The 144,179-nt window shown below is 41.1% G+C and overlaps 3 protein-coding genes across 5 annotated transcripts; 1 reads left to right on the top strand and 2 right to left on the bottom strand.

The window, feature by feature from the left end:
* Positions 1–27,405: 27,405 nt before the first annotated feature.
* Positions 27,406–32,139, top strand: LOC114571286 (uncharacterized). Its single transcript, XM_028602169.1, has 4 exons — positions 27,406–27,708; positions 29,181–29,235; positions 29,503–29,544; positions 30,437–32,139. The coding sequence occupies exons 1-4, from the start codon at positions 27,466–27,468 to the stop codon at positions 30,802–30,804; spliced, it is 708 nt and encodes a 235-aa protein (XP_028457970.1). The 5' UTR covers positions 27,406–27,465; the 3' UTR covers positions 30,805–32,139.
* A 17,241-nt stretch (positions 32,140–49,380) lies between these two features.
* On the bottom strand, positions 49,381–100,213 carry sh3glb2b (SH3-domain GRB2-like endophilin B2b). Of its 2 annotated transcripts, XM_028602189.1 has the most exons (11): positions 99,972–100,211; positions 96,637–96,778; positions 93,615–93,743; positions 91,311–91,444; positions 89,563–89,655; positions 85,234–85,296; positions 77,499–77,522; positions 77,278–77,367; positions 62,132–62,232; positions 52,479–52,722; positions 49,381–49,780 (listed from the first exon to the last, which is right to left on the bottom strand). In XM_028602189.1, exons 1-11 carry the CDS (start codon positions 100,032–100,034, stop codon positions 49,673–49,675), a joined length of 1,191 nt encoding a protein of 396 aa, XP_028457990.1. In that variant the 5' UTR covers positions 100,035–100,211; the 3' UTR covers positions 49,381–49,672. The 2 variants fall into 2 exon arrangements, with proteins under 2 accessions (XP_028457990.1, XP_028457991.1); XM_028602190.1 differs by lacking the exon at positions 85,234–85,296 and having other exon boundaries at positions 99,972–100,213.
* A 10,199-nt stretch (positions 100,214–110,412) lies between these two features.
* Positions 110,413–133,918, bottom strand: zer1 (zyg-11 related, cell cycle regulator). Of its 2 annotated transcripts, none has more exons than XM_028601548.1 (16): positions 133,770–133,918; positions 132,495–132,711; positions 132,223–132,373; positions 126,189–126,643; positions 124,587–124,760; positions 124,271–124,385; positions 121,308–121,454; positions 121,006–121,179; positions 120,169–120,384; positions 118,499–118,540; positions 118,194–118,313; positions 117,873–117,988; positions 116,902–117,090; positions 113,888–113,985; positions 113,467–113,569; positions 110,413–111,906 (listed from the first exon to the last, which is right to left on the bottom strand). In XM_028601548.1, exons 2-16 carry the CDS (start codon positions 132,659–132,661, stop codon positions 111,819–111,821), a joined length of 2,355 nt encoding a protein of 784 aa, XP_028457349.1. In that variant the 5' UTR covers positions 132,662–132,711; positions 133,770–133,918; the 3' UTR covers positions 110,413–111,818. The 2 variants fall into 2 exon arrangements, with proteins under 2 accessions (XP_028457349.1, XP_028457350.1); XM_028601549.1 differs by lacking the exon at positions 133,770–133,918 and adding an exon at positions 133,066–133,135.
* Between the last annotated feature and the right edge of the window lie 10,261 nt (positions 133,919–144,179).

Here is a 144,179-nt window from a genome sequence, read left to right as displayed (position 1 = left end):
ATGGAAATATTTTCTGTTCCTGTAGGGTCTCTAGTTCCATCCAGTGTAAAACGACTCGCCAACGACTCGGTTGGCGAGTCGTTTTGACAGGACCATAGTACTCATGATGTCTATTATGTTGTTCTGAATATCATGGCTAGTGTATCTAGCATTGTGTGGAATAGACTATGCTATTCTGGCCAAAGGCAGGGTATTTCCTTAAAGTGTATTCAAAAAAGGAGAAGAATAAGCCACAGCTATCTCCAGACATACTATCAAAACCATCATTGTCCCGTCTAAAAGGTAGCTGGTTTACTGTAAGGAACTCAATGGCGTCAATGATAGCTGACAGGTAGTACTATTACGTACAACAGTAAATACTGTTCTGTATTTTCCAACATAGCATTTTCTGTACCCGTCTGAACACGTCTCTCCTTATCTCTCCACATAGCTTCACAGAGCTGGTGTTCTTTTGATGATGCATGTTTGTTGAGTCCTTTCCCAGTCTCGACTGCATGCTTCCAATCGCAAAATCCACTCAGCGTAACGATTGAGTCTACAGCAGAGAAGGGTGCTCGGAACTTTCTGCATGAGTAGCAAAATACGCGTCTGCCTGGATGGAGTATCCCAGCCGGCTTCTGCTGCCATACCAGGCGCTGTTGAAAGTTCTTTTTTTTGCCTGAGAACAAGCGTGCAGGAAAAGTTTTCAGGACAATTTGATTTTGTTTTTCAACGTCGAGATCCCCTGGTTCTACCACCTGTGATGAAGACCCTTGCTTTGGGTTACAGTGTCGGCTAGCAGCACTGATGTGGTGGCTAATGCTAGCTTTGGCAGTGACAACCTCAGAACTAACGTTACTCCCTGTACTTTCGCCGTCTTTGTCACTTTCTTCCTCCAACCTTGGTGTTGGTTGTTGATTAACATTAAGGAAACGTTGTATATCCACAGCCTAAATTCTCTCTTTAGTTTACATTAAGCTACCTATTCTCCACCAAATTCCCGATAGCTGCCTGACATGTAGGCTGCATTTCAATTTCCATTTTAACCGTATCAGTTTTGACAAACCAATCAAATCCATTTACAATCATTTTAATAAAATTTAGAACAAACACCCTTTTATTTTTATTCATGATTTATGTATATTCAAAACGATATATATATTTTTTTTTTTTTTATTAAAAATGTTGTACAAAACAAAAGGTGGGATTGGTGACACAACGTCAGTTAAAAAAAAAAAAGGCTTGTCTGTCCAGGGCGGGCACAGCTGACTGTGGGGGTGGGCCTGACCCCCTAAAGCCCGCCATAACGCCGGGACGGGCGTAGTTTTTGTTTGCCCCATGAGGGATTCTAAGTAATAAAAACAAACTGTCGGCGCATTCACATGATACAAGCTCACCTTTTTTGTTCTCGGTCTTTTGGTTCCAGTTTCCATACCTCTCAAGTCTCACGCATTGACCGTGAGAGCATTTCAACCCGTTCACACACTCACACGCCACACCTTGTATTTCTCACACAGAGAAATTACCCTGCCTCCACGCACCAGCTGAGTGAGTGCAGATTTCAAGTTGCGGCGTTCGTCACTGTTTGTGACTTCATACCTCTCAAGTCTAACGCATTGGGCGTGAGACACACATTTCAACCCGTTCACACGCTTACATGCCACACCTTGTATTTCTCACACAGAGAAATGACCAGGTTGCGCCGCTATTTTTTAAACAGTGGAACAGGTAGAGGAATCAAGTGAGTTCCCCATAGAGTTCAGAAGGCCCTGCCACGCACAAGCTGAGTGAGTGCGGATTTCAAGTTGCGGCTTTCGTCGCTGTTTGTGACTTTGCCTAAAGCTGGTTACACACTGCATGCGTCGCGCGAGCGTGGCGTTTCTGTTGCGTCTCAGCTGTGTGTCAGTTGCGTGGATTTTTCTGTGTCCTACACACCAGAAGTGTGTCTGACGCGGCGCTGCCCCTACTGCTAGGTACAGGGAGGGCTGATCTCGGGACATAGTGCTGACAGATTCAAACTCTGAAAAATGGGTAAGTGGGCTGTCTGTTTATAACAACTTTGTGTAGCTGTAAAGAGCCTATATAGCCTATCTGACGTTGGACCGTCACTCAGAACACACACTACGTTGTTATCGTAGCCTGTCCTACCATATATATATATATAAATATAGCCTACTGATTTGATTAAAGCAAGACAACGTCGGCAGTATTGACTGCAAAATATGTTACAGAATATTTCGTTCTGTATGACAGGTGCAATATTTGAAAATATTTTCTCTGAAATTTTGTATTACATTTATATCTACATTGATGTCAAAACCTAGACTTTCAAACGTCAAGATGTCATTTATTAATGTGCATTCGTGTCTAAATGACATATACACATATTTTCCTATTCTATTTTGCCTGGAAACGCTTCCAACACGCTCGCGTCTCGCGTGAAAAATAGGCGTCGGTTCTATTTCTAGCAGGCACACGTCTCAGGCCGGCAGTGTGTAAGCTCTAACCTGTTAACATGGGAGCCGAAATATAAACGGACACGCCATGTGGCTGACACGCTCGCGCGGCGCGTGCAGTGTGTAACCGGCCTAAGATTGACAAGTAGTACTTGCCCTGTTGTTTATTTGGTTGCCATGACTTTGCGAGTGAGGACGTCCTGTCACTGTTCCAGTTGAGGTGAGAGAGAGAGGATGACATTTGGCTTGAGTTCAGTAGAGCACATGGCTCTGTAGAGTCGTGTAATTATGACTTTATATACTACATGTACATAGCGGAAACCCTGTTGTGCACTAAGAAGGGCAGACGCACAACAGGGTTTCCACTATGTACATGTAGTATATAAAGTCATAATTACACAAAAAAAAACAGGTTGCTGAGCTGAAAACTGGAAAATATAAGGTAGCATGTACAATAGATGGCAATAATCTGGAAAACATAACTAATGCAATACCTCTGGTTTACCAAGGAATCATTAGATTTTGTTTTACCATTAGCTGTCAGACATATACAGGCTATAGTTACATCTGTTGGGTGACATGGAAGCTGTAATTACAGGGTCACATCTCCCTCTCTCTCTTTAAAGGTCTGTGCTAAGTGGCTATTTAACAGTGAGTTCATTTCATTCAGGTGTGAGGATGGTGGATCAGGAAAGACAGGGGAAGGCGACAGGTAGGTCTAACATTAGGTGGAAGTGTAGAGGGAGCCACTTGATACCAACAGATTAATTTTTTAATATTATAAATATGGAAAAACTAATATGGAAAATCTATTACATAATGTTTGTTTGACAATATGTCTTAGTGGAGAAGAACAGTGCCAAAATTGTTGCTGCATACCCCTCTGACACTGGTTAGTTGCGCCCCTGCCTGCAGGCGTTTCACCGAGTCACCATGACAACAGACAAAATGATTTGGAGTAATAGACCTGGTTATTTAATGAAATACGGTGGCGAGTGTAGGAGCTCAGTTTCTCGCAAGCATAGCGGCCGCCTGACACGTTCTTGTCATCATGAACAGTTTTTAATGCTCTATTAGACTATAACTACTCGACTGCTCTTGAGACTTTGCTCTAATTTTCAGGACAATTAGCAGGATTCGGGATTTGGGACAACTGTCATGATTGTGAGTTTCTGTTATGTTCTGTTTCCTGTTTTATTTTGAAATCTGTTTTCTCCCTTGTCTTGTCTAGTTTTACTTCCTGTCTTTAGTTTCCCGCCCTTGTGATTGTCTTATGTGTTTCAACTGTTTTGCCCAGCCTAGTGTCACCGTCCCTTGTTAGTCATCGTTACCTGGTCTATTTAGTCTCTGTTCTGTCTTTGTCTCTTGTCGGTTCATTGTATTCTGTTGCTGTGTATTCTGTTGCTGTGTGCATGGAGTCTACCTTTTGTCTTGGAGTTCCAGTTTTGAGACTTAGTTTTTTTTGCTTACTTCTTCACCTCCACCGTGTTCCCATTGATGACGTGGTACCTTGTCAGTACCGCTTTGGTGGCTGAGTCGGTGTCCTTGAAGAAGACAAAACCAAAGCCCCTCTTCCTGCCGGTCTGCTTGTCAGAGATGATCACAGCCTCCTCCACCACGCCAAATCCAGAGAAGTACTCTGTCAGGTTGTCCACCTCGATGTGGCCGAGGATGTCAGGGTTATTAGCCACGTCCCTTGCTATGGTCCTCTTCAAACCCACGTCGTGGCTTTCGACGACATGTGGCTTAGGAACAATGTCACTAGAGCCCTGCAGCCTTGCTGAGTGTGCCACAACAGAGGAACCAGCTTGCAGCTTCCCAACATTAGGCACCCCAACAGCCCACACTTTATCCCCAGCCAGATTATTCCCCAAAATCATATGAACACCCTCAACAGGCAACTGAGGCCGGATGCCGACTGACACCTCCCCCCGGACAAGACCACAACTAAGAGATACTAAGTGTAAAGGAACCGAGAAAGGAACCATTCCCATACCAAGAGAGATCACACCACCACCAGTATCAGTTTTGGAAGAAAATGGAAGCACAGACTCAAGAATAAAAGAATCTAACGAACCGGTACTCTTAAAATCGTAATAGGAACCTGCACAGCGCTTCCCACCAGTGAGACAAACCCCTCTGAGATGAAGGCTGAAAAATCAGCCTTTGAGGTCACAGATTGGCCAGATGCAGATAGAACTGTGTTGTTGCAGTGTGTTCTGACTGGTAAGGCGCAAATGGCCTACTCGGCTTGGAGTGTGGCCAATTGTAGGGACTATGAGACTGTAAAGTCCGCAGTGTTGAATGTCTATGAACTTGTCCCTGAGGCGTGGTATTTACATGAGACTTTGGGTAATGTATTGATTTTTTTTTTTAGTTAATTTGTCTTTAAACATAAAATCAATAGCTTTCAATATTCCCAGAATATGACCATACAATGTCCTTTTCGGGTTTTGAAGAATGGCTTAAAATATTTGGGTATTTTTGGCACTCCTGATTTGAACAATCTATTTGTGGGAATGCTGTTCTACAGCATTCCCACAAATAGATAACTATTGTTATCCTGTTCTTTATATATTCTTATTATTCCGTACGTTTTTTGGCTCTCTGTAACATCTGCATACTTTAAGCTATTAAAACCATTCAACTTTTAAAAGCAGCTCTTTCAGCTAATGATGGGACTTCTTCAACTTTTTTTCTACTTTTTATATTTTTTTAAATTTTAAGCTTTTTAACTTTTTTTTTTTAACCTTGAAGTCAATGAGAGCATGCTTCAACTCCTTAAAATCTTCTTCCGCTCCCAAAATTTTCAGCTCCTTCATACTTTCACCTACAGACGCCAAACAAACTTTAAAATGTTCACAAAATATTCAGCTATCCGGCTATCACTTTTCAGTTTGATATCTTTTACAGTTTTTGTGAAAAGGCTGTTTAAGTTTAGTGATCATTTCAGGAAATTTTATCGATTAAACAGAGCCCACAATATCTACTTGTCATACACAATTTATACATCAAAACGTAGGTATTTCCGTCTAGTTTGAGTCAATGTGCTCAGTTAAGCGATATGTCTTATACTTTGGGCTCAGCAAGCTTCCAAATGATGAGTTAAACATTTTCTTCCATCTGCTGAAATGATAAAAGTCCTCCATATTTTCCAGCTAACAGCAGAAATAACCACTTTTTTAAATTGCTGATATGCCCACAGTTTTGTTTATCCATATAAATTTTATACCGATACGTTCACAAAGGCCTTGTGGTGCTCAGGATGACTTAATTTGACTGATAGCAGTTATCGTTTTGCCAGTCAGAGCCTTTATTTGAGAGCTTGCTCTCAGTGTCTGGATTGCCTAGTGTGCTATAGGAGACATATTAAGCCCAGGTGCAATCGTACCTCTCTCTCTCTCCCTTCCTCTCTCTCACTCCCTCTCTCCCTTCCTCCTTCTGTCTCTCCCTCCAGGGTCATTTGTGATTTCATCCATGTATATAGCCCGTTTCTTTTCAGGCAATATATCCACCTCTCAGCTACGCAATGCATATGGCTGATAATAATACAAAGTATTTAAACTTTCAACCTTTTTAGTCAGTTGCTCTCGTTCTTTCTCCTTATTCTCTCTCTCCTCTTTTCTTGTTCAGCCCCATTCTTTTCACCTAATATATTTCACATCTCAGCTAGATTGAGGCTTTTTTGTTCTATGCAGTTTATATATCTGATAATACAAAATATTTCTTTCAGCCTTTTCATTTCAATTTTCATCTTTGACAGTATTACAGTTCAGCTTCCAGCTTTTCTAACAAGCTCTTCACTTACAGTATTTCTGAATTGCTAAAACAAATTTTTTGAATGTTTCTCACTTTCTCAAAACCTTAAACACAAATCACCAAACTTAAGCTACACTGTCAAAACCTTTGACTTGTCTTGCCATATCAAACAATTGCTTCAGAACTAGGTTATCTTTACCCAAAACCAAACACGGTTTTCAGATAACCCACACACATCCAGCTAATGCATAAACACTACACAGCAGTCATTACACACTACAGAGATAAATGCAAAACAGTGCACTCAGGGCAGAGCAGGGGAAAAATTATATTTATTATGAAGTACTTGCACAATCCTGCACACACAAATGTAGTCACAAACAAAATATGCAGCAGATCGATAGCAAGCAATGTGTTGGAATCATTGTGCCTCAGCATCATGCCTCTGGGCATGGTCAGGCCACAGGACCTCAACGTCACAGGCAATCCTGTCCATTGCTAAACAGGGAAAGAATCCTTTAGCATGCCGAATCCAACCTTGAAATCGCTTCCACGCCAATGTTGTCACATGCTGCATCCATTGACTGAATGAGATTTTCCGGTGCATAAGGATTTCTGTCATAGACCTTCCACCTCCATGGAGAAAATAAAGATCTTCAATGGGATTAAGGAAGGGAGAGTATGGTGGGAGGCACACATTTATAAAACGTGGGTTATTTTCAAACCACTCATGAATTCTAGGACCACGGTGAAAGTTCACATTGTCCCAGATTACCACATACATGGGATGCTCTGCCTGCTCATCACCTCTCTGTTCACGTCTCAGTAGTGCTTCCTGTAGAGCATACAGAAACGTTATAAGATGGGCAGTGTTGTAAGGCCCTAAAGTCACAATGGCGGTGAACAACCCCATAGCTGCTGATGGCAGCACATATGGTCACGTTGCCACCACGCTGCCCTGGCAACTCTACAATGGCACGTTGACCAATAATGTTGTGGCCTCTCCTTCTCCTCTCCCTGAGATTGAAGCCACCTTCATCCAAGAAGATGCACTCATGAGGCCTTTCCATGGAATCCAGTTGAAACATTCGCTATAGAAATGAACAAAAATTTATTTTTGAAGTAACGTAAATTACATAGCATTCCAGGCTTCATGCCTCTGTATACATGTGCTGCATTACATTCAATACAGTAAAGATGTACAGTAATGCAAGTGCTGTATAATCTCTGGACATGATTACTTACTTGTACATATTGTAGCTCTTTTACCCTTTCAGAATTTCTCTCAAATGGTACTCTGTAGGCTTGTTTGAGACTTATCACGTTGCATTTCAGGACACGGTCAATTGTGGAGAGACTCACACTGTTGATTTCTTCAAAATTCACGTTGTCTTCCTCAACTCGCTGTTGTATTTCACGCAGACGAAAGATTATTTTGAAGGACCATATTGACAATAATGGTCTCCTGCTGTTGTGAGAACATACCTCTCCTTCCACCGGCATGTGGCAGTCTTTCAATTCTAGCAAATAAAACTTCTTGGTACAATTGTACAGACAGGTCTAATGCATTGAAATGTCACCAAATATGTACAATACATAAAATACTGTTATACAAGTATATCACTGCAAGAAAAGGGCCAATTTTTAGAGATATGTTACAGTAATTTACTGAGACGTTCCACGACTGTACATACTGTAGTGTAAGTTTGAGGGACCACAAATGATAGTACACTTACCTGTTCTCTTCTCTGAATGTCCTGACAATGGAGGCCACAGAGAACCTGCTTATATTTGGTTGAACACGCAGTCCTGCTTCCCTCATACTCATTCCATGAACCAGAACATGTTGTATGATTGTTCTCTAATTTCATTGGAAATGATGGCTCTTGTTCTTCCTCCTCCTCGTCCTCGTCCACGTCCACGTCCACTTCCACTTCCACTTCCACTTCCACTTCCACTTCCACTTCCACTTCCACTTCCACTTCCTCCTTCTCTCCTGCCCTCCATTGTGAAGATCACGCATGCCATTTGGATTTGACATGGCTTTATATCCTGATTACTGATTAGGTGCCACACATTACTGATTTGAAACAGGTGTGTTCAATTTTGAGTGCTTGTGTGTTACCCATGACAACAGTGTGTTGCTTGTGTTTCACTTTTGGGGGCTGTCTTGTGCCATTTTGAGTTGAAGTGCAACACAATGCTACATGTGCTTTGTGAATGACAATGTATTTACAGTTTTGCACAAAGAGTGATTCCGATTTGCTAGTTGTGCCTAACCACATGGGAAGTGTTTAAAGTTCTGCAAACTGTGTGATTCAATCAATAAAGTGGTTTGTACACTTGCAACTTTGGTTTTGCAAATGGATTTTAGTGTTTTAGCAATTCAGAAATACTGTATCTAGGTAATGCAGTTTAGTTTCCAACTCTGAAAATTTGCCAGATGTTTCAGCAGTTCAGTGCAATGCATTTGAGCTTTAAGATTTTTCATACAATTTGTTTCATATTTCTGCATATGTGAGTCATTATCAGTTAGAAAATCTACTCAGACCTCACAATGTTCTACATATTTTGTCATATTCAACCTTTAAAGCCAACAGTTCAGTTTAGCATAAGCTTTTAACTTTTTAATGAAATTCATACTTATTAAAACGATTTCCACTTTTTCAACTATTCTCACTACTTCAACTTCTTTTTACGGATTTAGGCTATTCAACCAGTTTAGCTTTAGCAATTCAGCTATCCAACATTCCCACGCATTTTCTGCAGGAAATGCATTTTCTAGTTGTGACTAATTATTCCCCTGTGATTCAAAAAATTAGAAACGATTTGAAGAAGTTGACGTCCCTGCCGACTTCCTTCTTCGGGAAAATTAACAATGAACATCCTCCCACATTTAAACTACTTATTTCAAAATCTTCCATGTGACTTGACTTGAAGATTAATTCTTTACTACTGTATTCTGACTCTTCAGCCTATGACTCACTGAAGGCATTGTGGGAACATGACCTGGAGATCACATTTAGGTCTGCAGATTTGACCAGGATTTTCAATAGAATCTTCCTGGGGGGGCCATACACTGTGGAAAATGAAGGTAAACACAGAACACGGACAGAAAACCAAAACACACCAAACACACTGCAGGCATGACAAAATGAAGAAATAAAACACATTCACACACACACCAGACCAGAGGCCTGTACTACGAAGCAGGATTTGGCGTTAACGAGCTAACTTAAGGCTCAACCCAGGATTTTCTGTACTACGAAGGTGGATCAGTTGTTATCGGGTTCAATCGCCGTGGTAACTCATGCTGAACACCTAACCTGGTCGGGAGCAGGTTAAGTTGGAGATCAGAGATCAACCGGTGTAAAAGCACCGCCTACTGAATAATCAATATGTCGATTGATAACAGCGTCACCATTATTAAATCAGGCGGAGCTCGGTGCAGAGAGAGAGAGAGAGGGGGAGAGAGGGGTGCGCTCATAAAAGTTAAAACATTTAGAGACCAACAACCCCCGTTAACATGGGTATTTTTATGAAATATAGCCTATATATTTTAATGGGAGGGAATTACATATCGGCTTCTTGAGCCGTGTGTCGCCAATGCGCACATCGGTTTGAATTATGTTTTTATATTTTTTATTTGCTCTCACGATCTACAGCGTCAGCTATTTTCTTTTTTTGCCAGCTTTCCTTCCTTTTTTAGGAAAACCGAGTCTGTATCCTTCATATTTATATTTATGTAGAATTATAATTTGCTCTTCTTATAGCAATGTTTGGTAGATGTTTGCGATTGGTCGTGGTGCGCAAACACCGCCTCTTTTATGTGAACGTGCACGTCTCTAGATTGGACAAACCTGGGTTGATTGAACTAGTTCATAACCACCTTCGGGGGGGAATCCGGGACCGCAGTTGTTAGGGTTAGTGAAGCCGGATTACTGAAATAAATCCAGGCCATGTTGATCTTGCTTTGTAGTACCAGCATCACTGGAAGACATTGACAGCCGGGGATCCCTATCACATTTTCATTACTAACACAATCCCAGCAGTCCCACATGCAGCCACTGACCAAGCGGGAGTGACGAACGGGTAAAATGAATTTCCTTGTTTCTGTTATGAAGACAAGACGTCTCACATTTACCAACAAAACGTACAGCGAAAGACCGTCAAAACATTTCAGACCGTCATGCCAACCTATATACATTGTAACATCAATGTACACTGTAACGATTTTTCACTCTCAAGTCTCTGAAAGTTGCTGCTGTTTCAAACTTGTCAGCTGTTTGCAGCGGGCGGGCCTGTTGCTCCATTTCCCCGCGACTGGATGCAGGAAAAAACGCAGATGAGACCTACAGGATGACATAAATTGAGGACAGCTATGCTCGTTATTGTAAGTGCAATCATAAGTTAAAGTCCAATAAGTCCTTTATCAAACCGTATGAATGTGTGTCCCAGCCCAGGATAGGAAATTAACTAACAATGTAAAGATCAACAAGCCACTGAGAGATATGTTCATATTTGATTCGTTCAATAAATTATTATTTTGTGTCTTAAATCCACCAGCCGTTTTCATATTATACCAACATCATCATCCTGAGCCTTTTTGGTAAGGTTTCTAGAAAATCTCAGGCTAGAGTAATTAATTAATAGTAATAATTGTTATTCTCCCCAAAACAAGTTTCCTTTTTATTTATTTTTTTATTTTTAAGAACTATACAAAAAAAGTTGCAACTTTTTTGCAACAACTCATGTGTTATGGTGCACATTCACCAGTGTGTTTTTGTTGTTGTGGTGCGCGTAGGCTACTCCTGATTTTGTCAGTCCTCTCATCTCTTATATGCAGTGGCGTAACAAGCCAACACCGGGCCCCCTACTACAGCATGTGATGACGGCGCAATGTCCATGAGTAGGCTACCATGAATAGGACAGGATAGGATCATACACTCTAAAGAAAATTATAGTGGCTCAACTTAAAAAAATTAAGGTAACAATTTGCATGGACTTTTTTAAGTAGTTCCAACTCAGCCATTATTGAGTAAATTCCGTGAATCTTTTATAGTCTGACAAACTCAATTATTTAAGTACAACCAACATGACTAACAAGCTTAATTAAAGTAAATCTACTTAAATTTCATGAAAACGTTTAGGTGATATTAAGTTGTCAAATTACTTAATTTAGGCTATTTTAACTTATTTATTTTACTTCCATTCTACTCAGAAATGTCCTTGCAAATTGTTACCTTACTTTTGTGTTAGTAACTTAATTCACTTTAGCCAGAATAAAATACACATGCAATTCCTTTTTAATTATCAAAACTTTAATTGTAAAAGCAAGGTAAATTTATAAACTATATTATTATAGTACTATTTTATAACTTAAACAAAGTAAACATTCCTACTTTTTCCGATTCACACCCAAATCGGAGAACTTCAGTATTTTTCAACCTGGGCCCATGCGTGTGTACCAGACTGATGGGGAGAAGAATATCTTTAATTAGTTCAGTATTGAGGGAGAGCGCATCAGCCGGTGGCCACAAAATGAGCAAAAACGTAGTTCTAAGAGAAAAATGCACACCGTCAAAGTGCGTTCAGAAATAGTGCTCTTTTTCCCTCTGACAGGCTAAGGTGGTTACTGTCCTGTTAAAGTCCTGACAAAAGCATTTCCCTTACCTTTCATTTGTTGCGGCTGTGTAAAACCAAATCTCCTAAGAACTACGTTTTAGCTCGTTTTGCGGCTGCCAGTTGACGCGCTCACCGTCAATACTGGACCAGTTAAAGATATTCTTCTCCCCATCAGTCTGACACACACACACACACACACACACACACACACACACACACACACACACACTTACTGACTCAATCACTGACACACACACACACACTCACTCACTCACTGATACACACTCACTGACTCACTCACTGACACACACTCACTGACTCACTCACTGACACACACACACACACACACACACACACACACACACACACACACACACACACACACACACACACACACACACACACATACACTTGAGTTCCCAAGTTCCCCCAAAGTTCCCCTTTAATCAAAATGAATGTTTGGGAGCTTCAAAGTCAAGTCAAATCCTCCAAAATATTTTGAGGACCAATCCCCTCAATCCACTCTGTGTATGTTTAAGAATACAATAAAAAAAAGTACGTAAAAGTAAGTGTCTGATTTACCTACCAACTGCTCTTTGAAGAGATCCTCCTCCTTTTCTCTGAGATACACCATTAAGCCACGGATAGCAACCTCTCTCCTTTTTTCCACAGACTCATCCTGTGAATAAGAAAAAATATGCTAAACTGCTCCTCTCATTACACTGCTACTTACATGTCTGCGTTGGGCTCTGATGCTCCGAAACCCACGTTAGAGGAAACGTGGGTATGAACTAAATACTAAATCTAATGTATATAGCATAAGTCTCCCAAAGAGAAACGGGTATCTCTCTCTCTCTCTCCCCCCGCCTCTGCCTGCTGCGTTGTGGACGTGTGTGTGTGTGTGTGTGTGTCGGCCGGACAGCGAGGTTGTCAAGCCTGTAGGGCACGCTTGTGGAGTTTAACTCCGAAAAGACAGTTAACCACAGGTTAATCTTATGATGGACATGTGTTGTGATATTTTACACAAACGAACCGTCAACGGCGAAATGAAAGCCTCTTATTTACGAGAGCGGTCAAAGAGACCTCCAGCTTACAGCAGGGTTTCTGAGCAGGATTGGCCGAGTGACGAGCTAGCGGCCGGGGAAGGCGCCTGCCGACTGCCGCCTCACTTCATGGAGCTTCTCACCTCCGAAAACTTTGAAGCAAATTGTCAATTCGGCATCAATTTTCACAAGACTGCCTATATTCGAAATGTTAACAGTTCATTTATCGCCTATAACGTTGTCAGAAGTGAATTTAGTGTTGAATAAGATGGCAAAAATTGTTAAAATTGTCCCGTTGTTGGTCTGTCTGTACCAGAAATCCGACCCTTGTTGACCTAGGTCCCTATGCTGAAAAGGGAACAGCGAAAAGACCCTACCCTGAAGTAGGATATACTGCGTAGTTTCAAGCGGCTATTAATGGCAGTTCAGTGCCAATTAACATCGTTAAGCTACCACTGCAAACAAAAGAGACAAAAGACTGCGCAGTCTCTTTAAACACTAGCTAGCTAAAAGTATGTAACTCAACAGTTGGTGAATTAGCTTAGGACAAGCTACAACTTCAATTTTAGTGTGTGAAAACAAATTCTGAATGCTTATACAGTTAGTACATGTTGCAAATGAAACAAAGAAAGATACTCACCAAGACGCTTTTCTTGCAAACTCCATAGACAGTATAGGCAAACTCCCGTTTCTCCCGCTCTTCCTTTGTCTTGTAGAAGGCGTGGTCAAGCAGCAAAACATGTCTGGGCAAGTTCAGTACTGAACTCAGCTTTAGAAAGATGCTCAGTTGAATGACAAGTAGCACTAACTCAATTATTTTCTCTTGTTAATAAAAGGTAAAAGTGTGTATTCATAATCGATATATATTTAAGTTGACACTTTTCATTATTTTAATTTTGATCTACTTCTTAAAATAAGTTATCAACTTACTAAAACATGTATATGAAACAAATTCAATTTTTCATGCTGTAAAAGTTCATGATTTTAAGCTTTACTTACTGATCCCATGAATGATTTTTTAGAGTGTAGAGACACAGCAAGTCTTGTTTTTCACCTTTATCAGGCAAAAAAAACTAAAAAACTGGCTGGTAAAAAGTCACTGGATTTTTAAATTATTGTGGTCAAAAAAGTTAACTTCATGCCCTGCACCAGACTGCCACCTTGAGGAAGTAACGGCAGGCGGGGGCATGACAGGAAATAGTTTACATTATCCTCCTCTTTTTATCTGTCAAACTATACTTGGGTAAATCTTTTTGACACGGACACCAAATATCTGTTGATAATTCTTTTATTTCTAGCTAAAAAAAAATATTTTACTGAGTCCGTATGTGGTTGTCACAGATATCATCTCTTCTCCCTTTGGAGAAACTGACTTATGACCTCAATCATAATTCTGACAAATTCTGGAGACTTTAGAGACCACTGCATTCCTTCCTGCAGACTCTCTATTTATTTCTTGTAGAGTAATAGTTAGTTATTTTATGTATATATACAGTACAGGCCAATAGTTTGGACACACCTTCTCATTCAATGCGTTTTCTTTATTTTCATGACTATTTACATTGTAGATTCTCACGGAAGGCATCAAAACTATGAATGAACACATATGGAATTATGTACTTAACAATAAAGTGTGAAATAACTGAAAACATGTCTTATATTTTAGATTCCTCAAAGTAGCCACCCTTTGCTTTTTTGATAGCGCTGCAAACCCTTGGTGTTCTCTCAATGAGCTTCATGAGGTAGTCACCTGAAATGGTTTTCACTTCACAGGTGTGCCTTGTCAGGGTTAATTAGTGGAATTTCTTCCCTTATTAATGGGGCTGGGTCCATCAGTTGTGTTGTGCATAAGTCAGGTTGATACACAGCTGACAGCCCTATTGGACAACTGTTAGAATTTATATTATGGCAAGAACCAATCAGCTAAGTAAAGAGAAACGAGTGGCCATCATTACTTTAACAAATGAAAAATTACGAAAACTTTGAATGTGTCCCCAAGTGCAGTTGCAAAAACCATCAAGCGCTACAACAAAACTGGCTCACATGAGGACCGCCCCAGGAAAGGAAGACCAAGGGTCACCTCTGCTGCTGAGGATAAGTTCATCCGAGTCACCAGCCTCAGAAATCACAAGTTAACAGCAGCTCAGATTAGAGACCAGATGAATGCCACACAGAGTTCTAGCAGCAGACACATCTCTAGAACAACTGTTAAGAGGAGACTGCGTGAATCAGGCCTTCATGGTCAAGTAGCTGCTAGGAAACCACTGCTAAGGAGAGGCAACAAGCATAATAGATTTGTTTGGGCCAAGAAACACAAGGAATGGACATTAGACCAGTGGAAATCTGTGCTTTGGTCTGATGAGTCCAAATTTGAGATCTTTGGTTCCAACCGCTGTGTCTTTGTGCAACGCAGAAAAGGTGAATGGATGGATTCTACATGCCTGGTTCCCACCGTGAAGCATGGAGGAGGAGGTGTAATGGTGTGGGGGTGCTTTGCTGGTGACACTGTTGGGGATTTATTCAAAATTGAAGGCATACTGAACCAGCATGGCTACCACAGCATCCTGCAGCGACATGCCATCCCATCCGGTTTGCGTTTAGTTGGACCATCATTTATTTTTCAACAGGACAATGACCCCAAACACACCTCCAGGCTGTGTAAGGGCTATTTGACCAAGAAGGAGAGTGACGGAGTGCTGCACCAGATGACCACAGTCACTGGATCTGAACCCAATCAAGATGGTTTGGGGTGAGCTGGACCGCAGAGTGAAGGCAAAAGGGCCAACAAACGCTAAGCATCTCTGGGAACTCCTTCAAGACAGTTGGAAAACCATTTCAGGTGACTACCTCTTGAAGCTCATCAAGAGAATGCCAAGAGTGTGCAAAGCAGTAATCGGAGCAAAGGGTGGCTACTTTGAAGAAACTAGAATATAAGACATGTTTTCAGTTATTTCACACTTTTTTGTTAAGTACATCATTCCACATGTGTTCATTCATAGTTTTGATGCCTTCAGTGAGAATCTACAATGTAAATAGTCATGAAAATAAAGGAAACGCATTGAATGAGAAGGTGTGTCCAAACTTTTGGCCTGTACTGTATATATAATATATATATATGTTTAATTTTTCAACTATGGTACTCTTTGAGCTAGACGGTTTCAGAAAATAAAAACATTTCTACAAACAGTTTTTTAGTCTCAGGTGGTTTCTCAATATGTCTAGAAACCTTCCCTGAAGTTGGCTGTGATAATATATATTTATTACCATTTTTATCTGACAGTCCAAGAAAACGGTCATTTCCATCACATACCAAAACATGTGTTTTTAAGAGAAAATAATTAAATATCTTCTGTTATAAATATATTTGATTAAATAGCACACACATTTCTATTCAAATTTGTAATTTATTTATTTTTTCGAAATTTAACTGTAAGGATTTTACAATGTTTACACTAAAAAACACCTAATACTAGGTCACTGGAACATTTCATTTACTTATTATAGCTTAAAATCATGTATCTCTCAAAGTGTATACACAGATGTTACCCCTAACTGCACAATTGTCAACACCACTGAATATAGTTGGTTTGATTGTATGTTTTTTATATGTTTTACTTTAAAATATGTGCTGTGGTGGAAATGACATGGCGTGGTGGAAGAGACAGTGTGTGGCGGAAATGACATAGATAGGCAACTTCCAATTAAAAACTATTTTTCTACTACTCTATGTGGTGAACCAAAGCAAATCAATAAGTAACAGCATTAGTGAACAAAAACATATCACCAATATTTTTAAATTAAAAGCAATCCAAAAAATAAAAAACATGAATTTGTGTTAAAAATCAGCAAATAATTTCTTCACTGTTTTCTACATGCTGAACTCAGCAAACTAAGTACGAACTAGTGGAAACTAGAGCAAACCCTTTGTCATCATTACCTTAATATAAGTTTAATATAACCAGTTGAATATAATGTAGAATAAAATAGGCAATATATTTTGAAATTGCAAACTTATATGCTATATGCCTACGCTGACCCAGAGCAAACACACTGTTCTTAAAGGGGTGATAGAATGCAAACCCGATTTTACCTTGTCATAGTTAAAAAACGACAGTTTGGTGGGTAAAATAGGACATACATAGAACCGCAAAATCCCATTGACACCTCGTTCCTCTGCAAATCTCACAATTTGAAACTGCTGCTGAAAACGGGCGAATCTCAAAAAAAGCTCATAGTTGACATCAACTGCTATTTAATTACTAAATTCACTTCTGAGACTTTTTTATGCTAGAAATCAACTATGTAGAGGTCCAATATTTGCCGTTTTACGAAAATTGATGGCTAATTGCAAATGTTATCTGACTGTGTTGGAGTTCAGCAGGAGCTCAGCAGGAGCTCAGCTGGCTAACGTGACAGCGGCCAGTGCTGCCCTGCCGCCCAGCGTGTCCTCCTTCACAGCTCCATATCCGTTTCTGGGTTACTGGACTACCAAATGCCAAGGCCCTGACGGAGCTCCAGGGTCTGCAGCTAGTCACGATCTTTACCCATAGGATTGAAGGGACACTTGCAGCTAACAAAACCCCTCAAATTCACAAAAAAAAGCATTAAATTGAAATGGGACACAAGCGTTAGCTTTGTAAGTCCTTAGGGTATCTGTGATATACATGCCGTGACCAAATTCAAACTGTAAATATACAATAGTTATTCCGGCAGCCAGCCAGCTCCATGAGACTCTCATGGAGCCCCGAGCCCTGATTAGTCCAGTAACCCACAAACGGTGACTTCCCCTGGGTATGAAGACTGTGTGGAGCTCCTGAAGTCAAACACGGCTTACCAAATTTGCAATTATCCATACACTTTCGTAAAACGGCCCATGTTTGTGCTTTATATAGTTGATTTCTCGCATAAAAAAACTCTGAAGTGAATTTAATATCGAAATAGCAGACAATGTATAAAGTTGCAGTGTCTGAAATATGAAACATGCTGTCTCGTCTCTAATGTATGTGTATGTGGTTCCTCAACCAATCAGCGAGCAACTTATCTAAATATTCAGGAGCATACCATATAGCTGTCTTTTCGAATAGAGACATTCCACAGGGATGCATAAGGGCCCAAAGAATAGCACCTGGGACATTTTCAGTCCAACCAATGTTACATACTCTATTAAGAGACCTTAAAGGAATACGCCACGTTTGTTGAAATAGGGCTTATCACGGTCTACCCTGGCTGTAGATAGGTGGGCCAACGCAACGGTCTCAGTGCAAGTAATTAGGTTGTTTTTTTGTCTTTTGTTGGCTCACTTTTACTCACACCATGCTAACCGGCAACATAGGATTCCATTCACTACGCTAAGCTAACTAGCGGCGGCGCTGCCGGTGTTGCACCGGACTAAAACAATGCATACACAAAAAATGTGTTGGCCCACCTATCTACAGCTAGGGGAGATCGTGATAAGCCCTATTTCAACAAATGGTGGCGTATCCCTTTAAGGAACAGTGTAAAATAGGCCTACTCTATATAATCACTCTATCACCTCTTTATACGTTACTGTCATGTGTGTTATGTCGTAAATCCATGTATTGCCAAACGTAATGATGTGGAATCACAAGTTGAATCTGACTAAATAGACATTGTATTTGCTAAATATTGTACATGTCAAACTTGCATATGGGCCAGAAGTTCAGTTATGTTTTATTTAACTGTTTTTGAATTTAAATGTTTTTTTACGTTTTAGTATTATAGCCCAAATAATTTGCTGTTTAGCACAAACAATGTCATTTCCACCACAACCTGTCTTTACCACCACAATGAACACCGTGGTGGAAATGACTGTGGTGGAAATGACATTTCCCCACTTTCCCTCTAAAATCTTATGCTATGTTAGCCTGCTAGTAGTAGTTTTAGAGTTAGCATTAAATATACACAAATTACACATTATTAAATTAAATGTATCCAGTTATTTTTACGTCCATGTGAAATAGGAGCTGTTTAGAAATGACGACCAATAAACATACTCTCAGTTTTACTCATATTTACCTTGATTTTTCTTCTTTTCATTACCCCCTGTACACAACACCATTTCATCCAGCCATGTGTTCCACTGTGGAGTTTCTGTTGCTATGGTTACTAAGTACACAAACCTTAAACAATGATCCCAGGATTCTATTTTGTACAGCATGATGGAAATGACAGTGACCCCAAGGGACAAGGGTTCTACTTATGAAAAATATAAGATAATATGAATAAATATTGAAATAGACACTATTTTATCATTTGTACTTGAAATCTACATTATTTAAGTATTTAATTTAAAATTAAGCGAGGTTGAAGATGCAAAGTCTGGCTTAGGGACAGAGGGAAAACAGTAAAAACCATGCATAAAAGGCCTCATATTATATAATAAAAAGAATAATTGAGCCATGATACATTTTTTAAAAGTTACCCTTAGGGTAAGGTAAGTGTGACAAAAACAAAAAAGAAGAAATGTTTTTTAGTTTTTATTATTTTACCCAGGGACATGAAAAGTACCATAGTTAAAGAATCACCCATATATAGAAATATATATATATATATTTTTTTTCCCCCATACTTCTATGAACTTAGTTTGTAGACAATGCAGCGTCTGCTGTTCATTTTGGGTGGGATTTTTCTGTTGTATGTTTTTGTGTATATATACTTTTGTTGTTGGTGTGTCTGTTAAACTCTTCTCCGTGAACCATCACCTTATCGTGGTGGAGAGGTTTGTGTGTCTCTGTGAACCTGAGGGCTGTGTTGTCTGGAGCTTTGTGCTCCTGGTAGGGTCTCCCAAGGCAAAGTGGTCTCAGGTGAGGGGCCAGACAAAGAATGGTTCAAAAACCCCAATGAAGAAGCAAGGTAGAGATGGAGTGACCCTGCCGGAGGAAGCCCGGGGCCCCGTCTGGAGCCAGGCCCAGGCGGGCGGGCTCGTCGGGCGAGCGCCTGGTGGCGGGTTTGCCACGGAGCCCGGCCGGGCACAGCCCGAACAAGCTACGTGGCTCCCATCTCTCCAGCCCATGGGCCCACCACCTGTGGGAGGAACCGTTGGGGTCGGGTGCGATGCCACATGGGTGGCAGTGAAGGTCAGGGGCCTCGACGGACCAGACCCGGGCGGCAGATGCTGGCTCTGGGGGCGTGGGCGTCACCTCTCTGTGGGGAAGGAGCGGAACTGGTGCGGGAGGTGGGCGCTACCGGTTAGATCTGGTGGGGCTTACCTCACGCACAGTCTCGGTTCTGGAACCATACTCCTGGATAGGGGTTGGACTCTTTTCTTCTCCGGAGTTGCCCAGGGGGTGAGGCGCCGGGCGGGTGTGGGGATACTCACAAGCCCCGGCTGGCGCCGCTGTGTTGGGTTTACCCGGTGGACGAGAGGGTCGCCTCCCTCGCCTGCGGGTTGTGGGGGAAAACTCTGACTGTTGTTTGTGCATATGCACCAAACAGGAGTTCGGAGTATTCGGCCTTCTTGGAGACCTTGACTGGAGTCCTGCATGGGGCTCCAGTGGGGGACTCCATTGTTCTGCTGGGGGACTTCAACGCACACGTGGGCAATGATGGAGACACCTGGAGGCGTGATTGGGAGGAGCGGCCTCCTGATCTAAACCAGAGTGGTTGTTTGTTGTTGGACTTCTGTGCTAGTCATGGATTGTCTATAACGAACACCATGTTCGAACATAGGGATGCTCATAAGTGTACCTGGTACCAGAGCACCCTAGGCCAAGGTCAATGATCGATTTCATAATCGTTTCATCTGATCTGAGGCCGTATGTTTTGGGACACTCGGGTGAAGAGAGGGGCAGAGCTGTCAACCGATCACCATCTGGTGGTGAGTTGGGTCAGGGGTGGGGGAAGACTCTGGACAGACCTGGTAAGCCCAAGCGTGTAGTGCGGGTAAATTGGGAACGTCTGGAGGAGGCCCCTGTCCGACAGACTTTCAACTCACACCTCCGGCGGAGCTTTTCGTGCATCCCTGTGGAGGCTGGGGCATTGAACCCGAGTGGACAATGTTCAAAGTTTCCATTGCTGAAGCTGCGGCGAGGAGCTGTGGTCTTAGGATCTTAGGTGCCTCAAGGGGCGGTAACCCACGAACACCGTGGTGGACACCAGTGGTCAGGGAAGCCGTCCGACTGAAGAAGGAGTCTTTCCGGGATATGTTATCTCGGAGGACTCCGGAGGCGGTTGCAGGGTACCGAGGGGCCCGAAGGGCTGCAGCCTCTGCCGTGAAAGAGGCAAAGCAGCGGGTGTGGGAGAAGTTTGGAGAAGACATGGAGAAGGACTTTCGGTCGGCACCAAAGTGTTTCTGGAAAACTGTTCGCCACCTCAGGAGGGGGAAGCGGGGAACCATCCAAGCTGTGTACAGTAAGGATGGGACACTGTTGACCTCCACTGAGGAGGTAATAGGGCGGTGGAAGGAGCACTTTGAGGAACTCCTGAATCCGACTAATCGCCCTCTATGTTAGAGGCAGAGCTGGAGGATAACGGGGATTGTCGTCGATTTCCCAGGCGGAAGTCACTGATGTAGTCAAACAACTACACAGTGGAAAAGCCCGGGGATTGATGAGATCCGTCCAGAAATGCTCAAGGAACTGGGTGTGGAGGGGCTGTCCTGGTTGACACGCCTCTTCAACATTGCGTGGAAGTCTGGGACGGTGCCAAAGGAGTGGCAGACTGGGGTGGTGGTTCCTCTTTTAAAAGGGGGACCAGAGGGTGTGTGCCAATTATAGGGGTATCACACTTCTCAGCCTCCCTGGTAAAGTCTACTCCAAGGTGCTGGAAAGGAGGGTTCGGCCGATAGTCGAACCTCGGGTTGAGGAGGAACAATGCGGTTCCGTCCTGGTCGTGGAACAACGGACCAGCTCTTTCTCTCGCAAGGATCCTGGAGGGAGCCTGGGAGTATGCCCAACCGGTCTACATGTGTTTTGTGGATTTGGAGAAGGCGTATGACCGGGTCCCCCGGGAGATACTGTGGGAGGTGCTGGGGGAGTATGGGGTGAGGGGTCTCTACTCAGGGCCATCCAATCTCTGTATGACCAAAGTGAGAGCTGTGTTCGGGTTCTCGGTAGTAAGTCGGACTCGTTTCAGGTGAGGGTTGGCCTCCGCCAGGGCTGCGCTTTGTCACCAATCCTGTTTGTAATATTTATGGACAGGATATCGAGGCGTAGTCGGGGTGGGGAGGGTTGCAGTTTGGTGGGCTGGGGATCTCATCGCTGCTCTTTGCAGATGATGTGGTCCTGATGGCATCATCGGCCTGCGACCTTCAGCACTCACTGGATCGGTTCGCAACCGAGTGTGAAGCGGTTGGGATGAGGATCAGCACCTCTAAATCGGAGGCCATGGTTCTCAGCAGGAAACCGATGGAATGCCTTCTCCAGGTAGGGAATGAGTCCTTACCCCAAGTGAAGGAGTTCAAGGAGTGAGGGACAATGGAGCGGGAGATTGGTCGGAGAATCGGCGCAGCGCGGGTGCGGTATTGCATTCAATCTATCGCACCGTTGTGACGAAAAGAGAGCTGAGCCAGAAGGCAAAGCTCTCGATCTACCGGTCAGTTTTCGTTCCTACCCTCACCTATGGTCATGAAGGCTGGGTCATGACCGAAAGAACGAGATCCAGGGTACAAGCGGCGAAATGGGTTTCCTCAGGAGGGTGGCTGGCGTCTCCCTTAGAGATAGGGTGAGAAGCTCAGTCATCCGTGAGGAGCTCGGAGTGAGCCGCTGCTCCTGCGTCGAAAGGAGCCAGTTGAGGTGGTTCGGGCATCTGGTAAGGATGCCCCTGGGCGCCTCCCTAGGGAGGTGTTCAGGCCCGTCCAGCTGGGAGGAGGCCTCGGGAAGACCCAGGACTAGGTGGAGGGATTATATCTCCAACCTGGCCTGGGAACGGGATCCCCAGTCGGAGCTGGTTAATGTTGCTCGGGAAAGGGAAGTTTGGGGTCCCCTGCTGGAGCTGCTCCCCCCGCGACCCGACACCGGATAAGCGGACGAAGATGGATGGATGGTGTCTGTTAAACTCAAAAATCTTTGTATTAACTCATTTGACAATGGCTTGAATGCAGCGGACGTTCATTAATATAAAAAAAGTTAAGCACTAAAGCTTTAAAGCTGCACTCATCAATATTTTTTACACTAAATCAAACGGCTATCTCGCTCATAGGGTCACGTTCACAACAAATTATCACCTTACTCTGTGGCTCTACTGAACTTTTTTAGTCTTGTTTATCAAATTGTTTTGACTCGATTACATTTTAGTGGACTGTGCAACAAACCGATAGTTGTCTGTGTGCATAGCGTCACAGTGTTATAAACAAAAGGACATGCAAGGGTTTATTCTGGGCTGCGGGTGACTAGATGCTGTGTAGTATTTGAATGTGAGGGCAAAAACTGCTGTTCAAAGAAATGACTTACAGTGCATAAAATAGATTCAAGATTTACATTATTGTCATTGTCATGTGTACATAAAAAAAATTAAATAGTGTTCCCCCAGCTTGTGTCAGTATAAAACAAGGAAATAAATATAATAAACAAACACATAAAATACAGCATATAGACATATGAGCTTGGGCACAGAATATTAAAGTACAGTGGAGAGTAGCAGCTTGTGCAGAGTAGCAGCACAGTATGTAAAGTGCAAGTGCAATGCAGTCATGTGTTTAGTCCAAACAAAGTGCAGTTCAGGCAGGTAGCTGCACAGCAAGGAAGCATGGCATTGGGAGGGGGCACAGTTCATTTAAAATCCTAATAGACTGTGGGAAGTAGCTGTTCAGCGTCGTGCTAGATGAAAAGCAGACAGTCCTGAGTAAGAAACTAATATCCAACCAGGATTTTGAGTCTGACGTACAGGAACACTTTACTTTCATACCCCACTGAAAAGACAGAGATAAGTCACACATCAGAGTTGAGGAAGTACATATTCAGGGACTGGAAAGGCCTTCTATCGAGAGACGCGTGTCTGACCTCTGGCGTGATTTGATGACTAACGTAAATGTGTTTTCTTTTTTTTTTCGTGTTATCTACATTAACATCTGGTTTAGAGTTTCCCCTGTGGAGTGGCTGTCGTCAGCAACAGAAATGAATTACAGAAATCCTGTTGTGTTAATTATTTCCACATTAGACTAACCCAAACATTTTAGGTGAGCCAACAGGCCCATCTTACAGGGCTACAAAAACTAGCTTAAAAAACTGTTAACTGACAAGGTTGAATCATAGAGGGTCAAACTGGGAAATACTGTCTGAAATATAATAATGTATTGCGCATGCAAACAAATGTGAAATTATGTTTTGAATCATGAAGAGGAATGCGTAGTGGGCATTTATCCCAATCACATGCTCATGATTCCGGAGCCAGACATGCAGTCACAGGAAGACATAATACAACTGAAGAGGGATGATTGTTCCATTGTTTAATAATGACTGGTGTGTGTCTCAAACCTCATTTTGACATTTGTCTGGTGGGATTCTACTGTTTGAGACAATGATATGATGGCCTGCATAATGAGGGTTAGGGTTAGTTCAATTCAAACGGCATCAAAAAATAATTAGTATCTCTCCATTGACTCTCGTTCATATATTTTTTTCCGAATTAAGGTCCCATGGACCGGAAGGAGAAGGGCGTGACTTTGCCTCTCTATTCTTACTTACTTGTAGTAAGCAACTACTTTGTTGTACTTTTTTTCTTGAAAGAACAGTATGAGCTAACAGACATACATCTGATCTTTTCACAGGCATGTGAACAACATTTATCTAATCTCTTTTTAAAACCAAACAAAGATTGTAGCCTGAAGATGTCTCCTTGCTTGACTCATACATCAACAAAATTAAAGTTTAAAGTTGCTTGACTCATACATCAACAAAATTAAAGTTTAAAGTTGCTTGACTCATACATCAACAAAAACAAAGTTTAAAGGGGTGATAGAATGATTATATAGGGTATTTTACACTGTTCCTTAAGGTCTCCTAATGGGGTATGTAACATTGGTTGGGCTGAAAATTGCCCGAATGCTATTTTATTAGGCCCTTAACTACCCTGTGAATATGGCTCTATTTGGAAAAAGAGCTTTTTTTCCAAATATGGTATGCTCATGAATATTCAGAATGAGCTACGCGCTGATTGGTTTGAGCAAACTACATAGAAACACATGGGAGACTCGACAGCAGGTCTCATTGCAAAGTTATACATTGTTTGTCGGGCTATTTGAGACTTTTTTAAGCGAGAAATCAACTATATAAAGCTCAAATACGGGCGTTTTACGAAAATTTATGGCTTATTGCAAATTTGGTAAGACTGTGTGTCGGAGTTCAGCTGCCGGTGCTGCCTGTGTTGCTGCCTCGCTGCACGGCCTGCCTTCCTTTACACACCCCGGCCTGCTCTGAGCTCGATTGAGCTCCGTTACGGCTTGCAGCCCACAGCACTCGATACCCTTCAACTATGACAGGGTAAAATCGGTTTTGCATTCTATCACCCCTTTAAAGTTGCTTGATTCATACATCAACCAAATTAAAGTTTTATTATTTTTAAGTTTTATTAACGCACATTTTAGAGCTTCAAAGATGAATTGATTAATCACTCTTTGAGTTTCTTAATTGGCCTCTTCTTGTTGAGCATCAGCATCCTATTAATGACATGCTGTTTTGGCCGGTGCGTGCCTCGTGCCTGAATGCTGAGAGACATAGAGAAGTTTTGTTGTCACAGAACTACTCATAGGTCTGATTCTCATTTGATAAAATGTTATCAGACCCATATATCAGCTTGTACACAATGGTTTTATTATGACGTAGCTATCAAAATGCTCTACATCTGTTGCTCATGTTAACAACAGACTGTAGATGATCTGTAATCTGAACGGATTTAGTCTCTCTGACTTCTAAACATAACTATCAGCCACACAACATGTGTTCTGTACAGAATAAGCCTTTAAAGGGGCGCTATGCCGTTTTGGCCATTTCTTTGCTGTTTTCTCGCTTTTTGCCGGCAGGTTTCTCTATAGAGCTCCCCCTACAGCTTCAGAATAGATATTTGGCAGCTTCTATGTTTACTCGTGTCTGACTCCTCACTTGGTCAGTCTGCCGTTTCCTCTTTCTCTGTTCCTCTGACAACGCTTTCCTAGCTTTCTGCTTCTTTTTTGCCAGCTCAGCCATGACGATAGTGTGAAAAACTCCATCGCTACCTTGTTATTATAGCTAGCCGGTTCCTGTATGTGTGCAGTGGCGTAAAGCAATTTGTTACATTGTGAGACCTGATATCACGCGGTACTTCCTGACGCTGAGGCTGAAAGTGTTAAGCTCGGTATTGACTCAGGCTCAGAGACGGACACACGGACAAGTTGCAAGGGTGGTTTTTCCGCTAGGGGGTAGCGAGACGACCACCATTCAACCCGAAAACAGTCACATAACCATTCCAATGACCCCCGAAGCTGTTCAGTTAAGGTAAATTAAGCTAAAAAAAAAATGCTATAGTTCCCCTTTGAATCAGACAAATAGCAATTCAAATCTCTCCAATTCAAAAACTATAAAAAGTTTATAGTATAAAACGTCATCATGTTGAGTCGATTCTGAACCAATCAGCTGTTAGATCAGCTGAGTGCCAGTTACTAGTTACTTCCCAGCATGCCCCTGGGTCCGCCTGGGTCTTGCGGTCGGGGAAAGCAACCACGCTGCCTGCGTCCCAAACCTACAGCCGCCTCGATCTTGTGAGGTCATCGTTGCCCACGTGTGCATGACGTCAGAGCCGAGAGAGTCGAGATCAAGTCGGACACAAATCTAACCGGCGTGCATCGGGCTGCGATCGCCGGTTATCGATTCTGCGCACACTTGTCTCATCTTGAACGAGCTTATTGTTTAACTATTGCTGATTGATTTCCTGCTGAATATGGTCTGTCATGTGACCACCTGTCCACAACAATCATGTGACTCTTCGTCTACTGACCATGTGACTACTGGCCAATAGGCTATAAGATACAGTTCAAATGCAAACATTTTATACTTGCCTTGGTGAAGGCCTCACGGCTGAAACGCGTTGCCTTGTTTTAATGATTTAGCCCAAAAATATAAGGCTTTTTAAACTTTACCCTCCTGAGTGCCTTAGTGTCCTTGAGCCCGATTAATCAATTAGTTGTCAACTACTAAATTAACCGCCAACTATTTTGATAATTGATTAATCGGTTTGAGTAATTTTTTAAAGTGACTGTATGTAACTTTTACATGTTTCTGAAACTGTCATTACTCAAGACTAACAGTGAAAATAATGCTATTTTCATATAGAATATTGTTAAATGATTTTCTGTTTTTCTTTTTTTAGGAGATCCCAAGGGATTTATCTTTGAGAAAAAGGGATGCATGGTTCTATAACTGGAATATAATGATAATACATGAGAGTAAAGCCTATTTACATGTTTTGAACACTAAAATTAGGACTCTGGTTATGTGCTCCTCCTCTCTTTTTTTCTCCTATCTGTATGAATGAACAAATGAGGTCATTCCAGACTGAGGATTTTCAGTGTAGGCGGTTGGGTACGGCCCCACTTTCCAACTGCTAATAAAAGACTGCAAGTATCACTGGTAAACAGAGGACCAGCCAACTTTGCAGATACCAGACTTGCCGACATGGAAGAGAAACTGTTTGGGCAGACTCTGCCAACTGAATCTGCCCGTGGGGATGCAATTATAGATATGGACTCGGACAAGTCTGTGCTCATCCTCATCGAACACTGCCGGGACATGAAGCAACAGGAAACGCGTCTCAGACTCATCACACTGCTCTTGCTGCTCAGCTGTATGGCACTGTTCATTTTTACCATCTGTGCTGTTTTATGGCAACATGGAAACTCTGGATCCAACGGACAAGAAGTAAGTTCCAAAACATTTTCTTTATGGTTATGGGCAGTGGTGGAATGTGACTAAGTACTACTGTACTTAAGTACAAATTTGAGGTACTTGTACTTTACTTGAGTCTTTTCTTTTCATACCACTTTCTACTTCTACTCCACTACATAAATCTGACAGCTTTAGTTACTAGTTACTTTACAAGTTAAAATTTGTACACACACCACACATGTAGTTTATAAAATACAGTGTTTTATTACAAGTTATACTACCCAACAATATAACGGCCTGCAAGTCCAGCTGTAATGATTGGCCGATTAAACACTTAGTTGATTGACAGAACTGTTTGGATCGTTCCCAAGTTTCTAATATGTGATGATTTTTCTGCATTGATTACTTTTACTTTTATTACATCAAGTGCATTTTCTTGATGATACATACATACTTTTACAGAAGTAACATTTTCAAGGCAGGACTTTTACTTGTAACAGAGTATTTTGACAGTGTGGTATTAGTACTTTTACTTAAGTAAAGAATCTGAATACTTCTTCCATTGCTGGTTATGGGCTAAGGTTTCCTTGTCTTCTCAGAGAGCTTTGGCTGGGTCTGCACATTGATGATTTGAGCATGTAAACCTCAATGTCAGCTTATATGCAATCCTAGGATATAGTAGGAATATTTTACTCGCTTTGAGGGGTGTAGCAGAGTTTTAAACTACCTTAACTACCTAACTTGATCAAACCTTTGGGCTGATTTAAGGCTGGTGCAATGCACTTACTGCATCTCTAATGATAAACGCAGTTATTGGAGATGGGTTGCCACAGGTTAAGATGTATGAACTTGAGTACTTTGTGCCATAAGATCTTAAAAGGGATGCCAACGTTTGGAGCTTGTGATAATGTTATATTTATTTAGTCAGAATGCAAGATGTGTGCTTTTTTTATCCTTACTTTTGTACTTCATCTTATTTTATGTTGATTTATTACAACTTTTGTTGAGAAAGGAGACCAATGTGTGTGCATTTTGGACTGTGTCATGTTTATGATTATACTTTTTTACATATATGGTTACCCTCAATACTGAGTGAAAAATGTAAAACCAAACTTGGTCACAAAAAAGGATGACAATTTTTCTAATAATATATATCAGATTTACATTCAAATAGGAGGTTGTGGCCACATTTTTATTAGTGCTACTTTAATTCACTGCATATCTCAGTAGCATCATTATAAACATCAAACCCTTCAGTCCAAATATTTTTACTCACTGATAGTGAAGCAACAATTTTCTCCCACACAACCTGTTGCGTCCACATTTCAGCCCCTTTTGCTTGCCCTTTGCCACTGGTATCACTGTAAAGACAAGATCACATTGGGACTCACTTTGTGTTTCCAACAAGCTGTCATATAATCCATATAATGGCTACAATTTCAGGTATCCGAGTAAAGCGCTACAAGTCATGATGAAACTGAAAATCTGTTCTTCCTTATTCCTAGTGCGCAGTAAAGCCAAGTCCAGCCTATTCAAAGCAACAGAGCATTTGCCCTACAGGTATGCCGTGTCATTACCTTCATGTTTAATGTAATGTCTATGGAGTTGGGAGGATTTCAATGTACAAGTGAAAGTTTACAAGATTAAGTACTATAAATTACTGCTCTCCACTCCCAAAGCTCCATTTATAGTATGTCATTGTGTGTCCTACAGTAGTTCATAACTCAGGCAGCTTTCTCCGTCTTCCAGATCAGGCTTTTCCCTGAAATATCATTAGCAAGCAAGCATTGTTTTAAACATCTCTCTCCTCTCTTTCTCAATCCACAGCTAATCCTCAAACAAACATCCAAAAACTGCACGTTGATCTCAGTAAGTGTTTTTTTCACTACTCTTCAACTTCACACTTTTCCCCAAATCTTTTTTATTGAGTTTTCTGCAGACAAGGCAAACCCAGTACATCAAATGCAGGACATGACAAGGTATAAAAAAATAAGCAAGTAAATAAAATAAAATGCCCATGGGTGTAAATCTCATCTAACAGTTTATATAAAAGAAATACAATGCTTTTTTACACTTGTTAAATTAGCTGATCATAATGTAAATTAGTGAGCCACATAGGGTGAAAGAACTCCATCCTGTTATAGGTCATTAAGTGTGATAAGACAATTGTTTGACAAACTACGGAAGGCGGGCTCCAAGCAGAACAATGAGAATAAGTGATTATTTAAAACTGGCGTGTGTATCGAAGCTCTCTGTAGACCATGCTGTTTCCTGAATTCGAGCCAAATCTTGACAGTACTATTTGGTTGTTTGAAATGTTATAGGCCATAATGGGAAGCTTAGAACACAGTGTAAAGAAAAAAAAAGAAGGATATTATCTCGGTATGAACCCAAGATGGGCCAGATTGTTTGCAGCTGGCCCAAAAAGAATTGATCTCCTAAACACCCAGGCTTGTTATTTTTAGATGAATGCATTTTTCTCAATGTTGCAGCACTTGTTGGAGTGCACATGAAGGCCAGGTGAGTCTTGAGCATGTGGTTGCATAATGAACGAATGTATTTTATTTGAACTCGTTGCTTTGATTGGGAATTCTGTGTTTCAACAATGTCCCTTTTACATTTCCAACTTTTAAAAGATGTGACTTTTAAAAAGCTATTTAAACATGAGAATTGTAAAATTGATGACAAATAGAAAAAATAGAAGAGGAATTTATTGGTTTAAATAAAACATGTGACTTACTGTACGTCTCTCTTCCAACAGCGTCTGTACCTGTGGACAACAAGCCTGATGGAGTATACTTGAAATGGCATGATAATTTTGGTGGACAACACATCAAAGAGGAAACTGCCATTGTGATTCCTGAAGACGGTTTCTATTTTGTCTATGTGAGGATTGCATTAAACTGCAATGAGGGAGACAGGTTCTACGCAGAGCTGCGCAACTGGAGTGACAGTTACCCCGTGGATAGAACCGAGATGGAGGCCTGGGATGGATGCACTTCAAAAGGGGAAAATAGTGTGTTCATGGGGCAGCTTTTGAAGTTGTCTAAAGGGGATAATTTGAGCATGTGGATCGGACAGGGCTACGAACTGATCTCCACATCATCATTTGGTGCTTATCTCACATAGAGAATATGCATCTTTGGTGTATGGGTCCAGTGTCTCAGTCTCAATAATCTATTTTTAAAATATTTTTTCATTAAAAACAAATTTGGGGTTATTTATCAACACTCATTTCTGTGCTTTGCTATTTTACAGCACTTCGGGTTCAGACTTAAAGAAGATCTATTGAGGTTTTTTGAACAAAAAGTATGAATTTAATGGTTAGCATAATAGTGAGTGCCTGTTTTTTTAAGCCCCCCCTTCTGAAAAAGCCCAATCTGCTCCAATTGGTCAGCAGTTGCGGGTCTTCCACATCTATGCTCTCCTTGTCTGTGTCTGGTCCATCAATGCTGCCAGCTGACTACATTTACTTGCACATAATATTGCAGTTTTTGCCCTTATTACGAAAAAGACGATATTCCGACTAAGCTGTTGGCTAATGAATGTGAAAATTCCACTAATATTCCCGTTTACACGGATCCTTTCAAAATACGATTTTTTTCAGAGTTTACCAGCGGTGGCGGACTTGTTGGACCGTGTGACCACAGCCTCGCCCTCTTTCATTCCTTCAAAAAGCTTCTTGAAAAGGTCGGGGTAGCGATGTTTGTGCATATCTGAAAACCTGTAGATAATGTGTCTGTCTTTGATAATGTTTAAAAGTAGTTAGTGTTTCTCCTTCTTATCGGGTCCGCAGCCTTGGGGGCTGGTTGGTTTGTTTACGCCAGCAAGTTTTTTTTTATTAGCTAGAGGTATTTATAATAAAAATTATTGCTAACAAGGGTCTAATAAAGAGAACTGTCAATTTGTCAGTTCACTCAAATTACAAATACATTATTTACCCACTTACCCCCAGTGGTATGTTTTAGAGTTTTGTTTTTATTAGATTGTTGTTTTTTAAAAAAAAAGAAGATTTTACTGCCCCCTCCCAACAGAGCTCAACAGTGACCGCCCACTTTTTTAACGGCTCTGGTTCCAGATGTGTTTTTCCCCATTCAATTGTTTCATTGACATTTTGAATATTGCTTATATAAAGAGTTTGAATTCTGAAACCAAGCCAACCAGCTATGAAATGAATAGTGAGCATAACACATTTGATTCGGCGCAAAAAAACATTTTGAAAACGGCGAAAAGGGAAAGGTAAGAAGACCGCGTACAGAAACTATCATAGACTTCAATGGCGGAAGCTTGCGTCGCTCTATCCGCTCGCGGTTTCGCGGTACGGTAAACATTTCTATGGTAACAGCGAGTTGGACCAATCAGAAACGTTGTTACACTTAGGATTTTGGGTACTGTAGTTTTTCTCAAGGGGGTAAGCTTCGCTTCAGAACTCGAACCTCCGATGGCGCCATTTTGGTGCTACAAAGCGATCACCTCCTGTTAGCATTCCGTCACTTGACGACTCATAACGTCACTTGACAGCGAATAACTTTACATCTGAAGTGTTTAAAGACTCTATTTGTCTGTTGTTTATTTCTAAAGAAACACAACAATGTATAAAAGGCTCCATTACCTTGTAGCTCACGTTATAGCTCCGTAGCAGACGTTTTTGTAAAAATAAGCTAACGATTCTGTCATAACCAAGTGACTTACTGTCGCACAGTAGAGGAATTACCGTATAGTACAGGAGAAGCTTGCAGGCAGTTTTGACTTACATTAGCTGTTTAGTTTTAATTACTAATGTTAATTAGCATGTTGGTTAGCAATAATAAGCCTGTGCTTATGAACATCTCCTTACATATACCTACACTCTCCGTCTCTGTAAGATTGGGAAGGATTGAGATTTCTCTTGGCACAGCTACCAGAAGACTTACAAGACATGTTGCTCACGTCACATTTACGTTGTCTCTGTCAGTTGGAGGCTGTGCAGTAAAGCAAGAGATCACCGGAAAAGTGCTTCTAATAGCCTTCACTGGTCTCCGTCCAGAGCAACGGGGTCTATTGGTCCATTATATATATGTCAATGGTTTTTCTCCATAAGACCGCAGATAAGACATGTTTTTCTTAAAACAAGATTGATTTCATACAGACTTCTAGCTTCTACAGGAGCAGAAACATCCGTTTCACAACCACATAAGCTCGTGGTCAGTCTGCCTCGGATTGTTTAGACATTATGGCTGACAATCTAAATCCTCATAGAGAAAATCAATGGGGTTTTTACTTCTGGAACCAAACTGTTGAGCTCTATACAACAGGGATGATTATAATTTATAGTTTGATGTGTTCAGCATGGAAACTGACATTAAAAATTCACTGAATAATTCACATACCTTTTTGTGAACAGTTATTAGTGAAAACTATTCTCTGACAGTGTACTGGGGCATTGCCTCAGGAAAGACATACGGTTGATGTATTCACGTTATTTCTCAATACAAAGAACAAATTCCATTCACCCCTATTGTACTGAGGTATGCTCTAAGGTTTCTAAATTTAACAGCATAGTCTTAGCTTAAAGTTAGCTTTGATAGTGGTAGTGACTATGAATGAAGCAACTGCCACTGCTGTTTACAGTAGTTTTCAGAAACCTAGCGTTAACTGCTCATTTGTCAAATCTTTACTACAACTTGTATAAATACATTAGAGACAGCACATTTTTAGCAACAATTCAAAACCACGTGCAAAAACATGCCAGCATTATAGGGGGGCTTCATCCAGCAATCCATTCAAATTCAAAGTTAGTCAAAAAAAATATGTCAACAGTGTAAGGAAACTGTTTTTTTTTTGCATTGTATTACATTGTAAAGGTATTTTGTATTTTTCTCATTCCACTTTCTCTGTCCTTACAATAAGTATTAGAGTAAGATCAGAATTCAAACTAAAATTCTAGTCCTAGTTCTATTATCTTTGTTGTGACTATAATTGGCACTGTTCATCACACCCCCAACTGGCACCATCTACCAAGAGCCTGGGTCTGTCTGAGGTTTCTTCCTCAAAGGGACTTTTACTCAAAACTCAAGGTTTCTAAAAGGGAGTTTTTCCTCACCACTGTGGCACTAAATGCTTGCTCTTGTGGGAATTACTGTAATTCTTGTGTCTTTGTAAATTATAGTGTGATCTAGACCTACTCTATCTGTAAAGTGTCTTGAGATAACTCTTGTTATTACATTACATTAAATGTTATTTAGCTGACGCTTTTATCCAAAGCGACTTACAATTGCTACATATCAGAGGTCGCACACCTCTGGAGCAACTAGGGGTTAAGTGTCTTGCTCAGGGACAGATTGCTGGATGTATGCAGTGGGAATTGTTATGTAAATAAAACTGAATTGAATTTAATCAAATAATACCACAATAAATATGCTACAACCCCATGTTGTGTGAGGTCTAAGCCAATCACACACACACAAAACGTTAAGTAGTGAAAGTTAGCATAACATTTCTGATAAAACCAGGGCAGCAAAAATGAGCTCAATACATTGAGCCTGCCAACCAAACTAAACCAAATGTATAATGTTCCAGTTTCAGTCCTATATTATAAAGCACAATGCACTCACTGCATCCTCCCTCCCGTAATTGTACATGGGTCATTCTACGAAAACGTGCCATTTTGCATTATAAATATCTTTTATATTATTTTATATTTTCAAAGTACTGTTTTTAAAATCTTGAAGCACCTATTAAGTAGATTCTTACCTCTCAAAAAAAAGAAATGCTGTGCCACCTCAGGCTATCTTATTTATTTATTTAAAAGTGAATCAACCGAGGTATATGTACTATGTCCACCCTGTTACGAACAAATTCATTTGTATCTGAAAATGTTTTAAAGTCATATTTAGATCAAATGTGATATGATAACCCCTGCTTTTTACATTAAGAGTGTTTGCAAATGGAAAATGTTGAGGAGTGTACTTTTTTTCCCATGGGTGAATATACTGATTTACTGTACGTTATGTGATTTCGAAGCATCTTTTAAGAAAAAGTTATGGAAACAAAGTAATAACACAATTATTTGAGTGGGACATTGTTCCATTTTACTTTACATAAAAATTAGGTTATTTTACATTTGTCTTTAAATCATTTGTATTATATTACAGAATTATAGAAGTAACAGGGTTGACAACAACATCCCCATTTGGAAGACATATTTATTTTGGAGACAGATTTCAGTGGTTTTCGAAATGAAGATTATGGAAATAAATGATGATACTGCAGACAGTTGTGTTATTCAAAACATGAATGATTTATTTATTTGTTTCACAATAAAATCATTTATTGAACATGTTTGGCCTTACAGGCGCTCTAAGTGATGTTGGGTGACGTCACTTCTTGTTGACGTTCGAAGTATTTTCAAACAAAACTGAGCCTAGCTCGCCCCTCCCTCCTTCTCATCCCCCCCCCCCTCCCTTCCGTGCTTCCGCGCACTAATCCCCCAACCCCAAAATCTTTCTTGTCGGTTATTGACTGGAACCCTGGAACACTGTTTGTGTAGGTTTTGTGGTGCAGGTTGGCCAGTTTGTTTTTGTTGGCGTTTGTAGAGCTTTGGCTGTCTACAGAGACCGCGTTTTTTTACAGTGTGTTCAGGGGACAGGCAGCTAGCGGATAGTGAGGAGATGTTTGCTGTATGTGACCAAAAATGTTGTAGCCTAGTGACACAAGCGTGACATCGCTTAGAGCACCTTTAAAAGGTAAAAAAAGCATAAACAAAACCCTAATATGCTATCTGCTTCAAATGGGACTACTGGGAAATTGCCATGAACAACAGCAGAGCATTAAAAATCTGGCCAGCGAACTCACTAGATTCATTGCAGTCTACTCAACAAGTTCAGACCTAAGCCGTTTCTGATTTCCATGTGACGTGTTGTCAAATTTTGAGGGGCAGGAATCAATCTGATGATGTCGTCAAACATGTACCAGATACTATCATCGTGAATCGGCCAGAAAAATCTGTTCTTGCCAGCATGGCTCATACATTTGACTTAGACATATCCTTCATCTTTTGCCATGATGATGAAGAGGCATCCTAACAGATAAAATCAGCAAAAACAGACATTTTAAGTAAATAATATTAGTGCTCTTGTAATATTCATGTATATTATATAAATAATTATATATTACATAATAATTCTAGTGCTGAACACACATGTAGCATCCAATGAGAGGATTGACAGTAACAGGGTTGACAGTAACAGGGTTGACAAAATATGTCATTGGCAGCCATTACTTAACCTGACTCCGCCAGATGGATTGCTTCGCATTTGCTCAGCATATCCATCTGGGAACTTTCCGTTGGAGAACTTTTGGGAAGGGGCGGAAATACTGGTTAGCTGATTGGCTGAACCATTAGTTTATCACCTATGTTGGTGATAGACGGGCCAAATCAACCAATCAGATCCACGAAGCGTATGAAAATACAACCACAAGCTTGCCCCTGCTGCTGCAGGCAAAGCATAGCTCGTTAGCTCAGCATGCAAGCAACATATCGGTAAAGGAGATTTGCCGTTTGTGTAATGAGAATTTAGGAATAAAAGGCACCATTTCAGGTTCCCGGACCATATTCCAAAAGAAGGATCCAAGAGAAAAAAAGCATTAGCGAGCGGCTAACAGAATTAGGGCTACCGCTGTCTGAAAATACTGGTTAGCTGATTGGATAAACCATCTGTCTATCACCACCTAACCCACCTCAAAACCAACGCTGATTGGCCCGGTCGTTTGGCTAACGGCTCCAAATTTTCTCTGCCTCAAGATGCCAGACTGATCTGCGAGTGGAAAACTGGAGCTCGCGAGATCAGGACGGTCTCACGAGGCTAGCCATTACTAGCCATGTGGGGGACACCATGACAACACATGGTGTGCATTCAAGAGAGTTTAAAATGCTGTTAAATATTTTGATTTAAATTTTAAAATTTAAATCAAAATATTAAAAGTAATTTGAATTACTTTCAAATGCATGATTTTATGATAACGTGGTTGACAAAATTACCTTGTCCCCTTCTGTCAGACAGAGCAAAACTGTAAGAAAAGTAATTAAAAGAAAACAATACTTACTTGTCTTTTCACATAGACAGTATATAAGAATGGACCAACAGATCCCGTTGCTCTGGACGAAGACCAGTGAAGCCTATTAGAAGCACTTTTCCAGTGATGGCTGAGCGTTACTGAGCAGCCTCCAACTGAGAGAGAAGACGTAGATGTGACGTGAGCAACCTGAAAAATCTCAATCATTCCGAATCTTGCAGAGACGGAGAGCGTAGGTAGGAAAGGTAGGTAGGTAAGGAGATAACATGGGCACAGGCTAATTATTGCTAACTAAAATGCTAGTTAACATTAGTAATTAAACCTAAACAGCTCATGTAAATCGAAACTGCCTGCGAGCTTCTCCTGTACTATATGGTAATTCCTCTACTATGTGACACAATCGTTAGCCCATTTTTACATAAACGTCTGCTACGGAGCCATAACGTGAGATACAAGGTAGGCTAATGGAGCCTTTTACACATTGTCGTGTTTCTTTAGATCTAAAAAATGGACAAATAGAGTCTTTAAACACTTCAGATGTAAAGTTATTCACTGTCAAAGTGACGTCAAAATGAATGCTAGTCAGTGGGATGCTAACGGGAGGTGAACGTTTTGTAGCATCAATATGGCGCCATAGGAGGTTCAAGTTCTGAAGCGAAGTTTACCCTCTTGTCTTTTTACCATCAACTTCCTGAAAGGCAGGTGATATCACTTCCTGGAAATGATGTCACTTTTGGCAAAGTTAATTTTCTCCAAGGGGGGTTTTATCCAAAAGTAACAGGGTTGACACGATGTGCCCTGCTGTGACATGAACTTCCACGATGACCTTCGAAGTCACTGTTCCATTATCTTTAATGTGACTATTATTTACCACTGTTCATCACACCCCCAACTGGCCCTGTCAGACACCGCCTACCAAGAGTCTGGGTCTGCCGAGGTTTCTTCCTAAAAAGGAGTTTTTCCTCGCCACAAGCAATAGCCACTGCTAATGCTTGCTCTTGAGGGAATTACTGTAATTGTTGGGGTTTTGGAATTTATAGTGTGGTCTAGAACTACTCTATCTGTAAAGTGTCTCGAGTTAACTGTTATGATTTGATACTATAAATAAAATTGAATTGAATTGACGTGAATGTTGATTTTTTTTCATCATTTATAAAAAATACTATGAATAAGGCACCCAGATAGCTCAGTTGGTTGAGCAGGCGCCCATATATAGAGGTTTACTCCTCGACACAGCGGGCCCATGTTTGACTCCGACCTGCGGCCCTTTGCTGCATGTCAGTCCTTTCATGTCTTCATCTGTCCTGTCAATAAAGGCCTAAAAATGCCCCAAAAAATTATCTTTTGTTCTAATTGTTCATAATTCATAAGCAAACACTTGAGGCTTTTTAGAAGTGTATTTATTTTGATGATAGTTTGACTTTTTTTAATCCTAAAAAGCCAGTGATACTAGACAAATCATACCGAGGGACAAGCCCTTTTTACTGCTTCTGCAATATACCGAATACAAAAACTGCTTAAAATCCTTTAAAAACAACAACGGCCATAGGCGCGGGAAGTAGGGGTGCTGGGGTAGCTGCAGCACCCCCTGTTGGTGGCAGCACCCCTTGTTGGCGGCAGCACCCCTTGTTGGCAAACTGCGATCAAGCCCGTATTACCCAATGGGCATTAATCATTATGGTGATAATTATCCAATCAGAATAAAATACCATCCATCCATCCATCTTCGTCCGCTTATCCGGTGTCGGGTCGCGGGGGGAGCAGCTCCAGCAGGGGACCCCAAACTTCCCTTTCCCGAGCAACATTAACCAGCTCCGACTGGGGATCGGCGAGTTCCCAGGCCAGGTTGGAGATATAATCCCTCCACCTAGTCCTGGGTCTTCCCCGAGGCCTTCTCCCAGCTGGACGTGCCTGGAACACCTCCCTAGGGAGGCGCCCAGGGGGCATCCTTACCAGATGCCCGAACCACCTCAACTGGCTCCTTTCAACGCAAAGGAGCAGCGGCTCTACTCCGAGCTCCTCACGGATGACTGAGCTTCTCACCCTATCTCTAAGGGAGACGCCAGCCACCCTCCTGAGGAAACCCATTTCAGCCGCTTGTACCCTGGATCTCGTTCTTTCGGTCATGACCCAGCCTTCATGACCATAGGTGAGGGTAGGAACGAAAACTGACCGGTAGATCGAGAGCTTTGCCTTCTGGCTAAGCTCTCTTTTCGTCACAACGGTGCGATAGATTGAATGCAATACCGCACCCGCTGCGCCGATTCTCCGACCAATCTCCCGCTCCATTGTCCCCTCACTCGCGAACACAACCCCAAGGTACTTGAACTCCTTCACTTGGGGTAAGGACTCATTCCCTACCTGGGAAGGCATTCCATCGGTTTCCTGCTGAGAACCATGGCCTCAGATTTAGAGGTGCTGATCCTCATCCCAACTGCTTCACACTCGGTTGCGAACCGATCCAGTGAGTGCTGAAGGTTGCAGGCCGATGATGCCATCAGGACCACATCATCTGCAAAGAGCAGCGATGAGATCCCCAGCCCACCAAACTGCAACCCCTCCCCACCCGACTACGCCTCGATATCCTGTCCATAAATACTACAAACAGGATTGGTGACAAAGCGCAGCCCTGGCGGAGGCCAACCCTCACCTGAAACGAGTCTGACTTACTACCGAGAACCCGGACACAGCTCTCGCTTTGGTTGTACAGAGATTGGATGGCCCTGAGAAGAGACCCCCTCACCCCATACTCCCGCAGCACCTCCCACAGTATCTCCCGGGGGACCCGGTCATACGCCTTCTCCAAATCCACAAAACACATGTAGACTGGTTGGGCATACTCCCAGGCTCCCTCCAGGATCCTTGCGAGAGTGAAGAGCTGGTCGTCCTGGTCGTTGTTCCACGACCAGGACGGAATCCGCATTGTTCCTCCTCAACCCGAGGTTCGACTATCGGCCGAACCCTCCTTTCCAGCACCTTGGAGTAGACTTTACCAGGGAGGCTGAGAAGTGTGATACCCCTATAATTGCCACACACCCTCTGGTCCCCCTTTTTAAAAAGGGGAACCACCACCCCAGTCTGCCACTCCTTTGGCACCGTCCCAGACTTCCACGCAATGTTGAAAAGGCGTGTCAACCAGGACAGCCCCTCCAAACCCAGAGCCTTGAGCATTTCTGGACGGATCTCATCAATCCCCGGGGCTTTGCCACTGTGTAGTTGTTTGACTACATCAGTGACTTCCGCCTGGGAAATCGACAACAATCCCCCATTATCCTCCAGCTCTGCCTCTAACATAGAGGGCGTATTAGTCGGATTCAGGAGTTCCTCAAAGTGCTCCTTCCACCGCCCTATTACCTCCTCAGTTGAGGTCAACAGTGTCCCATCCTTACTGTACACAGCTTGGATGGTTCCCCCTTCCCCCTCCTGAGGTGGCGAACAGTTTTCCAGAAGCACTTTGGTGCCGACCGAAAGTCCTTCTCCATGTCTTCTCCAAACTTCTCCCACACCCGCTGCTTTGCCTCTTTCACGGCAGCGGCTGCAGCCCGGGCCCGCCGGTACCCTGCAACTGCCTCCGAGTCCTCCGGGATAACATATCCCGGAAAGACTCCTTCTTCAGTCGGACGGCTTCCCTGACCACCGGTGTCCACCACGGTGTTCGTGGGTTACCGCCCCTTGAGGCACCTAAGACCCTAAGACCACAGCCCCTCGCCGCAGCTTCAGCAATGGAAACTTTGAACATTGTCCACTCGGGTTCAATGCCCCCAGCCTCCACAGGGATGCACGAAAAGCTCCGCCGGAGGTGTGAGTTGAAAGTCTGTTGGACAGGGGCCTCCTCCAGACGTTCCCAATTTACCCGCACTACACGTTTGGGCTTACCAGGTCTGTCCAGAGAATAAAATACAAGTTGTTTAATGTAATGATTGGGAGAAGGCCGCATGCACTGTGTAGATTGGCTAAAGATAAAGGTGGGTGGGCATAGAGCAGGTTGTTTACATCGCAGCGAGGGAAAGTGTGGAAAACGGAGAGAAAGCGGCTGCTATAAAAATGTCCCGCGAATAAACAGCTTTTTAAAAAGAGCTGGGAATGACGAACAGGAGGATGTCGAGGAGCTAGCCAACGTTAGCTTGGAAGAATCGCTGCCGTCTACCAGCTACACTCAGCCACAGCTAACGGTGGATAACGTTAACTTTAGCAAAGTTGTTGTGGAAAAAGACAGAGATGAGGCCGGCGGTCATCAGCATTACAGAACAAGGTAATGGCCCCTCAGGTACCATCATCTCTGAAGACCCTGCACTAAGGGGACCGATTACAGAGACCGTCCGGGAGGAAGTTATACCCAGAGGGATATTAGCCTTTCAGAATCGGCGGCTAAATGTCCAGCATCTCGGAGGGAGAACAAGGCTGGCGGCAGAAAAACACGCTCTTTCACCAACTAGGCACTGACCCGACACCTTCACAACGGTGAAACGGTACCACGGGAGTGGATTCTATATTCACTGTCCACCGGAGACATTTGTTGCGTTGCCTGTAAAGTGCTCCCAACACACAGCAACACATTTGTAGTAGGGTTTAGCGAGCTGCTGAGGGAGCTGGACTTTGAGAATTTCGTTCTGCGCCGAGAGCCAACAGGATTAAACAGCAGCAGCTTTCAGCAACTTAAACATCGTTAGTCAGTGTTGCCACAGTCACTTTGAAAAAGTAACTTAGTTACTTTACAGATTACTTGATTTTAAAAGTCATGAAGTTAGATTACAATTACTTTATTAGTTACATTCAGCAACTGCCGATAACACCCCCACAGCCTCAACATAAAAATGACAACCAGTTTACTGTGAGGCAGCTCGGCATTGCCAGTAGTAGGATCTGGTTTATTATGGCACGAAAGAGAGGGAGTCAACCGTGTTTAAGGACAGCATTTCCTCTACAACATACTGCCCAACCAACTTCTTCAACTCTCCCCCACTTACTGGTTTTGCACTGAAGTCCAGTTTTTGTTCTTTGGGCGGTGGGGGTCCTCCCCCTCTCTGCTTCTCACCACCTGCTGGGACTTGCTCTGTAAGTTTGACTGCAGTGCTGCGACTCCAAATGTTTCTTCAAATTTGACGTAGTGTTTTTGTAGCTAGATAGCACTTTGTCGCCACCAGCACAGAGTGTACAACGAACCTTAATAGTGCCGTCTTTAACTGACACAAACTCAAAATACTGACTTTATTTCCATCTAGAAAACGCGCATCTCTCTCATCCCTCGATTGTTGTTTACGTTTGTGTGGCGGCATGGTCTGAAATGTTTTGCACGGTCTTTGGCCGTAGCTACGTTTTGTCAATGCGCCACTTGTTCGAAAAGTACTGTTAGAAAAAGTAAAAGACGTGTTCGTTCGATTTCTGAGGAGGAAGGAGAGGCTGGGGTCAAATTGAAAGTTAAGCAAAAGGTTTAATGAACAACACGATGTAAACGACACGACAAAAACAAATGTTACACTGCAGCTGAGAGCGGACTGAAATCATGCTTCTCCTCGTGGAGTCACATAAATCAGTCACGAGACATGACAAAACAAATACACTGTAAAACAGTGGTCTGTGAACCTGTTTCCCCTTGCGGGGTCACAGTTGCAGCCCCGAATCTTTTTCAGGATCCGAATTATATTCCCTACACCTGGGTGTTTCCTCAAATGAAATCTTCCCCTATTGGTAAGATGTCTCTGTGTCTTGAGGCCACATCTGGTCACAGGATCTTACCGAGGCGATGTCAATTGTTTCCAAGCTACAAGAGTACACATTCTTTGTCCTAAACTAGTCTGGCCTAGCAGGGGGTGGCTCCCTAAAAAGAGACAACAGTTACCTTTCCTGTGGGGACAATGAGTCTCCTACAGTATACTAAATGACAGCTAATTAATTCTTTAGAAACTAGGTTTGGCGTGAGGCAGTCAAATGCTGATTAGGCTTAATCAGTATTTGATTAGATTTAGCTGCAGGCTAAATAAGACCAAAAGTATTGTTTTCAAAATATAAGCATGGTTTTAACTTTTTACAACCTAACAGTACCTTCTCTTTTTCTTTACTTCGCCCTCAACAGTTTGTATATCCATAGCTACTGCTGACTCCGTGGCGGACCTCTTAACACCGGGGATATGTCGCCACATTTTTTTAACAGATAATTTTCCTTTCGTCTGTACCTCAGCTCAGCTACAAGGTGTCACGGACTAGCGCTGAAAACTACTCGACTATGCGTGGTCAAAGCCCCGGCTGTGAACGGTTTCATTTCCTATAAGTTCTTCGCAAGAAAAGTCCTCCGTTATTTTGGTATTTGAATGTTTTTATTATGAAGCAGCAAAATCCGGAAATGTTGGGGATTTAGCAGTAACGTAACGCGACTCCTATGAACATTGTGCATTGTTACTTAGCAACAGCATTCTTTGACAAAAGCTGTCCAATCTGTTACTAGGAATGTTTTACAATCCACCCGCCACTGTGGCTGGTGTTACTGCCATGGATGTATTAAGAGAACTGGATACAATGTTCGGCGGGAAGCCCCGTACGTTCCAATGAGAGTGCTCAAAAGCGCATAAAGCAAACATGGAGCTTGGCTCTTCCGCATTGTTGGCCCACGACGTCACGATGAACACACGCACTAGCAACAATTTATTTGTGTTGTCTTAGCAACCGGTAGCAACATGCTCGTTCATGAGCTTCTCATCTTCATCCATGTTACAAGCTTGACAGCATACAGCCCTCGGATGTATCATAAGTGAGAACCAAGGCAATGTAATCACTATGTCTGTAGTAATGTTATGTAGGTTGTGTTTTTTTGAACGATGACAAGCCGGAATGAAAACAAGCCAAACTGAAACAGGAGTAGTAAAGTATAGATACCCAAAATTTCTACTTAAGTAAGGTAATGAAGTATTTGTACTTTGTTACTTGACACCTCTGTTCCTGAGATATCACGAGAATGGGACATACGGACGAAGGGAGGTACATAGCATAACAAAACATAACGCCCCTGGCCACGGTTGTTGCCAGTGCAAAGCATAAAAAGGAAAAACCTTTGTGAAATACTCATCTGTGCTGTGTTTGTGGATGTTCAAGAAGCAGACAATCATACTATTACTGTAACACACATGCGTTTATTGCACATCAAACCAGTGGACATAAGTTGGAGAACGACAAAAACGTGATGATAACAAGATGTCTGGACATTCTATAGTCCCTCCCCCAGGCATGTAACAACACGCTAAATTAAAAACAAGAAAGCAAACAGCCCATTAAAAAACAACTGTGGTGAGAAATATATACACACACACACACACACATATATATACACACACACACACACACAATTCCCATGCAATGTGGTGTGCCTCGGTCCGTGATTATACAAGAAAAATAATCTGAACTCTTAATTCCACTGACAAGCTTTTTCTGGATCTTTCAATTGCCTACATAAGTGGATGGAGTTTGCTCACTTGTCATCCATGTTTGGAAACTCCATCGGCAGATAAGAACTATAAAATTAAATACAATTTGGCCCATGAGGTAAGATTAATAACTACTATAACCAAGGTCAAGAAAGACTAATGCTTAAACATTCAATTAGTTCTAAACAAGACCAAATCTAAAGCATTGCTGCAATGTTCATTACGCTAAAAAAAAAACAAATTGAGCAACCAACATATGCGACTTTGCTGTTGTGACAGCCACATCAGTAGTAGAGCTAAACGTATAAATGTAGTCCTGAGGGTGGCGGTAGAGGAAAGTAGAATGCAGCAAATGTATTGCCATTCTGACATTTAAAACTATAGGAGAATATTGTTGTCCTGATGGTGGCTCTAGCATGTTGTGATGTTGTGAAATCCCAATTGTGATTCCCTTTGAAAGCATTGCAACAATACACACAGCTGTGACTCACACTTATTGCACTGCCACTGGTGAGGTCAACCATCGAAATAAAGACTTTCCATCATAACGCATAATTAAACATTAGTCATGTACTTGTACATGTAGTGACGAATTGTGTTAACTGACAATGGTTTTCTGAAGTGTTCCTGAACCCATGTGGTAATATCCTTTACACACACTCACGCAGAGACACACAATTTGCATGCTATGTGGTGTGCTTCAGTCCTTGTCAGACAGGCTGTTTATACAAGTAAAATAGTGTTCTATAATTTGACAAAATAATCTAACTCTTAACATCATTGACAAGCTTTTTCTGGAGCTTTTCAACTGCCTACGTAAGTGGATGGAGTTTGCTCACTTGTCATCCATGTTTGGAAACTCCATCGGCTGATGAGAATAAATGAAAAGCTCTGGAGAGAGAATGAATTTGGGCCATGAGGTATGATTAATAACTACTATAACCAAGGTCAAGAAAGACTTAAACATCCAATTAGTTCTAAACAAGACCAAATCTAAGGCATTGTTGGCCTGATGGTGGCTCTAGACAAATTGTCAGGGGTCACAAAAACATTCAGCATCATCCTATGGGAACTAATGATATCCATGCCAGGTGTGATCTTAGATTCACTGACCTACTGTACAGTTTCTATTATTAGCATGTTGTGATGTTGTGAAATCCCAACTGGGATTCCCTTTGAAAGCATTGCAACATTACACAAAGCTGTGAGTTATCTCACTGCCACTGGTGAGGTAAACAATTCAAATGAAGATTTTTCATCATCCACTTAGGAGTAATTAAACAGTCATACAAGACTCCACTTTCTCACAAGTTCATGACTAATTTCTTTGACTGGTAACTTGATGAATGTGACCTGTTTCCCAGAACATCATCAGCTCTATTAGCTCATCACATCACAGCAAACTGTATCTTATTTTAAACTCTCTGTTGTCACACTTATTGCAAGGACATTACACAAATTACATGTCAACAGTGTTGTTACTCAGGAAATGTGATATGTTACTCTTTACTAATTACTCCTTAAAAAGTTAAAAAATATTAATTTATCAAAAGTAATTAGTTACGTTACTTGTTTAATTACTATATTACACCCCCTCAAAAAACACAAAACAAACGCACAACCTGCCAGCTACTTTATAACTCAGTGTACCTTACAATAATTAACCTTACAGGAGGAGTCAACAACCAGCCAAACATCATAACCGCCAACATTCAAACACGTCAAACCATATCCTATCCTGCAATATCCGTGACCTGCCCTGGCCCTGATCTGCTGCTCGCTAAATTACAACAAGTGTACACGCCACGTTATCATATAAGAAAGCCTATGTGGGACAAAGAACAAATCACATTGGGGTAACGCCGTAACGCAGCGTTACTTGGATTATTAACTGTAATGTAATTACCATTTTGGAAATTGCAATCTCTTACAATACTCAGTACTGTGGAGAGTAATAATATTACAGTTATATGTTACTGAGTATTGTGTTACTGGCCAACACTGCATGTCAAGTAGGTCTACTTTTGTGGAGAGAGTTTGAAATTCCATTACATAGTCACAGAGATTATTCAAATAAGCAGACAGGACACATCTGGAGAACTTCCACACGGCAGACTGATCTCATGAATTGGCGTATGTATGTCACGCCAATTTTTTATTGCATTTTTGCGTGTATATCAACGCAAATCGGCCACCATTGACCTACGTTGCGAGTCAATTTCCGCCGTAGCGAGTAGTATAAAGGAACGGGGGATTGAGTAAGGAGGTAGGTTGGAAACACAGGACTTTCACCCGGGAGAGCCTGGTTCGCGTCCCACGTGCGGCGATTTTTCTGCCGTTTTTATTTTTGGTTTTAATAAGCCTTACCCAATGTTTCTTTCCTAAACCATTTATTGTGTTCCTAAGCGTGTTTTTGTCATTATTTTCCGTGTTTTTGTCACTAAAGCCTTTCTCTGTGTTCTTTTCCTAAACCCAACCATTTTTTTTTTTTATTTATTTTTTTTTACAGGCGTGTGAAGTTCTCGCGATAGTACGTCACATTCTCGCGATAACACGCAACGTGGCGAGGCCACGTGGTTGGTATGTTTACATCAGCTGTATACAGCGTAGGCATACACGTGGATAGCTGAAAATGCGTACAATAACAACGCCATTTTGCTTTATGAAAGTCATGATGCCATGTTGCACACAGTAATAATGTCACGTAGCTGTTGGGTGCTAAGAATAAGTGATTACCACATTAAGTTTCCTCAACAAAGTTACAACACACTGTTACTTTGTACTATAATTATACTATAAAAAAGACTCTTTTACCACATTTCCAGTATTGCCACATTTATTGCAAGGAAGTTACACAAAGTGTCATATTGCAAGGCTTAAGGCCTGTGTCTGCATTGCATATTTTGTAAATAAAGGGGAAGTCCATTTTAAGCCTCCTTGATCTACTTTTAGTATTGTTGCAACAGTTCTTTAGGCTGACTTCACTTTGTAATCATCTTATAAACCAGTTTGTGGCTTGACCTTATGATTAATGGAGATGTACTGTGGTGTAACTACTCATACAGGAAGTACATTTCTATTATGTTCCTCCACAAACATTTTAGAAATTCAGATTTAACTATGAGCCAATGAGCTATAGCACCATACTGTGTGTCAAGCTGTTTGTGACGATGACGAAGCATGATACACTGTCCACTGTAGTAAACATTATGCTGGTAAAATAGTGAGGTTATGATTCAAGTTCTGCATCTGAAATTTTAAACAGAAACTTCCAAGCTTCCCATTTCCCTTCCCATTCTAAGAGGTTTACAGTACAGCAACGTTCACAACATAAAAGTCCAGAATTTGGATTCCATTATATTCATAGTTGAAAGCCCTTTTCAGCAGATGATGAATGTATTTGTATTTCTGCTTTTGGAGAATTAATGATGAAATATAAAACACAGCTTTGCTGTAACTGTTAGAGATTGAAGAGGCAGCTAGCAGATATAATTCATCACCGCTAGGCCTACATTATCCTCAGTATCATCGCAGCGCAGCCGCCCTCAGATGCTGACGGGACAGGTGCTTACAGTTACGGTCTAGTGATAGACATCTTAGTTAGACGTAACTTGTGTAACGCTAGCCATTTCTAATGTTAGATTACTTCACTAGCTAAACTAATTATAAATATTTTATTCTCTAGTGTCGGCTCAACCATTACCAGACGGAAACATCTACAACCAGGAACACACCCTGAGAGAGCGTAGTCACAGCTGTGTGTGTGTGTTCGACCTGTAATGAAAGCCTAAAGCTCATAAACTGACTTTTAAATATTTACTTTGTCAAGTGGTACTTATTATTAAAAAAAAAAAAAAAAGAGCAACTTAACTGCTTCAAAAAATGCCATATTAGTGAGTGCTGACGCTGTTGCGGCAGTGGGTAAAGCCTGGGTAATAGTTAATTTTAGCCTACTTTATGGAGAACATTTTTTTTACCTGGCGCCGGGCCTGCTCCACGCAGAGCTTTCGCTGTAGCCTACGTAAGTGGCCTGAAGTTTGTACTTGTGCGCTGGTGTGCGCGTTGATCTCAGCAGGGCCGGTATGTATGTGTGTGTGTGTGTGTGTGTGTGTGGAGCGAGAGAGAGTGACGGCGATTAGCCTCGGAGCGAGTAGCGACTCCAGAGCTTTCTGACCACGGTGTGAAATCTGTAGCAGGAAAAGTTAACCCCCTCCTTGATTTCATGTTGTTTATGGAGAAGGAGAAGCAGGAAATGAGTAGGGGACACGTAGTCTCGCTTTCCGTGTCTTTAGATACATGGCGTAGATTTAACGCAGTAGCATAAATCACGCTTAAGGTCTACACCACAGATACATTCTGGTATAGGACTTTGTCGATGGTAAATAGCAGTTTTCAAATGAGCCTTTTTCCCCATTTGATAGGAACCTAGGTCAACAAGGGTCGGGTTTCCGGTACAGACAGACCAACAACGGGAACATTTTAACAATTTTCGCCATCTTATTCATCACTAAATTCACTTCTGACAATGTTTCAGGCGAGAAATGAACGGTTTAGATTTCGAATATAGGCAGTCTTGCGTAAATTGATGCTGAATTGACAATTTGCTTCAAAGTTTTCGGAGTTGAGAAGCTCCATGAAGTGAGGCGACAGCCGGCAGGCGCCGGCCCCGGCTGCTAGCTCGTCGCTCGGCCAGTCCTGCTCAGAGACCCCGCTGTCAGCTGGAGGTCTCTCGGACAGCTCTCGTAAATAAGAGGCTCTTATTTCGCCGTTGACGGTTCATTTGTTCGGGGGCGAGAGAGATACCCGTTTCTCTTCGGGAGACTTGTTTAAATTATGATAAATATGCTATATACATTAGATTTAGTATTTAGTTCATACTTTTTTTGGTGTATTTGTTTTCTGATGTGAATGCTATAAAGACAGTTGCCGTGCTTGCATTACTCCCTTACCCCTCCTATAGTCCCTATGGCCACTTGGCCAGTGCGAATGCAAATGGTAAAAACGGTTTTGGGGGAGAGTAGTTAGTAGATCTGTTTAGAAGTGGACTTTTCCTATAACTACGTTCCTGTAACTACCTGGTCGAAAAGCGGCTTTGATCATAACCGAAACAAATGATGGTTGTAATAATTTGGAATTGGTCTTGTAATGTCACATGAATGCTTTGTGGTAAAAACACATTCAGAAGAATTGAGTTTTAGTTATTACACAAAACACCCACACTGCACAGTTGACAAAATGAGGGAGTGAAGCTTTAAATGTGATCTCATTAAATGCACCCACACATTACTGGAATAAAAGGTCTATAACTCGTTGGTTGCAATCTCCTCAGTCATCTGGATTTATAGAAACATTCCCAACAGACAGGTTTGCATAAATGTTTTAAATAGCCACAGATCTAAATACCTCAACTAAAAGTGTGTGTGTGTGTGTGTGTGTGTGTGTGTGTGTGTGTGTGTGTGTGTGTGTGTGTGTGTGTGTGTGTGTGCGTGTGCCTGTGCGTGCATGTGCGTCTCCTGTTGTTTGGTCCATTAGCTCAGCAGTTCAAGGTAGGTGACAGGGACTTTGCCCTTTTGGTTCCCTCGTTCTCCAATCAACCAATCAGGGTCCATTCCTGGCACGGTGTATACAGTAATGAGCTGGAGAAACAAAACAACAAAGGTGCACATTTTAAGATAAAACAATACTCAAGCTAAAGTAAAAAATAAATAAATAAATAATAATAATAATACTGACGTTTCTAAAGGGAAAGGAAAACAGAAAGCAATACATTGCATGACATTGTCATGTGGTGACATTTGCATCATCTCCGTGTCCAGAATCGCTCTGCTCTGCTAGTGTTGCCTGTGATGACATCAGCTTTTGGTCTGCTCTTTAGCTCAGCTTGTGAGGTCTTTCTCACAACAATGTAATGTTTCTTGCCTTCTTAATCTATTGGGTCACCTCAGGAAGAACAGCACCCGCAATGCAGGAGCTAATGAGGATCCTAAATAAACTAAACTAAACATGCTGTCAGCTGCCAGACTTTTCAGACATAAAATACACAGTGGCTTTTATTTGATAATTACTGCCAGTTGAGCATGCTATCTTGTTTGTTTTGGAGTGTTAATCAACCATCTGAACCCGACCTGTCATGCAAGCTTTACAAATCTGTGTAAAATTTGTTTAAGCGGCATTTGGCTGAACTTTCCATGCCCTTTAAATCGTTGTACTCTCAAAAGAGAATAATGAATCAAGCCTGAAAGTTGATCTCTTACAAAGATAACATCCCCTTCGTAGGAGATAATATCTTGCAGGGGCGGAGCCAGACAGTTGTAAACATTCAAGGATCATCCCAAATCTAGAACTGCGTGAAGCTGGCCCCCCATGTATCCAAAAATTATTAAAAACACTGCTATTCGTTTGTGCCGTACAGTAACGTCACCCAGCCCCCCATTAAAGCTTAACTCACGCCAAAATGTCCAAATCTCCCCAAAACGGTCTCAATCATTTGTGCTACGTTTGTGCTCATTTGTGTTAAAAGAAACATTTGTGCTACTTCAGTTTTTAATTTATTAGGCTTTATTTGTTACACGGCTACTATTTGCGCTGCAAAGGCTTCTGACACCAGCAATCACTCCCATGAATGGGACATTCTAAAATGCTTAACATGAAAACGCTTAAAAGGGATGGTTCGCAGTGCACAAACGGCAACAAAAACAAACTGCGCCAACCTGCCCCACGAACCATAACGAACAGTGTTCCAGCCAAAAACCAACAAGAAGGAGCTGGTTGAGCCATTACTGCAGCAGCGTTAGCACGTAGGCTACTTCCACAATAAGTATTTCACAATAACTTGTCGGTTATTGGCTGGAACACTGTTTGTTATGGTTTGTGGGGCAGGTTGGCGCAGTTTGTTTTTGTTTGTGGAGCCTGGGCTTTCTTCAGAGATCGCGTTTTTTTACAGTGTGTTCAGGGGACAGGCAGCTAGCGGATAGTGAGGAGATGTTTGCTGTATGTGATGAAAAATGTTGTAGCCTAAAAAACACGTCACATCACTTAGAGCACCTTTAACTTAAAGGTGCTCTAAGTGATGTGACATGTTTTTTAGGCTACCTAAAGGCTTTAAGTCATTCTGAAGTGGAGGTACTGCTGCAAGAAGTTAACGAAATATGAGACCTCATATTTAGTAGCGTCAGAAGTGCATACTAAGCAGCAAATAAAACCGATGCATGGAATGCAGTTACTCATGCAGTGAACACTCCAGAGAAGGGCGCAGAACCGATGAAGTAGAAAAGAAATGGTTTGATCTGAAATCTGAGGCAAACATTTTTATTTCAAAACATAGAACATACTCTTGGCGTATAAATAGCGTGCTCAATAACTTATTATTGGATGGCAGGGTTCCCCATTAACATAATTGATGTGAATTGAAGGCAAAGCAAGGCAAGTTTATTTATATAGGTCTAGCACAATTCATACACAACAGCAATTCAAAGTGCTTTACAAATGAGCAGTGGTGTGTATTTATTAAAACAAAGGTATAATTATGTGTAAAATAATGAAAATAATTAGTTACAAAATGGAGAGAAATGTAAAATTTTAAATTAGAACGGACGAAAATGATATAGCTATTTGTTGTAACATGTCAGCTCTAAATTGTGCGTAAGAGTGCTCTTAAGTGTGCGTAGATTCTGTTCTTACCTAAGAACAAATCCCAAATAAGCAAGGAGCAAACCCAGACGGTGTACTGAAGGAAAATGAAAATTGAGCGGAAGTACGTAGGAGGGTGGAGCCAGGCTAGCATTAAGTGATGTTTAAGAACACATTTGTTCTTACAGGTCCAATGGCATGACAATTTCACTTTATGAGTTTTTTTTAACATTATTATGCATTAACCTGCCTATGGTCCCCCAGTGGCTACAAATGGCGACTGCCTTTGAGAAAATGAAAGCTCAGATGGGCCAATCTGGAATCTTCTCCTTCTGAGGTCATAAGGAGCAAGGTTACCTCCCCTTTCTCTGCTTTGACCGCCCAGAGAATTTGGCCCACCCATGAAAGAGACATCATAGCTTTCAAAGGAGCAAAGTGGCAGTTGGTCAAGGTCCGCCCCCCTCTCTCCTCCTCAATAGCTTCAGACACAGAAATGGCACATACTAAGGAAAGCTCATTGTGGAACTGGCGGCTGTAATTCTGCACCAAGGCTAAATTTCGGGAAAAAGACTTCAGAAACATTATTAGGGGACCACTAAGGCCTATATAAAAGCATTCAAAGAGCACCATGTCATGGGACATTTAAGAACGTTATGTTGTGATGATATGTTAATGTGTGGGGTGACTCAGAATATCTTACTGTACCTCATCAGCCAAAAGTGAAAGCTCGCTGGCATCATGTGCGTCATAGTCATACAGGACCTTGGCTTTTCTGGATCCTGTGACAGGGAGCTGTGTCTGCTCCATATCCAGCTTGCTGGGCCTTTGGCTAGACGAAGAGGAGACTGTGGCCACAGGAGATGATGGACCAGACAGGAAAGCAGAGAGGTGGTCTGGGTCGGGGCAGACTGCAGCTGTAGGGTGGGGTGTGCTCACAGAATTAGCACATCTGCGTGGACATTGAAGGACAAATTAAGGAGTTGAGTTGTTGTTTAAGTGGATTTCCAACGAAACAGTGATCACATCCAGATGTGTGTATGAATAGTGTTCCAGGTCAACAAACATGGTAAAAGATGATTTTTGCTTGTTTTGGCAGTGGTGCTGGCATCTAACAGCTTCCTCCTGGTCAAGTAAAAACAGATTTGGAAGCCTTACTCTCTGGTGTTTATCATTTGCTCATACTAAAACAGTCAAATGTATTGGTATAATTAGGAAAGTAACCTTCCCCTTTCTGCAACCTGTTTTACACCTCATTTACAGAAATGAAGTTGTTATTGATTCAGTGATGAATCAAAATTGTGTCAGCATGAGGACGTAGTGCTCTACCACGGTCTTGATGTGTTAAAACTACAAGCATGCAGACAAGCAGACAGGAGCACGTCATTGATGAGGTTTCTTTTCAGTCCACATCCTGACATCAGAAAAAAAATCTGTGTTGTTTAGAGATACTTAAAAAGGACTCCTCATTTCCCAACAACCATCAGACTGGACAGGGTAAGAGTGCTTTCTAAGAAGTGTTATTCTAAAAATGCTGAAAAGGTTAATGGATTGATTTTAAATTAGGATAGTTTAACTGTATGTAAGTCATTTAATATGTTAAAATTGCATTCACTTCTGATTAAACTATCCCTTCCTCTCTTCCCTTCAAATTTGTGGCTTTTAAATTTAGAGGGCCGTTTACCCCCCACTGTTTGACACCATCCCACATACAGCATATTCTGTATCTGCTTGTGCCAACACAGTATTGAAGTTATAGGATGTTTACACCACATGCTCAAAACCCAGGAGACCATGTTTGGAATGACTGCAGATTTCCATCAGATGGAAATATCTGTAGATATTTAATGTTTTTATACATCATCTCAGAAAGGACAATACAAGCATTTTCTATCCTTATAATCATGACACTGATGGTGTGTTATTCATTTGCATTTATAGCTCACATATACTAGCTTGTCAATGACAGGAAAAACCAAAAAGTCCTCCAAACCGTATAACAATATCGTCTGTTTATTCCTACCCTCTAAGCGTTTCATAAATAAGCTCCCCTAGTAGTTAACCAGAGAATGTAACAGTTAAGTGTTTAAGTGGGGTTTAGGCAACAAAACTACTTTTGACAAAAGATTGTGGTTTGGGTTAAAGGTCCCAACTCATGGTGGTTTTTGGATGCTTTTATATAGGCCTTTTTGGTCGCCTAATACTGTATCTGAAGTCTCTTTCCCCCGAAATTCAGCCTTGGTGCAGAATTACAGCCACTAGAGCCAATCCCATAATTAGCTTTCCTTAGTATGTGTCATGTCTGTGTCTGTAGCTATTGAGGAGGAGAGAGGGGGGGCAAAGTGGAGGAGGGTAGGGGTGTGGCCTTGACCAACTGCCACTTTTTTTTTGTTTGAAAGCCATGATGTTTCTCTCTCATGGGTGGGCCAAATTCTCTGGGCAGGCAAACCAGAGAAAGGGGAGGTAACCTTGCTCCTTATGACCTCATAAGGAGAAGATTCCATATCGGCCCATTTGAGCTTTCATTTTCTCAAAAGCAGAGCAGGATACCCAGGGCTCGGTTTATACCTATCACCATTTCTAGCCACTGGGGGACCATAGGCAGGCTGGGGGAATGCATATTTCTGTTAGAAAACCTCATAAAAGGGAATTTTTCATGCCATGGGACCTTTAAAATCAGACACTACTTCTTCTGGTTACTCATGTGACGCAAAATAAATTAAAACTTGTTTACTTTTATTTTCAAATGGGACTCAAAGCCCAGTCTCACGGGTGAAGGTCCTGTTTGTTAGACCCATCCACCACCCCAACCTACCTTCTTACATGGAAATTTGGCGGTCTTATAACTCGTCACCTTACTTCCTGCTCCACTCCCTTCATAATTTCTACAGCCACTATAGGACGCCGCCACTAGAAACATAAATATGAGTCGTAATTGCAGTCTCGTAACTTGTGGTTTACAACAAGGGAGTTGCTTAAGTTCAATTTTGAAAAAAAGATAAGATATTGACAAAAAAAATTATGTAGTTATTTATGCCTTAACTTTGTTCTGTGCCTCACCAACATTAGTAGAGATGAGAGAGAATCCACGTTGATTTGCACACCGTTACTAAATGGGCAAGCATGAACAAATTATCTAACTGTATTGTATTAGGTAGTAGGAATGCTCTTGCAAAAGCCACTCCAATCAATTTGTCTATAGATGGGATATCAGTTGAGCAAGTGACAAAGACCAAATCATTGGGTGTTAAATTATATAATTTACAGTCTTGGTCACTAATATCAAGGATCCTGAAGTCTTAATCAACTATAGACCTATATCTAATGTTCCCTTTCTCTCCAAAATCCTTGAGAAGGTAGTCGCTAAAACCAATTATATGACTTTTTACATAGGAATAGTCTATTTGAAGACTTTCAGTCAGGATTTAGAATGCATCATAGCACAGAAATGGCACTGGTGAAAATTACTAACGACCTTCTAACTGCTGCTGACAAAGGACTTGTCTCCATACTTGTTTTATTAGACCTTAGTGCTGCATTCGATACTATTGACCATACCATCCTGTTACAGAGACTGGAACACCTAGTTGGCATTAAAGGAATCGCACTAAGCTGGTTTAAGTCCTATTTCTCTGAGCGATCCCAATTTGTTAACATTAACAATAAACCCTCCAAGTACGCTAAAGTTAGCCATGGCGTTCCTCAAGGCTCAGTGCTTGGACCAATTCTATTCTCCTTATATATGCTTCCCTAGGCAATATTATTAGGAAACACTCAATTAACTTTCACTGTTACGCAGACGACACCCAATTATATCTGTCAATTAAGCTAGACGAAAGTGGTCAGTTAGCTAAACTTCAAGCATGCATTAAAGATATAAAATCATGGATGACCTCCAATTTCCTGATGTTAAACTGAAACAAAACTGAAGTTATTGTGATGGGACCCAAGCACCTCCGAACTTCGTTATCTAAAGACATAACTACTCTGGATGGTATTGCCCTGGCTCCCACCACCGCGGTCAGAAATCTAGGAGTCATTTTTGATCAGGATATATCCTTCAACGCCCACTTAAAACAAACCTCAAGAACAGCCTTTTTCCATCTTTGTAACATTGCCAAAATTAGGAACATCCTATCTCAAAACGATGCTGAAAAACTAGTCCATGCATTCGTTACTTCCAGGCTAGACTACTGTAATTCCTTACTATCAGGTTGCTCAAATAACCAACCAACCAACGTGACCCTCGAGTCTTGGGGAGACGACTCTCTCCAGTATTTTTAATTTGTACTGCAGTAACTATTTTAAACACTAGCTGTCAGTATTACATATTGCACCTTTAAAATATAATTTGTAATAATTCATTTAATGCCCAGAAATGAATATAAACTGCTCTCTTCAGAGCTGCTTCTGCCTGGAATATGCTACCAACAACTTTAGACAAATAAAACATTTTCTTATCTCATAAAGTCACTTAGACAAAAATCCATGAATCTCTCTCTCTCTCTAGTAATTGCTATTTTACAACCGTTTTAATGTTTTTCTTTTCTTTTTGTTGCTATTTAATTGTCTCTATTGTCTACCTTTCCATTTTCCATTTTATTTTTATATTGATGTTTGTTTTTATTGTTGTCGTTTTTTTAAATGGAGCCAAGGAAGAAGAGCCACCACTTTTGTGACAGCTAATGGGGAGCCAGATACAGAATAGAGAATAGTTTCACAGTGGTGGTGGTTTATCAGAACACCCTGGGGAACACTTGATTAATATCTTACGCAAATAGATACCTCAGTCAGGCTCATATGCTTTGTTTGTTTTATTCAATTTCCACATAAAGAACAAATAAGTGAAATCAATGAATACACTATTACAGTTACACTCTGATGATTGTACACATTTTTAATAGCTATGCAGAAAGCTGTCAGGCCCTTATTCATCCAATCCTTAAAGGTCCTGTCATAAATAGCCGGCTTAAATCTATTGTCCAGTGCTATCCATCTCAGTATTTTGTGATCATTTTTAAGTTTCAATTGCTTAATCAGAGAGAACCATATCCCAAGGGAAAAAGTAACCATAGGATTCAGGCCCTTCCTTAGAGTGTCATCCAGGCCCTCCTCTCCCAACAGGGTTTGAACATTATAATCTGGTGCATAGGTCTCAATATCTTTCCATCGTGCAATATAAGATTTATCACACCAAAGGCACAAAGGTCGTAGTTGTGCAGCTTGAAAGTATAGTTTTAGGTTTGGCAAAGCCATTCCACCTTTCTCTTTTGGCAGATACAAAGTAGAGAGACGTATTCTGGGGCGTTTTCCCCCCCCCCATATGAACCTTGACACCATTTTGTCCCATTGTGCAAATTGTTGAGGAGGTATTTCCACTGGAAGCGACTGGAACAGATACAGGAGCCTTGGAAGAATGTTCATTTTTATTACATTTATTCTGCTGCTAAAATCTAGCGGGTAGGTCGACCACCTCTCCAAATCTTTTTTTATGTTATCATTTATTGGATTATAGTTTGCTTTGTATAACAGCTCAGGGTTTTTTGTTATGTTAACCCCTAAATATTTCAGTGTTTTTGTTTCCCAATTCACATTTAATTTATTTTTTATTTCTTCTCCTGGAGAGTAATTAAAATTAATAATTTGAGTTTTTGTAATATTTAGTTTATAACCTGAGCAAACATGAAACTGTTCAATTACCTCCAAAAGTTTAGGTAGAGAGGTGTCCAAGTCCTATTTTGTGCTCCATTTGTCCCATAGTGATACCCTTTAATCGCTCCTCTTGTCTAATAGCCTGTGCCAGTGGTTCAATATACAGAGCAAAGAGGAAGGGGCTTAGACAGCATCCTTGCCTCGCTCCTCTGCCCAAATAGAAACGATCGGTTAGAGACCCATTCACTTTGATTCTGGCGGTAGGCTGTACACAGTATCCGTATGTTGTTTACGTAATCTACGAGCAAGTAACTTTGCTGACTTGGGACCAAGTTCAGATTAAGTAATTCTTCAATTTGTATTTTTACTTCCTTTATCTGTTTTTGTGTATTTAATTCTCTTTTACGCTTACATCTATTTTCTAACTCTTTTAAAGTATTCATCAATTTTTCATATTTCTCTTTTCTAACTCTCTTGAGTTGTGCAGTTATAGCCATTAACTTTCCCCGCAGCACGGCCTTCAACGCATCCCAGAGAATTAAAGGGTCAACTTCCCCATTATCATTTTCTTTAAGAAATGTATCAATTTCTTGCTTAATATCATTCACAATTTTCTCATTGTTGAGAATACCTACATTGACGCGCCACACAGAGTTTTTGGGTGTGAATTCTATTTGGATAGTTAAGAAAATTGCATTATGATCAGAGATATCAGCGACTCCAATTTTACAGTCCAACACTCTGTAACATGCTTCCTTTTGCATTAAAAAATAATCAATTTGCGTATGTACAGAGTGCGGGACCGAGTAATGGGTATAGTCCCTTTGTGTGGGGTGTAATAGCCTCCATACATCTACAAATCCAGTTTCTTTAAGGGTAGTGTTTAAAAACTTTCCAATTGCTTTTTTATTTCTGATTTGACTAGTTGTGTCCAGATTATAATCCAGTATTACATTGAGATCTCCACCACAGATACAAATTCCCTCAGATTCTAGAGAGATCACATCTCTCAAGTCTTTAAAAAGGGATCTATCACTATTTGGAGGCGCGTATATACAAACTAAAGTCAATTTGCTGTTTTCAGCTTTTCCCTTCACTATAACATAGCGTCCCTCTTTGTCTTTTATTTCTTTATATATGTCAAATTTCAAAGACTTCGAGATGAGGATGGCTACCCCTCTTTTGTGACTGTGAACATAAGAGCTGTGGCAGATTTTCTCGTATACAAATTTTTTTAGTTTCTCGTGCTCTTCTGGTGACAAATGGGTCTTCTGCAGAAAGATAACGTGTTTATTTTCTTTCTTTATTTTTGTCATTACCCTTGCTCTTTTAATTGCATTCCCAAGACCGTTTACATTCAGTGACATTATTTCAAGTTTTTGTATCATCAGGTAACAATAAAATAAAATATAGCTCTTCCTCCTCCCAAAGCCTCCAAAACAGAAAACAAAAAAATTAACTAATGAACACACAAAAGTATTTAACATGAACACATTGACTTCCAAAATGAGGTACTAAAAGTACACTCTGGGTTATAATCCCAACATTAAGTGAGGGGGAAAAGCCTCGCACGAAGCGAGGGCCCCCTCCCAGAGCTAGTGATAACGCAACATGAGATTCACTCATTCCAGCTCAAACTTGTCATCCTTGAAGTAGGGTAAATATATTCCTAAAGCCTATAATAGAATCAACTTTGTCAAGTTACAACCGTAGATCTAATCAGCACGTTTTATGTGTGGGTTATTAGACCCAAAATAAACAGACGGAAAGTACCTGTAGGACATGCTGATTTTTAGTTAGGACGGGTACGTTGAAACTCCTGTAGCCGGTCGTGTACGCGTTTGATAGCTTCCTTGCCTCTGTGGCGAGGGACGAGTTGCCATGGTGATGCGCTCTCCAGCAGATCCAGCAGGACAGCCGTATCGGGTTCTCTGCGGTCCTGGGGTTCTTCCACCTCGATTCCCTGATTTCTCATCTCCCGTGCAGCATCCGCCGGGGTGTGGTACAACCGTGGGCCCGTGTCCCAATGGATTCGAAGGTTGGTGAAAGGTGATTGAAATCGGATACCTTTGGCCTTTAGCGCGCTCTTTATATAAAGAGCGCGCAGTCCTAAGTCCTAAGTCCTTTATAAGCTCGGCGCTGTTGCACCACAGCCGTGGTGTAGTCATGGTCGAAAGCTACGGGCTTATCTCGTATGAGTATTCTCTTCTGCCACGCGTTTTTCAGTACAGCCTCCTTGATCTTAAATTGAAGAAAGCTCACGATGATGGATCGTGGGGGGGCATCCGCGGTGGGTTTGGGGCCAAGGGAGCGGTGAGCTCGTTGTATTTGCGGGTCTGTATCCTCGCTGATCAACTTTTCACTTCGAAGTAGGTTTTCAACAAAGGTTATTGTGGAGTTGCCCTCTTCTCCTTCGCGGACCCCGTAAATTCTCAGATTATTCCTTCTCCCCCTTGATTCCAGATCGTTAATCTTGTCCATCATCTTCTTTTGCTCCTTTAGTGATTGTCTGAGCGCGTCGTTAGCCGCCGTTGACCAAGTCTCCAGCCCTCCTATGCGGCTCTGGGCTTCTTCGAGTTTTTCACTCTGCTCCTGCACCGCTAGCTTTGTCACTGTAAGTTGTTGGTTGATGTCTTGTTTAAGAGTAATCATCTTTTGTTTCATGTCCGCTTTGAAAGCATCCAGATCCGATTTCAGCTCCGTCTGTAGGCCACTTATCTGCTCGCTAATACTTAGCATGTAAGGTCTGCGTTGTTGCCTCGTCGTCGCCATCTTCATCGGCGTTCACGTGCTTCGTCTTGTTCGAAATTGTTCTGTTCTTTATCTCCTTGCATTCTCCGAGGCCCTCTTTTGCCCCCCCCTGGCATATTTTCAGACAAAATAGTCTATTCCAGAAGCAGTCAACTTGAATTTCAGGGGAAAGTACAACCCAACTTTGAGGAGCTCAAAGACTAATCCGCCATTTTGGTCAGCCGTTTGCCGGAAGTCCGCCTGCTATTTAATTTTATAACGTTAGATACGTCATTCTGATCAGTCTCATTAAGATATAACTAAAGATAAATACTGACAAAGGGGTAGACCTGGGTAGAGACATGTCCCTGTCAATGCAACTACAGGACTCTGTGTCCATATTTTATATATAGCCTCTTTTATTTTTTCAACCTGGACCCTATTTTCCTAAGCAAGACCGCTGCAGTCGACAGCGGCGAAACAATGTTACGTTACTGGGCAATTCTGTACCTTTAATTTACATTCACCAAATTGCTTGCCCTACCACTGACATGATTACAATATTATTCTAAGAGTCTGACAACATTATGGAAAGGATCCCTACAGACCTTTTTGTCAAAGAGTAAGATTATTTTTGTTTAACATGAAACATCCCCGTAATCGCCATCCCACCAGAGTCAATTTAAAATAACTGTTATTTTATCATTGTAAAACACACTTCATTTAAAGTCAACAGCAAAAAAATCTAAAGCAGTCTTGGTTTGTCTTTTCACTGTTCCAACAATCGCCACTCTGGTTTTGTTGAAATAAACCCTTTTCACCCATTTACATGTGTAAATATGCTGGCTTTATACACACTTAAAGTATTGTTTATTTAAATTGTTTACCAGAACTGTTTATTGTGAAAATCTATCACATGTACTCTTATAATTATTAGTTTTAGTCTGAGACTTATATTCATAAAATGTCTAATATTCGTTTAAAAGTCCCTTTTAGGCAAGTTATGTAAACACATACTGACTGAAGTAAATGTCTTAAAAAAGCCATTTCTGTGTACATGTGGATATGGAAAGAATTTGGGTAACACATAAACATATGCCTTCTTAGCTGTCCAACAAAAATGTCTCCACCAAAGATTGAACAGAACCGGCATTGACTACAGTAGCCAAACCCTCTCACCCCGGATACAAACTGTCTGAACCCCTCCCCTGTGGTCTATCAGGACCAAAACATCACGCCATGAAAACAGTTTCTTCCCCTCAGCTTCACCAACATGACCCTCACTGACACGGTCTCTTAACTCTGATTCTGATTATATGAATAATTCCTGTTTCCTGTAGGTAGATGTTGCATCTAGCGCAATATAATAATGAACCTTAGTGAGCAGCATAGTCTGTTAAAGACCTCTTTGAACAACTAGAAATTGTCTGAGAGAAGAAAGGGAGCTATAGAAACTCACTAGAACCAGTGTGACATAAAACCGGTGTATTACATCCCAGTAAAAGTGGTTCTTAAGTACCACTGTTAATCCCAGCACTGGTCAAACTACAATGATATATAAGACTAAGAAGAGAACCTGTATTGTCTGCTGTTTGGAAACAAAAAATGATGTATATGATGGGTGTTGTGATCTGCTTTGATTAAAGATGTGGGGAAATGCAGCCCTTGTTTTTTTTCCAGTAAGCAGTTTGAGGGTTTCATTTGGCACAACAGAGAAGCATGTGGTTTAGCTCAAATTATGTAATTACAGTTGTGTAAACATTAAATGACTGGAGCATATTACACACTTCCAGCAAGGAAGTTAGGTCTGCAGTTAGTCTGTGGTTAACTCTGAGCTCTTTCCATAAGCTGAACACTACAAGAGAAATGTGATAAACTGTAACCTTTCACACAATTATATTACCCTTTGACCTGAGTGACTGAGCTACAAATATACTGGCATACACACGTTACAGATGCAGCTACCAGTGAATCCTCACTTGTTGAGCTCTCTCTGAAGGTCCTGCATGTAGTGATGACACTGGGCGTAGTAAGTGGCCTGAGCCTCTGCAAAATCCTGCAAACAACGCAGGTGGTTGAGCTGAGGGGAGAAAGGAAAAGATAAGGTCAGTATGAGTGGAATCTAGAGATGTGAATCTTCACTGATCTCCCGATTCGATTACAATTTTAATGTCTTCGATTCGATATCTCGATGCGTCAAATACATTTTTCTATTAAAGCCATATAAGATATTTAATTCATAGCTTTTCAAGCTTCAAAAACAAAACATTCTGCAGTGCTCTAATACTAAATAAATTGCACACATAAAACTACAGCACTGAGCACATGGCACTTCCTGAATGTGCAAAACATACCAGAATATGTAAACCAAAATGTTGTTAGGCCTACATTAAATTGTAAACAGAAATAATTGATTATGAGCCTGCCGATTATCGATGCAGCATCGTCCATGTCCACAATTCGATGCATCGATTATTTGATTAATTTCAACACCTCTAGTGGAATCCCCAGCAGAACACAAGGATACATACATATAGGGCTGCAGCTAACGATTATTTTCATTATTGATTAATCTGCTGATTCTTTTCTCGATTAATTGTTTGGTGCATAAAATGTCAGAAAATAGTGTGCACTAAAAAATGTCCACCCCAGTTTCTCTGAGTCCAAGGTGATTTCTTTAAATGTCCTTTTTGTGTCGGACCAAAACCCTGATATATACTGTATAATCAGTTTATTACGATATAAAACAGAAAAGAGCAGGAAATCTCTGTTTTTGCGAGGCTTAAAACTGCACTTTGACATTTTTGCATAAAAAATTACTTTAACTACACTTTCTTCATAAATAAGTAACGTCAATGGTGAGTGAATAAAAAAAAAAAGGGCTGCGTTTATAGTTAATTGACTGTAATTTACTGCGTGCACTTGTAGGCTTTCTCTGAGTGTGTAACAAAGTTAAATAGCCTATTATAACTTCTTTGGCTTGTTGCATTCTTTATGGGTGTGAAATACCAGCGGTCAGTCACACAGCCACACTGGTGTCAGATTGTGCACTTGGCCTAGGATTTAAATTCATGTGGGTCTTTTTACTATTTTGAGGGGTGTCAGGGCTCGACATTAAGGCTTGTCCGCTTGTCCGGGACAAGTGGATTTTTTGTAGGACAAGTGGAAGAGAAATTTACTTGCCCCAATGGACAAGTTAAAACTCAAACAAATCAAAATGCCACTCATTTTGTCAATGTTACAGAATTGAAACAAATACATATTTTACCCCACAATCCCGGGCAGCGGGACGGCGGGCCGCTAACGTTAGACCCAGCCCGCTGTTCAGCGCATTCTCTGTAAGCGATACAGCATGAAAGCACCGCGGAACCAGCAAGCCAGGCAGCCGGTGTTAGTTAGCTAACGTTAGCATGCTAACTACGCTTTAACGTTACCCCGTCCCCACATCGTTCACAGAAAACGAGCCGAATAAAGCTGTCACTCGTGGCGATAGAAGTGTGCTTTGTGCGGATGAAGCATGAAGTTAATTTGACTCTTGACGGCTGGCTCTCTGCCTCGTAACGTTACTAGCTGCTCCGCTACTCGTTTGTAGCGGATTAAATATCAGGTAATAATCAACTGTAAAGTAGCTACACCTTTTTAAAGGATCCCTTGGTAAGTGAAATTGTAGAAAGAAAAAAAAAAAAAACAGGTTGACACCAACATTTAGTGGCAAAATCCATTGTTATGTCTACAAAATTATTTTAGATATAGTATAAGTTCAAGTCACCACTACCTCTGGTCAAAATATTGAATTAGTATCTCAATATATTGACTCAGTATCTCAGAATATAAACAAAGAATATCAAAGTAATGAGAAACTATAAAATATTGACTTAATCTCAATATATTGGCTTAGTATCGTAATATATTGACTTAGTAACTCAACATATTGGTTCAGTATCTCAATATATTGACTTAGTAACTCAGAATATTGACTAAGAATCTCAAAGCAATGAGAACATTCAAAATATTGACTTACAATCTCAATATATTGACTCAATATCTCAAAATATCTCAATATATTGACATAGTAACTTAGAATAAGGTCTGGTCAGAATATTGAATTAGTATCTCAATATATTGACTCAGTATCTCAGAATATAAACAAAGAATATCAAAGTAATGAGAAACTATAAAATATAGACTTAATCTCAATATATTGGCTTAGTATCGTAATATATTGACTTAGTAACTCAACATATTGGTTCAGTATCTCAATATATTGACTTAGTAACTCAGAATATTGACTAGGAATCTGAAAGTAATGAGAAACTTTAAAATATTCACTTAGAATCTCAATATATTAACTTCTGCACACCGGCGTGCAAAGTATAACTTTGTATTATGAGTCTGGAGATCCTTTTTTCTTGTTGAAGGGGAAATCTATTCTTGGGACACATTTGTTTCTACTGTTTAAACTGAATTGTATTAATGTTGATAGTGTTTGGATGCTTTCAATGATTTCTTCAAATTCTGCATTAGCAAAACACAAAAAAAATTATAAAATTATTAATCTTTACCTGGACAAGTGACATTTGTTCATGGACAAGTGAAACGTAAATGTACTTGTCCGAAGGACAAGTGCCTCAAAAAGTTAATGTCAAGCCCTGCGGTGTACAAAACTGACACGACACAGTCATAACCAATTATGACCCTTTTAATGCTGAGTTAGCATTGTTTGAGATGTTTGTGTTATGACAACTTCACATTAACCAAGGCAACAAATCTTTGTTAGAACAACTTGACATTAAGCAAGACAGTAACCTACGCAGCATAATCTAAATAAATATGTCATAGCAGGCCTAAAATTGTCAAACTTTATGTGTTACCATTACATGTAAGGGTTAATGCCCGACGAGGTGTCCATTGTCAGGTATTAATCAACATGGAACAATCATTCCCACGCCATAAGGTTCTTATAGCATGAGAATTTTATTACTAACTATATGATAATATTGTATGTAAATGTTTTAGTTACATTTAGATCCAACATGGTCTAAATGCTGGTTCAAAGCCTTCTTTAGAGTGCCAAGAATTCTGTTCGGGAATTACTGAATCCTTTATTTACAGTGGCTTGAAAAAGTATTCATACCCCTTGAACTTTTCCACATTTTGTCACGTTACAACCACAAATGGTAATGTATTTCATTGGGATTTTATGTGATAGACCAACACTAAGTGGCGCATAATTGTGAAGTAGAAGGAAAATGATACGTTTTCAAATTTTTTTTCAAATAAAAAACTGAAAAGTGTGGCGTGCAGAAGTATTCAGCCCCCTTTACTCTGATAGCCCTAAATAAAATCCAGTGCAACCAATTGCCTTCAGAAGTCACTTAATTAGTAAATAGAGTAAATAAAGAGTCCAGCGGTGTGTAATCTAATCTCAGTATAAAGACAGCTGTTCTGTGAAGGCCTCAGAGGTTTGTTAAAGTGAACAAACAGCATCATGAAGCCCAAGGAACATACCAGACAGGTCAGGGATAAAGTTGTGGAGAAGTTTAAAGCAGGGTTAGGTTATAAAAAAATATCCCAAGCTTTGAACATCTCATGCAGCGCTGTTCAAGCCATTATTCGAAAATGGAAAGAGTATGGCACAACTGCAAACCTACCAAGACATGGCCGTCCACCTAAACTGACAAGCCAGGCAAGGAGAGCATTGATCAGAGAAGCAGCCAAGAGGCCCATGGTAACTCTGGAGGAGCTGCAGAGATCCACAGCTCAAGTGGGAGAATCTGTCCACAGGACAACTATTAGTTGTGCACTCCACAAATCGGGCCTTTATGGAAGAGTGGGAAGAAGAAAGCCATAAAAAGTTCCGTTTGCAGTTTGCCACAAGCCATGTGAGGGACACAGCAAACATGTGGAGGAAGGTGCTCTGGTCAGATGACACCAAAATTGAAGTTTTTGGCCTAAATGCTAAACTCTTTGTATGGCGGAAAACTAACACTGCACATCACCCAGAACACACCATACCCACCGTGAAACATGGTGGTGGCAGCATCATGCTATGGGGATGCTTTTCTTCAACAGGGACAGGGAAACTGGTCAGAGTTGATGGGAAGATGGATAGAGCCAAATACAGGGCTCTTTTAGAAGAAAACCTGTTAGAGTCTGCAAAAGACTTGAGACAGGGGCGGAGGTTCACTTTCCAGCAGGACAATGACCCTAAACATACAGCCAGAACTACAATGGAATGGTTTAGATCAAAGCATATTCATGTGTTAGAATGGCCCAGTCAAAGTCCAGATCTAAATCCAATTGAGAATCTCTGGCAAGACTTGAAACATGCTGTTCACAGACGCTTTCCATCTAATCTGACTGAGCTTGAGCTATTTTGCAAACAAGAATGGACAAAAATGTCAGTCTGTAGATGTGCAAAGCTGGTAGAGACATACCCCAAAAGACTTGCAGCTGTAACTGTAGCGAAAGGTGTTTCTACAAAGTATTGACTCAGGGGGGCTGAATACTTTTGCAAGCCACACGCCCACAAAAAAATTTGAAAACCATGTGTGGTGGTGTGGAGGGGGTGTGGGGAGGAGGTGGTGGCTCAGGTGAGCAGGTAGGGAGGGACTGATTGCTACATCTGCAGCGAGTTGTCTGATTATGTTCTCCCTTTAAAAGCAGTAGTGAGCCGGAACAAGGGGAAGAATGGCCGACTGTGAGAGCGGAGACGTGGACACTTTGTGGTGAGCTGGACAGCGCAAGTTTTGCCCTCGCGACCGAGAGCCTCGGACCAAGTGGGAGCGAGGGAGCTCCAGACGGATTGTGGGACAATTTAGCTGATGCGATCCTTAAATAAAGCGCTGTGGCAAATATTCCTCCCTGTGTGTTTGTCGTCTGTGAACAGAGGTCTACAGCAGTGGAACTGCTACAGTGGCGCCCAACGTGCCTCTGTTCGCGTGGGGAGGATGTCGGACCCGTCGCGGGCTGGGTTGCCGCAGCAGCCGGTGGTTGTGCTGGGGCAGCTGATTGCTCAAGTGGCGGCGATGCAGCGGGAGCAGACCCGGCTCTCGCAGCGGCACTGGGAGTCGGTGCGCGACGCACTGGACGGGCAGGCCCGGTTCCTGGCAGGCCCGGTTCCCGGCAGGCCCGGTTCCTGGCTCACATGGCATCCAGGGGTGCGGCTGGGCCGGCCCGGCCGGCGGCTGTGGGGGTGGCTCTGCAGCGGATGACGGTCAAGGAGGACTCGCAGGCGTTTCTTGACTCCTTCGAGGTGACGGCGGCGGTGTGCGGCTGGCCGGAATCGGAGTGGGCGGTGCGTCTGTTGCCGCTGCTGGCGGGTGAGGCACAGGCGGCGGCGCTCGGCCTGCCGGCGGCCAGCCGGGGCAGCTTTTCGGTGGTGAGGAAGGCGGTCCTGGATCGGACGGGGCGGTCGGTGGAGGACCATCACCGCCCGCCTGGGCCCGACTGACCGGCCGTTTGCCTTCTCTCTACGGCTGAGGGATGCTGCGACCAGATGGCTGCGACCGGGACGCTCGCCGGGGGAATCGGCCCTATTGGAGAAGATCGTTCTGGAACAGTTGTTGGAGGGGCTGCCGAGTAGAGCGGCTGCCTGGGTGAGGTGCCATCGGCCGGCGAACGTCGCGGGGGCAGTGACGTTGGCGGAGGACTATCTGGCTGTCCATCCGACGCGGCAGGATGGGGGGATGCCAGTGTCGGAGGGGGCCCGCCCAGAACCTGCGCCACGCAAGCGGCTGCCGCCGCCGGGAGCCCTAGTCGCCGGGGAGTCTCGGCAGGCGCCTGCTCCCAGGAGAATCGCTCCGCCCCTGACTAGTTTTGTTTCTTCTCCCTCTGTTCAACAGGCTCCAGACCCACAGGGGGCTCCTCAGACGCCGGGGCAGGGGTGCTGGAGGTGTGGGCAGTCCGGTCACTTTCGCCGGGAGTGCCCTCTGATGGAGGTTGGGCAGGTGGTCCGGGTTGCGGGCCCTCCGGCCCCCCTCCTCGACGCCGGAGGGTCGTACCGCGTTCCGGTAAGGATTCGAGGGGGTGTATATCAGGCGATGGTGGATTCAGGCTGCATGCAGTCTTTGATCCACCAGAACCTGGTTCGTCCCGGGGCTTTGGTAGGGGCATCATGGGTTGAGATAAGATGTGTGCATGGGGATGTTCACCCTTACCCCGTGGTGTCGCTTGACATTAGAACCGGGGGGAATAAATACAGAGTACGGGCCGCGGTTAGCTCCCGCCTGACGCACCCCCTTATTTTGGGCACAGATTGGCGGGGTTTTGATAAACTGATGGGGCAATGTGCAGGGGGGCGTGCACGGCCGGTGGGGACATATGGAATGTGTGCTGTGCTCAGTGGTGACGCGAGGTTGTCCGACGCTGACGAGGGAGAGCAGGGCCCATCGGGGTCTCCAAAGGAGACCCCGCTGGTCCCTGCATTTGACTCCATGGAAGATTTTCCACTCGAGCAGTCTTGTGACAACACTCTACGCTCAGCTTTGGACCAAGTGATAAGAATTGATGGTCAAATGGTGCGCCCTGATGCGGCTCTCACGTATCCGCATTTCTCAGTGATTAGGGACAGGGTGTACCGCGTGAGCCGTGACGCACGAACAGATGAAATTACTACCCAATTGTTGGTGCCAAAAAGCCGCCGGGAAATGATTTTCCGGGCGGCTCATTATAATCCAATGGGGGGACACATGGGATCCGATAAGACGTTGAACCGGATAATGGCCCGATTCTATTGGCCTGGCATCTGGGGGGACGTACGCCGTTGGTGTGCGTCCTGCCCCGACTGCCAGTTGGTGAATTCCCCGTCTGTGCCGAGAGCGCCTTTGCGCCCATTACCACTGATGGAGGTGCCGTTTGAAAGGATCGGTATGGACCTCGTCGGGCCATTTCCCCGGAGCTCGCAGGGATATCGATTTGTGCTGGTTTTGATAGATTACGCAACCCGCTATCCCGAAGCAGTGCCTTTGAGCACGATCTTGGCGAAGAGCGTAGCGCGGGCCCTGTTTAAGGTCATCTCCCGAGTTGGGATCCCGAAAGAGATTCTAACTGATCAGGGCACGTTGTTTATGTCTCGCACAATAAGGGAACTTTACGGGTTGCTGGGCATCAAGTCTGTTCGGACCAGTGTCTACCACCCTCAGACGGATGGGTTGGTGGAGCGGCTGAACAAGACATTGAAATCCATGATCCGCAAATTCATGCACGAGGGCGAACGCGACTGGGTTAGGTGGCTGGACCCTCTGTTATTTGCTGTGAGGGAGGTTCCCCAGGCCTCTACCGGGTTTTCCCCGTTTGAGCTGCTGTTCGGCAGGCAACCAAGAGGGGTGCTGGACCTAGTAAAAGAAAGCTGGGAAGATGGTCCAAGCCCCAGTAAGAATGAAGTTCAGTACGTCCTGGACCTGAGGGCAAAGCTTCACACGTTGGGGCGTTTATCACGTGAGAATTTGCTCCAGGCCCAGGAACGTCAACAGCGCTTGTATGACAGAGGGACCCGGTTAAGACAGTTCGCGCCAGGAGATAAAGTGCTTGTGTTGCTCCCCACGTCCAGTTCTAAATTACTAGCCAAGTGGCAAGGGCCCTTTGTGGTCACACGGCGAGTGGGGGATGTGGACTATGAGGTGGTGCGCTCGGATAGGGGGGAAGACACTCAGATTTACCATCTTAACCTCCTGAAAGCGTGGAGGGAGGCGGGCACTGTGTCGCTGGTGACGGTGGTAAAGGATAGAGATGAGCTGGGGCCGGAGGTCTCAAAATCGGCCAATCTAACCTCCCCCCTTTGTGACAGCCATCCCACCCCGTCCCAAGCGCTGACCTGGCTGAACTGCAACAGCGTTTTGCTGATGTGTTCTCTCCCTTACCGGGGCGGACCAACCTGATACAACACCACATTGAGACGCAGCCGGGTGTGACGGTGCGTTTACGCCCCTATCGGTTGCCCGAGCATAAACGAAAAGTGGTACAGGCAGAATTGAAGGCCATGCTGGAAATGGGAGTGATCGAAGAATCTGGCAGTGCCTGGTGCAGCCCCATTGTTCTGGTGACCAAGAAGGACGGGGGCATCAGGTTCTGCATAGATTATCGTAGAGTAAACGATTTGTCCCGGTTTGATGCCTATCCCATGCCCCGGGTCGATGAGCTCCTGGATCGGTTAGGCACGGCTAAATATTTCACGACACTAGATCTGACTAAGGGCTACTGGCAGATCCCTTTATCTGCGGAGTCCAAGGCCAACACAGCGTTCTCCACTCCGTACGGGTTGTACCAACCGTGACGCCCGCTCGCCTGTTCGGGGCCCGCGACGTTTCAGCGTCTGATGGACAGGGTGCTGCGGCCGCACGCTGCATATGCTGCCGCCTATCTGGATGATGTGATCATCCACAGTGCAACGTGGGCGGAGCATGTGCGGCAGGTGGCCGCGGTCCTTGAGTCCCTCAGGCAGGCAGGGCTCACGGCCAACCCAGCGAAGTGTGCGGTTGGACGGAGGGAGGTACGGTATTTGGGGTACCACTCGGGCGGCGGACAGGTGCGGCCACAGGTAGACAAGACCGCGGCGATTGCAGCCTGCCCGCAGCCTGCCCACAGCCCAAGACCAAGAAACAGGTGAGGCGGTTTTTGGAGCTGGCTGGTTACTATAGGCGCTTCATACCTGACTTTGCTGTCTTGACCAGCCCCCTAACTGACCTCACCCGAAAGGGGGCCTCCGATCCGTCCACTGGGACGGGCCCTGTCAACAGGCGTTCGAGAGGGTGAAGCAGACCCTCTGTGGGGGGCCGCTCCTCCACACCCCTGACTTTTCTCTCCCCTTTGTTCTACAGACAGATGCATCGGACAGAGGGGTGGGAGCTGTACTGACCCAGCAGGTGCGGGGCGTTGACCACCCGATCCTCTACATTAGCCGCAAGCTGTCTGAGCGGGAGGCACGTTACAGCACGGTGGAGAAGGAGTGTCTGGCGATACGGTGGGCGGTTGAGGCCCTGCGTTACTACCTGCTGGGTCGCTCCTTCACCCTCTGTTCGGACCACGCCCCCCTCCAGTGGCTCCACCGTATGAAGAACACGAACGCCAGGATCACTCGGTGGTACCTGGCGTTGCAGCCGTTTAGATTTAAGGTGGTCCACAGACCGGGGTCGCGGATGGTTGTGGCCGACTTCCTTTCCCGCTCGCGGGGGGAGTAGGTCAGGCCGGCTGGCCCTGGCCTGTGGCTGGCGGTGGGGGTATGTGGTGGTGTGGGGAAGAATGGCCGACTGTGAGAGCGGAGACGTGGACACTTTGTGGTGAGCTGGACAGCGCAAGTTTTGCCCTCGCGACCGAGAGCCTCGGGCCAAGTGGGAGCGAGGGAGCTCCAGACGGATTGTGGGACAATTTAGCTGATGCGATCCATAAATAAAGCGCTGTGGCAAATATTCCTCCCTGTGTGTTTGTCGTTGTCTGTGAACAGAGGTCTACAGCAGTGGAACTGCTACACCATGTATCATTTTCCTTCCACTTCACAATTATGCGCCACTTAGTGTTGGTCTATCACATAAAATCCCATTGAAATACATTTACATTTGTGGTTGTAACGTGACAAAATGTGGAAAAGTTCAAGGGGTATGAATACTTTTTCAAGCCACTGTATTTATTTATATTGGTCCGCCTAAAAGTTAAATTAAATATTAAATATCTGGTGTAAAAATTGTGGAATTGGCCTATAATATACATATGTTAGTTTTTTTGTGTGTGAAATAGTCAAGTCTGCGTGAAATATGTGGCTCTAGAGCAGGGGTCACCAAACTTTTTTCTCTGGGGGACACATTATCGTTCCTGACTGTGATGGGGGGGGCGGAGCCAGGTCAGCTATATAACAGAATTGTATGACCCAGACCAAAATGACCACCAGCAGGCCTCATTGTGTAGTAGAGATTACTAGCCTGGCACAGCCATCCCCACTACTATATCCACACTACTATATTAACACTTGATTCCTGGCACATATTTATCTTTACTAGTGGTTTGCCAAAGTAGTAATTGAGTCACACTTTGTTTAAATTTGAAATACCACAGATATTCCATTTATTTATTTTCTAATAAAAATAACATCAAAGCTGTCAAGGTAAGAAACATCTGCCTAGTTGAGGTGATTGACACTGGCAAAGGAGAGTGAAAAATTATAAATTATAGGTAGGCCTGTTGATATTAATAATAATATTAATAATAATTGTGTGCAGCACTTAATAAAGGTCAAATAAATAGGCCTATAAATTAATGAATAAAAAAAAACATTGAAATTATACATGAGTAATAGAACATTTAACAAGAGTACATGAGTAATAGAACATTTAACATGAGTAATAGAACAACTAGTCAGCTCTTTTGCACATTTTTTAGGTCAAGATGAAAATGAAATGAGCAGTAGGCTCAAAACTAAAGCACAACAATAATACAGAATAATGGTAATCAAAATCAGTAGTATATGTAGGTGAGTTGGATTTGTACTTGTTGATGAATTGTGCTGTCTTTGGGATGGGGTCAGCAACAGTCTCCTCTCCTCACTTCAAGGTGCCTTCTGGAGCCCTGGCATGATGGAGGGATGACAGATTGAACACAAGAAGCACCATATTCAGTAAATGGCAAGACATGCTGCTGTCTGCTTTTCTCTGTGACATACTTTTACAAAATATGTAGCAAAAACGCTTTACAATACGGTTCATTAGTTAACATTAGTTAACTACATTAGTTAACATTAACTAATAATGAACTGCACTTATACAGCATTTATTCATCTTTGTTAATGTTAATTTAAACATTTACTCATACTTTATTAAAATCTTGTTAATTTTTACGTTAATCTTGATCGCTATATGTATGCAAGTACTGTCGATAGCAAAGAAAATGAGCCGAATCGGTGCTAGCAACACGGAGCTGCTGCAGCTAATGCCGAGAGCTCCCACTCAGCTAAAACGGCAGTTATGGGGGCATAAGATAAAGAGTGCCTTTGTGCCTCTTAACAGACACAAAATGCAATTAAAATGTCTGTGCAACATGAACAGGGCCCTTACATGACAACAAGATGCGTTTAGCAATTTATCCATTGTTTAAATCCACCTACCCTTTTAGTTGCCGTCTGGGATGAGTGAGTGTGTTCAGCCCGGCTTCGTTAATAATCATCACGCAGCAGTTCCGTGTGTATTTGTAGAATATATATATACAGTATATATACACACATATACATATACACACACACACATATATATATACACATACATACATACACACACACATTTTGTGTGCGATCCATCTGGCGTTGGTGAATAGGAGTCTCTGCAGTGGCGAATTGTGTGGTATTTTCCTTAGCCGGGCTAGCAGGCCCGACCGGCATCCTTCTACTTCCTCCCCGCCGCCCTCGCCTGCTGCGGCCGACAACAATCCACAGGCACCCGCTGGTCTGGTGGATGTCCTCCAGAGGACAGTATTCCCCCCTCAAAAATAGGATTATTCAGCACTGTAGTGATCCTATCAGTGACTATGTAACTACATGGAAACGGGCCAAATGATACCTGTTTCTTGTACAATAATAGCGTTACTGAAGGCTAGCTCTAGCTCCATAGTTACGTTACTCCATGCTTCTTCCCTTGTGAACACCTCCGCTTTTCACTCTTCACACACTACGCTCCGATCTGCACACTGCTGTTTACCTTTTCCTGCTACTACTGAATTCCCACGGGACTTCAGCGCAAGACTAAAGCCTTGTGTAGCGCTAGTTACTTTACAAGAAACAGGCATCATTTGGTCCGTTCCATGTAGTTACATAGTCACTGATATGATCCTAACCACTACAGTGCTCAATTACCTATTTTGAGGGGGGAATAAACTTCAAAATTTCGCCGTGAAAGCATGAACTGTCCTCTGGAGGACATCCACCAGACCAGCAGGCGCCTGATATTATATTATATATATATATATATATATATATATATATATATATATATATATATATATATGCTTGCTACAAATACACACGGAACTGCTGCGTGATGATTATTACCAAAGCTGGGCTGAACACACTCACTCATTCCAGGCGGCAGCTAGCAGCTCTTTATCTTATGCCCCCATAACTGCCGTTTTAGCTGAGTGGGAGCTCTCGGCATCAGCTCCGTGTTGCTAGCACCGATTCGGCTCATTTTTTTTGCTATGACAGTACTCCTATACATATAGCGTATTAACTAATGTTTAATAAATGAACCTTACTGCATATTTAATATTTATAATTAAAATCAGTAATTGTTAAAATCAGTGTGCTTACCGTATCAGTGTGAACTGTGTGCTTGCTTCTGGCTGGTGAGAAGTTCAATGTCTGGTTACAGTCTAGTGGTAGCCAGTCTCAAGGTCTGATGCAAGTGTTTATCTGTGAGTCTGTTCCTTGTTGGATTCTTGGTTTGCTTCATGTGGGAAAAGGTTTGCTCACAGATGTAGGTGCCAAAAACTGTGGACATCTTCATTGCATGCTGTTTGATGTTTGGGTAGGTTTCCTCTGGGAGCGCAGCATAGAACTCAATGAGACTGTCAGGCTTGAACACGTCTTTAAGGATATCACAATTGTCGGCAGCAAAGGGGTTCTGGAACACGCATATTCCTTTACCGTTGACATGAAGCTCACGGAACCGCGCACTGAACTCTCCCTGCAGCATTTCCAGTGCATCCTTGCACTTTTCGACTGGGAACAGGACAGCTGGTTTCTCAGCGCAGTAGCTTTGGGTGGCAGGGAGATGTGAAGTCCAGCTTTTGGACCTGTCGCACAAGCAGCACTAGTTTGACCTTGAACGCTTTGATGTGGGAATACATGTCACTGATTAGCTTCCCTTTGCCTTGGAGCTGCACATTAAGATGGTTCAACATTTCAGTCACATCAGTTAAAAACGCGAGGTCCCATTTCCATTCTGGCTCGGTCAGCTCTCGTACCGTTTCACCTTTAGACTGCAGGAAGGCGTTGATTTCGGGTAGCAGGTGATAGAAACGGCGCAACACTCTGCCTCGGCTTAACCAATTGTACTTGTGTAGTACAGCCCATCCTCGTAGGCAGACTCAAGCTCGGAGAGAAAGGCCTGGAACTGTCTGTGTTTCAGCCCATGTTTTCGGATGTAGTTGACACAGTGCACAACCACCTTCATGACAGACGCCCGCTTCAAAACTTTGCAGCATAGTGCTTGCTGGTGAATCAGACAGTGGACTTGTAGTGGCGGGGTAAGACCTTGTTCCTCGAATTCGCTGTTCAAGCGCCCTACTAGCCCCCTTGTTGTGCCAACCATACTAGGTGCGCCATCCGTAGTGATGCTGGCCAATTTAGACCAGTGCAGATCCAACTCTTCCATTGTTTTGCACACTTGGACAAAAATATCCTCTCCTGTCGTAGTACCTTTGAGACTTTTTAGAGCCGCCAGCTCCTCAGACACTTCAAACCTTAGCTAACTCCACAAATAAAAATGAGCAGTTGTGCTGTGTCCTGCACGTCAAGGCTCTCATCCATGGCCAAAGCAAAAAACTCGATTTCTGACGCTTTCTTATTCAGTTGGTCATAGACGTTGTCCCCCAAATCTTCGATTCACCTGGTCATAGTAGGTGCGGAGAGACTCACCGCGTTGCGCGCATCCTTCGTGTCGGGACACATCTCCTCGGCCACAGCAAGCATGCATTCTTTAACAAAGTCCCCATCAGTAAACTGCTTTCCATGGGTAGCTAGTAGGTGAGCTACCTTATAGCTAGCTCGGACAGCAGCCTGGTTGACCTGAGTTTGGCAAAGGAATACATTCTGTTGTGCAGCCAGTCCGCCTTTCATCCTCCGAATCCTGTCTTCTCTTGCTCGCCCTCGCAGGCTAGTATACTCTTTGTGGCGGGTTTCGTGGTGACAACGCAGATTATATTCTTTGAAAACCGCCACACTTTCTTTACATATAATACAAACTGCACGGTCCTTACACTGAACAAAAAAATAATCGTTGGTCCACTGTTCTTTGAAAACTCTGCACTCTCTATCAACTTTTCGTTTAACGCTAGCCATTTTGCTGTCCTGAACATTGACCGTTGCGCGCGTGTGACAACGCGCATGCGCTGTCTGACATTGCTTGATCTCGAGCATGTCGGGGTGACGAAAATTCAACAAATATTATAGTTCATTTTATAACTAAATATCAATTTTTAACTGAAAAAAAAATCAACAAAATACCAGATGTAGACATGTTATTATTTTCCAAACAGCAATTTAAAAAAAATAGGCCATGACGACTTTGGGGGATTGCCTCATGGTTCAAGTAGTGGGGGGCAGAGGGGCTGGGGGGGGGCGGTCAAAGGGGCGTGGCGGGCCTGAGTTGGCCGCGGGCCTTAGTTTGGTGACCCATGCTCTAGAGCGACAGTATCATAATGTATCACAATAGTGACATAATGACTAATACGTTTAGTTCATGAACTATTGTAGCTGGCGAGCTAAAAGCTAACACTCTAGCAGCCAAAAACATGCTGGTGCTAGTCAGTCACAATAGCTCTCCAAACATCTTCCTATTTTCCTTGTACTGTTCTGCATGCACCACCTGGCAGTTTGTTCTTAGGATAGTACACCATTTCTTACAATAAAGAGTTGCTGAATGGGACAATAAGTTCCCACAGTTAATTCAAAAGATGTAATTGTCCCATCGACTGAGTGTAAAGGCACTGACACACTAACCCGATTATTGGCCGTTGGACAGTCTGGCGAGGTCGGTGACTCGAGTCTGTTTGGTGTAGCAACTGTATGGCCTATTTCTCGCTTAAACACGTTTTGGTGAACAATTTTCGTAAAATACGAGATCGTATTCAGAACGAGCCGCCATTGCGGTCGGCTTTAAAATTCGGGAGAAGCCAGACCTACGTGCGTCATTTCCGGTTTTCATCTACTGATGGCAGAAAAAGCATATGCAACCTTTTGGGAGCATGAATGTGTAATTTCACAATAATTGGGGTAATCTGTGCAATAGTTTTGAACAAAGATTGAGTCACGTTGCTCATTTCCTCTACATCACTACTACGGACAGTATGGTCTGGCAACTCTGACTAACAGTTTTCCATCACAGCTGGCTCATAAAAAGAGTCCCATGCTGGGACATGTTTAACTCACATGTGTGCTGCCGATGCCTTCCAGCAGCAGTCTGGTGACCTCAGCTTGTCGGTCAAACTCTGTCTGAGCAACTCGAAGCTCATGCTCAGCCTGGATGTGGAAACGACAGGACAGGAAGGAGCCATTAAAAGACAAGTTAAGAAGCACATGTAACGTTTTATATAAAATATTTAGACACAAACAGATTGCCACCCACACTGTCCACGAGTGAAGGTACTTACTTTGTCCACTTCCTCACTCAGCAGCTGAGAAAAGCAGCATGAAATAGAAAAAAAAAAAAAAAAAAATCAGTCATGAACCATTCTCAGACTCAAACATCAAATGATGTAGACAATACAAAGATCTATAAGCTACGTCTACGCTTTAATATAGCCAATCTGAAACTATGAGGGGAGATAGCAAGGTAAACAGATGCTGAATATTGAATTGAATTTTATTTATAGTATCAAATCATAACAAGAGTTATCTCGAGACACTTTACAATCTGAGTTGTCAGTTTCAATATATTTAATATATATTCAGGACTTTCTTTATCTGCAGAAATTGTCGGTTTCTGTTACTTTGACCTTTTCTACCCTGAATCTAACCAGCTTAGTGGCCAACTTTATTTTACCCACTGATCTCTGGCCAGTTTTTAGTCAAAAACAAAGTTTATGTAATCCAATTTCTGTACTGAGATGTAGGTATCATCTGTATCAGACTTCCACTTATCCTGGCCATGTTATATACCCCACAATATGCCTACATTAAAATTAAAGTATTTAAGTTTGACTTCACCTAAATTAAACCTGCATACAAGCTCTCCTTTAATTTGTTTTACTATTATATTTTGTAAAGTGTCTTATTGGATTTTGCATAATAAATCTCTGAAGCCTCAGCATTAACAAAACACTTAACCCTTGTGTTGTCTCCCCGTTGACCATCAACTTGTTGTCCTTCTGGGTCTAAAATTGAAAATTCATTTTTTGTGCTTTTTCCGACATTTTTGACATCATCAATAAACCTTATTTAAATGACATTATACCTAACAATAGGCAAAAAAAAAAAAAAAAGAAAAAGCAGAAATTATGAATTATTTTGAAAGAAAAAAAATAAATAAAAAAATCAGAGGATGTTGAGTGACGCACCGTTTATCTCAAAGTTTAGTCAGGAGATGGTTTTAAAGCCATTTAAAAAAAACTTTACTTTCAAATGCTATAAAATTGAATAAAACACCCAAAATTCAATGGAAGTAATCATTAATTTTACCTGCGAAGAATGTTGTATGGCTTCCATTGTATGGCAATTTGGTTGAAAGAAACCCATATTTCTGATATAAAAAACTTTGAAAACGGGTCAAATTTTTACCCGAAGACAACACAAGGGTTACATTTTCAACCAACATCAGTACTCTATCACTGAAATACACTAGATGAGAAAAAATAGATGTTTGCAACTTAAAGCAGCTCTGCTCACATCACACTAGCGCAATTATACAGCATCTCTGTCAGCGGACAGTGTTTTAATGGAGCGCCAGGGGTTTTGACAGCTGTCCTTGCAGGTGCAATCGAGGGTCACAAAATGAGTCTGTTGACTTATGTACCCCGAAAACTCCTCTTAGCATCAGGTATGCAGTACAGCATGAGCAGTGGGTTAATTTAACAAAGCACTGGACATTGGAAATGGAGGTTAAAATCTAACAAGTGATTGTTATACCTGCAGTTCACTTTTTGATGTCTATTACAAAATAACTAAAGATTAACCAAATACAATGCTGAAAAGCAGCGTTTGACTGCAAAAAAATAGAAAGCGGAGGGAGCCATTTATTCAGACTTCTCCCACAACGTAATAGCCTACTTGCCAGCAATATGAACTCGGAAATGTTAGTGACCCCAAAGTTATATGTTGTAAAATGTACAGTATGGGTCTGCTGCATGCTAATTTGTATACATGGGACAATTTGCCTAACTAAAACTAGCATAATGAGCTATAATAATATTGATAATTAAATGGACAATATTTGAGCAACTGCTTGGCCAATTTAGACAACACTGGGGTGTTTTTGTGGGTTATTGAGGATGCTTTTGCGATTCAAAAATGGCTGAGTGAATTTAGAAAATACTGAATAGATTGGATTCAGAATCGTTAAAATCCATACGCTGCCCAACCCTAACCTTGCAAACCATATATCGTCATTATAAACTCTGCCTTCATCTTCTTCTCCTGACTGTTGTGTGTGGGAAGCTTGCTTGACTAAGGTTTTCCAGTTGTTACATGTTTCCACTAGGGCAATTCTTCTCTGACAATTATAGGTGTAGGCTACTTGTTATTCTAGTTTATTTTTATGACACTTGTCTTTGTTCCAATACCCAATTGTGAGTCACTTGTCTGTGAATGAAAATGTACATGCTCTGCATCGTTTGAATCATTATGTTCATAAATATCCTATCTAGAATTTATAACCCAGTTAAAGTAAAGATTCGCTCTATGGGTTGGCAGATAGACAGCTGTATCTCTTCTTCTCTGTCTTTTTCATTTTTAACTGATGTTATTTGTGCTTGACACTGGAGGTCAGGGATGCGATATTATGGATCCCATGCACGTAACTTCTAGGCAAGTCCCGCCAGACGAAGCAGCCTGATTGATTGGGGTTAGGCATCGACCTCCAGTGGTAAAGGTTAGGATAGCCGATTGGTCAGGGGATAGGGCCTGAACAAATCGGGTTACGTTACCTAGCGATGCCTGGCCAATAGTAGTGTGTGAATGCTATTGAATGATCGGTAGGGGTGCATTGAATGTAACTCTTGTGTTGTCCTCCAGGGTCCAAAATTGTCATTTGTCTGTCTCTTTTTTCTGTGCTTTTTTTTTTCCACCACTAACATCAACTTATTATTAGTTTTACACATTTTTTACTGGAACTTAATTTATATGAAATTATATCTAATGTTTGAGTTAAAAATCTGAAATTGTGAATTATTTTGACTAATAGTTAAGATCAGAGTGTTGAAAGAAACCCACATTTCTAATATATAGAAATTGGAGAGTTAAAACAAGCTTCAACAAAGCATCCAGTGGTCTGGAATGAGTGACTTTTAGGCTACTCCGATGCCGATTCGCCTGTGACTTGATGCCTTTTCATCCGAGACCTGATGCCTTTTCCTAAAATGAACACCGTACTGAACCCAACCTGACCTTTCCTCTACATTCTGCAGCTGCAGACTGATGAATAGTCGTTGCATTGCTCCCTCCTGTGTTAAACATGTGTTATTGAGAGAAAGCATGATTCCCATTGTATACGATTGGGTGCAAGAATATTAGTGTATACTTTTAAGAAATAGCATATGGAAAATAAAATAAACTTTATTATGATGTTTATATTATATGATGATTCTTTTATGCTATTTTTCTTTTCATCTCTCCTTTCTGTTAGTCTTGGATTGTGTCATTTTGGTTACATATAGGTCTAAAACTCTCAGAATTAAGCAGGAAAGTGGGATGAGATCAAGATATAACATACCAAGGTGTAAAACCAACCCGTTCTCACTCCGAACTTGTAAAATACCGACGCTTGGGCAGTGGCTGTCAGCGTCTGATTCGACGCAAAAATCACCCTTCAGCGTTTGTGTACAATTCACCGGGCAGAGCAGCAGCTACTCGGCGTGGAAGATGACATAGTGTTAAGCGCCACAGCGGTAGAGAGTAGTATGAAATTCCGAAATTCCGCGGGTTGATGGGTCAAACAACACAGGACTTTCACCCCGGAGACCGGGGGTCATTGTCTCGCGTGTCACGTTTCCTAAATCCAATGGATGCTTTATTCTTTTCCTGAACCCAACTGTCCCGTTCTTCTTTACCTAAACCCAACTGTCCCGTTCTTCTTTACCTAAACCCAACTGTCCCGTTCTTCTTTACCTAAACCCAACTGTCCCGTTCTTCTTTACCTAAACCCAACTGTCCCGTTCTTCTTTACCTAAACCCAACTGTCCCGTTCTTCTTTACCTAAACCCAACTGTCCCGTTCTTCTTTACCTAAACCCAACTGTCCCGTTCTTCTTTACCTAAACCCAACTGTCCCGTTCTTCTTTTCCTGAGCCCAACTGTCCTGTTCTTTTTTGCCTACAACGGCAAAGGCACCTGACCAAGCATCCGTATTTTACGCGATGGGAGTGAGAATGTGGTAAAACAGGTGCATGTTGCATAGATGTGTGTTATACTCCAAGGATGGACAACATTTAAAAGGTTAGAAACTGAATTTTTAAACTACGTCAATATAATAGCTTTTAAAACAGCTAATAATGCCATTGATGTCCTCAACGTCCTCATCCCAATGCATTACTTGGAAACTTAAAATTGACTTGTCATTGTCTGGCCACATCAATATTGAATTTGTCTCTAAAAGTACCTAAATTATTCCCACTTTAAGAAAAACAAATTGGCAAAGTGACCATGAAACACTATCAGGTAGGACAAGGGATGGATAACAAAGTCTACCACAAAACACACACACACTAAATCACTGGAGACTGCATGACCACCATAAATAAACAGCACAAATTGACAATTAATCCTTTTTCCTTGTTGCTAATAGAGGTTTATGTGTACAACCTTCATCTGCTCTGATCCACTGGGATCCGTCTCCACATCCCAGCTCTCCCAGCCACTCTGCAGCTGGTTCAGTTGCAGAGCCAAAACAAAGAAACACCAACTGAACGTCAACAAGCCTCAAACGGTTTAACTTTTTAAAAAGCTCTCGGACACAAAAGGAGAGCTATTGTCATTTTTTTTTTTTTTTTTTTTAAACACTAAAACCCCAATAAAACTGCACCTGTGGGGGTTTCACCAAAAAAATGCCACTTCAGGTCATTTTATATAATTTGAATAATTTCTTAAAAAGGTGCCCTGCCACACAAAACAGTTTTTACTTGCATTTTTTGAAATCTGTTAGGTCCATATGTGTTTGTGTTATGTTGTGAATGTGAAAATGAACTGCTACCTCCTCTAGCCACTGAAAAGAAATAAGCGGAGAAATCAGCCAATTACAAAAGCTGGTCAGTCTGACATCATGTTTCCTGAGCTGATTGCTATTCAGTTGCGCTGGGTAAAGGATGCTGATAGCCAGGCTCTCATTGGCTAGCTGTTAACCAATCAGAGTCAAGCAGCTTAGCTCGTTGAATATTAATGAGAACTGGCAGAAATCGAGCTGAGTCTTCCAGCAGGCTTTGTATACCACGCTGGAATGGCTTGAAACCAGGTAACCAAGGCATTTTTTACACAAAAAATGTTACAAAGTCCATGGTAGAACTTCAGACATTACCACAAAGTAATGAAATACGTGTGGCAGGGCACCTTTAACGTTCAAGTACAATTTTGAGGTACTTCCATTTTCTGCTACTTTATACTTCTACTCCATTAATTTTACAGCCATATTAAGTCACCAGTTACTTTAAAGAAAAATTATTTTACATACAAAACTATGATCAATTTATAATATATAACAGATTAAATAATCTAACAGCTCCACCTTAACCAGCTACATCATTCAAATTCTACTTAAACATGAATGCATTAGTTATAAGAATCTAATAATGCATTTACACTCACAAGGGCACTTTTTCTGTATAATAAGTACTTTTCATTTTTTACTTTTAAGTACATTATCAAATTGTGCAGCATTACTCAAGTACATCTTTGATTTTTACTTTTTTTTTACTTTGTTGTGAGAAAAAGAACATGTCCAATGGCCAATTCCTTCTGTGTTTTTAATGTAAGCTCAATCCAACAGGTTAATAATATTGCAGTAGATAAATCACTGTAAAGGAGACAGTGCTCTTCAACAGGGGTTCTTAAACATTTATCAATAATGAACCCCCTTTGAAATATTTTTTCCGCCAAGTACTCCCTGAAAAGTGCAAAACATTTTGGTAGGAAAAAAAAACCTATATAAAGAGGTACAACGCTGCGCCTGTTTAGGCTAAACAACAACCTTGTAACTGAAAAACACTTAAATGCTAGCCTACATTTCAAATGATTAGAATCCATCACTAAATTCATTTGTTATTATTAGTATAATTATTTTAGTACCGCCATTTGAGAAACACTGCTCTACAATAGGATTGTATTTTTGGTATAGACTGAAAAATTACTTTTTTGACAATCAAAATTGCAACTATGAGCGATGAAACACACACTGTACATTGTTCCAATGGGTTGGTCTTTAAATTCTGTCCTCAGCTGGCACTATGGTTGGCTGAAATAAAAAATCTGCATTAATATTCCACAGCGTGTGTGTCCAGCTGAACCAGTTCTCATTTTGACACAATCATGTCCAACTTAGTACACGGCTGTGTTTTAAACCCGAGACAGTTACAGTTTAGCTGAAGCAGTCAAACCACAGCTAAGAAGGCCAGATGCTTAGTGACACAGCAACAGCGGTGTTGCTTTTGATGAAATGTTACAGCCAACATTACGGTCTTTAGTTCTATAAGTTCTATAGCTAGAATGGAGACCGGTATCATACCAACCATGACATGCTAGGTTGTAGGGGTAGGGGGCTAAATAAAGAATAAACTGGCATGGCCATATTCAAAATGGCCCCTTGACCGCTCACCTCAAGATATCTGGATGTAAATGGGTTCTATGAATTCTATGGGTACCCACAAGTCTCCCATTTACAGACATGCCCACTTTATGCCAATCCCATGCAGTTAGGGACAAAAACCATGCAGTTTTGCTCATGCAGAATTAATGTGTTATTTTTCGCCTATTCTTATTCTGGTGTGTTTGAATATTTCTGCATACTGGGGTCCCTAGACAGTCTTGGAATTGCATTAATTGGGCATGACTGGAAATTTGAGACTCTTGTGAATTCAATGAGCCCAGTTGTATTCATGTGTGATGAGAAGCCATTTCATTGTAGTGAGACCATTTTCCGAAATTTGACCCCATTGTATAAAATGACCTATAATCACAGCCTCATGAAACTTCACAACCACATTATATAGACTTGGGGCATTCACAGGATTTATGGCAGAAAACAGAAGTGCCTGCCATCCAATTGCTGAAAAGTGCAATTCTTAAGGAAATCTCCAAACGGTGTTTGATACCAAATCACAGCATGGATTTTTCTATAGTGTTTCTTTAAAGATGCTGTAAGTGATGTGACGTGTTTTTTAGGCTATCACTGCAGCAGCGTTAGCATGTAGGCTACTTCCACAATGCGTATTCATGACTCAACCAACTCCTTCTTGTCTGTTATTGGCAGTTTGTGGAGCCTGACCTGTCTTCAGAGACCGCGTTTTTTTTACAGTGTGTTCAGGGGACAGGCAGCTAGCAGATAGTGAGGAGATGTTTGCTGTATGTGACAAAAAATGTTGTAGCCTAAAAAAACGCGTCACATCACTTAGAGCACCTTTAAGGTCTTTGTGTATTATGCCATGGTCACACATTGCGAAATTAACGTTGGCAATCGTTCGCCTCCCTTCACTTCCATTCTATGCGAGTGAAGGGGCGAAAGAAACACAGGCTTCCCATAGCAAAGCAAATTCACGTGGAGTTCACTTTTGGTGAACTTAGACTGTTGATGGCGCAGCACCAATATCGCCACAGCAGGCGATGGATTTTTGACCATATTTTATCAATTCTTGAGTGGTCAAAAATGGTTAAATGTTGTACCAGAAATTTCGGCAACAACTTCTGAGACATAATAGCGCATTGGGAATGGCCATTATATACCTCCATCACAATTTCCCATGCCCTTATACAATTTTAACAGCATTTAAAAACATTATTACACATTTATGACTAGAAACACTTGACACATAGCGCTGCATATTGGATTAATCTAACAGGTTCCCAGCTTTCAGATGATGTATACACTTCTATGCGGCATATACAGATACTGTCTAGCCTAGCTCCTGCCCCGTACTAGACCCTGGATAGGCCCTGCATGTGTGCCACTTGTTTCACTTGGGACTCTTACCGCTGATGCACTGGCAGAAAGAACATAATTTCGGGGCCTTGTCTCTTGAAAATCAGGTGCAGCCTAAAAACAAGGAAGGGGAAGGGAGGAGGAAACATGTTGGAACAGTCATGCAGTTACAATCATTAAGCAAAAAAAAACAAAAAAAATGTCCAGCATAAAGCATAGCAGCATAAAGAAAACATCAGAAGCAGCACGTCATTCAGACAAAGTTCAAAGCAGAAGACAACTGTCGATAGTTGTTGGTGGTGGTGTGAGAATTCAAATTATATATTTATGAATAATTAAGTGATTGCTGTTGAAGCAATAAATAGTTGGAGTCAAATTACATTCTTGATGCATCTACTTCCTCTTTTGTTGTGGTGTTGTATCTTGAGTTCAAGTTACAGAATCTCATATAGTTATTCAGTAACGCAGTTGGCCATATGGATAAAAGTATACAGTTAAAGGCTGCAGGTAAGTGGGAAAAGTTGTAAAAAAAACGAAGAAGAGAGGCACGAGAGAGAGACAGAGAGAAGCTTTGTTAACGGAGAAAGATGTAAAAGTAGTGTGAAGCAGTATTTGTTAATTTACGAAATGTGAAATGAAGAAACGTGAGATTCCGGTTTTTTTTTTTTTTTTTATATAGAAGCTACAGTTAAGTCCCCACAGTTACTAAAGCTTTTATTCGCTTGTTTATAGTTTTTGCTTTTATATTAAATAATATTTTTTTTTACCTAAACTTTTGAACCAGGCTCTGTACAGTCCAGATGTTACCACCCTGCTGTGAGTAGGGCGACCCATGCTGTTTCTGAACGTCCCACCCCCATTATTGAGGCCAGATTGTATCGTTTATTCAGGTATCGCTAGGTTTTTAACTTCGGTGTTCCGGTATCACAAAACTGGCTCACTTCTAGTTTATAACCACGACGGTCCACTTTCACCAGGTGTCACTTTTTTTTGGCCGGATGTCCGTTACCTTAGCTTTATTTGGTTTGGCTTTCTAAACTCCGGTGGATTTCTGAGGACTATGGTTACCTTCTCCTCAGATTTCTGCAGGGTAAATCCAGACAGCTAGCTAGACTATCTGTCCAATCTGAGTTTTCTGTTGCACGACTAAAGCAACCTTTGAACGTACACGTTCCACCAAAACAAGTTCCTTCCTGAGGCTATTTTGCCGCCCATGATGATTGTGATTGGTTTAAAGAAATGCCAATAAACCAGAGCACTTTTCTCTCCCGTCCCGGAATACTGTGTGGACTAGCCTAGATCTTCCTCCGCAGCGCTGTGGAGGAAGGTCTGGCAACGTGAATGTCTGCATTATTTGTCAGTACTATTATACTATTATATAAAAGTCATGGCAACATGCAATACGTCTGGGACAAAATCACTAACATAAAGCTTCAAACTGGAAATAAATACTAGAAACAGCTATCAAGTAAATAATACATAAAGATGTTTCTTTAACTGGTGGTGTTTTGCCATGCTGAGGTTTCTTTTTCTATGGATAATATTATGCATATTGATTTTTGACGACATATATATTTCAACAGCCTTAGACTTACTCTAATATCAGGATACTATTCCTGATATTTGTACAGCTTCTTATTCTTATTATATTGTATAAACTTATGTTGCTGAATATTATTTTGTGCTACAGTAACCATGTTGAACCAGTGAAGCTATGGTAACCCAAAGAGAGCCCGACTAAGTAGAACAACGTTGTTTGATTTTTGTGACATCTTGCTGAGCGTGTCATTTTGACCAATGACATTCTATCAGCGTTTGTCACCAGTCCTCTACAGTACCTTTGTGTTACTAGGACTTTTTTCTACTTCATCTTGTAGTGGGCTACTCCATCATCTCCCTGTTCTGGCATCAAGCTGTGATGGCTTCAGACAAAGCATCTCGTAGTCAGCATTAAGAAGCTTATCTTATTGAGGTTGAGCTACATGCAACAGGCACTGCAGGTAGAATCATTGATGATATGATGATATGTTCATCAGCAGAGCATCTGAGAAGCTTTTTTAGTCAATTGTAAGCAGCAGCTTGGTCAGTACAGCCATGCCATCCGAAGAAGCAACCAGGGAACAAAATGACTGCAGAAGTTATTCTAAAAAGAGCAAGACCCTATGACCTGATGTGAAAATGCATAGTTGGTGTGTGCTTTTTTGCTATTCTGAGCTTTTTCAGTCTTATACTGCACAGATGTGATAGAGAACAGCTGGCACAAGATACAACACGCCAACCGTGTTGATTATTTAGTTGTGAGGCCAAAGTGTCTCTCACCGCAATCATCTTTTGTCAACTTTAAAGCTATATTCATCAATTTTGGCCCAAATGTGGCACAAATTTAGTTGACAGATATACAGTGACAATCATATAGGGGGATTACCGTTTTTTTCAACCTGGACCCTATTTTCCTATGTTTTTGTGTGTGAGTGACTGACTTATAGGAACAACAATCTTTGAAATTGGTCCAGTATTAAGCGTTAACGCTGTAACCGGCAGCCACAGACCGGGCTGCAATGTAACCCTAGTGGGCAAATGTTCAGTGTCAGTTAGCGTCCACTAATAGTGCTGTTTTTGCCACGGAGGGTCAGATTAATATTCTGTGTCTGACAACATTATGGAAAATATCACTACAGAGATAGACCTTTAAAACCTCTTTAAGACCTTTCTGTTTAACCAGAAACAGCTCTGAAGTCGCTAGCATTAAACCCACCAGACTCCATTTAAAAAAACAATACTTTTAGCATGTATAAAGCAAACATATTTTATTTCAACCAAAACTAGAGTTGTGATGGTTGGAAAAAGGAAAAAGGACCCGACTGCAGCGATCTTGCTTAATACTGGACCAATGTCAAAGATTGTTGTTCCCATCGGTCACTTAGACACAAAAAAATATAGGAACATAGGGTCCTTTAAGTTGGAATGACTGAAATGTAAGCAGATGGATTTGTCTTGTGATAAAAATACAATAAAGCTAAGAGGTTAAAAAGCTCCAAAGCAGAGTTGGGCAATAACTCTCTGTGATTGTGACATTTTGAGAAACCCCTTTTACATTACATGGAGTCAAATAATCATTAATGCTGGTTTTTTAATGGGAACACAGAGATGCTGTACAAAAGGTGGACTAGCTCACCTTGTGCCTGAGAATCTTGGGAAAAGTGAGCGTTGTTTACATGACTGCTGTTAAAAAGCAGCAGTACACAATCATTTAATGTTAACAATGGACTAAATGGCTACATGTAAAAGAAAGAGGATCGCTCGTATTGAAAAGAAATACCAGCAGCTCTGCAGATTCTTCTCAGCTTGGACTTACATTCATCAGATGCACAACCACCACTCCAAACGAATGCTATTGCTGCTCTGCCTGCTGGATTTGTAAATAGGCAATGTTTGTTAAATGTTCTATAGGTATGGTTACAGGCATGTCAGTCTACCTCTATTACCCAATATCTTGACAGGCAAGAAGGGGGGAGAGACCGCAACAACGCAGCGTTATTATGAATCCCAGTGCTTCTCTAAAGCACGTTGACAGAGTTTGTGGAATTACTCTCACTGCCAGAGGTGGGAGACTAAAGTTCCGCACTCCAGCTTTAAGAGGTTATAGGTTTACTCTATTCTCACTCCCAACTCGTAAAATACGGACACATGGTCAGTGTCAATAAGCACCCTTCAGTGTGTGTACAGAACCCACCGGGCAGAGCAGCAGCTCCGCGGCACGTGAAGATGGCGCAGTATTAAGAGCGACAACGGTAGCGAGTAGTATGAAAGCCCGAAATTCCGCAAAGCGAGGCTGGCTGGGGTGGTGGATGGGTGAAACACAGGACTTTCATCCCGAAGGTCACTGAAACGTTCATTTTATAACCTCACCCACGATCTTTTCCTAAACCCAACTGTCCCGTTCTTGTCCCGTGTGTCACAAAAACGTAACTTTTATAAGCCCACCCACCATCTTTTCCTTAACCTAACCTAACCAATAGTCCCGACCCAGCGCGTTTAGATGAAACACGTTTAGATCAGATAACAACGCCTGATAACAACGCCAAAGGCACCTGACCAAGCATCCGTATTTTACGCGGTGGGAGTGAAATGTGTTGGTTTACCAGTAAAAGTGGATGTTATAGTGCCACCACCTGGTGATTCAGTATGATCACTGTTGTCCAATACATTTCCAATCTATGTGCACAGTTTGGCTGCTGTGGGTCTCACGTTTACTGTGATTCAAACACTATAGACAAGAGGATCGGAAGAAGAAGAAGAAGAAGAAGAAGAAGAAGAAGAAGAAGAAGCAGCAACAAAAACAACAACAAAAAACAGTAACAACATGAAATTTCATCTCACCGCTGCTTTGGCTTCTGCCTGCTTGGCTTTTTTCAGGCGTGCTTTGCAGATGTCAAGATCCAGCCGTCGATTCTCCAGAAGTCGCCTCTCTTTCTGCAGAGGACAGAAGGGATCCAATCAGAAAGCGGGGATCTGCTGCAGGGAACAAACCTTGCAACACTGGGCTTCTATTCACAACAGTACAGTGAAGCAACCAGCACTATATAAGAAGACATTCCATAGAAAATAAGCAGAAAATCTGTTTCAGTGTCAATGAGGAGTTATTACGGAACTCACGCAACTTAGGCAAGAGCATATAGCATTCGCACACTACTATTGGCCAGGCGTCCATGCTTACGCTAGATAACGTAACCCGATTTGTTCAGGTCCTGTCCCCTGACCAATCGGCTATCCTAACCTTAACCACTGGAGGTCAATGCCTAACCCCAACCAATCGAGCTGCTTCCTTGGGGCGGGACTTGCCTAGAAGTTACATGGGATCCAGAACAACGCGTCAATGAGTGTCCATGGCAACATACTTCTCCTCAATCTCACACTCTGTGTTAATACAAACTAGGTTCAGGGGATACACAGGCAAAACCACAATTTTTCAATTTTGTGTTTTTGGGCTATATTGCTTCCATGACATGTCTTCTTTCAGAATATTGGGAAATAATCATCCAAAATACACATTAAGAGGTTTATTTTTTCCCCACTTTGTCTATTTGTGCTTGTAAATTTCTCCTAAATTCACCAAAAGTTAGCATTAGATAACACTTTTTTAAACATAAAAATTTCAGAAAACGTGTAATACAAAAATACATGTCTTAATGTAAGTAATCAAGTAGGGAAGTTTCATGTCGATATCTGTTTAAAATGTTTTACTCTATTCACCAGTTATGTCTTGCAAAATGGACGGACTTCACCATTTCATTCCTATATCTGAAGGTTTCTACAGAGGGGTTTGTTCAGATAGCATTCAAAACCTGATTTATGTAACATTTTATACGTAAAATGTTGCGAAAATGTATTTTCTTTTTTTATGGCTGTTGACAGTATATTCTGATTTATGAATGTAAAAACCTTTGACTCTAATGTGTCAGCAAAATGAAAGAATCTGGCTTTATCCAATGTTCAGATTTCTGTTTGGATGCAAGTTAGCGCTAATTTAACAAGATAATGTCTAATTTGCATATTTAAACAAAAACTTTCAGAAAACTTGCAATACAGAAACTATTTGTCTTAATGTAAGTAAGGGAAGTTTATTGGCAATATCTATCAGAAGGAAAATATCTCGTATTCATCTGTAGTGTCTCCCCTTAAAAATGTTGATAATCCGATTCAAATCGATCTTTATTTGAATGATCAAATATCGATAATAATAGTTAATAAAATCTATTATCCAATCTAATATTAAGCAGCAAATCCGCCATCATAATAGCAATGCTCCAAGGTCCAAACACGCCTGGCTTTTAAAGGGAATGGGAGATGACACTGATTGGTTTATTGCATGTTACGCCCAAAACATACCTGTGATTAATTACAGACACGTAGGACAACCCTTTTGAACCATGAGTCTGGCTCACAGACCCTTTTTTCCCCCCCGACGTTAAACTAGCAAAAGTGGTTTCGTACACGCCCTAAACGCACCTGCGCCAGGCGCTTCACGCCGTGGGCCAAGTTCGTTAAAATAGGGCCCGATGTCTTAAAGCAACAAGGACTTACAGTAAAGTAGTGAGTAAGAAAGTAAATCAGTAAGTCAATATTACAGATATAGTCCTCCAATCTCCTTCCAGGAAGTTGCGTAGAGGGGTGAGAAAGGTGGCAGCTGAGGTTTGGAGAAGCTCACGCTCGGCTCCTCCCAGTCTCTTCTGGTACTCTCCCACTGTGATCAGGGTACTGCCTATAAATACACACATGCACACACGTATTAGATATCATGTCAAATCGGACTGAAAGAGCTGGCCATTTCATTGTTTAGAATAACCGAAAGAGCTGGATAAACTTCAGGTAACATAGGAGGCGGGGGAAAAATTGACACAACGGGCTGTGATTGAGGAGGAGGGACGGCTGCTGGCTGCTTATGCTTCCTGTAACTCAGGGGTGTCAACTCATTTTCACTAAGGGCCACGCTGGAAAAAGAGAATCACACCAAGGGCCAGACATGTAAAGTTTATTTGCTTTTGTTCAGACTTTTTTGTGGCTTTCTCAGACATTTGTCACCTTTTTGTAAATTTGTTGCTTTTTCTGACATTTTTGTATGCTTTTTGTCGCATTTTTGTTGACATGGAGCCCTACAAAAGTCATCAAAAGAGTTCCTTAGCCATCATAGAATTTAACAAATCAAGCAAAACAATGATTTTTTTTAACATAGCCTGAATATGAAAACTCTCTCTGCTTCTGGGGATATTTCTCAGTCGGCAAATCTTCAAAATTCTGCTTTGAATGACATGTAATTGCATTTTAAAAAACACTTTGTGTTTTTGGTTTGGTGCGCAACTAGGCGGGCCAAAATTTATTGTGAACCCAAATTTATATACGGGCCGGATCTAAATCTGCAAGGGGCCGGATTTGGCCCGCGGGCCTTGAGTTTGACACATGCTGTAAATCAATGCTTAACCCTCATGTTGTCCTAGGGTCAAATTTGACCCGTTTTCAAAGTTTCTACATCAGAAATATGGCTTTCAACCAAATTTCCCAAAAATAACATGGAAGGTTCCATCCGCTGTGATGATCACTACTTTGTAAATGTGTAAATGATGTTTATTCACCATCAATTCCATAAAGAAGTGTAAAACTAGTGGTAACAACTCATGAAGTTGGCTAAAAAGATATAACATACAATTGGGTAATCATTAAGAGGCTACTTTATGCTTTATAAACAGGCAACATTTGCATGGTTGACGGGAAGACAATATGAGGGTTTAAGAGATGTTTTGCTGATTTAAAGTCAGCTCTGTGTCATGGCAGTGTGTAGAGCTGGGCGATATGGAGGACATCAAATACCACGGTATTTTTTATCAAATACATCAATGGCGATATTGTAGGGTTGACTATTGGTGCTTTCAGAAAATATTGACACAATGAGAGTTTTGATAAATAACCAATAATAACCAATAATGTGGATACATGTGGATGACTAAGTGGGTAAAGCCTTAACCTTTACCGTAAAGGCAAATATTAAAACAGTTCAGAAAATGACATCACTTTACTGTAATGCAGCCTTTAAAACCAGGAAAAGTGAACACTTGTTTCGTGTCACGATATCCAAAATGTAAGACAAAAAGTTAGCCTCTTATATTGATATAATATCAATATTTTGCCCAGCCTAACTAAACACCGTTATTTGCCTAACAGCCTAAATGTTTGGCTTCTAAGGGTGTCACGATTTCGAAATCGACCGAAATTAAGTCACAATCTCGAACTTGGAATCGTCGATGTTGCCACGCCCCCATGTCACGTCCGGCCGGCTTGTCTAGCGGGGGAAAAAAAACACACGTGTTGAAGTGCTGTGAGTCAACATCCTCTAACTTAGCAACAGACAGTCAAAAGATAGCACGGCAACTGCAGATGCTGGAGACCCATCGACAGAACTTGAACCCCCTCCTCTTTCACTGAAGTCGCCGGTGTGAAAGTATTTGGGATTTCCAGTAGTGACTAGGGTTGTGCCGATGGACGATATCGTCGTCCATCGTGATGCCCCGCCCCCCACCCTGTCAGACACACTAATCCTAGTCGCGGGCGCTGGACGGGAAATTGACAAGTGCGTCGGTCTTAAACTAGCAAAGACACAAAGACAGGACATAGGGCTCCTTAAGTGGAAGCTACTTTTTCCCCCTTTACGTCACGGCACTTTTATGTACAGAGAAGACTGACCGCCGTTTAAACCGTTCACCCTGCAGTTTATAGTAGCTGACCGATCTATCAACTGTTTCATTATTATTGCTATTATAAAAAGGAAGGCGCTTCAGGAAAGCATCCCCAGCCCTCAAGTAGGAGTACAAAGCAGACAACAGGTTCAACGTGGCATCATGTGATGCAACAATATCAGTTTCAGTAACAGCACCACTGACCGTATGGCGTCCCTGGACCAAATTCATTGGCAGCTTCCAGCATGTACTGGCCCAGCAGCTCTGGGTTAGTCGTCCTGGAGGGAAGCTTCTTATCCAGCTTGTCATAGATGAACTCCTCGATTCGAGCACCTGGATTGCAGGTCATAAAGACATCATTGTGAAACCGTACACAGAAGGTACGGTTGTATTGAATCGGATTATGAAATAAATAATTCTGCAAAGTTTCCACAAATGTTTTTTCCTGAGACTTTTAAGCAACTACAAAACCAGCTACTAACATTTTATTTGCAACAATATCAAATTACAAATATGTCAACCATTATTATGCAATTTTATTTGAAAATGTAACTGTGGAGGCAGCATTAGCTGTATCCAATCAAACAAGTGCATACAGGTGTCTTCCTGCTTGGAAGGGCATTAGTAATTCAACACCTGTTTATATCTACACATGGTCAGTCCATGTACAGTACAGAAGACTGCCTCTCCTCTTATACTTAGTATGTGATACAATACAATCTATGTAGTTCAAACTGTAAATTAAAAGCGTGGAGCCATACTGTAGGTCTATATGCCACACTGTGTATCATCTGTACTCATTAATGTTGAGGAGGCTACAATGGCTACAATGAGTTCACACAGTTTTTTCTTACACAGCACCCTGGGAAATGACTTACCAGTGTGGTCAACTGGAGCATGGAGGGTTAGAAAGCACACAGATCAAGAGTTAGACATCAATTCGACTATTCTATCTTATATTCTAAATATATTATAGATTAAAAAGGTAACTTGGGAGGGTCACGTGATGCATTCAGACAGAGGATCGATTTCTAACGGGCCTGACCTCAATTACTTTGGCGACGCTTGCCGGGAAGCATGTCTGGCACTAAAGCAAACACAATTTCTCGAGAAGCTCTGTGGAAACCACGCTCTAAAGCAATAATAATAAAAGCTGCAAGCAGCGATGACGGGCCCTCGCTTCTTCAATCAGGGGGTACTGGCAGACGCAACATCACAGGTAGACCACACATTCTAAGTTTCATGTAAATCGGAATAACTTTTGCCAAGATACAACCGTTCATGTTTTAACAGCCACATACAGGAACTTGGTCCTCCATAACTTGTGCATTGTTTTAGCTATCACAATTTTTTTGATAATCTTTAGTCACGAGGGTCCACCGAGTTTATATCCAAGTTTTCATGCAGATTGGACTCACGGCCCAGGAGGAGTTAGACAAAGTAGGTTTCCCACATATCGCGATGTGGCTAATTAATAACCAAAATTCTAACAGCGCCATCCAATGGCCGATACACTCTAGATTTGGCATGGATGCTCAAGCCCCTATTAACAACTGTGTTATGTTTGGTGGCAATTGGAATAAATCTTGGTAAGATATGCAACTTCCTGTTTCGACAGTCCCCTACAGGAAGTTGGTCCTCTGTAACTTCCGCATTGTGTTAGTTATCAAAATTCTTTTGATAACTTTTTGTCATGAGGGTCTTCCGAGTCAACGTGCACATTTTTGTGCAGATGTGACTCACGCTCTAGGAGGATTTAAAAAAAAAAAGTAGGTTTTGCTCAAAGCAAATTTGCTAGATTGCTATATATTGAGGCCGTCAAAAATGTGCCCAAGTGCTAAAACCAATTAGGGGGCGCTATAGAGCAACCATACCACTCCCAAGCCTAAATGTGAATTCAGATTAAAGAGTTTAATATTCTGCACATGGCTGCAAAAGTTTGAGAGTTTTCATGCATCCTAAAGTCCTCAAACAAGTATTTGTAAAATGAAGATTTCAGAAATATGAGAATTTTGTAATTTTTTCTAAAAATAGCACCATGGACTTCAAGATGAGACCTATGTTACCTCAAAAGTTGGTATATTAACTTATTACTTTTGTCTAATTTAAGGCACACGAGCCCATTCACTACAGAACTTTGCAATTTTCACCAGTTTTGACATGTGTGGACATTTTTGTGAGTTTTCGTGCATGCTAACCCCCTCAAAAATGCGACGAAGGACTCGGAAAAATAATAATAATCTGACAAAAAACAATAGGTTCCTTCGCACTTTCATGCTCGGGCCCTAATAATAAATCGCACATGGCTAACATGGAGGCTAGCATGGCTGATGGCGACAACCTGTCGTTTGAGGAAAACGTGGCAAGCACTGTTTCCAATACTGTTACTGAAGGATTTGTCGAAGACAAAACGAATAACTGAGATTGAGAAACGTATCTCTGATGGCGAGGACCGCACAACCTCTGAGGAAAACAAGATCGCCGAACTCGAGCAGAAGGTAAAGATCTTAACCGGCCGTGCCGACGACAGCAACCTTAGTGACCGATGGGAACAACAATCTTTGAAATTGGTCCAGTATTAAGCAAGATCGCTGCAGTAGGCAGCGGCAAAACAAGCTACAACATAAGTTATTGGGTAATTGCGCACCTTCAATTTACGTCCAAAAACATGCTTGTTTTGCCACGGACGTGCTCAGATTATTATTGTATCTGACAACATTATGGAAAGGATCTCTACAGAAGTTGTTTTTTTTGTTAAGGAGTAATATAATTTTAATTTAACATGAAACTGAATAATCGCTATCGCCAAAACCACCAGACTCCATTTTAATAAATGCATGGGAAAATAGGGTCCAGGTAAAAAAAAAAAAAAAATCCCTTTAATGTAAGACTAAAAGAATGTCTAAGTGTAATATTAAAAGTTGCTTGGTGACAAAATTGTGTCACTGAGCTAAAAAAAAAAAACAATTGCAATGTGATAATTAATTAATTTAAATTGACAAACGTTTTTGCCTACTGATTGTTTCAAACAATATATACGAGTCCCTGAGGAATACAAATGGATAATGTATTTCATTTCTTTTACACTCAATTTAAATTAATCAACTACTTTTACAATTGTTTTTCTTAGTTATTCAATTATACTTCTGACTAACCAGAAAGCCATGAATGCCATTTGTTTTATCTGGGTCTCCATATGAGGAGATGTCTTTTTTTCCTCTCTTACTTGGGTTGGGCTGCAGGAGCACCTCGGTTTGTCTTAAGATCTTTTCAGTCCAGTTCTTGGTGCAGTCAGCCCGAGTGATCAGGTTCTCTAAGTGGGGATCCAGCTCTGTCTTCTCAGCCTGGCCCAGCTTCTCCTCTGTGAACTGGGAGACAAAGTCCAGATCCTGAGTGTACATCGCAGGCACATAACGTCTCTCACAGCTAACAGGACATATATAGCCTACACACAGTATCTAATAAGTGAAAAGACATCAGTTAATTGGGTCGACATTGTAGTCAAGACTAGGCCACCTATTATTACATTATTGTCTTTTTATTTATATATACAGTATATTAAAAAAATAATTGCAGTTTCTTTGTTTAACCGCACTTAATTGCTTACATTAACTAAGGTCTTAAGGCGATGACTGGTAATTGTTAATGTTGTTTAGATATGCCAAATTGTAATTATATAAGTGATTAGTCGGACTATGTATTTTTATTATTATTTAAATTGTTAGTGGTTGGCACTTAACCCTAAAAACGTTCATAGCAACAAAAAAGATGGGGAGGGTTTAAAAAAGGTTTTATGATAACAAAGAGGCTTGGTTTACTTCATAGGCTGTATATTTGTGTTATTACATTATCTGGGTCACATGGCTAAACAAAAGATGTATCCTGGAATTCATTCCAAAACTTTAATTTGTGTAAAAAAGTAATACATAAATAAATATTTTTTTTTCCAATTTGACTGAATGAGATAATTATATTGCAATTATTTTTTAAGACACTTAATTGTACAGCAACATTTGGAATTGTTACAGCTCTAGTCAAGACGTGCCCGGTGTGACTGACAGAAGGCAGCAGCCAGCTGGACTTAAAAACCACACAGATGACAGAGAAATTCACCGTCACTGTCATATAGCAGAAGGCAAAACCCTCACTGACAACAGTTCTGTGGATCAGAACAAATGACATGTCACATGTTCTCAGTTCTCGAAAAAATAAACTCAGAAGGGACTATGGGAGACAATGCAAGGTTGGATTACCAGGCCCCAGGCCAGGCCCCAAAGACCCCAGGTTAGCTGAGGGGTAATTAGATTGTGGGTATATAATTAACCTTTAAACATTTAATGTCCAGCCCATGGGATACAAGCACTTTGTAGAACTTTTCTTACGGTCAGTGATAGGTGAAATAATCAAGCCTGCATGTACTCAAATGTATTTTCATATTTCATATGTTCTATAATGTGTTATTATGATCGAGGAAGAAGATCACAGTGAGGCTAAGAGGCCCCGTGCGTGCGATGGTGGCATCTGGTTCAGATGTTTAAGTTAATAACAAATTAGAGTAACTAATTGACTAACTGAGTAACAAATGGCCTTTGGAAGGGGCTACAGGATGTTTGAGTCTATTAGAGTAGGGGGACCTGTCAGTATTAGGATGAGATCATGAATAAGGGTTTTCCTGATCCAGAAAGTATAAAATGTATGTTCAATCCTAAGATCGGGAGACACTTTGGGTACATGCAGCATGTGTGTGTACACAGGGTTATCTCCTTTGTTCAATATTGAATAAAACTGCCTATAATCTGAAATCATCGTAGTCGTCATATGTGAACATCTCCATCATCCATTTCCAGAGAGTTCAATCTCTCATTCAGTATGAAAAAATGTTACATCATGTTTATTCTTATTAATGTTTAATATGTTTGTTTGTTTGTTTGTTTGTTTGTTTGTATGTATGCACCCAATCACCAAGGCAAATTCCATGTAGTTTCACTACTGTGGCAATAAACTGCTTTCTGATTAAAATACTTTTGTCTCTTATTTGCTTCCATATATGGCTTTTTATTGTTGTGGGCAGTTACGGAGTTCTGCTGTGCTAAGCTGTCATCTGTTGTTTTTCCCTCAGTCTGTCTTGCCTACTTCCTCTACGGTCTGTGGTTTCCTTTGTTTCCCACAATGCCAAGGGACAACCTCCAGAAAAGTGATCTGAACTTGTTGCATTCATGGATCCATTCAATCAAACATTGCACAATGGACCTTTTTCACAGCAGACATTTTGACTTGTCACAGTAGGAGAAGCACAGCTGAAATTAATAATCTTAATGAAGGCTCAATTCCACCAAGTGTCCCAGTAAGCTATTTCAGTGAGTCAGCATGCACAATACCAGGGCCTCTCCTAAGTGGAATGCAGCCATCATTAATGGGTTTGAATACACCTGTGCTTTTCCTACTATGACATATCAACATGTCATGCCATGAAAAAGGTCTTATGGTTGGATTGGATTCAAATGAAAAACTCAAAGATTTATGCTTCAAATGCCAATAAAACAGGGTTGGCTTAAAATACTGTGATGTTTTGGCCCAGCATACTTTAAGAGATTAATTTGAACCTAAACATTTTTTTTGATTAATGATTTTATTTAATACCTACACATGCTTGTTTCAGATCTGACCAATGTATTGCAGCTGTAAAATACCACATTTTTGCTACGTGCTTTCAGCGATGATGGGAACATAGCCCCTCAAACATTCCCTTGCAAAATCTTCTACTTCGAAGCTTTTTCGATAATAGGGAAAAATACGTTTTGATACATCATAACTTAAGACAGCTGTACTTATCGGTAGGGAGTTTAGATTCATTCGGCATACAAATGGTTGACTAAGAGAACGTAATATTAGGGATAATTTAGGATTTATATGGGATTACACCCGACCGATGTGTTTCGAAAGGGAAATGAAAGTATTGGATTGTACCAACGAACTAATGACAAAAATCGATAACTAATTTCAAATGAGTTATTTTTGGTATATTACATGGATGCCGAATTTCTACGTGAACTCGAACGATTCGTCAGTGAAGGTAGGTTTGGTACTAGTTGCGCAGTTTGTAATACAAAGGGAATCATGTTTTATTATTGACAGTTTTTTAAGGGGGTTTGGTGTCAAGTTTTATTTAATATAGAATTGGCCGCTAATTGAGACAGGTAGGCATGAATAACACACAAAAAAGAGCTCCTTGTCCCTGGCGTCTGTTCAGAAGCTCGTTCCTGTCGAGGACTTGGAGGGGAGTCTGCTGGGTGTCTACGGGTGACACACTCGATCACAGCCATCAATAATGGATTGACAAGCCTTTATCCGCTTACAGCGCTGGCCGTTCTCATCAAAATACACGACGCACAGTAGGTCTATAACTTAGTTCATCTTTAAAATTGTTATTTAAAATCTGCTAACGGCCCACAGCTATTTTTCATCCATACGGTGTGCAGTTGCAGTGTGACGGTAATATTACAGTTACTGGAGGCTGCTCGGTCTGCTGCCCGGATGTCCAGGAAATGATTTGCGGCTTACCTGCACTGCTCGGGTGAAGAAGACCCCTGCACCAGAAGCCAGTTTTTTGACGTTGAAATCCATGGTGCTGTGATGAGCTGAGCATACAGGCAGGGCTTGTTGTGTTTCCCCGCGGAGGGGATTCTCCGGATCAGCTGAGATGATGATGTAGCAGCAGCAGACGCAGGACTGAACTGAAGGACTGAAGCCGTTAATCCGCTTCACGGACGATCGGAAATCTGCTCTCCGCCCTGCGTTTAAAGTGACCACAGCACCGGGCTGTAAGTCACGACTCCCTTCTCCCTGCAGCATGTACTGTACCACGATGACCTCCGACTACACATCCACACACAGGCCTACAACTGTATTCATACAATGTCAACACAATATTCATTGTATGGATTAGTTTTAATGAAAACTGTTCCCAATAATCTGTGGATTATAGCCTACACCAGGGGTGGCCAACCAGTTTAGCATAAAGAGCCACAAAAAAACACGCACCATAGCAAAAAGCCACACAACACATGCACGTCCACATTACAACAGCAACAGTGACTTCCAGATCTAATGAAAGTCATAATACATAGCAGTTTTCATAGTTTTTTTTTTCTTTCTTAGATTGACTCAGTGTGAAACCTGACAGTCTTTGTTATCCACAATCCTTTTTAGGTCTGGTTGTACTCGGTTGTGGCCACTCTAAGCGACTCTTTCACTCATTTATCACTAGAGGTGCTTTCACACAATCTGATTCAGCAGTAAAAGGGTTAATCAGGAAGCTGTTTTTCCTCAGGTTGCAGAATCTGTCCATAAAAACACTCTGCTGCATTATTTTTTATTTTAAAATAATTGGCAAATGTATTGGCAGATGCATTCAAATGCTTTTTTTTTTTTTACTTATCTGAAATGTTTCAAAAAGTAAAAAATAAAAAAATCCACCAATAACACAGTACACAGTAAGAGCCTCAAAGGAGCAGGCAAAGAGCCGCATACGCCTCAAGAGCCACAGGTTCGCCATCCCTGGCCTACACCGTGCATTGAGTTTACTGATTCCATTCACATTCCATTCCATTATGGAGGAGTGGAGGTAGAAATGTCTGACAGATCTCAAACCCTGAGTAAAATAAAACTATCTGCATGGTTAAATACTACTAGAGCATGGGCGGAGCTGGGGGCTAACTCTCTCTTTTCTCAAAAGCCCCAAATTTTTTACGGTTTATAAAAAAAAATCTCTATCTATCTATCTATCTATCTATAATAATTATTAATATAATTTTATAATGTTCTTCTGTTTGCTTAAAATGCTAATATTATGCTCATTTTCAGGTTCATAATTGTATTTAGAGGTTGTACCAGAATAGGTTTATGTGGTTTAATTTTCATTAAACCACAACAACAACAACACCATATTTTTGTTGTAAAGTACATTGCTGCAGCTCCTCTTTTCACCCTGTGTGTTGAGCTCTCTGTTTTAGCTACAGAGTGAGACATCTCACTTCTGTTCCATCTTTGTTGGAGTAGCACATTCGCAGTAAGGACTGCTAGCTTGTCAGTTGCAGAGCATGAGGTTACACACATGAGGTTACGGAAGTAAAGGCAGGACTACAATAGAGTGGTTTGGAGCAGTTTGTGAACAGATGGTAAGTTCCTTTGGGGTGGACTTTGGGATTTTTCACTTTGTAAACCTATAACGTGCACAAAAAGATAAATAACACAATAAAGGAAAGGGGAAAAGCCAAAAAGCATAATATGAGTACTTTAAAAGTCAATTCAGAGTATTTCAGCATTGTTGGGGATTTTTTATTTGCAGATGATTCTTTTAGAGGAGCCCAGATTATTATCAGATGGATTCAACAGTCACAGATTTGTTAGCTACACATTCATTCTGTGAACTCTACTCCAGTACAGTGTAACAAAAATAGGTTTCAAGATTAGTAATGCTTTTTTTGCCAACTTGCAACTACTTATGTTATGCAATTTAAAAATAGGAACATCCATTTTTGCCTCTTTTTTAGGTGGCAGGAGTCAAATGAGTCATCCTTAACATTTGTTGTGTTCTGGTTTGAGAATTAGGACAGCTGGAGAAAAATTAGATACATTACAGAATGTAGGCTCTACAGGATTATTCTTATCCATGGCAACTATCATGTTTTCCATAAACAATGTACAGATTATTAGGCATTCTATTATCTCAAATGACTGGAGAAAAAGTGCATATAACTGCTGTAAATGGGAAAAGAATCTTCCCAGGGGAGCATGTCAGCCCCGACTGCTTTAGGTTTGGGCTGAGCCCCGAATGTTTACAACATCTGGCTCCGCCCCTGTACTAGAGGAAAGTGAGAAACTGACTCTTTAATTCATGGAGCATTTCAAATGTCTGTGAAATTATTGACAATTATTGGAATGTCATTCTATGGCAGTATTCACAATATGTGACTTGATTTGAGACTTGAATAGGCAAAAACAATCAGAATTCTGCTTGGAGGACATGTTTAAGTATAGTGGAAAATAAAAGTAAATTTGGGGGATTGTGTACAAATTTAATACTGAAAAATGAAAGGAAACCCCAATAAATGCAGTAGCTGGTTCTGCAGTATAGGTCAGTCTCAATTCCACCTTTCACATTATAACGACTGAATCATCTTCATATCAACTGTGCAAAATCAATTAGTTAATGAAGACCACAAGACATGGCCAAAAGCTCTGGGAATTTTCCAGTAAGTGGGTGGGTTTTGTGCTGAGAATTTGTCATTAAACGGCATGGCAGTGTGTTAAGATTAAGTACTGGAGCCAGGCATCGTCACACTGTTCACACATGGTATGGGTTCATACTATCACCAGTGCAGCATATTACGGAAGAGTATTAGGGCCACATGTAAACATTTTCTTTAAGTTCTGAGTTTAAAGTCAGAATTCTGAGAAAAAAAGTCAGAATTCGGAGTAAAGAGGTCAGAGTTCTAATAAAAAACTTTTTTATTCTCATAATTCTGAGAATTTTGTCTGACTAAATAATGACTTGCTGTTGTCTATGCTATAAATCTATCACTCCTTACAGTAGCCATACAGTATACTACGGAAGAGGATTAGGGCCACATGTGAAAACAAGTATTTGAGTTCTGACTTTAAACTCAGAATTCTGACTTTATCCCCAGAATTCTGACTTTAAACTCAGAACTCAAATATTTTTTTTCACATGTGGCCCTAATACTCTTCCATAGTATGGCTACTGTAAGGAGTGGTAGATTTAAAGTACAAACTACTGCATGTTATTACTTACTTACCTATTTAGATATGAAATGTGTTGTGTTGTCCTCAATGTGGGAATGACTTCTACTTCATTGAACTGACCATGACTATGATGACTATGTTTGTTTGTACTTTAATGCTGCCGTCCGCGGAACAGTGTATCTGTATGACACAGAAACTACCCAATACACTCAAGTCTCAGCTGAACATCACAGTGAAGGAGCACTTGGTGTCACAGCTTTGGATCAGCGGTCCGCTGTAGAGTTTCCAAAAGTGCTCACTGTCTTACAGCTGATACTGTAAGCACTGCTGGATCAATGGACACTACTACTCTCAGGACTTTTTCTCTCACTCAGACACATTGACTCTTTATTGTTTTTTGCTTGTTATATCTTGTTATATATTCATATACGTATGTTTTACTGTATCTATAATCTGTACATAGGTCTACATCATGGTCACTAGTGTGTTTCCATTTATTGTTTTCTGTGATGGAAAAACTATTCAGAGCCTTCACTCAACTAAAAGTAGCAATACTGTATGTATACCACACTGTACAAATACTCCAATACAAGTAGAATATATGAATTCAAAACTCTACTTAAGAAAAAGTAAACAAGTACGATCACCAAAAAATACTTGGGTATCAAAAGTCAGATTTGTTTCTGAAAATAAGCCTCTTGGGCACAATAAAGATTGGCCGGAAGTCGCACCTTCAGATTCAGGGGCAGTTTTTTTTCCCAGAAGCAATTTGGACATTAATAAGAAAAAAACAATTATACAGATTTTTCCAGACGTCAATGGGAGAAATGAATGGGAAATTTACTTCCGGAACCCAAGGTCTCTCAGTGGAGGGCGGGACTGTTGAGCTCTATAGCCAGCCTCTAACGTTAGCTACTCTGCTGTGTTGTGAAGTAATGTCTGGCTATGTGAGACCATAGACAGTATATAAGACAAGCGTCTAACAACATTGTTGTGGATGCCGTGGTCTCAGCCTGGCAACCAACGTGAACTTCAAGTCTGGGGAGGACGGGGCGGGCGAGACGACTCTCTCCAGTATTTTGAATTTGTACTGCAGTAACTATTTTAAACACTAGCTGTCAGTATTACATATCGCACCTTTAAGGAAGATCGCTGCAGTCGGCAGCGGCGAAAAAGGCTCCAATGTCAATAGTTAATAGGGCAATTGCCCAGCTTGTTTTTACCTTCACTAAAGAGCTCGTTTTGCCACTGACTGCTCAGATTAATATTCTGTGTCTGACAACATTATGGAAAGCATCCCTTCAGAGATAGACCTTTAAAACCTCTTTGAGACCTTTATGTTTAATCAGAAACAGCTCTGAAGTCGCTTGCGCTAAACCCACCAGACTCCATTAAAACAATACTTTTAGCGTGTATAGAGCTAACAAATTTAATAAATCGGTAAACTATGTGTTTATTTCAACCAAAACTAGAATTGTGATGGTTGGAAAAGTGGAAAGATGACCTAAAACAGCTTTTCATAGTTTTATTTTGTTTGAATGAAGTGTATTTTACAGTGCTAAAATGTTTGCTTAAACTGTTAAACTGTTTATTTACATGGAGTCTGGTGGGTTTAGCCAACGCAATTTCGACGATGTTTTTATGTTTAAAAAAAGGATCTTACTCTTTAACAGAAAGGTCGACCTCCTTAGAAATCCTTTCCATAACATTGTCAGACACTTAGAATATTAATCTGAGCCTGTCAGTGGCAAAACTAGCACTTTTGTGAAGGTAAATAAATACAAGCTGGACATTTGCCCTATTAACTTACATTGTAGCTTGTTTCGTCGCTGACGACTGCAGCAATCTCGCTTAATACTGGACCAATGTCAAAGATTGTTGTTTCCATCAGTCACTTACAGACACAAAAACATAGGAACATAGGGTTGAAAAAAACTAGCTACCCTTTAAATATCATTCCAAATGGTATTTAAATTTAACTTGTGGAAACCTGGGAGTACCTTGTCAGATATCAGAGTTCAAGGCTCACCACTTCATTAACACAATTTAATAACCTGTAATGAAGAGAAAAACAACACAGGCATGCCATTTTTTACCACTCCATCTTTATTGCTTATTCATATCTTTACACTAATGGCCTGTACTATTTAGAGCAGGAAAAACTGGAATCCCATCATGTTTGGATCAAATATTCTTCACTCCATTTTGGATTACACAGCAGTTACAAAAAAATCAATAACAGAGAAACATTATGAAATTAGTAGATTAAATCTCCAACAGTTTGTGACACAGCAGTTCCCCTGAAGCAGTATTTCACTTTAACTTTTTTTTTTTTTTTTTTTTTGCTTTTAGTTTTCCGCACATACATCTTCATAAATAACAGTCAAACCCCCAACAGTGGCTACCTGCCGTCACTGACAACCATTTTTTTTTTCTTCAGCTCTATACATTATTTCTTCCCGGGAAAGCATAAATTGAAACATTCAATGACTTTAAATTAGAGAGAATAGGTGATGGAGAATTAAGATGTCCAAGTGATCAATCTACATTCTCTAGAGAGAAGTTCACACGTCTACTATGATATTCGATCAAACACGGTGTGATTCTTCAGAATTAAAAACACAGCAAATGTCGTGAAAGCATGGTAAATCCTCTTTATGTATCCACACATTTGAACTCCAAACAGACACATTAAGTGAGTCTAATATTTTTAAACATTAACTTCCACCATGACTGTAAAACAGTGATAGAAATAGAGCTGTACCAATCAGATTCCCATAAATCACACAAAGAAAAACTGTACATGAGAACCAGGAAATCAAGTCAGTGGGTAAACCTAACACAACTGGTATGAAATAGCTTAAAAAAAACATCAGTTAGGCATCATTCATGAACAAAATCCTTAACAGTTATTTATGAATGACACACTGTAGCCTACAGAGGCTGATACTGGGAAACAGCTTCATCTGCAAACACTGAGGTGCCAGTGTGCTACATATTAGAAACAACTGTGCAATATGCCTGATCACACATTTTACATTGGATGTGCTCTATCAATGGTAATGTAGGCATGGCTGTTACGGCCCTGGCAATCCCTGGTTTAGGAGTGCAATAAATGAAAAATGTGAATGAAAGCTTCATGCTCCAACCCAACCACCTCGGAGGTCTAAGGGCATTTTTCACATATCTTCTTAAATTGACCTTTTTAAAGTATTTGCATATAACCGACGACTCATGTGTTTCATTTAAAAATGTTAAAAAAAAAAAAACAAGCTTTCTGTATAGCGACGCCCACGTTTTTGCTAGAGAAGAGATAATTTGGCGTTAAAGCTGAAACGTCGATGTTGGCTCGTTGAATATCGTCAAGTCTCTTTTGAAAACAAACCTTAACTTATGATGTGTTGTACAAATTTTTTTTTTCGGTGCTTGAAATGAGTTTACCATAGTCTTTATTATGGTCATATATGATTAAAATAGTAAATAAGCCAAAACTGAAAATGAAATTTTGTGATGTCGCCTTTTGAGTGGGAGTTTTGTCAAACATCGTTTGGTGCGTCTTTCGTCCTCAGAGGGTTTTAATCCCTGCTCAAACTGCTCATTTAACCCCATTTAGATCATTTAATAAAAGGTAAAACAAAATTAAAATGGCAATAATGCAATGTTCGAAGAATGAAACCAAGGGGGATACGATACTGTAGCACTGAGCTAAAGATGGCATTTTAACAGTGCATAGAGTGTTGATTGACAGAAATTTAAATCTGCAAACACGTTGATATTTATATAATGCTTCTTAACTCCATTTGATATAACTGTCAATTGAATATGTTTGAGATGTAGACTGTTGGTCAAACAAAACATCTGATTTATGGAAATAATTGTTGGCTGAGGCACTAGGCAACACGGGGAAAAAAGTTTAGTTACAACTATGACGAATAATAAACCATTGACCATTTTGTAATATGAATGGTACATGTGTATGAATTTTATTTAGAACTTATTAAGTTAAGTATCCTTAACTCAGGTAAAGGATATAAAGGCAACTCCAATCACAGCATACAGCAACGGTTTTAAATCTGGTGTTCATTAACTGGTGGCCTTCTGTACTGTATCGAATATGTTGGAACAATGGAAAACATATTACTCATCTGTCGCATTTCTGAACTAAACTAAAATGCACGGCTTATAATTAAAGTATTAAAACGATGTATTAAGAACAGTAACATTCTGTATATCTGCCATGCCACACTGGTATGAAAATGAATATATACGACAGCTAATATACTCTATAAAGTAAAATCAACAGCTACGGTTGAGATATTTTTATTTTCTTAATTCTGAATTCATGACACTGCCTTCAACAGCAAAGTAGGACATTTATTGTGAATGCTGTTTGAAGAACAATGTCCTAATTCAAAAACGTCCCGTTGTGAGAAATGCTATCGAAGAAACCAGTTAGTTAGAGTCCTCTTTAAGGTACCCTGGGGAGTACTAACTACCAGTAGTGTTTTGGAGCAATGTTTTCATGAGCAAAAAGGACCCACATACAAGAGCATGTGGGCAGAGCTAATATATATATATATATATATATATACACACTGAACAAAATTATAAATGCAACACTTTTGTTTTTGCCCCCATTCACTCATGAGCTGAACTCAAAGATCTAAGACTTTTTCTATGTACATAAAAGGCTTATTTCTCTCAAATATTGTTCACAAATCTGTCTAAGTCTTGTGAGTGTTAGTGAGCACCGAGATAATCCATCCACCTCACAGGTGTTGCATATCAAGATGCTGATTAGACAGCAGGATTATTGCACAGGTGTGCCTTAGGCTGGCCACAATAAAAGACTACTCTAAAATGTGCAGTTTTACTGTATTGGGGGTGGGGGGGTCCGAAAACCAGTCAGTATCTGGTGTTAGGGTTAGGGTTCATCCCTCTCTCTCTCTCTCGACCTGACTGAAGTTCGTCGTCGTAACCGACTTGGGGGGCAAATGCTCATATTTGATGGCGTCTGGCACTTTGGAGAGGTGTTCTCTTCACGGATGAACCCTAACACCAGATACTGACCCCCCCCCCAATACAGTAAAACTGCACATTTTAGAGTGGCCTTTTATTGTGGCCAGCCAAAAGCACACCTGTGAGGTGGATGGGTTATCTCGACAAAGGAGAAGTGCTCACTAACAAAGATTTCGACAGATTTGTAGAATATTTGAGAGAAATAAGCCTTTTGTGTACGTTGAAAAAGTCTTAGATCTTTGAGTTCAGCTCATGAAAAATGTGGGCAAAGACAAAAGTTTTGTTGCGTTTATAATTTTGTTCAGTATATATTTGTGCTGGCAATTTTGCTCTATTCCACTTATCGTTAGTTGGTAGCATGAAACAAAGCAATTTATGTATACAAAAAAAAAAAAAAGAAGCCTGTGAGCTAGAAAACATTTGCAGGCTGCAATTTATGTATACAAAAAAAAAAATATCAGCTTTTAAAATATTTGTGAGGAAATGCATTCAGCAAGTTTGTTATACTTTTGAAACATACACACAATATGTATCAAATGTCAACATAAAAACTCCACAGAGCACCTTTAAGGGTCACAAATGCCAATGGGGTGAATAACGTCAGACTCTTAAGAAAAAGGTGCGGTCAAAATACACCAAAACAAGTTGGTTAAAGTGAGGGTGAGAGCTCGAGAAGAAATTGAACCCTAAAGCTTAGTAGAGGTGTTGCTCAACCTTGAATCTTCTCTATTCACCACCAGAACAGGGAAACAGTCCGCGATGATACCTTATTCCTGAGAGCAAGGCATTACTTCCTGAACAGATCGTCCTAGTTTCAACTTTAAACGTACGTATCAATGCGCCATTTAGTTTTTCTCTCATTGGTTAATGCTTTGTCTGCTGTTAGTTAGTGTGAGTACCGTGGGACTACTCATACTAGAAGAGTTTGATTTAAGTGAAGCAGTTACTTAGCAGCATGTTGATCAGCCAGTAAAATGATGGGCCGTCAAGTGTTGTTAAGGAGCCTCGTCTTTTTAATTGTCTGGCATCAAACTCGACCACTGGAAGCACTGTTGAGTAGGATTGGGCAATCGTTTGGCAATCGTTTGGAGGATGTGGTTTCAAATCCGATCATCGCTTCCCAATTTAACAAATGCGCCAGTCTTGGTTTCCGAAGCGGCCAGACGCTTGTTGGGTTGCAGCCTTGGAGCACAGTAAGCGGTGCTCTAGTGTGGCTTTATTTTACATTGAAAAAGCCCCGTCAAACTGCAAACCACCACTGAATCAAAATAAATCTTTCCTCTTCTTTGTGAAAATAGGCATGTGACCTGTTTCAACTCCACCCCTCAAAGAATCGGAATGGAGAATCGATAAAAACCGGAATCGAAAGGAAGAATCGGAATTGGAATCAGAATTGTTAAAATCCAAACAATGTCCAACCCTACTGTTGAGCTTGAGGGCAAAACACTGCAGACGGCTTTAAGATTTCCAGATCCTGCCTATACCGTTACATGTCCATACCTTTTATATATCAACTTCGTCACGACAAAACTGTGATTAAATCATGTGAAATCCTGCCTTCTCTCTTGTCAAAGCATCTGCTGTAGACGGCAAAATCGCTACTGTGATGACAACTCATTTTCGGCCGGATGTCCATCACCTTCCGCTTTCCTTGTGTTATAATCTTAAACTCCAGAGTACTATGGTTAACTGCTCCTCAGATCTCTGCAGGGTAAATCCAGACAGCTAGCTAGACTATCTGTCCAATCAGAGTTTTCTGTTGCACGACTAAAACTACTTTTGAACGTACACACATTCCACCAAAACAAGTTCCTTACTAAGGCTATTTTGCAGAGGCACCGTTGCTCCTTCGATTGTGATTGGTTTAAAGAAATGCCAATAAACCAGAGCACCTTTTTCTGTGCGGACTAGCCGGAGAATATGTTTAGGGCATTTCCTCTCTAACTGGGACGTTTTGGGACCGATTGGCGGGATTGCTGTACGAAGTACACACGGCGATACACTGGTAAGAGCAAATGACGTTTAACTACGTATACAGCTAATTTAAATAGCTCACGCTTCTGTACCGTGTGAACAGTTAATTTAATATGGTATGTGGTGTTTTCTCTTGCTGTATGCAAATGTTCCATCAAAACAAGTTCCTTCCCGAGAATATTTTGCAGAGGCACCGTTGCTGCGTTCGGAGCTTAGAGGCTTTTTTTTTTCTCCTATCCTGGAATGTGTGTGTGGTAGAGACAGACCTTACTTCACAGCGCTGTGGAGATAGGTCTGGCAATGCGAGACTATACGGGCACTAAACTGCGTACATAACAGCCTCCACTCTGGTGGTTTCAGGCTTACTACCAGGTGTTGGAACCTGGTTGCAAGGATTTGATCCCATTCAGATACTAGAGCATCAGTGAGGAGCAGCACTGATGTTGGGTGATAGAGGGTCTGGCTCACATTCAGGGTCCTAGTTCATCCCATAGGATGGGGTTGAGGTCAGGGCTCTTTGCAGGCCAATCAACTTCTTCCACACCAAACTGGAAAAAAACATGTCTTTATGAACCTGGCTTTGTGTATAGGGGCCTGTAGTATTCACATACTTTTGGCCCTATAAAACATATTTACTTTGGGTGTATCAACCTCCCTCATAGCTGCTTCCAATAAGAAGAATCAACAGAATCAGGATAAAATGCCAGATAATTAAAAACAAAAGCAAATAGCAACTAAATCTAAATAATATAATACTAATCTAGAGAATCCAGGATTGCCAGACTAAATTTGAATGATTGGTTATTCGGTATACAGTTTCTTAGCACTAACCATATGTCAGGCAAACCTAAACAAATTTAAATATAGAGTGAAGTCATGAGTGTTTACAGTTATATTATAAAACATACACGCAGTGAAAAGATGAGACAAACAAGAGAATATTTACATATATAACAAAGAAATTATTGTGCCTCCCGTCAACATCAGTGTGATGCTTCTCTGCAGCATACACACGTAATGGCTAATTTTTTACTATACTGTGACAAGAGCTCTGTGGCCTCCACAAGCATGAGTGAGTGCGAGATAGCAGTGTGAGACCTCTGATGGCAGCGCAGGACACTGCACAACCTTTAGCCTTTTGTTCGTTGTTACACAGTTAATAGTAGTGAGCTGGGGGAGGGCATTTGTTTCCTTCCACTGAGAACCAAGCATCACTCTAACGGTTTCGTTCTGTCGTTAAATCTTTGACGCACACACACACACACACACACACACACACACACACACACACACACACACACGCACACACGCACACACGCACACACGCACACGCACACGCACACAGAAAGATAACAGTCACCCACCCCCACAAAACCATCCTAACACAAGAGATGCTTAAGTGTACTAAAGGAAAGCACCCTCACAACATAAACACCATGCACCACATCATCAAGTCCTATGTGTCATATATTAAGGTTTTGTCCAAATAGCCGTGAAAAAGGGCCAGAGACACATTTCTGCTCTACAAAATAATAAGAATGATAAGAATAATAAGAGTAATGCACACAATTGACCCTTGTGGTGATGACAGTAGGAGGGGCCTTAGGTCGGTTTGGTTGATGTTGGTTGGGAACCATGGCTCCTGTGGTGTCAACCTCTTTGTCCGTAGTTAACCTCCTGTCCATGATTTGTTTCCATGGGGTCTTCTTTGAAGGTTTCACACTGCTCCATTACTTTGCTGAAAAATATAAATATTGCACAAGTTATCTAGGGTTTGGTCTGTCCAAGTGCTTCATAGGCCCTGTTCAGACATGGCCTTAAAGGGTAACTACCGTTTTTTTTCAACCTGGACCCTATTTTCCTATGTTTTTGTGTCTAAGTGACTGATGGGAACGACAATCTTTGACATTGGTCCAGTAATATGCAAAATTGAAACAAGCTACAATGTAAAATTCAATTACATCAATTCAATTAATCGCGATTTTATATTTTAATTGACAGTGCCAATATTTATGCATTATAATTTGGTAGCCATCATAATTCATGACGTTTGGGGCCCTATTTTTACGGTCTAAGTGCACGGCGTGACAAATCCACTTTTGCTTGTTTGACGGCGGAAAAAAGGCTGTGTGCCAGACTCGTGGTTCTAAAGGGTTGTACTTAGTGTCTTAATTAATCATAGGTGTGTTTTGGGCGTAACATGCAATAAACCAATCAGAGTGTCATCTTCCATTCCCTTTAAAAGCCAGGCGCGTTTGTACCTTGGCACATTGCTATTATGATGGCGGATTTGCACCGTAATATTTTTATATATTTTTAATCTTTTGCATGTTTGTGTGCTGCTGTGCGTCTCTGTGTGTGTAACAAGCAGTGTGCGCGCGCCGTGCACGAGCCTAGGCGCATTTTACTAATACGCCGTTAAAATAACAACGAAATGCTGCGTTATTGACTTTAGACCAGGTTTTTGTTGGTCAATGGGGCGATCACTTCCCGCTGCCACAAGATAGCAATATGCCAAGAATGCACCTGAACACACCTGTAAGACCAGCACGCCCATGGGTGCCCAGATGGGCGCAGGTGCATTTGCTATTTAAACGATGTGGGAGCTGGACGGGAAATTTACAACTTGGTCGGTCTTAAACTAGCCACTTGCATCGGGCTTTGTGCTGCGCTGCGCGAAAGATAGGCCCATGGAGGTCCATTTGGAGTTTCGACTATTCATTCTCATAATCAGTTATTTCCTGGTGGGTTCTTTGTGACACCGGAGAAGATTAATAAACAGTAAAGTGCAGCATGACTTACTGTCAGCCACCGGAATATGATTTCCTCTCCACAGGTCAATGTGGGTCTATGGTTATGTAGGAGGAAATTGCCAACAGTTTAACCTAGGAGTTCCCTGTCAGTAAATGTGACTTTATGATTACACCTCTTGGCTTGTTTGTAATAAGGCAATGTAAACACAAAATGGACCAGAACTAAAAGACAAGTATCTTTTTCCTTAGCATGAACTAAAATGAACTGAATCACAGATGTGGAAGTGACTTTATGTGTTTCTATATATATCCAGATTGCTGCAGGAAATGACTGATGACTGTTGGCAACAAAATGATTGAGCCAAAGACTTGTCATTCTTTTCATTCTCTTTTAAAAACACACAGCCTGTGTCTGAATCATCAGCTGTAGAATTTATCTTGGCAAATAGCACCTTCCGACAAGCTACAGAGTGCTAACAAGTACATAAATATCAGGCTAAAAAGGATTCTTTCAAGCGCAGCTTACACAGAGTCGTAAGTCTTACCTGGCCATGTCCTTGGTTTCTGGCTGTGAGCTTTCCAGTTCCAAAACTTTCTCTAGAAGACTTACTCCTCCCTCCTTTATCAGCAGGGGACAATACTTGCTTGCTGTAGGACGACAATGAATGTAAAGAGACGAGAATTACTGTATACAGCACAATGTAGGCATATCAGCAGTAAGGAAAGGCAGGCTGTGTACATGAATAAAAACAAGCAGCCTGGTGACAAGTGAAGAGAAATGTTAATGTAGAAAAAGTAGTCATAATTTAAACATTCCAAATCATGTGTATCTATTAGCTAGAACTTGTGTATTATATGAGATTAACACAAGTTGCCAGGGCTGGTGCTGATTGTTCAGAACACCTGACGATGTAAACACTAACTGTTGAGTCTGGTTTGAAACCCTCTACAGCAGCAGATACTCACGGTAAACTGACACCAGGTTGTAGAGAGCCCATGTGGCCCAGTGCTGACTGACAGGGGAGATGCTCTGGGGGAGCAGTCGCAGGATGGGCTCGAATGACCTGAGAGACCAAAGTCAATTAAAAAAAAATTCAAAAAGAAGGGAAAACCATGGACAGCTGTACTGTACCGCTACGCTGTACCACTTCAACTCAGTATATACAGACATGTTGTTACTCCGTTTCACATTACTGACCAACAATAATCTGTACTTTATTTTCAGAGGTCCCTGGTTTTTATTAATGATCTTCCACTTGCTTTTAAAAAAGCCCATGTGTCCATGTATGCAGATGATACAACAATATACATGTATGCACCTACAATTAATGAAATAACTGCAACCCTCAACAAAGAGGTGCATGTAGCACTAGAATGGGTTACTAGCAATAAATTATTCTTAAACATGTCAAAGACTAAAAGCAATGTATTTGGTACAAATGTCCATTTAGGTCTAATGTAAACAACATGCATGTCAAGCTCTCCTGGTTGAAAGTTGAGGAGAGACTATCAGCATCACTCCTGGCTTTTGTTAGAAACATTAATAAATTGGAAATTCCTAATTGTTTGTATAGTCAACTTACATTTAGCTCTAAAACACATAAATACCCCCACCAGAAATGCCACCAGAGGTCTTTTTAAAGCTCCTAGATCCCGGACACAATCAATGCAACGTACAGTATTGTATCAAGGTATGGTTGCATGGTACTCACTTCTGGGTGAGATTGCTAAAGCGCACAATAAATCAAGCTTTAAAAAACAAGTAAAGCAACATCTAAGGGCCCTAAGCCTGTAACCATATTTTGTAAGTACTTTTGTACTTTTTATGTATAGGAATATTTATATACATGTATAAACATGTTGTAAGATTTTTTTTAAGATTTAGTGTAATATTTATATATTATTATATGTTTTATGTTTTGTGTGGACCCCAGACCCCGCCTTTAGGTTTATTTTTCTTTCTTTCATTCAACTGATGGTCAGGACTGGTACGCCTTGCCGGTGAGTGACTATAAACTAGCAGTTTGCTAGTAATTCAAATCAAGAATTAATATCACATGATTGGATAATTTCATTGGTTAATTCTGGGTTTTGTGTTTGTGTTTTCGTTGCAGGTTTACAACCTAACTAACTAACTGACTAACGTCACTAATTATCAAGCTGACAGGCTAGCGTAGCGGTAGCAGTCAGGCTACCTAGTGTGTGGATGCTTACTGCGTATGGGTGCGCAATAAAAGCTCATAAAGTGACTCGAGTTGTATCCGCCGTACTTGTCCTGAAACCCTTCCAGTGGGGAGTTTATTGAGCTATAGCGGGTAGCTTAGTAAAAACTGGACACTAACAATAAACAGCTGATGAAGCAAAAACTGCTTTATAACATGATGCATTGTCAACAGTAGCCCCAGTTCGGTTAAAAAGAGTTTATAATTACTGATCAATATACAGATGTGTTGTCATGACACAACAGCTTTAAAGGGGGATTTCTGTATTTTTCAACCTGAACCCTATTTTCCCATGTTTTATGTTGTCTAAGTGACTAATGGGAACAACTAACTTTTGAAATTGGTCCAGTACTGAAAGAGAGCGCTGCAGCTTGGAGCCGGGAAACAAGCTGCAGTGTAACCCTATGGGGAAATTACACACCGTCATGTATGTAGAAAAGGCCATAACATTCGCTCTCTCTCCTGAGATTAATTGACCAATCACTGACGAGATTCAGCGCTTTGATCTCCTGTCAATCACTTGCGCTCAGACAGGAGAAGGGGACAGACAGCTGTCAACGGACTTTTTCTCTATCATTGTGTTCCCGTTTTTCGGACTTGTTGAAGTGATGTGTGTATCTCAGAACGTAAGTTAAAACTATTCTGTAGCTTGCTACGCTGTTATGGGTTTTACTGCCTTTTGATCTGTGTAAACGCTAAAGCTACGTTTGTTGATTTCAATAAGTGTTCTGCCACGACGCGTCCAAGTTTAGGCTGTGTTACAACGTGACATTTCTTTTTAGTGAGAGAGATATTTTATTGCCATAATATTGCTGTTGCTGTGTTGTCTATTGCATAGCTGATGGATGTGCAGATTGTTTAATATTATTTGTGCAGCCACATGTTCATAATTACGTTATAATGATCGCTAGCCACAACGTGCAATCGCCAGTAAACAGACTAGCGCTGTGGAGCCACATGCTCAGATATTAAAGGTGTATTTCACTGTTTTGATCTGTATGTGGGATGTAATAGATGTATCTTATTCTCAGTTTGTGTTAATGAGCAATATGTTACAGAGAAATTATTTTAATTTCTTAGTATTGTTTGTTGTTAAATACTGATGGTTACATATACAGTAGTTTCAGTAAATATTGTTCATAGTAAGTCAGATGCTTTGATGTGCAGTATTATTATTTGCTTATATTTCATGACCATACCCAACTTTGCATGTAACTTCACATACAACTTCATAGTCACCTTCATGTCCGAATTGTCATTCATCTGGCGTCTCAATCAAATTAAAAGTCAGACATCTCTTGTTCAAGTTCTTACCGGACACCCTACAACGGGCCAGTTTTTCAGTAGCCAGTTTATAAGTAGTTTCAACAATGTACGTCCACTAAAAGTGCTGTTTTTGCCACTGACAGGCTCAGACTGTTATTACAGCTGTCTGACAACATTATGAAAAGGTGGTGAAGTCTCGTTCTGAAATCTCGCCAAGTGACTTGATGCGGGAACACATAAAATGCTGAGTTACACTTACGCGCAACTTTCATAGACCTTACTTTTGGCAAGCTGAAGTTGTGGTTAGTTGTGTTACAGCTACAAATTGATCCAAAGATCCTCTGGTCCATACACTGTGCTTTGCAGACCATTAGGTCTGCAGTGACCATTTTGACAGAGGATGACTACTGCCAGCCAAAGAGGAGAAGAAATCATAAACTAAAGCACATTTTGGCAAAGGCATTAATAAGGAAAAATTAAACAGATAATCACCTGTAGTTGATGTTGCGGCGTGAGCTGACGTCCCAACTCTGGATGGCATTCCACATCTTGTCCATCACTGTGTCTCTTAGCGGCACTTCCATTGACCAAACCTCCGGCCCATCAAACATGATGTGGGAAAGCACGCCACATGCATTGTACGACACCTCGATCCCATCTGCCTTACTGTCAAGCAGGTTACTGTCAAAGCATCAAACAGTGAAGGGTTGACAGATGAAAACATCAGATATCTGATTAGAGGTCTGCATAAAATAATAACCCTTTTTCTTTATATTATTTTTTGGGTATTTCCGCCTTTAATCACTAGAACAGTTTACCTGTATCTTCTCTCTGTGGTTCATTCAGTTCAGTAAGTCATTTTTATGTGTGTGGGTAAAGGCTGTGGTGTGGCTGTGTTGGCGCTCCAAAGATATGACAAAGGTGAATTGTCATGCGTCTTGTTCTGTGTGCAACCTGTGTTTGGAAGCCTGTGAACTGTTCAGAACCAGTGTCATGGATCCATTGCTGTGGTACAGTATGTAACAGTATGTGTCCTTCGCTTTGTTATCTTCACTGGGAGTCTTTTGTTTTAAAACCCGGAATGTATGTATGTATAGCCATCAGTAGTCTGATACACACTGCAGTTTCTTCTAGGTGTGTTCATTTAAGTCTGCAGGCAAAGTACAGTAAAACAATATATTTTCTTTTACAATATTTGGCCTTAGCTTTCATTTGTTTGAGCAGTGCCTGTATGTTATACTAAAGGCAAACGCACTGTTGAATTAGTGGTTAATTAAATTAAAAGCTGAACGTTTATGAAATGATCATACATGAGCTGTGTGTCAAACAGCACTTGTAAGTTTTTTGACGAGTACCCCTCTAATTGGCCGTTACTGTTTTATTAATGACAGGTACACTGGAAAGGTTGACCAGAATCATTCAAGACTTATTCTATTCTCCACTGGTTTTAACAGTTTTCTTACCTAAATACAGTGATGAACTGTGGGGTGAGCAGCTGTGGCCTCAGTGCTTTGACCTCTGCAACATTTCCCAAAAGGCCCAACATGTTGCGGTGAAGCTCCTGCTTGTCTGGAAACTCCTGAAGTAAGATCATACACGAGAGGAGGGGTATGTTATTACACAGGGGAAATAGCTGGAGACTACTGCCGTTATAGTCCAAAAACATGATATTTCATCAGGTACACACTACAATATATAGAAAAAAAATCCTGAAGGCAGCTTAGTGTATGCTTATGGTTTCAGAAAAGACACAAGAGTTGCAGCGTGGGTGAGTGTAGACTCACTTGTAGACAATCCAGAAAGAGACTCATGCCCCGACAGTTGAGGAACATCTGACAGTTGTCGGGTGTCTCATCAGTGATGTTCCACAGAGCGCTCCAGGAAAACTCCATCACCTGGTCACACTGAGAGGGAAGCAAACACACAATATTTATAGCAAGAATCCCTTCCATTTAATTCTAACAGTTAAGCAAACCTATGTGATGCAGGCATGGTTATTGGTTAATAGTCTATCGAGTCAGGTTTGTGTTTACAACGCAATACAATTTTTAAGGTCAAAAGATCCAGGAGGTGTAAAACTGAGACTCACCATTCTGTCCTGTAGCTTCTTCTGAATTAAATTCAGCATTGTCTGTGAAGGAGGAATGACAGTCAAATATAAACATTAACCATAATCAGCTGACGGCTGTCAGAGTGATTACACACCAACAGTAGCACTATGGCAAAACAACACAATAGGCTGTGTTGCTTCAGGATAATAGATTTAGTAAAATTGATGCTCGATTCTGATAAATAAATAATCAAAAAATTATTATTATTATTATTGATTATTAATGTGTTGATTTTTATTTAAAAGTTACTGTCTCCAGACAAGTACAAATCACTAAATCATCAGAGTGACTGAAAGAGGATGGGATAATGGACAACAACTTTAGGCTAGAGTGCAGGAAAAAAAAACACACAAAAATGGCCAAAAGGATTTTTGAATATATACACATGATCTAATAAGACATACATAAATTAATTAAAAACACATATAGGCTGTCCATCTACTTTATCACATTACATCTGACCACCTCATGTTTCATGTTCTAAGAAGCCAATGATCCACCTTTTAGACATGACTGAGCCTCTGACATGGAGGATTACTGGGAGAGAAGGGGACTTTAACAAGCAGGTTTAAGGCTTAAGCGTGGAATGACTACAAAATAAAAACCTCAGTAGACAAAACATTCCATTAAAACGTGTGTGTGAAAAATATATGTCAAAATCTAAGCTTTGTCTAGCTGCTTTGTCTAAGAAGTGATTAGAAAACTCTGAGTAGCAAACTCAGATTTATATGTATAATGTATTATATGTAAATGTATTATACTGTAAACCTCTACAGTGAAATAAAGTCACACTTCACACTGTTAAGCTGCTAGCATTTTAACCGTGTTTAATCCAGCTACTAGGCTAACGTTACACGCTGCCTAGTGTCATGTTAACTAGTGTCACATGCAGCGATGCTTCTGTTGCCTGTACCGTCCGTTTCGGAGCATCGGAGGGCAGCGCAGGCATTTAAGTGGCACCGAAATCGGCATTGCTATTCGGTCAGGTAGATACAGGTCATTAAGGCACCGGTGCCGTATTAGCACCGGGTCTCTGTACCCAACCCTATGTATGTATCAATGTGGTTGTTTTGAGCTTTTGTTAATTAGAGGACAAAAGATACAATACAATAAGACCAATTTGAGGACTGTACAACTCTGGAAAGTTACCACAGTAGCATTAATGGTCTCCTCTATTCCGATGATTATGAAGTGAACAGTAAATTAGTGCAATCCTAGATAGTATTATGTGTGCTTGCACAGATTTTGACAAACCAACACAGTGCATTGCAAGATTGTTGCATTAAATGGCTGCAAAAGCAGAGCCAGGAAGAACATTTTTGATAGAATGTTGTGCATATTTTTTGTGCTTTTTGATTCCTCTGCAGCCAAGCACACATACATCCCACTGCACCACCACAGTGAACCCTTTGAAATATTAGGGAAGCTTGCCTTTGTCCTCCTAAAAGGTCCCCTAACACAGTGAAAATGATTTACAATTATTTTACTGTGGCTGCTCACTGCTCCTAAAAAGCTTGGATGGCTTTCACAACAATAGAGGACAGAGAAATTGTGTTTCATAACTATTGTAATTGGACTTTTTTTTTTTTTATGGACACCTGTCAGGAATATGGGAACATTAGAAGAGTAAAACTCATCTTAATGTTACCTTGACAAATCCCATCTTTCCCACAGCTTCCTTGTGATGGTTGTCCACCTGACAGACCAAAGCATTGCACAGGTGCACAGCAATTCTCTGGATGGACTCATCCTGCCGAGCTGGCTCCAGGATTTTCAGCAGCAGCTGGTTGACTCGACTGTACTGGAACTCCAGCTCCTCTGGAATACTGAAGTTACACAGAGTCAAGCAGCAGTTCCTCTGGACCTGGTGTGGGGCAGGGATGGGGACACACAGGGAGACACAGGAAGGTTTACGAAGTCTGGAGAGCAACAACGTGGTGATCATATAGGTCTAAAACCTTGATCGGATTGATCTTTTGATAACTTGAATTAAGCCACACAGAGTGAAAACTTAATTCATCAAGCATAAAATAAACAACTACATTTTTCCTTGGTTTTGTTTTTAAGAACTATACCTTTTTACACTTTTGACATTTTCTGAGTTTGTTTCCTGAAAGCAGAGCTTGGCGAACTGGTAGCTCACACGCAATGCACAGAACATTAACATTCAAGTCTTACTTTTTATAGACATTGTATTGATCTTTATTAATATAGGTTGACATGGGTGCCATTGTTTAGGAGGGTGATAAATGGATATAGACCATTCTGACATGGCTCGTGTCAAGTTTAAACTCTGCACTGTCAACTTTGCACTTTTCGGATCATTTATTTTGTATTATTTTTTCAGTATAGCCAATCACACCGTATATAGTGTGATATAGTGTTGTTATGTTTCTACTGTCAGACAAATGCATCAAAGATCCACTTTTTAAAAGGAAAGTATTTCACTTCACAAATAAACTTTAAGTTGACCGAGTAGACTTACGGTGACCTCCTGGTACTGCTCCATTCCATTTAGTACCACTTGAATGACCTCTCTGCGCAACCGCACACTCTGGTCACTGCGGTACTCTGTGTTGGTCAAGTAGAACAGAGCAGCACTGCCTGTGACCTGGATGCTCTTATCATATTTATGGCACTTCAATGCTGCTATGACAAGCTGAAAAGACAGAAAGTTTAAAGGGGGGGTATGAGGGAGTGGCACGGTCATAATCACAGCACAAAGATTTCATTGGAAGTCACTGGTGTCACCTTCTTTAAAAACAACCCAACTCAAACGTATCATACTTGCAAAGCTCGGAGGAGTTGACTGCAGTGTTGAATCCTGGCGATGTCAAACAGCTGATTGATGGCTCGGTGGGCCAGCTCAGGGCGAAACTCTGTGTAAGCCTCAATGGCATTCAGGACCTGTTCTTCGTTCTTTGATCCTGTCACCTGAAAAAGCCATGTAACCCACAAACAAAACCTGTTTAATAAGCATTATTACCGTATTGGTCCGAATATAAGACGACCCCCCCTCTTTCAAGGCTCATTTTTGGAAAAATACTTTGAAGACTAGATCTTGTTTTTATAAAGAAAATAATTTTATTTGAAAAGAATTCTAATAAAAATACATTGAATAAAACAAGGCAGGCTGTTGTTTTTAACATATTTTCAATAAAATAATATTTTCAATATCTTTTTAGATGAAAGTGTCCCATTTAAATTAACGGTAAATATTTCCAAGGCCTTCAGCTGAATGACTTCTCTGGTAATGGGCATCCCATCATTACGTTGTTCTGTCACGAAATCACACACTCTCCTGGCCGCTTTGAGGACCACGGTAAGATTTTCTGGCTGTTTGCATGTTTAGACGGTGTAACATCTCCATGTAAACGCGTTGTTGTACTTCTGTTCTAACTTCCGTTCTAACTTCCGACTTTTAGGCTTTTTTGTAGCTGGATATATCATTTGTTTCATCTATGTATGAATGTGGATAACGTTAGTGATAGTGAGATGCTTGCTACAGTTACACTTCTAGTGATGAATCGGGAAAAACACGTTTTATTTCTCCGAGACATGGCTTTGTTCAAACGCCACTTCAGTTTCTCTCTCTCTTCAGTGTCTCTCTTTATCTCTCACCATATAACGTTACCGTGCTTTCGGGCGGTCATTGACGCTCCGTCTCAAACTCTGCCATTTCGACCAGCTGTTTGTAACATTAACATAAAATGGATTATGGATCATTTAATGTCCATAGTTTACAGCTGACTTTACCAGATGACTTCTCTTCTATTTTTTGCTGTTGAAATCAAACAGGTGATGTCCCTTACGTTCTGAGCTGAGTCACAGCACGACCATCAGCTGGCTTGTGTCCAGGCTGCTGAGACTTTGTTCGAGACAATCACTGGGTCTCTCCATGTTTCAGGCCCTGGCACTAGCTAGCTGTGAGGGACTGTGACTCTCTTCAGTTAGGAGGGCAACACGCGTTTTACTCGTTTCGTGTTGTGGATGTATTAAAGTGCTCATATTATGCTCATTTACAGGTTCATAATTGTTTTTAAAAGTTGTATCAGAATAGGTTTACATGGTTTCATTTTCAAAAAACATCCCATTTTTGTTGTACTGCACATTACAGCAGCTCCTTTTTTCACCCTGTGTGCTGTTTTTGCTACAGAGTGAGGCATCGCACTTCTGTTCCATCTTTGTTGGCAGTCGCACATGCTCAGTACCTAGGTAAGGACTACTAGCCAGTCAGAAGCAGAGTATGAGGGCGTGCCATGCTAGCAGCTAGGCGAGCATTATAACGTGTGTTACAAAGTGACCACGTTTGTCTCTGAAGTAAAGGCTGGACTACAATAGAGCTGTTTGGAGCAGTTTGTGAACAGTGTTTTCTGTTGGAGATGGTAAGTCCCTTTGGGGGGGGACTATGGGCTTTTTCACTTTGTTAACCTATAACGTGCACAAAAAAAGATATATTACACAATAAAGGAAAGGGAAAAGCCAAAAAGCATAATATGAGCACTTTAACATAAAAAAGTCTAGATCCCAAAAATTAAGACAACCCCACTTTTTCCATACGTATTTCCAGAAAAAAAAAAAACGTCTTATATTCGGACCAATACAATAATATGCGCACCTGATCCGTTTGAAAGAATTAACTTTTCCATTTCAATCGCGTAAATGTCTAACTTTCTGAAGGGTTTACCAAGTCAAATTTAAGACTTTTTAAGACCATTATGAATAAAATTTAAGACCTGTATCACGACATCAATCAAATATAAAAACATCAGATGTCAGAGTCCTGAAACATCCTCTGAAACGTTTTTTTCAAGCCAAGTATCGCTAAACTTGCACTTCCCCATAGCTGAAGAATAGAATCCTTTTAATGTCTGTGGTATAATCCAAAAGAGACTTGCGCCAATAACACAAAAGCTGACTGGCTGCAGTATAGGTTGGTCTCATTTTTAGTCATAAATACAGCGAATTGTATTTGGACTAGCAAAAGAAAGAACTACAACACCACAGAATCAAAAACAAAACCATTCTGAAGCGCTGCAGGAGCATTAGACGTAGCGTTGCATGGACGTGGGAAAATGAAGACCGGTTTAAAAATATTTAAGACCTAGAACACAATACTTCAGCGAATTGAAGACTTGTTAAGGCCTTCAATTTTAAATTCTTTTGGTACCTCCTCATGACCTAACATCGTGACCTAACGCGACATACACACACAGAACGTCGAAGGTGTGCTGTTTTTGATTCTCGCCATGATTGAAGATTTAAATAGATTTTTTTCTCCCCCTACTTAAAATCAACCTGCAGATGACAAAGAAATTGTTAAAAACAAGTTTTAACTTAATTTAGTTTTGACTCCTACACACACGCACACACACATGGGGCTATATATTCAACATCAACAAAACGGATGCGTGAGATAAAGCTGTTTTCACACATACAGGTAATTCACTTCTTGTTATTGCGCAATCTTGCCCCTATTTCCACCTGTTGCTGAGTAACGTACATTATATGTAGTTTGTCAGAATGGTCTATCACTTTAGTTGTGATCACGCCCAAAATAATTATTATCAGCCATGAACTGTAACGTGTATACGGCCCTTTCGATTTTTCAAGATTCAAAATCCTTTATTAATCCCACAATGGGGAAGTTCACACTGTTGCAGCAGCAATGGATAGGAGGAAAAGTTATAGACACAGATAAACAAATAATAAATAACTATTAATAAATAATAATAATTGATAACCAGTACCTTATAAGCAGGGATGTGTGTCACATTACAGAGGGTGGTGTCATACAAGCCCAGAAACTGCAGGGGCCTCTTCAGCTCCTGGAAAGGAAAGATGCTGCTCTTGCATGGCTCAATGCTGAAAGAGAGAAAAACCCTGGCTTGTTCAGAAGTTCATTGTTAATCTGAAAGTAAGTAAATATATATATATATATATATATATATATATATATATATATATATATATATATATATATATATATATATATATATATATATATATATATATATATATATATACACACACACACACACACACATTCTAGACTTGGTTACCCACCTTGGCCGACCCATAGCCTCTTCAAAGTGTGGAACTGTGCCGTTGTCTAGCATAATGTGACCTGAAATGTCTAGTGACACCAGGTTGACCAGGCGCTGTACGATGGCCGTCAGGATTTTCCTGGTCATCTTAAACTTAGCGGTCCGCCTGCTCTCCCGTGAGATGTCAAGATGCCTGAAGAATTCAGAGTTTATTCAATGACAGTGACACATTCTGTTCAAATGATCTGTGGCAATGTAAAGGGAACATGTGCATTGGGACATTGCGATTACAAATGTTATAAATACTCATACCGTCTATGCGATGGGAGCAAATATATACTAGGGCAGACTTAAAAACATCCAAACCTATCCTTTAATCCACTATGATTCAAAATTGTATATCAATTAAAATGAAAAAATGGTACGCTCGCATGACATGTCATCTTGCATCGTTGTTTACTATTATAGTTTTGTAGCAGTAATACTATTTAGTTTATATTTTATGTATGCAACCTTTAAGCAAATAAACTTTAACATCTGGACATTCTATTTTTTCTCAAGCAAACAACTCCCAATTCCCCTTAATTTGGTACCTTTTTTATTTCCTTCTTCATTTGATACCCATCATGTGAATGGAAGTATCTTGTATGCTAAATTCTGCTTAACAAACTGCCCTCAACTTCACCACATCACAGACTGTTTGGCTTGTAGCTGCTGTGGTAATGGACCAATCACACATTGCATTAAATCGAAGGATTGGGGTGATTGGCAGCGAGCAACACCTTACAAATTGTCATTATTTTCTAGATTTGGGGACAAAAAGGATTGAATGCAGGCAACGTTTGACTTTAGAGGTTTCGATACCACTTGGTACTGGGTTTTTTCAGTTGATACCTTAAAAAGGTATTGAGCACCTATGGACGTTTTTCACAGCAGACATTTTGACTTGTCATAGTAGGAAAAGCACAGCTGAAAGTGATAACCTTAACGATGGCTCAATTCCATCAAGTGTCCCAGTAAGCTATTTCACTGAGTCAGCATGCACAATACCAGGGCCTCTCCTAAGTGGAATGCAGCCATAATTAATGGTTTTGAATAAACCTGTGCTTTTCCTACTATGACATGTCAACGTGTCTGCCGTGTAAATGTCCATACCTAGCCTTACAGATGGACTGTGCAGTGGCGTTTTTCAGGTTTTTCTCTGCAAACAGCTGCCTGCTGCAGTCAAAAACAACACTGCAGTATGAGAACAGTGAGAGTGAACCAGAACAGCTAAACAATGAGCTCAAACTCTCTATAAAGCACTAAAATGTAGATTAGAAGCTGCAGATTTAGTTGATAATTCTCTGTAAGTTTATCACCACCAGAAACCAAAAACGTGTTCAACTCTACAACTTCAGTGAATATTTTAATTTCAACTGAATAAGATAAAGCTACACAGAACTTAAGTTCAAATGCAGTTTTCTACCACCCCCAGCACGTCAGTAAAATGTGTGTTGGGTTTCATCACCTATATATATGAAGCAGGCACGATCAATTGGCAATATTTAGAAGGACTGCAATACCAGGGAGTGTTAAGAGCATAATGAAAACTTGTACATAAAAGCCCCCCCCATCTTACCTTAGATTAACAATCTCCACCACTGTACTGACCAGCTCCTCCGACAGATCCACATTGTAGAGAACAAGTGATGCTAGTCTGTCTTTCCACTGGGTGAGAAAAGCTGTTCCCAGCAATTGTACATTCGACAGATCTAGTGAGGTGAGTGACTTTAGGGGTTTGAGCAGGGTCTCCACATCCACCTCGTCAGGCAGTCCACCTAAGTTGAGCAACCTGAGGCGGTTGAACCCCTGGAAGTTAAAGTCCGTCTCTAATGCTTGCCTAGAAGCAGGGCTCTCCTCCTCCTCGTCCTCGGTGTCTTCGTTGCAGGCCAGTGGGGCTCCGCCTTTCTTGTAGAAGATGTGGCTGCAGCCGAAAAGACATAGAGACACCAAGGTCTCACGGAAGCAGGTCAGTGTTTTCAAGCTGCGGGATGACAGACTGTTGCAGTAGGTGAGGTGGAGCTCAATCAGGTCCTGGCAGACAACACAAAGTAAATAACTGATGAATTAGTGAATCATTTTGACATTTTGATGGTATGGCAATCATAAAGGACTGGATTATCCTTTACAAACTGCTGTACCAAATCAGCTATAGGGATGGGAGCCACAGGTAACTTACAATATAGGGTTTCCCGCAGCACTTTGTAGCTTAGGCGGCCGCCTAAGCAAGACACGCCTGCCGCCTTAACTACGTCATTAAAAAATGGTTTTATATGAACGATATCCGCCGTGTGTGTGTGTGTGTGTGTGTGTGTGTGTGTGTGTGTGATGGCCGGCCAGCGAGGTTGTCAAGCCCGCAGGGCATGCTTGTCAAGTTTAACTCCGAAAAGACAGTTCCCGTTAATCTTATAATGGACATGTGTTGTGATATTTAAACAAACAAACCGTCAACGGCGAAATAAGAGCCTCTTATTTACGAGAGCGGTCTGAGAGACCTCCAGCTGACAGCGGGGTCTCTCAGACTTTGAAGCAAATTGTCAATTCGGCATCAATTTTCGCAAGACTGCCTATATTCGAATTGTTAACCGTTCATTTCTCGCCTAAAACGTTGTCAGAAGTGAATTTAGTGTTGAATAAGATGGCGAAAATTGTTAAAATTGTCCTGTTGTTGGTCTCTCTGTACCGGAAACCTGACCCTCGTTGACCTAGGTCCCTATGCTGAAAAGTTCTAAGAATTACTTTGAAAACATGCATTATTTGCACCTGAATGCATCACCTGAATGCATCATGACTTTACGAGGTGTACCTGAATGCACCATGAAGTACCATCGGTGCCCACCCGTTTTACCATTCGTGGTTTGTTTACATAACTCACAGGGATAACCAAATGTTGCCACACAGGTGACTCCAGGGAAGCATGAGGATTTAACAGTTCTGTAGTTTCTTATCATCTCTGATTGTGGTCATGGTGTCTGGAAAAGTGAATCTGCAGACTACCGGTAAGCTACACTGTGTTTTTAGCTACAGACTGTTGCACATCCCGTACCGGGAATCCCAGTGAACCCTTTTGAGAAAAAAATCCAGTCACACTTAAGACCATCCAGCTGTAAGATGATGAGCGTCGGGCGTCGTAAGGCTGCTGTGGATCACCCAGGTGGATGCTACCCACTGTTGGTGGTAGAGAGTAGCTTTGAGTATCTATGATGAAAAGTGCTATATAAATGTAATGAATTATAATTATAATAATTATTATTATTATTATTATTATTATTATTATTATCAAGATTTCTAACCACGTTCAAGCAAGCTAACAGTAGGTTAACATTACCTGTTTTAAATTATAAACATTCTTCAGTAACCATACATTGGTATGTTAAACATCCTAAAAATAAACTATATTTCAGGTTTTTGTAGTTAAACCGTGGAGATTGGAGGAGGGTACCATTTGCTAAAGTTTGAAAAAAAAAATGGACATTTAACACATTTTCTTTAACCCATTCAAACCTGATCACGCATCTGTGTGTGTTTACCTTTAAGAGCTGATCACGCATCTGTGTGTGTTTACCTTTAAGACCTGATCACGCATCTGTGTGTGTTTACCTTTAAGACCTGAACACGCATCTGTGTCATTTTTGTTGTTTATAGATTTTTTTAAATGCAGTTGAAGATTATGGCCAAGAAAGTCAGTCAAGTTGAAAGCCTAAGAAGTAAGCTCTCAAATGCTTTTTATTCCATGTTTTTATCTGCTATAGAGCCTGAGAAATTAAGATTTTAGTAGGCTTTTTACAAATATTTCTGGAAACCCTTAGGTTTTGGGAGGGGGTTTACAGAAAAGTACTTAGGCATAAAAAGGCCTTTTTTAGCAGGCGTTTTAGGCCTAAGTGGTAATTACTGGTAACAGAAAATTAAACAGCCACCCCTCCGAAATTTTTATTGCACAATGGGCAAACAGATTAAAAAATCTATGTAACAACAGCAACTTTCTGGCAGGGGGAGTTGGGACAGTCCAGGATTAGACCTTTGGCAGACACACACCCACTGTCTACTGGTGTTATTGTGTCTATGTTTCTATAATTAAGTTGGTAAATACAATGTTAATATGACCTGATGGAAATGAAAACTACAAAACACTGAGGTTGTAAAAAAGTTACTTAAATTTTCCTTCAAAAAGGGACTAACTACAGGCTCTTTCATTCCTAAATTCCTTTTCATTCCTTAAAATGTATTTTTGATGTCTACATTATTGTATGTCCTTTGGTTGTGGTTTTTATATAAGCCATTACAGGTTTCTACCACACCCTCACATGTATTTTTGTATTTCTTTAATGTCATTTGTTTTTATGTTCTGTGAAACAAATACCTAGCATGTTTTTCTCCTATCCAGGAATGTCGTGTCGTGTGTTGTGTCACAACACACGACACAACATTCCTGGATAGGATTAGCTGAGGCGTTGTCAAGTGAGCTAGCGAGCTATCAAGGCTGCTCTCGTGGCCAGTGTTGCCACAGTTACTTTGAAAAAGTAACTTATTTACTTTACAGATTACTTGATTTTAAAAGTAATTTAGTTACTTTACAGATTACTTGATTTTAAAAGTAACAAAATTTGATTACAAGTTACTTTATTAGTTACATTCAGCAACTGCCGACAACACCCCCACAGCCTCAACATAAAAATGACAACCGGTTTACTGTGAGGCAGCTCGGCGTAGCCAGTAGTAGGATCTGGTTTATTATAACGAAAGAGAGCGAGTCAACCGTGTTGCTCAATAATGTTCATGTCTGGTTACTGGGTTGGCCAATCCTGAAGCACCTTGACCTTCTTCGCTTTCAGGAACTTTGATGTGGAGGCTTAAGTATGACAAGGAGCGCCATCCTGCTGAAGAATTTGCCCTCTCTTGTGGTTTGGAATGTAATGGGCAGCAAGAATTTGTTGATACTTCAGGCTGTTGATGTTGCCATCCACTCTGCAGATCTCTCGCACACCCCCATACTGGATGTAACCCCAAACCATGATTTTTCCTCCACCAAACTTGACTGTTTTCTGGGTGAATCTTGGGTCCATGCGGGTTCCAACAGGTCTTCTGCAGTATTTGCGGCAATTGGGATGCAGTTCAATGGATGATTCATCAGAAAAATCAACCTTCTACCACTTTTCCACTGTCCATCCTTTCACCAAGCTGTGGGCCTTTGCAAATGCAACACAATTTTTGTATTTGTCTTCTGTTTAATGCTAGTTTATGAGCACTAATTTGGCAATGGAGACCACTGCGTGAGAGAATTCGACAAACTGTTCTTATAGATACAGCGGTTTCGGGTGGCCAGCCCAGAAAAAGGGCTGGCCCTGGACTGTCGGAGCCACAAACTGTCCTCTCGAACAGTTGTCTTACGGGGTCTGCCTGACCTGGGCTTGTCATGAACTTCACCAGTTTCTTTAAATCTTTTTCTTATCCTTTCCACTTGATGTTTGGATACATTGAAGATGTCTGCCACCTCAGCAGCAGACTTGGTCTTCAGGCTCTTGATGAGCACTTTGGTCAGGTTGCACTTCACATGAAGGTGTGTTGTGCTGGAGTTCTTTTTATACACATCCGGGAATGTGTTAATTACAGTATTTGTCACAGGTGAAGCTCTAATCTGTGATTGGTTGAATCATTTAAAGATACGACAAGACTTTTGTCCAAGCCAAATCTGACCTTTCTGTCCTAATTCAATGATAAAACTCAATGAATGATACAAGACTTTATTTTGGTATAATAAGCATAATCCAGAAGCCTTTGCCTTTCATATATGCCATTTCTGATTCCGATTGATCAACTACAAGTCAAGTTATTATTTGTTGTTCCTACAACTTAGATAAGCGACAAGACTTTTGTCAGGCACTGTACATTGGTTAGCAAAAATTTACAAAACAAAATTGTCACTCATCTGGCGATAGCGATGTACTTTCCTATGATGTGAATAGAGCGTGGGGGTAGCCTACGTTATGGGATTATGAATCTAAAAGGCTAATATTTTGGATATTGGTTGGATCTTGAGATAGGGTAAACATAGGCCTTGTCAAAAATAAATAACTTGTGTGCCAGGCATAATGTTGCCTATTCTTTTTTTATTTTTTACAGTTAAAATAAAATGAAAAATACACTGCTGTGGACGATGTTTACTTCATTAATGTGTTTACTGTGTTAAGAATGGGAGTGGGGTTCAGTTCGGTTCGGGGTTCGGCAGAATCTTAACCAGTGGGTTCGGTATTCGGCAGAACCCCAAAAATCTGGGTTCGGTGCATCTCTAAGTTTTACTAAGGAAAATGATAAAAATAGTAATGCACAGTGACTTGGATAAGTAACTTAAATCCGATTACTGGTTTGGAAATAGTAACGCGTTAGATTACTCGTTACTGAAAAAAGTGGTCAGATTAGAGAGCATCACTGCTCGTGGCCGTTATGATTCACATTAAACTGAACATTTCTGTTGATGATGAAGTGAGACGAGGTAAATGGGACTTCTATGGGAATATTTATGTTGTCATTTTTTGCCCTTGTTCATCTCATTTCCTTCTTGCACAAGCATTGCACTTGACACACCTGGAAACACAATGTTACAATGTAACTGTTGTCCCTACGGCTGAAGATACTGCGTAGCGATCACAGACTGTTCAAAGATGTAGCGATAAACGCTCACCAGATCTGCTGCCATTGCCTGGATTGGAGGACAGGATCTTGCTCCACTTTTCCCCAATACACCACCAGGACTCTGAAGCGTGCTGGAAAAATTGTGGCTGACCCCTCCCACCCCGGCCACAAACTCTTTGAGCCACTCCCCTCTGGCAGGAGGCTGAGGTCCATCAGGACCTCAACCACACGCCACAGAAACTGTTTTTTCCCCTCCGCCACTAGCCTTATCAACAAGGCCCGGAACCCACCCTGACTCTCTCCACACTCCACCTCTGGCTCCTCATGCCACTGTACCTACTCTGCTGTAGCGTTCCTTTTTACTACTGTTTAACTTATTTTATTATTTATTTACATTTATTTTATCGTTATTAATACATACTGTGTGAATATGTTTATACGTATATTGTTAATATTCTTTTATCCTTCTTATATTTGAGAATGTGTGACATGCACCAACAACATCATGACAAATTCCTTGTATGTACAAAAAACATACTTGGCAATAAAGCCCTTTCTGATTCTGATTCAATTTTTGCCACAGCTGATAAATTAGCCGAACTTCTTTCAGCGGACTGATGGATGTCCTCCAGAGTGATCAGAACTGCGCCCATGACAACGCTCTGCTTTGCATGGCAACGGTCTGTTATACTTAGCAACGGTCTGTTATAAAGAATTAGCAGACTGCAGAATGCCATCGTATTCAGCCATGCCATGTAATAATACTGTTTAATACATGCATTGTAGGAACTAACAGGATTACATTTCACTGAAATTTTATTTATGCAATTTCATGAAACAACTAAATTGATTGATTGATTGATTGATTGATTGTCTGTCTTAAGTTTTCTAGTTGAGATGTTCCACAGAGGTGAACTGGAAAATGAAAGATGTAATCAGCTAATTCTGAAAAACTAATCTTTTACTAACTTCCAACATCCCACCTGTTTTTTAATGGCCTCCAGATCTCTGTCACGCACAAAGTCTTCTCTCAGCTGTACCCTGGTCAGTCTGGTGCTTCGAGGGTCTGAGAATAATTGGAAGAAGCTTTCCTCTGGTTCAAAGTTACTGTCTGTGTGGACCAACTCCATGTATCTGATAAAAAAAAAAAAAAAAAAACATCAATATATGTAGTATTGTAACAAACATAGGGCATATGACAGAATAAAAATTAAGAAATTGGTTTAAACATCAATTGATGTATCCTGCTACGTACGTGTTGACCAGCTTGTCGCAGATTTCGCTGGGAAGGAAGATGTCCGAGCGCAGACAGAGCTTGTTCCTGAATTCCTGGTAGCACATGGTTTTTCTAAGGTTCCTCAGACAGAAGACGGTTGCCAGAGTCATGAGGCTGTCAGGGCTGTCTCCTGCTTTGGCTGCCATGTTAGCCTCTTGTTCTCTGCCTCAGATCAAAGACAGGGCAGTGCAGGGACCTTAGGATGGGTTTATTGAACAAAGTAAAGGGTTAGGATACATTTCTTTTCACAGAAGGCTTCTTCTGGCAGGAAACAGCAAAAAAAAAAAAAAATCTGTTGACATTTTCACTCCAATGTGAGGTTTGAATTGAAGCAACTGTGAATTAAAATAGTGCATGTGCAATTTTAACTTCCACAATAAGCTAATATCAGATTCATTATTTCACTTTCTTTGGCATTAATTGCAGCTATACATTAATTATGGGTTATACACTGAGTAACATACTTAGTCATTAAAGTAGGCTAATGACATTCAATCCAAAATAAAGAGGAAACATCAAAGACCTGGACAAGACATTACAGGTGACTTACAGTATCTCCAAACTCTTACTGCATTTACCGTGTATACTAGCTACATTAACTAGTCGAGTTATTACGGTCAAAACGCCTAACTGTCATAATACCATGAGCTCATATCTACATTTTTAGACTAACGCAACCTCTTATGGGTATTGCAGACCTTTCCATGCTTAGCAAAGTAACCTGTCATGCCAATGGCTGATACTGTTAGAAACTACTAATGTTTGCTACTTTGCAACAACTCGTAACGTTATATAGCAACTATATACAATTACTAACAAAATGATCCTATCTTATCTATATTAAGCTTAATGACTCCGGCTGATAATGGTGCTACTAGATTGTTAACCTTAGTTAACCACAAATAGCAATGACTCCTACAGGAGATACAGCAGACTGTTACTAAGTTAGCTAGCTTCCTAGCTAGCTACACTGTGGAATAATTCACTTTAACAACACCAACGCTAGACCGCTACTGGCAAACAGACAACTATAAGCCTACTCACTTACAACAACCCAACACACCAAAAACCAACGCGTGTTATTCTACGTTAAGCCTCAACTTGCCGAAACGGTGTATTAGCTTGGGGCTAACGATGACTTTCCCTACTATGATGTTAGCTAACATAGCGCTAGCTAAGAGCTCTGTGTAGAATGCTGGCTACAAACAGTGGTCAGCGGTGTTTAAGTGCATGGCTCGTCAGGCAGTGCTTTACCTTAGCTTTCGCCAAGGCTATATGTCTTGATGACGGCGAGAAATTGAGTTATTATCATCGGTCTTCACTCATCTGATTTTCGTTTTCGTCCGATGTCAACAAACAGACTCCTCCTCCTCCTAATTCGTCTCCTCCTCCTTTTTCCCATCTCTTCCTTCTGCTCTTCCCTTTCCTCTGCCTTCTTCTTTTCTTCTATTCCCATCACTCGTCCTTCTAGTTTCAATCTGTAATACTATAGTAGGCTATATTCTATTCATATGTTTGTTATTTATGTCAGCGATCATCTCATAATCGATTTGTAGGCTATTTACCTAATACTTAGTATCATTATTATCATTACATTATTAGCTAGTTATAGTAGTAGGCCTAGTGGTATTGCAGTATAGTTTAGCCTAGTACAGTGGTGGAAGAAGTAGATCCTTTACTTAAGCAGAAGTACTAATTCCACATAAAAATACTGTCGATTGTAAGGGATTGTAAGTAAAACTCCTGCATTGAAAATGTTACTTAAGGAAAAGTATGTAAAGTATAATTAGGAAAATATAGTCTATAGTATTAAAAGTAAAAGTAGTCAATGCAGAAAAATCCTCATATTTTAGGAACTGGAAACGATCTAAGTTCGTCCACTATTGTTTAATCGGTTAATCATTTCCTCTGTACTTGTAGGCCTATACAGTATATTGTTGGGTAGTTTAATTCATAATAAAATGTAAATCGTATTTTATAAGCTATGTGTTTTGTGTGCAAAAATCTTAATGTGTAAAGTAACTAATTTAACTAAAGCTGTCAGATAATGTAGTGGAGTAAAAAGTAGAAAGTGGCATGAAAAGAAAAGACTCAAGTAAAGTACAAGTACCTCAACTTTGTACTTAAGTACAGTAAAGTTAGTGAGTAAATGTACTTAGTTACATTCCACCACTGTGTACTTAAGGCACTTGGAAAGAAAACCCCACTTAACTGCAATACCAATAAATGGATGTAGTTTTATTTTTTTTTTAAAATACATCTATACAAAAAGTTAGTTCCTATTACATTGTATTTACTCAACCATAATCAGAATATATTCTATTTTCTAATATTTCTAATTTTCTAAAGAAACCTTAAGGCTGAAGACTTTTCTTTTTGATGCTGCCTTATTTTAAGTGATTGTTAATTTCTTACACTGAACTGTAATCTTTAATCTTGTATTTCCTATCTGTCCTTTTCTATTTTAGCTGTTTTTCTATTTTAATTGTTTTGAACTGCTATTTCATGTTTTATGTAAAGTACTTTAAATTGCCTTGTTGCTGAAATGTGCTATACAAATAAAGCTGCCTTGCCTAAATGGGTTAGTTGTTCTCCGGTGTTCTTGTTTTTCACCCTTTTTATGCAAATAAACTGCGTGCCAAACTGTTCCAACATGGTTTATTCTGTGTTATAGTTCTTAGTATCTTTAGTTATCTGTGAAATGACATGAATGACTTTCTCAGGGGCAATTGCCCCAGGGTCCCAGATCCCAGGAGCCCTATAAGACCCTAGATTTACTGTATGTAAATCTGGATAATTGCAAATTTGTCACAAAATTGCACCACTAAAGTTATCGTATAAAGTATCGACAGAGGCAGGTGCTGCAATATTACCTGATCTTGTGTCCCTGTTTCAGGGCCATGTCAATAGGGGCCCAACAGCAAATTTGCCCCATGAGACCCCTTTAATCCAGCCATGTCAGTGTGTTTTGCGGAGCTTTCCTTCCACACTGTTTGCATAGACATAAATGCAAAAACGTGTTACATTGTGGCAAACTTTTTTGGTTTATATTATTGTTATAAACAAAGTTGAAGAACAAAAAACATCTCCTCTACTCCGACGGCTTTTTGGCTGATGGGTAAAGTGGAAGTGGGTATACCCTATATACCCTCCACTACACCACTGGTTCTTTAAAACAAAAACTTGCTGTCTTAGAGAGACATAGAAACAAATTGCAGACAAACATACTACAGTCAACTTTTCACTCACTCATTTACTGCAATAAGAGAAACATCAGACAGTCACATCACACCTATGGTATGTGTAATTATCACTATGTGGTTTCAGGCAGCTTGGCATGCAGTGGCACTGCAGCTGTCGAGGGGGGAAAGTGAGTGTCTAACACTTGGTCCCATATCTCAACAGCTACTGTCTAATTTAGTATCAATATTCATGGTCCCCAGGGGATTAATCTCATACCATTTTGTTAACCTCCTGGCATTTCATCTTAGCACCGCCATCATGCTGAAATTTCCACTTATTCAAAAAATAAATGAGGGATTGCAATGAAATTTACCAAATACTTCCTCTTGTTCCTATAATCTCACTTTTAGCTCCACCTCCGGACAAATTTTCATCTCACTACTAGCTTCAACAGTAGCACAATTAGCAGTTCATTGTGTTTTTGGTTTTTTTTGTTTACAATGAAGAGAGTCCCTGTGCCAACAAACTGCACAGAGAGTGAGAGGAATGGAGGGTTAAAAGGGGCCCAGCAGCTCATTTTTGTCACAGAGGGAACTCAAGAGAATGTACCAAGGCTGGAAATTGAGCATCTGATAAATCCCAGGACCTACCATCCCTCTAAAACATTCTGCCACACAGTTTGGTATCAAATAGGCCTACATATTATTGGTCTTTGTATTGAAGCTTTATGCCGCTACTATGAAGTGAATATATATATAATTTTTTTATGGCTGTACAATACATCAAATTATGCTGAATTTACATGTGTTGTATCTTACTGTATATGAATAGCTCTCTCTTTCTCTTTTGGGGGTATCTGGTTGGTGCTGAAGGTGCTTGACAACTACAACTGTAGTTTGTAGTTACAAATAGCATATATTTATTGATTTAGGTTCATATTTAAAGTTATTTAATTGGCAGTCATTTATTACCAAGCCATGAGAGGCTCAACTTGGTCGAAGACTAGCCAGTGTTCTGTTTTATATGTTGTGCAGCAGCAGTCAACACCTTCATTGTGGTTCAAAAGGGATGAGAACATTCAGCCGAAATACAAGTATAAAATATAGTTTGGGATTAACATCATATGCCAATGAGAATCAATGGAATTATGTGTATTTATATTGCAAAAAAATAATTAAATTTGTAGTTTCTCTCCACTTTTAAAAGTTTGGACTTTTAATCGTGCAAGCCTGGAAAGCACAACTAAATTAAGACCAATCAACTACATTACATTACATTACATGTCATTTAGCTGACGCTTTTATCCAAAGCGACTTCCAATTAAGTGCTTTCAACCCTGAAGGTGCAAACACCAGACAACAAGTAGTGCAAGTACATTAGCTTTAAATAAGCAAATGTAAAATACGCTGCTGCATTCTGAATGAGCTGCAGGGGCTGGATTACACATGCAGGCAGGCCAATCAGGAGGGAGTTGCAGTAGTCTAGACATGAGATGACTAGAGCCTGAACCAGAACCCGAGCCGCCTCCTGCGTTAGAAGGGGATGTATCCTTCTGATGTTATGCAGCATGTATCTACACGATCGGGTAGTTGCAGCAATGTTGGCAGTGAAGGAGAGTTGGTCGTCAAGTGTCACACCCAGGTTTCTAGCAGTCTGGGTGGGGACTACCACAGAGTTGTCAATTGTTATAGTCAGGTCTTGGGTAGGAGAGTCCTTCCCTGGAAGGAAAAGGAGCTCAGTCTTGTCAAGGTTGAGTTTCAGATGATGTATGGACATCCAAGAAGAAATGTCAGTCAGACAGGCCGAGATACGTACTGCTACTTGAGTTTCAGACTCCGGAAAGGATAGAATTAGTTTGATGTCATCTGCGTTGCTGTGATGAGAAAAGCCATGTGAGTGAATGTTGGTGTACAGAGAAAAGAGGAGGGGACCCAGGACTGATCCCTGAGGAACCCCAGTTTTGAGTGGGCAAGGTTCTGAGGTAGATCCTCTCCAAATTACCCGGTGGGTTCGGTCTGTCAGGTAAGATGTGAGCAAAGAAAGCACAGAGAATTGAGACACCCAGATCCTGGAGTGTCAAAATGAGCATCTGGTGGTTCATTGTGTCAAAGGCAGCAGAAAGTATCAGAAGGATGACGATGGAAGAGAGAGAGATTGCTCTAGCAATGTGAAGCTGCTCAGTGACAGCAAGGAGGGCAGTTTCTGTTGAGTGGCCAGCCTTGAAGCCAGACTAGTGGGGATCAAGAAGGTTGTTCAGGTGGAGATAGGTAGAGAGTTGATTATAAATGGCACACTCAAGAGTTTTGAATAGAAATGGAAGAAGGGAGACGGGTCTGTAGTTATTTACCTCAGACGAGTCAAGTGTTGGTTTTTTGAGTAGTGGAGTCACTCTTGCCTCTTTGAGGGTGTCGGGGAAACAGCCAGTTGACAAGGAGATATTGATGAGATGGGTGAGAAAAGGAAGAAGGTCAGGAGCAATAGACTGGAGAAAGTGAGAAGGGATAGGATCAAGTGGGCAAGTGGTTAGGCGGGCGAAGGTAAACAAAGTAAGAATTTGATTTGGAGATAGAGAGGTGAAAGAGGAAAGAGTACTGGATGTGATGGATGGTAAGATAATTTCAGAAAGTGTGGTAGAGAATGAAGAGAGTATGTCATCTATCTTTTTTACAAAGTAGTTGACAAAGTGGGTTGGTAGGAGGGAGGAGGGAGGAGGTGGACTGGGGTAATTTAGGAGGTTAGAGAAGATGGAAAAAAGTTTTTTGGGGTTGGAGAAAGAGGATTCAATTTTGGTTTGATAAAAAGAGCTTTTTGCTGCAGAAATAGAGGCAGCGAAGGAGGAAAGAAGAGACTGATAGCTAAGTTGATCATCTGGGTGTTTAGATTTCCGCCATTTCCTTTCCGCTGCCCATGTAGTTGATCTTTCAGCACGCACTGATTCAGATATCCATGGAGCTGGGGAGGACTTGTGAGCCTGCCGTGAAGTAAGAGGGCAGAGAGAGTCAAGAGAGGAGGATAGAGTAGAGAGTGTCTGTGGCAGCATTGGGAGGCATGAGTAAGAAAGAGTCAGATGGAGGGAGGGTTGATAAAGTACATAACGCCAGAGAAAAAGGAGAGAGTAAACGAATGTTACGGCAGACAGGTATAGTGTCTCTTGAGATATGGTTGTGAGCTTGAGAGAGTGGGAGAGAGTAAGAGATGAAGAAATGGTCTGAGGTATGGAGTGGAGTGAGGTTGGATGTAGAGTAGTTTCTGGTGAATATGAGATCTAGGTGGTTGCCAGCTTTGTGAGTGGGTGGGGAAGGCGAGAGTGAGAGGGCAGAAGAGAGAAGGTGTAAAAAGGCAGCTAACTTCTCTGTCTGGATGTTGAAATCGCCCAGAAGTACCAGTGGAGGGCCAGTCTCATGGGATGTTTGAAAGAAAGACATCCAGCTCCTCTAAAAACTCTCCCAGATGACCTGGTGGGCGGTAGATAACAACAAGGATTAGTTGTACCGGATGCGTTATGGTGACAGCATGAAGTTCAAAAGACAGTGAGTGAACTGTGGCAGTAGCCTCGTGAGGCCTTCATGATCTCGCGAGCTCCAGTTTTCCACTCGCAGATCAGTCTGGCATCTTGAGGTAGAGAAGTTTTTGGAGCCGTTAGCCAAACGACCAGGCCAATCAGCGTTGGTTTTGAGGTGGGTTAGGTGGTGATAGACAGGTGGTTTATCCAATCAGCTAACCAGTATTTTCAGACAGCGGTAGCCCTAATTCTGTTAGCCGCTCGCTAATGCTTTTTTCTCTTGGATCCTTCTTTTGGAATATGGTCCGGGAACCTGAAATGGTGCCTTTTATTCCTAAATTCTCGTTACACAAACGGCAAATATCCTTTACCGACATGTTGCTTGCATGCTGAGCTAACGAGCTATGCTTTGCCTGCAGCAGCAGGGGCGGGCTTGTGGAAGGTCAAGTTGAGGAAATCTTGCGAACTTATGCAAGGTTTGTAGTATCTCCGATAGGATACAGCAATGGAGAAGCAGCACATTTCCAATCAAAGACACTGAGAAGTGTAAGTAAGATATTAGATATCAAGAAGATATCAAGCCCACTTAACTTCCCACTTAGCCTCCCACGAAGACTCCTGCGTAGACTCCTTTGTCTTTGTCCTCTGAATCTTCGTCTGATGAGGCTGAAGCTGACGCTTCACGCCAATGCCAATATTAAATACAAGGAGGTGATTGGTGTTGGCTACAGGTGAGGAGGCCCCACCCTAGCTAATCACTCAACAAAGCACCTGGACAGCCAACGCCACACTTCACACTAAGCTAGTCTGATGACCCTAAAGAGTTTCAGTCACTTTAATTAAGACCACAAAATTCTTGCCAAAAAACACAGCAAATCCAGCAAAACACACAGCAGAAGGCAGCAGAATGAGCAAAATCAGCAGAACAAACGCAGTCAATTTAACCTTAAGGCAGCAGATCCAATGATAGTGGGCAAAGAAGCCTAATAAAGTAAGTACTTATCTTAATATCTAGCGGTCTAGTAGTAAGTCTCCTCAGAAGTCAAATGCACTCACAACTAAGAATGCAAAGCCTCAGAGGCAAGCAGTGCATACATCCAGTTTAATTTATTCATATTCCTTCCTTTGTCTTTTTTCACACATTTATGCTGTATTTCCTTGCATAATCTGCTCATTTCAATATTCAAAGCTTTTATGCCCTCTAGTTGTTGTTGTTGGGGTCAGGTTTAGGATTAATTTCCAAGTAGGAAACGTGTTGAGGAACACGGAAGGTTTGAATAGGAATTAGTTTGTTACCGCTGACAGAGCTAACTAATAACAACTGTACAGTGAATGTAAACTGAACTATGTCGGACGAATCAGATGGCCAATATTCAGATAGCGATTGTTTGGATAGTAATGAAATGGTGTAGGAAGAAGTTAGGAAAAAAAAAGTGGGGACCAAGATCAGATAGTGGATCTGAATCTACAGACACCGTTAAAAAGAAAAGTAGACCTGAAAGAGATGGAACTAAGACTAAGGTACAGCAGTCAATTAAAGAAATATGGAAAGTGGTTGTTGTATTTGAGCAGAAGGGAGGGCCACACTTACACCCAATCCATGTCATCAAAGCAATTGAGGAAGAAATAGGGAAAATTAAGCATGCACAATTCATGGGAAATGGGAGGCTAATGATTTTTGCAGCGTCTGAGGAACAAAGGGAGATAATCTTAAAGAAAGACACATTGAATAAGGTCACATTCCGGGAGTAACGTCAAGAAAGAGTGGAGTTATAACTGGAATTCCACTTTCAGTTTCTATTGAAGAAATTAAGGATAGTCTGAAAGGGGGAGAGATTGTTGATTCAAAGTGATTGACTAAAGGAAAAGAGAAAATAGATTTCTATATTACTGTAGTTTAAGAATTAAAAAAATGTTTTTAACCCTTATTTATCCAGGTAAGTCAATTGAGAACAAACTCTCATTTGCAACAATGACCTGTCACATTCACACAGTTACACATTAATACCTGGAAGCTGCCCAGTACAACCCCAGTCTGATCTGCTGGCCACTGAGCAGCTCCACTGGAGCAGTGCTCTTTTCACCTTCCCCACCCAGATTTTATCCTGTCGGCCTAGGGATTGAACCCACGACCTCCCGGTCATAAGCTTGCTTCTTTAGCCACCACTGCCCCAAGAATGACATGCTTTCTAAAGTTCAAATGAGCGTCATGTGCTATCCAGTAAGATAACACATTCCATATCCAATGAGATGTTTTAAATGTCAGAGGTTTGGACATTTAGCTGCTCAATGCCGAGGCAAACTTAGATGTGCTAAATGTGGAAGTGAGCATGAGTATGGACAATGTGGGGATAATACAGAGTTAAAATGCTGCAATTGTGAAGGTCAACACAGTGCAGCATACGGAGGATGTGTGAAACAAAAGGAAGTTTAATATGCTGAGGCAATCAGAAACATAACATAATATAATAAAAAAGAAGAAAAATCAGCTCATCTATTCACAAGAACAAAGGAGTTCAGATGACAATAGGTCAAACACAATCAGAGAGAGTAAAAGGAATAGGAATAGGGAAAATAAATCAACAGAACAAGACACACAGGCCTCCTGTTCCAAACTGCTGTGAATGTAAGACAAGAATTTCAGATGAGACACTGTTGATAAAGAAAAACGAATTTATTGCTTTCATATGTTCAGTAGTTAATGTCACTATGCTACATGTTACAAAAGAAAAGTGATACAATCAAATCAGTTGTGGAAGCTGCTAATGATATTTTGGGGTTAATAACAAAGGCAGATGATATTCATAAAATACTAAATCAAAAGTATGGAAGGTCTCAAAATGGTTAAAGCATTAATGATGTTTTTCATTCTCCAGTGGAATGCATGGAATTTGATAGCAAACGGACAGGAATTTAAAAGGTATGTTCAAGAAATGACAAACAAACCAGATGTTGTCTGATGTATCCAAGAAACATGGTTAAATCCTAATTTAGAATTTATATTGAAAGGATATCATAATATAAGATTAGATATCATATGTGGTTACTACAATCTTTAATGGAGACAAAGGAAAATGTACTGTCATTAATTATTACAACCCATGTAAAACATTAACAAATGATTTAATGAGAAGTATTAATAAGAGAAGTTATAGAGAAATATGGTGTGGGGATTTTAATGCTCATAATAGTTTATGGGGAAGTAGACATACAGATTTGAATGGAGAAATATTAAAATAAATGACAAAATGACAGGATGCTAATTTGAATAATGGTAATGGTACAAGGATAAATATTTTCAAGAATGAGACATCATGTATTGACCTCACTTTACTTGATAGAACAATAGCCAGCAGGTGCGAATGGGAAGTTGATCATTTTCCAATACTATGTAAAGTAGATACTGATTTTAAGATTGATGAAATATATGCCCATCATAGATGGTGTTTTAAGAAGGCAAATTGGAAGAAATCTTCTGAATGGTGTATAGATGAATTCAATGAAATGAATCATAAGTTAAGTATGGTTATCATTGCAGCAGCAAGCCGGAATATTCCTAACAATATGAGTCAAAGGGGGGAAAAAATGAATGTCCCATGGTGGAATGAAAAATTTACAGAAGCTATTAAGGACAGAAATAGAGCTTTTAAAATGTTGCGCAAAACACTTACAATGGATAATCTTATGGACCTATCAAAGAAAAAAGGCTTTGGCTAGGAATGTTATCAAAGAAGCAAAAAGGGAATCTTGGAGACAATTTTGTTCAACAATTGGAAGAGAAACTACATACTAATATAAGCCCCCACATATTCCTGTCCTAATTTGCAGAGATTCATAAAGGTAACCATTTGGATGAGTGTTTTAAAGGTCCCATGACATGGTGCTCTTTGGATGCTTTTATATAGACCTTAGTGGTCCTCTAATACTGTATCTGAAGTCTCTTTTATATAGACCTTAGTGATCCCCTAATACTGAATCTGAAGTCCATCCATCCATCCATCTTCGCCTGCTTATCTGGTATCGGGTCGCGGGGGGAGCAGCTCCAGCAGGGGACCCCAAACTTCCCTTTCCCGAGCCACATTAACCAGCTCCGAATGGGGGATCCCGAGGCGTTCCCAGGCCAGGTTGGAGATATAATCCCTCCACCTAGTCCTGGGTCTTCCCCGAGGCCCCCAGCTAGATGTGCCTGGAACACCTCCCTAGGGAGGCGCCCAGGGGGCATCCTTACGAGATGCCCGAACCACCTCAACTGGCTCCTTTCGACGCGAAGGAGCAGCGGCTCTACTCACGGATGACTGAGCTTCTCACCCTATCTCTAAGGTAGATGCCAGCCACCCCCCTGAGGAAACACATTTTGGCCGCTTGTACCCTGGATCTCATTCTTTCGGTCATGACCCAGCCTTCATGACCATAGGTGAGGGTAGGAACAAAAACTGACCGGTAGATCGAGAGCTTTGCCTTCTGGCTCAGCTCTCTTTTCGTCACAACGGTGCGATAAATTGAATGTAATACCGCACCTGCTGCGCCGATTCTCTGACCAATTTCCCACTCCATTGTCCCCTCACTTGCGAACAAGACCCCAAGGTATTTGAACTCCTTCACTTGCGGTAAGGACTCATTCCCTACCTGAAGTAGGCACTCCATCGGTTTCCTGCTGAGAACCATGGCCTCAGATTTAGAGGTGCTGATCCTCATCCCAGCCGCTTCACACTTGGCTGCGAACTGATCCAGTGAGTGCTGAAGGTCACAGGCCGATGATGCCATCAGGACCACATCATCTGCAAAGAGCAGCAATGAGATCCCCAGCCCACCGAACTGCAACCCCTCCCCACCCCGACTTCGCCTTGATATCCTGTCCATAAATATTACAAACAGGATTGGTGACAAAGCGCAGCCCTGGCGGAGGCAAACCCTCACTTGAAATGAGTCTGACTTACTGCCGAGAATCTGGACACAGCTCTCACTTTGGTCGTACAGAG

The sequence above is a fragment of the Perca flavescens genome, chromosome 16 (assembly GCF_004354835.1).
Source record: "Perca flavescens isolate YP-PL-M2 chromosome 16, PFLA_1.0, whole genome shotgun sequence".
NCBI lineage: Eukaryota > Metazoa > Chordata > Actinopteri > Perciformes > Percidae > Perca > Perca flavescens.
This window is presented reverse-complemented; position numbering and strand designations above follow the sequence as displayed.

Bases quoted from the DNA above. Each gene is read 5' to 3' on its own strand.
- LOC114571286 (XM_028602169.1), top strand. From the start codon at position 27,466: ATGGAAGAGAAACTGTTTGGGCAGACTCTGCCAACTGAATCTGCCCGT. The intron at 29,236-29,502 runs GTATGCCGTGTC...CTCAATCCACAG, and splicing joins ACAGAGCATTTGCCCTACAG to CTAATCCTCAAACAAACATC. The intron at 29,545-30,436 runs GTAAGTGTTTTT...CTCTTCCAACAG, and splicing joins AAAACTGCACGTTGATCTCA to CGTCTGTACCTGTGGACAAC.
- sh3glb2b (XM_028602189.1), bottom strand. From the start codon at position 100,034: ATGGATTTCAACGTCAAAAAACTGGCTTCTGGTGCAGGGGTCTTCTTC. The intron at 91,445-93,614 runs GTCAGTGGTGCT...GTGTATTTATAG, and splicing joins TGGTCCAGGGACGCCATACG to GCAGTACCCTGATCACAGTG. The intron at 85,297-89,562 runs GTGAGATGAAAT...CCTTGTTTTTAG, and splicing joins AGGCAGAAGCCAAAGCAGCG to GCTGCACCTGATTTTCAAGA.
- zer1 (XM_028601548.1), bottom strand. From the start codon at position 132,661: ATGGCAGCCAAAGCAGGAGACAGCCCTGACAGCCTCATGACTCTGGCA. The intron at 124,386-124,586 runs GTGGGTAACCAA...TCTCTCTTTCAG, and splicing joins GAGGCTATGGGTCGGCCAAG to CATTGAGCCATGCAAGAGCA. The intron at 121,455-124,270 runs GTACTGGTTATC...TGGCTTTTTCAG, and splicing joins CACACATCCCTGCTTATAAG to GTGACAGGATCAAAGAACGA.